The sequence below is a fragment of the Xiphophorus hellerii genome, chromosome 8, assembly GCF_003331165.1.
Source record: "Xiphophorus hellerii strain 12219 chromosome 8, Xiphophorus_hellerii-4.1, whole genome shotgun sequence".
NCBI classification, from domain to species: domain Eukaryota; kingdom Metazoa; phylum Chordata; class Actinopteri; order Cyprinodontiformes; family Poeciliidae; genus Xiphophorus; species Xiphophorus hellerii.
Window position 1 is genome coordinate 23,076,419 of NC_045679.1, and position 144,179 is coordinate 23,220,597.

The 144,179-nt window shown below is 38.8% G+C and overlaps 4 protein-coding genes, 1 long non-coding RNA gene and 1 pseudogene across 12 annotated transcripts; 4 read left to right on the plus strand and 2 right to left on the minus strand.

Moving 5' to 3' along the window:
- Positions 1-1,181: 1,181 nt before the first annotated feature.
- dab2 (DAB adaptor protein 2) lies at positions 1,182-10,798 on the plus strand. 5 transcript variants are annotated; one of them, XM_032569914.1, is made up of 15 exons: positions 1,182-1,393; positions 3,619-3,882; positions 5,084-5,223; positions 5,375-5,473; positions 5,560-5,691; positions 5,766-5,849; positions 6,121-6,147; positions 6,219-6,251; positions 6,341-6,403; positions 7,590-8,192; positions 8,662-8,779; positions 8,858-9,448; positions 10,106-10,290; positions 10,361-10,450; positions 10,527-10,798. In XM_032569914.1, the coding sequence occupies exons 2-14, from the start codon at positions 3,753-3,755 to the stop codon at positions 10,430-10,432; spliced, it is 2,277 nt and encodes a 758-aa protein (XP_032425805.1). In that variant the 5' UTR covers positions 1,182-1,393; positions 3,619-3,752; the 3' UTR covers positions 10,433-10,450; positions 10,527-10,798. The 5 variants fall into 5 exon arrangements, with proteins under 5 accessions (XP_032425805.1, XP_032425809.1, XP_032425808.1 ...); XM_032569918.1 differs by having other exon boundaries at positions 10,364-10,450; XM_032569917.1 differs by having other exon boundaries at positions 3,714-3,882.
- Positions 10,799-13,806: 3,008 nt separating this feature from the next.
- Positions 13,807-17,627, minus strand: LOC116724314 (uncharacterized). The gene is made up of 6 exons (XM_032569920.1): positions 17,552-17,627; positions 17,385-17,420; positions 17,022-17,294; positions 14,946-15,266; positions 14,370-14,507; positions 13,807-14,256 (listed from the first exon to the last, which is right to left on the minus strand). The coding sequence occupies exons 1-6, from the start codon at positions 17,595-17,597 to the stop codon at positions 13,919-13,921; spliced, it is 1,152 nt and encodes a 383-aa protein (XP_032425811.1). The 5' UTR covers positions 17,598-17,627; the 3' UTR covers positions 13,807-13,918.
- A 4,495-nt stretch (positions 17,628-22,122) lies between these two features.
- Positions 22,123-37,306, plus strand: LOC116724187 (transcription factor TFIIIB component B'' homolog). 4 transcript variants are annotated; one of them, XM_032569652.1, is made up of 26 exons: positions 22,123-22,256; positions 23,922-23,987; positions 24,191-24,390; positions 24,483-25,134; positions 25,258-25,361; positions 25,464-25,529; positions 26,432-26,605; positions 26,712-26,845; positions 26,944-27,038; positions 27,135-27,189; positions 27,261-27,395; positions 27,473-27,679; positions 27,963-28,020; positions 28,103-28,271; positions 28,353-28,462; positions 28,573-28,888; positions 29,058-29,192; positions 30,737-30,773; positions 30,880-30,993; positions 31,084-33,969; positions 34,057-34,238; positions 36,247-36,298; positions 36,414-36,567; positions 36,666-36,803; positions 36,885-37,086; positions 37,173-37,306. In XM_032569652.1, exons 3-26 carry the CDS (start codon positions 24,197-24,199, stop codon positions 37,275-37,277), a joined length of 6,474 nt encoding a protein of 2,157 aa, XP_032425543.1. In that variant the 5' UTR covers positions 22,123-22,256; positions 23,922-23,987; positions 24,191-24,196; the 3' UTR covers positions 37,278-37,306. The 4 variants fall into 4 exon arrangements, with proteins under 4 accessions (XP_032425543.1, XP_032425542.1, XP_032425544.1 ...); XM_032569651.1 differs by having other exon boundaries at positions 22,123-22,252; XM_032569653.1 differs by having other exon boundaries at positions 22,123-22,234.
- Positions 37,307-38,102: 796 nt separating this feature from the next.
- LOC116724188 (uncharacterized) lies at positions 38,103-40,347 on the plus strand. The gene is made up of 2 exons (XR_004340117.1): positions 38,103-40,195; positions 40,266-40,347. It is a non-coding gene; the product is annotated as an uncharacterized LOC116724188 (long non-coding RNA).
- An 856-nt stretch (positions 40,348-41,203) lies between these two features.
- On the plus strand, positions 41,204-59,581 carry LOC116724929 (rhotekin-like; annotated as a pseudogene).
- An 8,127-nt stretch (positions 59,582-67,708) lies between these two features.
- Positions 67,709-72,027, minus strand: arid6 (AT-rich interaction domain 6). The gene is made up of 6 exons (XM_032570953.1): positions 71,847-72,027; positions 71,134-71,291; positions 70,538-70,590; positions 70,079-70,176; positions 69,867-69,990; positions 67,709-69,698 (listed from the first exon to the last, which is right to left on the minus strand). The coding sequence occupies exons 2-6, from the start codon at positions 71,276-71,278 to the stop codon at positions 68,361-68,363; spliced, it is 1,758 nt and encodes a 585-aa protein (XP_032426844.1). The 5' UTR covers positions 71,279-71,291; positions 71,847-72,027; the 3' UTR covers positions 67,709-68,360.
- Positions 72,028-144,179: the final 72,152 nt, after the last annotated feature.

Below are 144,179 nucleotides of genomic sequence, written 5' to 3' on the forward strand. Positions count from 1 at the left end.
TACACTGTTCACACTTTATTTTTCTCTCTTACTCCAGATTTTAGACTCAGCAGACATAGGAACAACCAGCAGCTTTCGAAAAGCTAAGTTGCTTATTGCCCCGTTGAAGCAATTAACCATTTCAGTTGCTTCATCCATTGACAAGGCCTTGTCTCCTGTCAATCAGCCAGGTGCAACAGCTCAGTGAGGAGTGCAGCCATTGGATCTGCACCTTTTGTCAACCGGTGAAGCGACCGGTGGGCTGGGTCGGTTGGTTTGCTATACCAACCATGTAAACGGTGCATCTGTTGGGGCGCACCTGACTGAAATAAACAAATAAAATGATGTTTTTTTGAATGGCAAGGTTGTTTTAAAAATAAAAAATAATAAGGTCAGTAAATTGACAGATTAAAAAAAAAAAAAACCCCAGCAGGTAACCTCTAGCGCTTTTATTTATCAATAGCTAATGAAATAATGCGCTCGGATCGTTGCTTTCCATTTAATAGCAAACTCCCACACAGCTCGTCGTATGATGTTCCCGGATGATCCGCCAATAGTGTTCTGTCCACACTCCATTTTATTTGCATACATAGACTTGCGCAGGTATTCATTTTAGAAGTGCAAAACTTAACTGTTCCATATTTTTTTGGCCAGGGGTCATGAATACCTCCATATAATCCAGCTCACATAAGTAGTTATGTTTATAACCAAAACTACAGAACAAAGGGTAGGAAATTTATGTAAGAAAACAAAACATAACAGGGATTGCCACCAAGATATAGAGCGAGCTTGGTGGGGAACCCTTATAAATATGACTTATAAGACTTGTTCAAGGGTATTATTATTGTTTTCTTTCTTTATTCATTTGTGTGTGTGTGTGTGTGTGTGTGAGTGAGTGTGTACCACAGGTTGTTTTTGACCCCTTATTGCAGGCCCCACATCCAAAACTTGATTATTATTTTTTTTTAACAAACTGAAATACTGCAAAACTTCAATATATACCCCTAAAATTAAATGATTAGTTTGAGTAAGACTATACCATATCTCATAAAGTGTATATTTTTCCCTTAATCAATTTGTCAATTAAGCTTAAACAGCTGCCTAAAATTTCAAATGTAGCAACAACAACAAAAAAAAAGGAGCCTTTTTTTTTCTGGGTCCTTCTCTCCCAGAAGTGACCCCGCCCCTCTGCCACTTTAAAGCCGCAGTGAGTCAGTCGGTGAAGAGTTAAAGGTTGGAGCTGGCAGCAGTCTGCCCTGTGTGTCCACGGTATTTAGCAGGAAAAAGTAAGACTCCTGCTCGCTGTCCTAAGCTAGGTTTGTGTTTTGGTTTTGTGTTTTCTTCCTCATTTTGCCGCCGAGGTGCGACGGCGACAACGAAGTAGCTCGTCGTGTCACCGCGCGCGTTCAAACAGGTACGTCACTGTGTCGTTTGACGACGTTTTTCCATCAATCAGCAACACTACAGGTTGTTGGTTTGGTGATACAACAGAGCTACTGAAGTGTCTATGAGTTGCTCGTCTCACTGTAGCGAGTGTAAGACATTTTTTGGAACCGTCATAAACCTTGTTTTTGTCACTTAAACTGTATCCAGACATCACTAATGCATTGTTTCCCTCTGACTCATAACATTTTCTGCAGCCTCTGGTCTAAGCGCGCACCCTTTTACCTCAAGTGCTTCATTTGATTCTGGGAGAAATTCAAAGGTGTATTTTTAGCTGCGCACCGCCTCGGAGAATTTATGTTTTAATTCTGAAAGCATTTTTTGGAAGCGACTGCCCTTCGTGTTCACAGCGGGCCCTGCGGTGTTTCACCATCTCATTCATTCGCAGACTTGACTCATTCCCTGATTTCCTCCAGATGTGCAGAAGTTTACGTTTCCTGATGGCCCTACATTGTGACACTTCTGCACTCAGCACTGCCATAATTCCGCTGACGCAGAGATTCACGCTTGTTCCCTCTGGTCAAGTTTAACTTGTTGTGACACCAGTACGTTTAAAAAAAAAAAAAAAAAAAAAAAAAAACCTTCCAGACTTTACATTTTCCTCCTGACAGGCACTCCTTGAGATTTTTGTTAAAATGTAACTCTGTTATATCCAGGAAGTGCTGACATTACACCAGTTTTATTAGGCTCTGCCTCAAGTCAGAAGGACTTCTGCCACAGCTGTGCTTGATGGCCGAGAACAATCATGTGTCAGGATTATCTGAGTGATGAATTAACAAGCTTTCCAGTTTGCCTTCCGCAGTTTCCAAGCACAACAAAATCAGCGAGTGTGTGTGTCAGAGTGGCCTGCAGTAATTTACATGGCAAATGATGGGGCCAACACATCCTGCTGTGCTACTTGGTGTGTGTTCAACACCATCACTGGTAGATAATGTCAAGGTTTATTGTTTTACAGTTGCGCAGTAGCTGTTGTAAAGAACTGTACAACTAAAACCCAGATACTTTATTCTTTTCTTTTTAAACCAAATGAGTAGCAAGTCAGATGGAGGGTCAGCTGTGGAGCCTCCCACCCCTCTGCTTTGTGTGATCAGGTGTTGCTCATTGCCAGATGATTATTGGCACCAAGCTGCAGCACATTTGCTGACTGCCAGGTATGCTGTCTTTTATCTCTCTCTGTATCAGTCTCATTTCTTCTGCTCCTAAACTTATCTGGTTTTGATAGTCTGGCATTCCTCCTCCAAGGCTTAAGCATAAGAGGACTGTGGGCAAACCATCATTCTAAAGGCACCAATTTCCTCTTGTTCCTGCTCAGCTGGGCATCACGAGATCCCTTGCTCTGCTAGCGTAAGATTAACCTTAGGTAATTGCTCAACCTTTGGCCGTTTCCAACCTTTGGTCTGCTCAACGGTAGTCACGGGCTCTTTACATCTGCGCTTTAGCCAGTGTTCCCTCTGGAGCCGGTCCTTGAGGTATGTCTGTTAACTGGGTACGGCAGGATTTGTGGCTGTGAGGGCCCTGGTGGCTCTGTGAGCTTTCTGTTGTAGCTGATTGCTTGTAATTGCAAGTCTTCTGCAGTGATGATTTGACTCATTAGATGCGTCTGTGCTGTAACAAATGTAAATCATTTGTGTGGGTACCACAGATTGTCTAACTTCTGCTGCGTTGCTTGTTTTCTGGGTCAGTGGTTTGACTGAACATGGGCAGGCACATTTGGGATTTTTCTCCAGCAATGTTGATTTATTCTGGAAAACTTTTGATCAATCTGTGCAGTCGAGTATTTAGGTGCATAATGAACGGTCAGGATGGTGTTTGTTAATAAGATGTTAAACCACATGGTCTTGGCAGCATTGCATTTTTAAATATTCCACTTTAAGTAAACTATTGCAATGCAATATTGCATTTTAGTTTTGTTTTTTTTCCCTTTTAAGGGAAGGTCAAAGTGTCTTGTGGTCTTGAGGTTTTTTTTTATTGGTCATAATGGCTTGTTTCTGATGGGTGCTTTATATGGTTGTAAACATTTTATTGCATGTAGTTTAACTTGCTTCTGAGGAAATGAATGAAGCTCTTCATCAATTTCTTAACTACAGTCTAATGTCACGTTCTTCTTTTTTTTAAGCAGACTTACCAGGAGTCCTTAATTTCAAGCTTATTTTCCACCAATGCTTATCTCTGTCCACTTCACTTTTTCTACTCCAGACGAACAAAAAGAGAAGGATGAGTGGGTGTTAGGTCATATGCCTGGTTGACGCGTCTCTGCTTTGCAACACTGAGCTGCAGCCTGCTTCACCTAGGATTGTCGCTTGTCCCGTAAAGTTGGACCCCTTCACGCGATGTCTGCAGAGGTGGAAAACGGTGTACCAGCAACCGCTGACCCAAGTTCCCCAGCCTCAACCAGCAGCCCACCCCCATCTCCTCTGACGGCCACACCCAAGGGCCTGTTGAGAAAAGAGAAGAGGAAAGGTCAGCTGAATAACTTTATTACTGCCTTACTTAGGGCTCTTAATGAGCCAATTTTAAAAGGGAGGGGAGTTTTTAGCATACCAGAATAAAGGCTTGGGTAACTCTACAGACCTCTCTCAAATGGTGTTAAAGGACCTTCACTGGGGGAATAAAGAGCTTGTGTAAATTCTAGGAACGCTAATGGATTTTAAACCATGAGTTAATATGATTTGTATGCCATTCATTTGATTTGGGTGTGGTGGAACAACGAGGAATCTTGAGATTTTTATTTTTTTTAAAAACACAAACGGTCTTTCTTTGCCCCCGGTTACTAGCTACACAGCACAACTACTTTCTGTAGTTATTATAATCAAACATTGCAAGTGTTTGAAATCTCACTTTTCAAACTAGAAAAGTTGGTACAGAGTATTGAGCTGCAGCGAGCACCTGCAGCCAGAAGAAGCTAACAGGCTACAACCCTGACTGTTCTTGATGGTGAGCCAAGACGATGTTTGAAGACTGCTTGTTTGTCCTGAGAAATTTGTTTTTTTTTAAATCGCTTTGTAGCAATTTATCGTGCGTGTATAAGATTTAATTTTCTGAAAAGTGACTGTTGTGGGTTGGTCACTTGCTATGCACAAAGAACCAGAAGTCTTGCTAATGGAACATAACGAAATGCGCCACTATCTGAATTTTGTAGCTGGGCTTAAATTCCTCATGCGACAAGTAGGCTTGCACAGTAAAAAGACTTTCACACAAACATTTCGATCGACTTGTGTGTCAGATATCAATATTTAACTCTGTAGTTCCAGTTGATTTAGCACCTGTAAAACTGTAATACTAGTTTTTGTTTTATCTGAAAGACTTGTGACCCATTACGTTCCTTTTGCAGTCTTGGTCCACCCAAGGTCTGGGTAATGAATGGAGCCTACAACAGGATGTGTCCTGTCTGCGTTTACAAGCAACGATTACAGTCGATTTCCTGTTTTCCTGTACTATGCGGAACTGAACTCATAAATTTTCTACTAGCAGGAAGTGGCTCAGTTACTCCGGGCTCATCAACACTGAAATTAGAAGTCAGAATAATTAAAATATGACATCATATAGTGTCTTTGGAGCTGATGCACAATTGATGTAGCATTTTTGGTCTGTCTGAAACTGCTTGTCAAAATGTTAAATATGTAACGGTTTAAGCGCATAATAAACATTTTTCTGTTTTTAGTTGTGGAGAAGACAGATGAGTACCTCCTGAGCAGGTTTCAGGGGGACGGTGTGAGGTACAAAGCCAAGCTCATCGGTATCGATGACGTCTCCGAGGCCCGTGGAGACAAAATGTGCCAGGACTCCATGATGAAGCTCAAGGTACGGCATGACAGTCGGAACTTCAGCTGGAGTCAAATCTTTTTTTAACTTTTAATATTGTTCCTGTGTGCTTGTGGTGGACTATATGAACAAATTTCCTGCAATGGAACAAATTTTAATTTTTTATTTATTTTTTTCCCCCCCCCTGCAGGGGATGGCGGTCGCTGCTCGGTCCCAAGGCAAGCACAAACAGAGAATCTGGGTCAACATTTCCATGTCCGGTATAAGGATCATTGATGAAAAGTCGGGAGTGAGTCTAGTTTAATGTTGCAAGTGGAGGATTACTGTTTGCGTTTCAGATAACTCACTGTGAAATGCCCCCTTTTTTTTAATCAGGTAATTGAACATGAGCATGTGGTGAATAGAATCTCCTTCATTGCCAGAGATGTAACGGACAACAGAGCGTTTGGATATGTATGTGGGGCTGAAGGACAGCATCAGTTCTTTGCCATAAAAACAGCACAACAGGTAACGACATGAGCAGTAAATCTAAGATTCACACAGGCAGCGCTGAGACTTTTGTTTTCTGTGGAATTACACAGGCAGAACCTTTGGTCATCGATCTGAAAGATCTTTTCCAAGTAATCTTCAACACGAGGAAGAAGGAAGCAGAGTCCTCAGAGAAGGTAACATTTTTGCTTTAAGCTGCAACTTCCTCTGCCTCCCTCTTAAAGTTGGGCACGGTCTGTATTTCTTTGTGGAGGAACAAAGCAGTTTGTCTTAATCTGGCCTAGCTGCCAAGATACAATCTGTACTGCATGTACCTCCTGAAAATCAACAGTGCCGCTCGATGTTCTGTCAGGGAATCGCATTCTCATTCTTCTAGTTCACTGACCAGGTTCATGTTGGCAAAATTTATTGAAGGTATAATCATTGACATTGTAACTCTCTTCACAGGCTCAAAATGGCTCTGCAGTTGCAGAGGTAAGCTCGCTAAAGCTTCTTGTTTTCAGGAAAGTTAGACTTCCTCTTAATATTCTCCTCTCTCTCATTAGAATTGTGACAATAATGAATCAAAGCCTGCACAGGTAGGAATTCCTATGTGTCTGGGATTTATTTAAATTTTTTTTTTTCCCCGTGTGTGTTCGCTTTAATATTTGTGTGTTTTAATATCCAGCCGGTGGAACAGCTCGACCTTTTTGGAGACATTAAAACTCCCCCAGACATCAGGGCTCCAGAAGTAAGTTTGCAGCTGCTGTGTTATCTCCATCTGGGCAAACTCTATTTTTGGAGTCATATTATGGCATCTTAATATTAATACTTTGTATCTGTGTGTGCCACTGTCTTTTTGTCATAACACTTGCTAAAAATCCAATTTGAAAAAAAAAATGACTTTACTGTTTTTTAAAAAAAATTGTAATATTTAAACATCATACTAAAAAAAATTTTCTGGAGGTAATCAACCTGTTTAAGAATTTGGGTAATTCACCTTTTACCAATCTTATAGTTCGTCTTACCCTTAAAGCTGCTACAAGTTTTACTGTTTTTTCTTTTAAACCCCTGAACATTTTTAATATGCTACTTCAAGAAACTACCAGTGTTTTATTTATTCAACAATGATTGACACAAACAAAAATAAAACGTTGGGTGCATGATTTTTAGATTTGTTGCCCACATTAAATCGAAGATATTTTTCCAAAGATCAATAAAACCTTCTGAAAATATTCCTACTCAAACTTCCAAATATTGAGGGGGAAAAAAATCTTTATGCATTTTATTGTAGTTTTCAGTACTAAATATAGGGAAGTGCATAAATATGAAGTAGGAGGGAAAACTATTGATAGGCTTTCAAATACCTCCTATATATAAAGTGTAAATGTGTCTTTAGCTCTCATTACTCCTTCAGAAGATGCCTATTGGTTAATGGTCCACTAGCGTGTGCCACTATATCCATACAGCTGTTTTTTTGACTGCTTTGTATTCTAATCTGGGATCTTTGGCAAGATTAGAAAATTATAATTTAATTGTTTAAAGAATTAAGATTATGGTCTTAAACTGTGCAAAGCTGGTGGCGATTTAGCCAATCTGGTAACCGCTGAATGCAAATGCACGTCACACTGCTGTGATATTTTCCTTCTACTTTACAGTAACACCAGACTGTCCATCACATAATCTCAAAATTCAATTGAAAGCCTTTGTGGGCACATAATTCTACAGAGCTTTTAATGTTTTAGTCCCCTCACTACACCCCTAAAGTGCGTTTCTGGCCTAATTGCCAAATGTATTTGCACACCGATATGTTTGGTTAAAACCTTTGACTTGTAGCAGCTTTAAATAACCTGTCTCTCACACCATGTGATTGTTAATATGCACTCTCTGAAATTGATCTATTGATCTCTCTTTCTCTCACTGTCCATGTTAACCAGGAATCTAATGACATTCTGTTGCTGGACTTTTCTGCTGGAGTTGACAGCAATCAAAATTGCATAAAGGATACCTCTTTTCTGAACTCCCTTGGCCCTGACTGTGAAGCACCCACACATTCTAAAAATACATCAACTTTTGGCTACTTTCCTGCTCCAGATAGTGATCCATTTGGAGATGACCCCCTTTCTAGTCAACCCAATAGTTTTGTACCTCATAATGCACATCAGTCACCTACGAATAATCTTAACGTTACTTCTGACGACACCGTTAAGACAAATCTTAATAGTTTAAATGGAGAGACTGGGAAAAATCTGCAGATGAACGAACTATCCGGTAAATCAATGATACTTGCACTCAATAATGGACAGTGGCCACTAGGGGGTAGTATAACACAGGGCACTGGGATAACGATGATGGACGGGAATGAATGTCAACAAGGAATTTCGGCCAAAAACCCATTTTTTGACTCTTCTTTGAAAACGTCCCCCGTCTCTTACAACATAAGTAACCCAGAAGCACCGGTGACCCATAGCAACGACTCTGTCGTCATAAGCCCACCTCCACAGAACTTTAAGTCTGGACGAGGTCGAAGGAATGCAAAGGTGAAATCACACAGCCGGCAGAGTTACAGCGGGGTTGCATGAGGCTGGGGTTTACATCTAACATCACCTTTTCACGGTTCTATTGGGTACAAGGACAGTTTGACTGTCTGCGTGTAGATGCCATGCAAGGCCCGAGTGACTTCTGACTCTTTCAGGAAATGTTCTTTATCTCTATGCTTGCACTGGTGGTTTGATCCGGCTTTGAAACACTGCATTTTGACTGTGCTGCTGAACGACCACTTTTTTTTTTTCTTCCTTTTTTTTCACCTTGGCTCTTAACCTATTTTTCTAACATTCATGCTTCAAGTGACTAAAGAGCACTGGTAAGTGTTGAAGCATGCTTACACATCAGTAATCAGGGTTTTACTTTGAGCATGCTAGATTACATTTCAGCAGTCTTGGGTAAATATTTTTGCAATTCTGTGTTGTGGACAAAATCCCTCATTGGTATCTTATTTTGTTTAACTAGGCTGGGTCAAGTGATCTGTTTGGCGCAGACCTATTTGGTGCTTCTTCTGAGACGTCTCCAGCTGACCTTTTCAACAATACACCTACAAATGTTGTTCCTTCATCCATGGCTGCTCTGGGTAATTAGCTTTGTTTTCTTTCTCTCCCCAAGTTTGGGTAAATTTACTGTAAACTTATTATTTATTTTGTACATCCAGGCAATCTTCAGTTGGGTCCACCAGCAACAAGTGTACCTGCTATGGGCATGTGGGGTTCCTCCCCTGCTCCAGCCACAATGTACCACATGCCTGGAATTGCTGCTCCTGGCCCTAGACCCAACTTTGTGCCACCAGCTCCCTTTGCTGTTGCCATGCAACCCCCCACCTGGGGTCCGCAGGTGGCACCCCAGTTCAGTGTCCCACCCCTCTCTCCACCTCACCTCCAGTGGGCTCAGCCGGCTGCCTCCAATCCCTTCCAAACGATGGGAGACCAGGGTCCATCACGCCCCCCTCCGAGGCCGCCTGCCAAGGAGACCCCGGCCCGAGTGGAAAACAGTGCCTTCACTGCTTTGGATCCTCTTGGAGATAAGGAGAAGAAGAGTGGGAAGGACATGTTCAAGAACTTCCAGCTCGCCAAACCTCCCGCTATCCCAGCCAGGAAAGGGGAACTTGCATCAAGTGCTGCTGCACCCGCCACAAAAGAGTCTGAGGCATTCGATGAATACTTTTCCAATAAAGTGGGTGTGGCCCAGGACGCTGCAGACCATGATGACTTCGACATCGGTCGGATGTCTTCGCTTGCTAATAATGGTAAGATAGCTCAGGGTTTTAAAATAAAGGAATAACGTAGATTTATTTTTTGAAGTGAGATTGATCAGTAATAGTTCCCTTATGTGTTGATGATGCAGTATGGGATTTTCATAGCAAAAAATGACGGGCTGTATGTACCCTTTCCATTGGGTTTTTTCACATTTGAGCTGAATTTCTTCGGGTGGTTTTCAACCAGGCCAATCAGGGAACCGAAGTTGTGAACTTTTTTTTTTTTTCTTCTCTCTAGAGAGAGTGATTGGTTAAAATTGAAAACTTCAGAGACCATGCTAGCAAGCAATCGTTTCTCAAAAGTAGAGGATCCAGATCCCTTGGTTAAAATGTAGAACAAGGGGCTGGCCTTTTATCATGCTGGCTTGATATCTGGTTATGTTGTATGTATTGACCAGATCTAATCAATGCATCTTGAGTTTTAGATTGTCTGGAAGATGGAGACCTGGAAAGTAACAAACATACAGTCATTTGTGCTGTTGCATAATTATTGACTTGTTCAAAACTCCTTATTTGGGTTGCTAGTTAACCTTTCAGTACTCCAAGAACTTTTCTCTGAAATCACAACACATAATGGAGTCATAACTGGCATTGCCTTCATGCAAACCATTTTACAGTACATTCTAAGAAACCCAAGTTTCTTTCTAGATGCTGCAAAGCAAGTACCTGTGCAAACTCCTGCTCCAAGTTTGACTCCTGGCCTCTTTGATGCCGCCTTCTCTTCTGCTCCAGTTCCCAACAATTCAGCACAAACGCTGGGGCAAGGCTTCGGTCAGGACATGTTTGATAAAGCCTTTGGCGCCCCAGATCCTAATCCTTTTGGAGCACCCATGGTAAGGAAACTTGATCAGTAAGATGTTGCATTCTCTCAGATACTCTTGGTGATGAAATGCATTTCTTTGGCAGAATACAGTTGCTCAGGCCCCTGGTTCCTCAGGTGCCTTTGGAGATGCATTTGGTAATCCTTTTGCTTGACCACAGGTTGGCGCATGAGTAAGTACCTGTTTGCTTGTTCCTTACTTCATAAGGGAACAAACCTAACTCCTTTTTTTTTTTTTATGCTTTACAGGGGCAAACAAAGCTCTCCACCTCAAACTTATCTTCAGGACAAGCTGCCATGTGCAAGACAATCCAAATGAACTTATTCTTGTCCCTGAATCACCCTTTTTTTTTTTTTTTTTTTTTTGTCTTCAACACACCAACCTTTGACTGTTGTTCCTGTTGACTGATCCACTTGGTAAATGCTTTGGTATGATCTTCTGATGAAAGGGTTGTGATGTTTAAATGTTCACTGCCAATGCTATCTTTGTAAAAGAAATAAATCTGAAATTATGCAGTAAATTGTTTGATCTGTTGCTTCCTTTGCAAAGAATCAAGAATTACAATTGGCTTTTCTATCCTACAAGAGGTGAAGTGAGTTGACTGACTTGCTCTCTGAGAACATGGACATTTGTATATAGATTTTCTTTTTTCCTCCTACATTTTAAAGCTTTAAGCAGTCCTTCAGTCTAAAACTTGTCACTAATATTTATGGAAACATCTTGTTAAATATTGTAATTTTATAGAAATCAGTTTGTCAAGTCAAATTTTACAGATGATTTTGTAAAAGTAAAACATCTAAGCGGGCGATCACTTTACATCACCACTGTGTGACAAACTATGCACAAAACTCCTTCCTCTAGTCTCTGCACTGTGACCTGGTTGAAGCTATTTGTCTCTAACCACTGCTACTGATGAGTATAGAAAGTCTGCATTGAGGTGTGATGTCTCTGGTATATGTGCACCGACACACCAACATAATGCATGCACTTTAGAGAAACATTGAGTTTCTCTAATTGGTCGGCTGTTGTGGTTTTAACACTCAAGTTCTGACTATGTTGTGTCAACTGTAACGTTTCATCAAATACAGTCAGTTCTGCTCTGAGAAACATGCCGTCTACATAACAGGGAACCAAACTGAAGTTAATCACAAACACAATTTCAATTATTCTGACAGCCTTGCTTTCTTAGATTTTTTATGTATTTTTACTGCTGTAAGGATGAGCAAGTGTCAGTTTGTAACTACAGAAATTGTTGCTGGATGAATGTTTTTTTTTTTTATCAGCATCACTAGCAAAATACTGCAGCAGTGCTTATCTACAGCTGCATCTTTCAAATTCAAAGTTTCATTAATGTGATGGACGAACACAAAGTAGAATATCGTTGCTTCCCTTTTTTGAAATCAGAGTAGGGTGCATTTCTTTGCTTTTTCTTACTGATGTCTCACAAAAAAAACTGCATCCAATTGCGATTTTAAAAATACAGACATTTTTGAGATGAAATTATGTTTGGTACAACGGCCCAGTTAAAGTCTAAGGTTTTGTGTTGTCAGTGTATGGAAACCAGCTATTTATCTCTTTCTTGTGTTTATGCACCACTTTGCGCTGGTCTAATAAACTTCAAAACACTGAAGTTTAAAGGGTTATGGGAACTTTCTGCTATGCAATTTATCATGACTTTATTTTATTCAGTTTCTATATCTTTCCAATATTAAGTCTTTGGTTGTACAGTTCAATCTATTGAAGCTAGTCAGGCAGGACATAAACTACATTTTGAATTAACAGCTTGGCAAGTTTCAGTTTTGGAAACAATTGAGGTTTCTCCGTGTTGTAAATTGTATCAACACAGAAAAGGTTGTTGATGCAATTAACTGAACAAGGCTGCATTGTGCTTTGTTGAAACAATACAAAATTCACTGGAGAAAATTGTTTGCACATCATTTGCTCTGTTGTATAATACAGAGTCCTAACAATAGACTTCGGTAGCTGAAAAATAACATTTACCCTAGCTTTTTGTTCTTCAGAAGCTTCAGTTTATATTAAAAAAGTGTAGCCTGATAAATATAATCACAAGTTACTTTACAAATTGCTGAATGAAAGTATTGTACTTTTTTTTGTTTGTTTTTGTTCTGAAATTGTTTAGTTCCTGTCTGGAGTGATTAGTCATAAAAGATGAGTAAGAAACGAGTCTTTTTTTATGTCATTAAAAATAGATGAATTCAAAAAAGTGTAAAACATGACTTGAGAACTGGTTTCATAAAAAAAAAATGCACATGTGCATTTCAACAACAGTTCCTATTAAATTTGCAACATAGCATGTTTATCAGATGTTTGTCACTGACCACTCAAATTGTAGAGGCCAAGACAATAAAATTTGTGTATTAAATAGAAAACATTTATAAATTACTTTTCCATTGTTTTTCACCGCAGATAATATTTAAAAATGCATTCTCTGACATAAAGACATTTAAAACATGCCTGAAACAAAAAGCACATATGATGGTAGTAGAGCACGTCAACCAATTGTTGCAAACAAAACATTTTAGTTTCCTTCTTGGGAATAGACAAGATTATTCACAAAAATGGATTTAATAAATGACTGACTGGATTCCCAGATTTCCTTTTTTTTGTATAGAAAATCTGTGAATAAGCCCTTTATTGCCTATCCAGTACGTTCAGACACCAACTTTAGCATCATTAGCAGCTAACGGTTAACCTGTTGCACTATTTTCTACTTTCTGCTTTCTGTCTTGTGTGTCACTTTATTGTATCTTTTTTTCCTCCTGGGGAAACTCAAATGCCTTACAAACAATTAAAAGTGGCAGGGAAGTGTGTTTGAGACGGCTAGCCAAACGAGATGAATGTCAACACAAGCTAGCAAAGCAGTAAATGCCACCTTTATAACTTCTACTGATAATTAAATCAACCTTTCTATATCTGGTATCACTTTAGCTTAATTTGACAGATAAAGTCCTATATTGACTACAACTGTTAATACAAGACAGTATTGACGTTGGACATCTTTCAACTCAATATTCTGCCAATAGATCCTGTCACTAGTGGCCATTTAAAAGCGAAGCAGAAAAGGACGGAGTTCAAATTCAAAATCTGGCTGTTTATGGAAGAGGCCAGGTGTCTGTAGTGACCGACACTAATAAACATAACAACAACAGTACTGATCTACGGCTGCATTTAGGTAAAAAATATTACTGAGGTACTTGGTTAGATCTCGCCAAGCTACACTGCAAAAACACAAAATCTTACCAAGGAATTTTGGTCTGGTTCCTAGTGTAAATATCTTATTACACTTGAAATAAGACAAAACCTACTCAAAAGTAACTTTTCAGCACAACATAGAGGCTTTTGTTTTAAGTAAATAATGAAAAAGTGCTTCTTCTATTGGCAGAAAAATTAACTCATAATGTGGGAAAAATGTCTTGTAAGTTTCAAAAATCTGCCAATGGAACTGGAACGTTTTCATCAATATTAAGGAATTATTTATCCAAAACAAGCTTTTATATCTTGCTTAAAAGTTAGTTGTAAGTTAGTTTTGTCTTACTTCAATTTTGCAAAGATATTTGCACTAGAAACTGCGCAAAAAAATACTGTGTAAGATTTTGTGTTTTCTTGCAGTGCGTACTGTCTAAAGGTTTTGATAAATATCCAGTTCTTCTCCGTATATATCCACAGTTTGCTCCACTAAGTTGACATAGTCCTCCTCGTCGTCACTGCTGTCCTCTTCCTCACTCTGTTCTTTTGTGACGTCCGCTGGAGCAACAGGACCCACATTGGGATTTTCATAATCATGCTCATCATCACTGCTGTCACTTTTATCCTGTTCAGGGTCTTCATAGTCGTGTGAATCATTGTCCTTCTCGTCCATTTCCTCAGTTCCCAGACTGTTGGTCTCCACCGGCTCAACGTTTACATAGTCCCCCTCTTCCTCTTCCTCGTCGTCTATGCAACTGTTTCTAACCGTCACTGCAACATTAGGTGTCGTGAGAATAAGCTGTCAAAATGGCGCTCAGGTTTTCTTTTTTTACTCATGCTATACGACATCAAATGAATTTCAAGACTTGGACATAGGCACTCACCTTGATTCAAGACCACATCACTTGGCTTTTCAGCCGGTTTTCTTCTTCTGCAGACTACGCAGGCAACCAGCAAAACCATCAGGAGAAGCACCAGGACCCCGGCAGGCAATATGTAAAGCAGCAGTTTCCACCATGGATCTTAGAGTTAAACAAACAAAACAAAAAGATTTCTTCAAACGTGCATGATGAACATTGATGTTGCACAGGCTCTTAACACTTCCTCCACGCATTGTCACGGTGAAATACAGGGTGCAACCGCTTTTACTGTTTTAGGAAATACTTCTTTTTGCAATAATGTTTTTTTGAAACTGCTGTCTAAAAATAAATATCTTTCTACGCTCCTGCTCTAATAGGCAATATCTCTGTCCTAAGCGGCTATCTTACCATCTATCTCGCTAGGTAATGTTCTTGCCTCCAAAAAAGTGCTTTATAAGGGTGCTAGCCTCAAGAAACGGTTGCCTTGGCTTATCTTGATGCTGAAAATATCTTGGTGTTGATATAGCAAGAGCAAAATGACTACGTTAAGTTAAGTGCTGATCCCTGAGGTGAAACTCATCGTGACCTTTGTCTTCTTACCTCTCACAATGACATGAATCCACCCTGACTCATCAGACTTGTATATTTCATTCAGGTCCACTGCATATGTACAGCTATAGTTGCCCTCGTCATTATAATCAGCCACGGGAATGTTAAAAGAAGCTGTTCGGTTGCTCTCTAATTCGGGTATGTTTGTAGAATTGCCATTATATTTAAGGGAAAAAGTCTTCGATTTGCCAGGAATTGAGTCAACCGTGCACTTGATGGCGAAGCTGGAACCCCTGGGGATTTCTGCATGCGGCGAGTTAATCGACGTTCCATTAGGAAGGGTCAGTGAGATTCTGGGCGGTGAAAAGGCATCTGGAAACAAACAAACAAACAAAAAAGGATTCAATCAAATTAAGTTTTTTTTCAATGGAAAACTAACTGTACAGTAGACTCATTATATCGAAGTGAAATATTGCAAGCCTCGTTTTCTTATTTTGGTGAGTATTGCTTACAGATAAAAAAACAAAACAAAACTGAGTGTCTCAGACAATTTGAATATTGAATAAAATCAGTAAAAATGATATTTTAAACAGAAAGCTTATAATTTCAGCACCTGGTTGCGACACCTTTTGCATGAATTACTGCATCAGTGCAGCATGACGGGGAGGCGATCTGCCTGTGGTTCTGCTGAGGTGTAAATAAAGCCCAAGTTGTTTTGATGGCGGCCTTCTCGTCTCCATTATTGTCTACTTCCTCATCTTTCTCATGAAAATATTCCATAAATTCTCTAAAAGGTTCAGATCAGGCAAGTTTGCTGGTCAATCACTATAATACCATGGTCATTGAACCTGCTTGTTGTACCTCTGACAGTGTAGGAACTTATTAAGTCCTGTTAGACAATAAAGTCAGGATCTGTAAAGTTTGTCAGAAGCATAAATTGCTTTAAAACCACCTGTTAGATTTAGAGCACCAGGTAGTTGTTCTAAATCTACCAAATAATAGATTTAGAACAACTACTACCTGATCGCTGTGGAAAATCAGGTAGTAGACGTCACTGCTAATACGTCTAGTCATAGGAAATGTCTATGACTAGACGTTTTCACAGTCTACTACTGTCTCACTTGACTTCAAACAACACAAATTTGTGACCAGTCTTCCTCCAGACCTCCAAAGGAAATGCAAACTGTGTTTTTATCAGAAAAGTGGAGTTTGGACCACGAAGAAAACGTCTTGCTCGTTTTACTCCTCAGCCCAGGAAAAACACACTTTATCCCTTCAACTCAAATTTCTATGAATATACCTTGACACAGCACTCAGCTCGTTTCTTTATCAATGACTGTTTTGGTTTAGCCTCGTCTTGGAGGGTGAAAATCACTGTTTTCTGTACATCTGTGACATTAGCAGTGGTGATTGATCATGTCATCTACTGACCCAGACTGAGAGACGAATTAGAGGCTCTGAAAACCTTTGGGTGTGTTTCAGGTTAATTGGCTGATCCGACTGTGACACCACAACTTTACGGCATTGAATTTTTTGACAATATTCATGTTTTTTGTTTTTTTTTCAAGATTTTGCAATTTTGCATTTCTGTTATCTGCAATCCATAACTATCAAAATTAGAAGAAAAAGTGGCTTGACATGTTTTGCTCTGCGTTATTCCACTCGTTTTTGAGATGCGTCCCTCTACATGAACAATGAAGCCACTTGGAAGTGAGGCTTGAACTATTTTAGGTGAAACTTTACATTTCTTCCCGCAAATTGGAAAAAAAAAAGAATCAAAATGCACAATACCAATCAAAGCTATAAATTTGCACATGCACTCCAAATTAAAAATCTTAAGGCCAGTCGAAAAATGGCAGACATTTACATTTTGCACTGTTGGATCTTAAGACGACTCTAGGTAGAGCTTCAAAATGCAAAATAAAAAGAAATGGGAGCGATACAAAAACAATCCAAGTAAGCCTTTTAAATCAAACGACCATAAAACTGAAACAGACTGTTCGTCATCTGATCAAACGTTAAGGAAATTAAGTTGTAGAAGAGTAAAAATTACAAAAGCTCTGCAAACTGTTAGACCCTACGATTAAAATGATTCTCTGTGATGTATATAATAACTGAGCATCTTACCTGAACAGACAACAACTGCCTTATTGGCAGAGCTCTGGGTCTTGTTATTCTTGCGCTGACATTCAATAAAAGATTTTTCATTTCCCGTACACAAAAAATCTGGGTTTTTGGGTGTGGGTGTCGCCTGTGACTTCAGTGCTGTCCCACAATTGGAGTTTCTGCAAAGCACTTCGCTGTTGTTGAAGTCCCATCTGTCGTCATCGAATGTTTCCGAATCACTGTCTCCGATTTGAACTTGTCCGTAGCACGGGTTGCTTTTAAACCTAACAGAAACTGATAAACATGAGATTAGAAAATGCGTGTGTGTGTGTGACACAAAAAAACAAATTTGAAAGTACGTTTTACTTTTTGAACATGACTGACCTGAAGCAGCAGGACGCAAGACACAAATATGGGCAGCTGTAAACAATTAGCAAAGTGCAATTGTGAAAACAGTGTGCAGTTTTACAGTATCTTTTGTTCAATACACACGTCCGAAAGTGAGCGTGACATTTGTAACGAAACAGAGAAATGCTAAAAAGACTTCTCACCAATAGCCTGAATAAAGAGGAAGTTCCTCCATTGACTGTGCCCCATGACTGAGACACAAACGACTCTGTGAGCGAATATAAGGAAGGCTCTCATGGTTACAAAAACTGAACTGAGATGTGACGCCTTTCTCACAGTTTTCCCCCCCCCCGCCCCGTGTGTATCTGATAGAGCAGAAAAAGCAGGATGTCCCTTTTGCGTTTGGAGATTACAAAGCGGGATCATTTTGAGGAATGAATAATTGACCCGAAAGTTTTACTTTTTGGTTCCAAATGATTCAATTTAAATACCAACCACATTGTTCAGCAAGTACAGTCAGGTTCTCTCCTGGCTTGCTAGCTTTCATGCATTAGCTTCATCCACAGGAGGGAGAAAAGCAGCAGAAAATGTGTTGAGAGTTGGATAATTGCGACGACAAACGATGCAATTTCCTCCAGATGAGAACTTCTAAAGCCGTAGCGTGGCTATAAATGTCGAAACGGTATTTTAAATTTGTTACAGTAGGGACCCTACTGTGTACCTATTGTGACCTTTATAATCTTTATAATCCTAGTAAAACTAAGGAAACTGTCTTTGATCCAAGGGGGTTGAGAGCTCACGCTAAGGTGAATTTCGACAAAAATACAATTGAACAGGTAGTCATCTTTGAATACCCTGGTTCTATTAGGTGCAACACATTGCGCTGTAGTGGTCATGGTGACTACCTCTGCTCCATACTAACCCAAAGACTGTTTTTTTTGGTGCAGACTGGGGGGGGTGTGGAGTCCAATCTAAGATCAAGTGGATCTTTCACAATGTCGCTCCTGGCAGTATAATTTTGAATGACATGGCTGTTTGGTTTGGCTTATTTACTATGCAGTCAAAAAATTTACATTCCCAAATATGGTGAAATCTTCAATGAAGGTTTATGAGGGTTCTGTAATCAAACAGGCACAAAAGATCTTGCAGGACCCGCCTCACGTCCTGTAAGCATAGATATGAATTTTTACCTTTTCTGTGATGTTTCTTGTCTTTTTGCAGCGTGTTTGTATGTTTTACAGTCACTGTAGAGTCACCTGCAACTAATTTCCCGCAGGGGACAATAAAGTGTGTCTTATCTGGATAATACCAAATCACAAGCATCAAAAGTTTTAAGCTGACCATCTGGCTTTTGAATGGGTCAGTTCCTTTTTGCACTTCTATCTACCAAATTGAAACGTTTTCTGAAGAAAAGAAGACGGACACTTTTCGGTGGTTCCTCAAATGAAGGCATCACAGATGCTTCAAGCCCCACCCACAGAGTTTCAAGACACTGCTATGGGTCTGCAAACATGTAAATCAGCAGGAAAGTCGTCACTAGTCTCTACCAAATATACCAACTGATGAATGAGTTCCACACCCTATTTCAAGATCATGTGTGATTATAATTTTGCATGAAACAATTGTCAATTTTTTGTTGTGTACTGGGGTACAAAAGATAATTTGCTCATTGAATCTGTAGTAAACGCCGATAAAGATCATGCTTAATGTATTATCCTGTATTGAATTTAGCCAAACATGAAAAAAACAAACAAATTTAAGGTAGACATGTCCAGTCCATGAAACAGGAACCAGCCTCTCGGTTTGTGAATTGTGTAAATACAACCATGAAAGTGTAGATTTGCATTTGTGTAAATTTACATGTCAGCTGAGGCACTGGTATTTAGGTCCTAGTAAACATGAAAGTGACATCAACATGTATTTTTTTGTTGTGACAGGGGTTTTAATTCGGTATGAGTAGATTTTAGACCAGTTATACACATTACATGCAGTAGCAGAGACTTAATCTGCATGTTTTCAAATGCTATAAAAGGCCTCAGAAGATAACAATCACCCTGACGGAGGACAGTGTGAAGAAATGAGTGGCTGACAAACATGGGGGTTCTAAAACCATCATGAGTGTAAATAGCATGAGACTTTTCACCAGCCTGTGAAACCGAGGACGCTTCATGATTAAAAAAAGAGGAACATTCGAGAGTTTGAAAATGTTCAGTTGCTTTTTCTTTGAGAATAAATTAGGCTGACTACACTCTAGAGAGGGTTACTTTACAGGGTTGCATCTAGGCCTGTCACGATAACAAATTTTGCTGAGCGATTAATTGTCTCAAAAATTATTGCGATAAACGATAATATTGTTTGAAGACCTTTTTACACTGATTTAATGGAAATGACGTAATAATGCATGCGATTTCCTGCCAAAGATAGATACACTTTATTTTCAAAAGAACATTTAACACTTGAGCTGATAAACAAAATAAACAAAACAACCAAAAACAAAAATAAAATGGATTCTCAGTCTCCATTAACAAAAAACTCACTTGAAAAAAAAAAACTAAACAACATAAAGCCAAAGTGGAAATAAATACTGCATTCAACCAAAAGACTGCAAATTATGAAGTCTGTATACTATGTTGCCCTTCAGTAATAATTAGATTTAAATAGAGAAGATGGGCACATCGACTACCTGATGCAATAGTTCACACTACATGATTTTTTGCTCCTATTCTTCCCCGGCTTACGACAATCTTAGAACGTTGGTCTTTCTAAGATTGTGTGGTGTGTTATGGTAGATCGTCGTTGCCGCTCTGATCTAAATCAGGGTTTTTCCCCGACTGGGAACTTTAACGCAGCCTGTTGAATGTGACAGGCAGCCAATCAGAAAGCGCAAAAAGTAAAAACTAAATGAAACTATACTCCATTGAACAGTGTAGATCTGTTCAAGTAGAGACATGGAACATGCTGAAACTTCATTGGAGTGTAAAATAATGACAAAGAGGCGAGTTAACATCGATATGCTTTTCTGGCTTTAACAAAAGTGAATGTTTTCTATTAATTTTGATTTTTTATGGACTCTTTCGAATGGTTTCCTCTCCTTAAATGGATGAACAGAAACGGCAAATGGGCACTGTAAATTTTGTAGAGTTTACATCAGGCTCATGGATTCTTTTAATCAATGTTGGATGTGTGACTTTCTTTATTTCGGGGTATATCACAAAGAATGTTATACTGCTGTATACGTTGAATTTAAAAGTGGCTGATTTATTCTGGAAAATATTAACAGAATTTCAACAACGATTGTTGTGTCCCCATCGAAGGGACTGTGGATAATTGTAAGTCCAAGATTGCTTCTGTCAAATGCAAAGAGGAGCTCAAGAAGTGGCCATCGGCACTAAATAAAGTTGTGAGTATCTTTTGATCTACGACATCGTAAGAGAAGTGCAAAATATTTTTAGATGCGAGCAATGTAACGTTCAAACCTTTAAAGTGGCTCTTGACACGGTTCCTAATTTACTTTTCCTCATATTTAAATTTGACAGCTTTCACAGCGTCTCTCACACAGCCACAAATACACATACAAAATCTGCTCCGCATGTGTAAATCACTTTTAGGTCACATTAATAAATCTATGTCATCCCTGTCAAAGACTAACAGAACACTGTCAATAGTGAAGTCAAATGAAAAATGATGCTTGGTTTTCAAAACTTTTTACTGACATATATCTGAGCACTGTGGTGTGCATTTATTTACATTCAGCCCCCTTTAGTCTGATTCTACAAAATAAAATCAAGTGCAGCCAACTACGTTCAGAAGTTACCTAACTAGTAAAAAGAGTCTATGTTTTAGATTCATAATGTATGATTCTGTTAAAATTGGAAAAGGGAAAATGTTTAGATAAAAAAATAACAGAATTCAACAAATACACACCCATGGTTGTTAACCTATCACACAAAATCTATTAAAATACGTTGAAGTTTTTTGTTTACAAATGGCAAAATGTGAAAAGGCTCAAGGTCATTCATCATCCTTTTATATATTGAACTACTGTCATCTTGTGGTTGATTGTGAATTAACATGAACAATATTTTGGGAACCTATGGTGAGAATAGGTAGCTAAAAACATGTTAATAGCTTTAATTATATTCTGTTTATTTGTTTGGGTACAAACAAATGCTTGACTAGTTTGTTTTGATCAGCTTTTTTAATAGAGCTGCAATGTAAGATAGGGATATACTGTAAGTGCAAGCTTTAAACATCTGCCCCACTAATTTTTCTTTCCAAACTGACTTTTGAAGCTATTTGAGATGATTTCCCTGTGATTAAGTTTGGTTTAGCTCATTTCAGACAAAATATTATAAAAGAAAACATCGGAATCACAGTTTTTTTTATTTGCAATGAAACAATCAACAATTATATTATGAAATAGTAATGGCCAGACCTCATATTTTACAGTGATGCATATTGCTACAACAAACTTAGCATAATGTATACATCTCAAATCTTTATAATATCCCCCTCCTCCCTATATTGACTATATGAATTAGCAGAACGTTCTTATTCTCCACACATTGATTATTATTTTTTAATCATTATTCCTTTTTGTCATATTTTACTCAGGAAATGCTTAGAACTCCTAAAACAGCTTCAAAGACGTGTTCAAAAGACTTCAGAAAAACAAGCTCGTGGTTTCTCTCATATTGCTTCAGCCAAACTGTTGTATCGCGAGACTACGTTTCCCACAAATCTTTTCACTGGGAGAATTTACGTCATGAAAAAAAAAAAAAAAAAGAAACATGGCGGACAAGTAACCGCTCGGGATCCGCTAACCGTTTCTTTTCTTCGATACATTGCGGCTAGCTTATTCAAAAAAACGGGATACAGTGGAACAGGTATGTTGCTACGAAAATGTCGGTGAGATTATTACGGTCGTAATAATAATAATAATAGTAATAATAATTATCACACTACTGTGATAGCATGAAGCTATATCCCAGACAGGCTGCCACACTGAAGCATTGTTATGGGGTGTTAACGCTGCCTTGTGCACTTTTCTACTTGCCATGAAAAAGTGCGCTTTATTTGGCGCGTTAAAGAAGAGTCGTTTTTGCACAAAGGTGTGGTCGCTCAATTATTTAGCGGACTTATGTTGACATTAACCCTAAACGCTGTCCAATGTGTCGACCATCGCTGGCCGCGACAGTTAACAGAACAGCTGAGACTTAGCCGGGAAGAGCAGTAGATTATAGTCAAAACATTCTTAGTTTTGGTGCGGAAGTTGGACAAGTTGATTATTTGTTGCAATAAAAATAGTGTTTTATTGCTGTAAGCTGACTGTACAAAATATGTCTTACGAAGCTCTGCTCTTCCTGTTTTAACTGTTTCTTGGTTTCCGGGCAACCAGATGTAGCGAAACTTTTAAATAATCAAACTAAATTGCGCTAACTTTTCAAAACTAATAAATCTTTTACACATAACCTTGCAAACGTATTCATAGCCGTTTGATTTCACCTTTTATTTAATTACAGCCATAGCCTTTTATTAGTAGTAGATCAACAATAAAAAGAAAGTTGTGCATTAATCTTAAGTCAAAGGAAAAACAATTAATTGCTATGAAAATTGATTGCTTTTAGACTGTAATTTTTTGCCAATTCTTTCCGCAAAATTACGTAGCATTTCAGTGTAAATGGGTAGTCTGCCTATGTGAAATAGATTTTAGTCATGCTTTAGAATTTCAGTGGGATTCAAATCCAGACTTTGAGTAGGACACTAACATGACAAATAACTGAAGGAACAGTTTTGTTGCTCTGGCTGTATGTTTATTTACCCCCATATTCTCATCAACTCTCAGTGAAGCAGTGAAGAAAATCGTCTCCATAGCATGATGCTCTCACCACCATCTTTCACTCAAGGCATGGCCTGTTAAGGAAGATGTGCAATGTTAGTTTACATGGTGTTTATAGACCACAAAGCTCGGTTTTGTTATCATCTGATCAGAACGGCACATCTTGCATATTCATTGGTTCCCCAATAAATATTCCACATGTGTTGTGGAAACTGCAGCGCTCTTTCATAAATTAAACTAATATTTAATTGATTTATGCAAAGACGTGCTGTGAATTGAAATGGTTGCTTTAGGGTTTGCTTTATCAGTATCAAATGAAAGCAGTTTTTCTTTAGATTTTTATTTCTTAAATATTTTGAAAACCATATAAGCTGTTCTTTCCGCTTCACAATTATATGTGCTACATTGTGTTGACTCCATTGCATAAATTCCCAATAAAATGCACTGAAGGTTTGTGATGTAATATGACAGAATGGGGGAAAATGTTCAAGGGGATATGAATATTTTTTCAAGGCAATATATGTACTTATGAATCCCTTCTTTATGTTACTTGATGATTATTATAGCTAGTCAATAATAAAAGTGTATGATCTTGTGAATGTTTGATTGAAATTACAATGATTAAAGGCAGAAAAGGCAAAGAATAGCACGATAAACTACTTTATCACAGCTGTAGATGAAAGTATGTGAGGATGTAGTGCTTATTAACTGATCCTGATTTTATTTTGTCAAAGGTTGGGAGAACTGATGAACATGTAACTCTGGACTTGGAATTTCCTAGCTAAGGATGTCGCTTTGTGGTAGGAAATACATGTGATTCATTAAATATAAAATTGTAAATTGTGGTTGAGTGAATATATTTGAAATATGTAAGCTAAGCAAATTCCTCTTTAAACGTCTGTCTTAAAGACGTTCAAAGTAGTTGTTAAATAATGACTTGCTATCTCTGGATAAGTTGGTCTTGCACGTTTAACTGCGCTGCTTCTTAATCTCTGGTCTTCAGGTTAAAATGTTTCGTCGGTCGAGATTCAGTGTTCGCCCCAATGTCGGCACGGTCGGGAGAACGGCAGCAGGAACGCCTCAAGAGACCCCAGCAGCAAGCCAGGAGACAAGTCAGACCCAAAAGGAACCAAACGAGAGCAATAACGCTTCTCTAGCAAGCAACTCTGACGTGACCCCATCAGAAAATGCTCCCAGTACAGGGTGAGTGGGAGAGTCGACTCAAGCTACTCGAGTAGCCCTAGCTCTTTCTTTTACGTTGAACAGCCAAACTAACTCTTCAAATATTTGTTTAGCGATGGCAATGACCAGAACGGGGACGGCGCCAGCTCCTCGGCATCAGTCCAGAGACGGAAGCGCTTCTCCATCAAGCCCAAGGTGGCTCCTGGACGGCCTCTGGCCATCTCCCGGACACCAAAATCCCCCGTCAAAGCAGTCACCGCGCCTTCAGGCGACGGCGTGTGTGGGTCAGACCTAGAAAAGCCGTTGACATCTAGTCAACCGGCGAAAACGGCAGCCCCTCGAGGACTCCAGTCCCCGAGGCGAAGAAGACTCTCTGAAGATGCAAAGCAGCACAAAATACAACCAAAAGTCGGCCCCGTCTCCTCTGAGAAACCAGGACCTTCGTCTGATTCTCCGTCTGAGGACTCGCCAAGGCCAACCCATCTGCCGGCAGACCGCAGCAAACAACTGGAAAACACTTCAACCAGTCAGGCCAAGGAAGTTCATTCAAGAGCCCACGACAGAGTGCCCCCTTCTATACCAGATAAGGAAGCTACAGAAATATCAGAGAAAGCAAAGACTCTCATATCATCAAAAAATGTAACTTCAATGACCCCATCAGCGATGTCCCTGAGCAGACTCCTGAATGACCCGTCAGACGTACAGAGGATGTTAAAGGCTCGGAGGCTGAGAGAGCTGCTGAGGCAGGAGCGCTGCAAAGAAACGGTTAGCTCAGGATTATTCATATTCTCAGCATACAAGACATTTACCTTCAGTACATTTTTCTTATTGCTATCAACACCGACATTACTGGATATTAATAAAATACGGCATAATTTTGTGTTGCAGAATCTCAAAAGAGCTAAAGCACGTCGAAAGGAGTACATTTTAGACCCAACAAAAATGACCATGAGAGACCTCATCCATTACCTCCCTGAGTCCAATCCCATGAGGTACGTTTCTTGACATTTTCTCCAGGTCAGCATCTCTGAGATGATATTTTGCGATTGTGAATGAAGCTGCGTTTTTAAAAACTGATTTGTCAATCTTTTCAGACCCAGTTTGGAAGAACACCATGAGGAGAACGAGACGATGATCCCACCTTCACCAAGAAGAGAAGAGTGCGTTTGGCTCATTTATACTTGATGGCCTTACCGTGGTTTTATAGATGGAGAACATTCAGCAAAAACGCTGCTTAAGATGACTCCATAAATGAGAGCTGCTTACTTAATCTTAATTTGATGTAACTTAGAATACCAATGGCAATATCAGATGTTTGCTTGACTCCTTCAGTCTAGCAAACGTCTTAAAGAGTTTAATTACACTTCTCGTGAAAAATTGAAGTGTTAACAAGTGTTAGCTCTTTTGAGATTCAGCTTAATAAAACAATTTAAGTGTTAATTTATAAAAAAAAGAGTAAACCATTTAGAGATTTAAAATAGTCCTTTTTGAAGACTAAAATACTTTGTTTTGCTCTTTAGGTTGCTATGGCTTTAGCTGGCCACCAGGTGTCAGTGTGGTCTGCTAGAATTTGGCTTTATTGTTTTGCACTTCAGGCTAACTGCACCTTGATGCCATAAGACCAGAGGCGTTCAACAGCAGCGAGACTTTATAGAATTATAAACACAAATTCATCTGAAGATGAGCTCTAAAGGAAATGACTTTAGGTACAAAATGAATATAACTTGCGTCTAATATCATATTTTTTATGCAAAGCTAGCATGGAAATGAAAATGTGAAAGAAATGACTTGTGAGCATCCTCTGGTGGTGCTTATTGTGCATGAAATCTGGTAAGTTTGAACTTTGACCGCCTGTAATACCCTTCATCCAGAAATGCTCTGAGCGCACCGTCTCAAGTTTGCTTTTCACTTCAAGCTAAATAACATTAAATGAAGGAATATTTTGGATAAAGTTACACATTTTTGCCTGAAATCCACATCTGCAGGTCATAGCAGTGGGCTGCATACTGTCTCTTAAATGTTGTTTTATTCCAACGCACATTATGTTTCCCAACTCCTAAAGACCAACGGAGCGACCTCCGGTACCTGAGGTCACCCCTGCCAAAGTGAATACCAGAGAAGAAGAGGAGGAGGAGGAGGAAGAAGACGCTGCGGCAGAGGAAGACCAGGAAGAATCTCTCATGGTTCCTCAGCTCAAAGTAGCAGAAGACGGCTCGCTGATCATTGATGAAGAGAGGTAAGCAGAGTTCCTCACAGTGCGTTATGATCCCTCTTTATTTTGCAATCAAGTGATGTTTGATTGTTTGTTTTTTTCTTTTGTGATTTATCAAACCTCCTCTCAGCTTAACGGTGGAAGTCCAGCGAGCCAAAGGGCCGAACCCAGCGTCCGACAGAGACCCCATCTTTGAGAGAGGCTCCACGACAACTTATGCAAGCTTCAGGAAGTCAAATTACTCCAAACCCTGGTCGATTGAAGGTTCAACCGACACAGATTGTTGTCTAAATTTTTTTGCATGGCTGTAATGTGCTTTACTTCATTTTTGACATATCTCTGTTGTGTTTGGTTTTCCTCAGAAACTGACATGTTCTACCTGGCAGTCAGCATGGTGGGGACAGACTTCTCCATGATTTGCCAACTGTTTCCACACAGAGCTCGATCAGAAATAAAAGTGGGATTATTGACTACTTGTAATATGTGTATTTACAAGACATAAAGAGGCAATTCACAGGTGATCTAAATGTACAAACATATATATATTTTTCAGAACAAGTTCAAAAAAGAAGAGCGACAAAACTCCTGGAGGATCGACAAAGCTTTTAGTAAGTGCTTATAGTGACAGTAGGTAAGTCATGATTGGTGAATGTAATTTAATGGGATGTTTGCTTCTTAGGAGAGAGGCGAAAACTGGATATAGAATACTTTTCTAAGCTGCTGGAGAAAATTATGGAGTTTCAGAGAGAGAAGAAGAAACTCAAGTCACTCGTTGGGAAGAACAACAAAAGGAAAGCCAGAACGAGGCCAAAGGGTAATATACTCCTCAGACTTTTTAAAGAAGTGTTTCATAGGTTTGTCTCATTTCTAAATCTTTGCTTTTATTTGCAGGCAAGAAATCGGCAAAGAGTCTGAGTGACATGGAGGAAGAGGAGGAGGAGGAGAAGGAGGAGGACGACGAAATTCCCGACTTGGAGAAAGAGAACGAGGACCAGTGTAACGAAGGGGAAACTCCTGCTTCTGAGCCGAAGAAAAAACGCAAAAGGAAAAACGGGGAGGCCTCGCCTGAGGAAACGAATGAGAAGAAAAACAAAACAGGTCTTAAAAGGAAAAATCTGACTCTTGTTTTTCTATGTTTGTTCCATTATGACCAATTAATATTAGAGATGGACCAGTCAGAGATTTTGTAGTTGGAAAAAGGATTTCACTTCAGAATTAAGAGTATTATAAAAAAGATAATATTGTACACTGTTTTTCAAAAGTAAAACCAGCTGGTTTCTTTTTGTTTTTTGCCTGTTCTCTTGTACTCAAAAGGTGTTTTTGTTAATAAATGTTCGAAATGTCCCTTTGATGTTTTGATTCTTCTTTTATGTTTTTTCAGGTGACGTACCAGAAGACTCGGAGCCAGCACTTCCTGAGAGCCACACCGATTCAGAAATGTAATCCTGCGCAATAGGTTTGAATCTAACACTGTTTGAAAGAAATTGAAATTGAAACTTTTTTGTTTGCTCTAACATTTAGGACTCCAAACGTAAACACAACGAAGGATCCGGTTATCAATCCAGCCAAGCTCTCACGAGCCAGAGCACCAAAACCACTCCTGCCTTTGGGCCTGACGCGAGGCAAAAAGGGGAAAAGTGAAGAAACCCAGTCAGATAAAGGGGATAAGAATGCGAGTGAAGAAGAACAGGTTATTAATTTTTATTTTGAGCCATCAAAATGTTCTTTATGTTGTAATTTTTTTCTTATTTAAAGCCTGTTTATATTTTAGGTGAATAAAAATGAATCAAATGCACGCAAAACCAGTAGGGAAAAGTTTTCTGGAGATGACATTTCTTCTGAAGAGGAAGAGGAAACAGTAAAGCATCAAGGACCCACTAGGTAAAGTAATCCATCATTTGCCAAAATAAATGACAGAGGACGCCAACTGATTAATTTCTAATCCCCAAGTTATTTAGAGTACAACTTACTTTTGTCCATTTGATTTGTAGATATGGAAGAATCCCCAAACCCAATCTGGCCTTTGCTTATCCTAGCAAAGATGAATTACATTCCTCTGAAGCTGAAACTTCTTCAGCCTCAAAGTCCAAACCCAAAGGTGCTCTGAAAAGAGGCAAATCACTGAAGCCGCAATCAGACCAAAAACCCAAGAAATCCAAACTGGTTACTCTCAGATCCTCCAGGCCAGACTTCAGCGACGACGAAGACGACGAAGATGCAGGTTGCAGCTCCGGTAAAGGCATCATGTCTTCTGGCCTGCACTCGCTGAATGCGGTGATTTCAGAAGTGGATGACCCTATGGCCGAGGTAGGAAGCAGAAAATCCCCACTTGAACGCCGCCGAGACACATCATTCATTTTTATTTCTCCTCCAAACATTGTTTGTGTTTCAACTATTTTTTCCCCCTCTTTTTTTCATATTTTACTTTACATATTTTAAACCCTCCACTCTTGGCCCCTCCCCTTCCTATAATTAGCTTGATATCTTGGCCAGTATGCCCGATATGCTGGGCATCTCCCAAGATGCACTGTGTCCTGATTCATCTTGCCATCAGACACAGTATGAGACAAGCACTGCTGAAACATGTGATCATCAGTTGGACCTGCTGGTTGTAAGTCACTTACGATTAAATCGTAGTGTGTGTCAAATCTTAATCCCCAGTTACACCTCGTGTTGAATTTATTCTTTCTCGAGTCCAACCTTAGATGTTCAGCTTAGATCAAATTTATTCCAATGTATTATTTGTTTACGCTTTAAGGTCATGGATTTGCTTTGTTTTTCATGAGTTATTACTGCAGTACTTTAGCTGTTTTGTGAAATACTTTGATCTGTAACACATTAAGTTTTAAATGATAGAAAAAAAACCCGTCTTTGTATTTTGTATTTGTACCACAACATGTATTGAGGTACAAACCCGTACTAAAGAATCACAGATTCTTAGTATCTGTGACCCGGTACTAAAGAACCCGTACAGATTCTTTAGTATGGGTAATACTTTTAGTCACAAAAACTAAAAGTCCATCACATCTCAAACAAAACCAATTTGAACACCTACATTAACATCTTCACACAGACACATTTAAAAATTTTTTTATTTTTTTTTGGTTAACACAGACACAAGTAAGTGAATTTAACTATGCAAAACTGCTTATGCGAGTCACAAATCTTGTTTTACAAGCCATGCTGTCTTTTTATTTTTGTTCACTTGAGTTTTTCACTATTTTTCACGCTGGAGGTAGATTTGTGTCTTGTGGGTAGTGTGGATACCTGTACAGCAGGGGGCGCTGCCAAACTCAATAAACCAGAAATACTTCATGCAGATTCACTAAAAAAAGACAAAAGTGTTTTTATGAATGTTTTGAAAATGGCATGAAAATACACAGCTCAAGCAATGTTTTACATTCTAATAACTAATTAAAAGAAAATATTTACGTTGAGCTAAAATAATAGAGCCAATGCACAAAGAAATAAGGACCTAATTATAATAGACTGGCAATATCCTGTTGTGGTGTTTTGGCGTTCCATAATGTGGTTCATAGAAATAAAACGCAGGGTTGCCCGATGTATCGGCACAAACATCAGTACTTGCTGATGTTTGTCACTTTTTAACATATTGTATTGTCCCATGATTAAAACCCCACCAGTATTGACGACCGATATTCATTTCCGTGTTGTTGCTATTTTCGTCGGACGAGTGAGGGGAGGAAGTCGGCCATTTGACAGTGATTGATGATATACTATCCGCCATAACAGTAATTCTAAAATCAGTTCTCAATATCGACCCAAATTTTTATACAAGTGCATTCCAATTAAAACAGATAGTTTTGACATAAATTAAATGTAGTATTGTCTTGAAAGTCAAATAACATGCATATTTAGCAATGCGTTTGATTTATATCTTACAGTTCCTTGTAGAGGTATTTACTGCATAACTGTGAGATGGAGATGGAAATTTGTGCACAGTTTTTAAACACGTTTGTGATTGTAAAGTGACATTCTCAAGAAGATCAAAGAGCATGAGTACATTTGTAAAGGACTGTGTGCTGTTGTAAAGATTATGAAGAAGTGTAACTGGGGCAATTGTGCATGTTTTGTGTGTCTTAAGTATTTATTTTTTTCTGTTGACATTTAAATCTTTTTGTTTTTCTGTTGCAGGATGTTATCGACATTATTACCTCAGAACAAACAGAATGTATGTTATGAGTTCATACTTTGAAGCCTCTGGTGAATAGAAGTGCAGCATGGTTTTAGAGACTCATTTATGCTTTTGTTTGTTGTTTTCTTTTTAAAACACTCAGTATCTCAGGATGACAGCTATAATGAGGCCGCTCAAACCCTCTTGACCATCGGCAAGGTTAGTCACGTCTCTATGTCAACACAGGGAGAAGTGACTACACAAGCCTCCACATCAGGTAGGAGCATCAGAAACCACTAAATTCCTCATCTATGTTTGGATTTTGCTTTATTTAAGTTGAGTTAATGTATACAATGTTTAATTTCAGGAATGGCAACGGATGGGGAAAAATCAGACCACTTGGATGAACAGATTGTGGCTGATGCACAACCGCAAAGTGCTTTGTCTGCTGCATGTTCTCAGACAGGTGGAGAAATTTCAGAAACTGTTGCCAGTGTGGACCCAGGAAACCTAGAAATGAGGCACAGCGACACATCTCATGTTAAAACCATTGAGCCAACATGTGACGAGCTAAAGACTGCACAGAGCTCAAATGGCAATTCTCCGTCGACCAAGGTGGCGCGCTTTTCTAAAGTGAAGCCTAAGCCAAACCTTGGGCAATCTTCAAGGACCGCACCTCCAACAATCCAAATGGAGATTTCCAAAAAAAAGGAGGCTGAAGAGAGGCACTCGGTTGGTGCTGTTGAAGCATCCCCAAAGAGAGCAGACTCTGATGAAGCATTGTTAGAAGATGGTGATTCTCCTAAGGATGTTCAGCTAACAGAAGAGAAATCTGGGAGTTCCTCGATCACACAAGGTTGCTCCATGTCTTTATCCCAGGTTGAATGTAGCGGGAATGAGGTTCCCAGAGGTACAAACTCACCCAATCGTAAAGATGTAAGTGTTGCACCTCATGACAGAACTGTCGAGTCTGATTTAAGCAGCTCTTTGGAATCTAAGTCAGAACTTACGCATATTGTACCAGAGCCATGCACGCCTTCAGACTCAATCCAAGACAGCAGCAGCAAACATCTTCCTGCTGAAAAAGATTTACCTGCCAATCAAAAGAGTATGGATGTGTCTGCACCTAGAAGGAGTAGGTTGTCAAAAATCAAACCCAACCTTCCGCAGATGTCAAGAACTGCAATGAATAAATCTCAGATCAGTAAAGAGACTGTAAAGACAGACCCACTTACTACGTCAAACTCAGAATCCCAAAAGCAAACCATACTGGATGTGAAAACCCAGTCTACCAGTTTCTTGTCAGGAAATGTTGACGTGTCCCCTCAAGCAGAACGTCAGAATACTCTTAAGGTTCTTTCTAGTCCAGAAACACAAGCTGAATATAAATCAAATGTAGAATTAGTTGCGGCCCCAGAACATAGTTGTAGTCCTGCTACTTCAATCTCTCCTATAGAAAACAAACCAGCTAATAAACAAGAGAGTAGTGTTACATCTGCTCAGTTGAGAAGGAGCCATTTGCAGAAGGTTAAACCCAAACCAAATCTAACTCAGACTTCAAGAGGTAAGATAACTAAACCTCAAGCCACAGAAGACACAGCAATGAAAAGTTCTATAGAATCGACACAGATTCACTTGGAAGACACTGACTGTGCTTCAAGGTTGAACCCAATACTGGCTTCGGACTCCGTTCATGAATCGACAGCAAAGCAGGTTACAAACAAACCTGCACCTACTGAGGTTGTTATTCATGTTGACATGGAACATCGTCCAGTTGACCAAGGTCAAAAGCAAACCAGCATCAAATCATGTTCGACTTTCAAGTCCACAGATAAAGCTTCGGATTCTCTCGATGAAACGAGTGAAATTAGTTGCAGTAGTGCGATGACATCACATGTTAGCCGAACAAACTTTGATTCTGACCAAGACCGACGCGGTCAACCTGCTGTGTCTGTAAGACCTGAGGAAGAGTCAGCCGTCTGCAAACCTGACGGGGAAAATGCAACTTCTGAACAGCTGAGGAAAAATCGAATATCAAAAATCAGACTTGGACCTAACATTTCTCAAGCATCCAGAGCTTCAAAGCTGAAACCTCGAACATCAGAAAGCCAGTCAGAGAAGCACGCAAATCCTGAACCGGACCCAGACCCAACATGCAGCCCGTCTTTGGACAAACAAAGTGAAAATGATAATCTTGTGATGGAATTAACAGCACCTATTACCTCTCAATCTTCAGAAATGAAAAAGACACTTTCTGAAGCAAAGAAGCAAAACTTTGACGCCAATCCTCAGTCAACATCCAGTGAAAACCTCATAGGTGCAACATCTTCAACCTTCAGCAGTAATAACCCAACAGTTAAAGAACCACAGTTTGGTCAAGGGTCAAACCTGAATTCAGGAGCAGATCTAGAAAGAAGCAACCTTTCAGCTTGCTTTGCACCCTCTAAAGAGTTACAAGTCAATCAGAAGGAGGATAAAGTGCCATCTGCTCAGCTGGTCAAAAGGAGTCGATCACAAAAGCCTAAACCAAATTTATCACAGACCTCAAGACCTGTAAGGTCCAAAGCTGATGACAAATCTGAAGTCCAACCCCAACTCGGTGCACAGCAGACAATCGCAAAAAAAGAGAAGTATTCTGAGTTCACAGATGCAAACCTGACAGCTCAAGGTGGACCAAGTGAGAGCATGAATGTTTCACAAACAGTTAAATCAGCAATAACCAGCAATTCAAAGATTGGCAGTTCAGCCCAAGATCAGACAGAACCTTGTGCTGCATCCGCCAGTGATCAAACGGGTGACAAATCAAACACAGGAAACTCAACAACTACGCAGGCTGTAAGAAGACCTCAAAGCCCAGCCTCTGAGCAAAATAGAGAAACTGAGGAAAAAGTACTAACAAATGTTGAAGTTTCAAGTTCAGCCGTTACAGAAAAAACGCCTCAACGAAGGCAGCGCTTTTCCAAAGTCAAACCCAAACCCAATTTAGAAAAAACCTGTAGAGTTGCAGTCAGAAGTCTTCAGTTAGATGATCACAGTAGACCTCTTGAAGACCAGAGTAAAGGGATGTCGTCTGTTGCATTGGAGCAACCGCTGGAATCAACTAAGGACAAAATGTCAGATAAAGACCCAACAAACTCTGACTGTCTTCCATCTGGAGATTGCAACTTGGCTATTAAACCGAAACCCAACCTGCACTGCAGCGGACGTCTTCGGCAAACCCAGCCAGCTGAAAACACAAAACCAACGGAAACAGGTTTCACGGTTCTCCTGTTCTCTAAGCAATCCTGACTGGTTTGGCTTTCATAACTAATGAGATTTAAACCATTTTTCTTTTCTACAGACTCCGACAGTACTTCGCAAGCTTTTGGTGCCTCTAGGGAAATCAAGAAATCTGTACGTGAACTTAAAGCGGACACCCATGATCCAGAAAAAGGAGTCATTGAGAAATCAAGTGAAAAAGACTCAAGTTCAATTGATTCTCGTTCTTCTCATAGTCGTGTTAAACCACAATCTTCTTATGGGGTAAATATGCTTCTTTATTAACAAGATTCTTTCTCAACAATGTTTTTTTATTTCTTTTTTTTTAAATAAAGCTAAATGACAGTGTTACAGCAATTTCTTCTACTAGCAAATGTACCGTGCTTTTTGTAAGCTAAAGTGAAAGGTGTGGGGTTTTTTTTGTCTTTTTAAAAATTATTATTCAAAACGTCTTGTGTACAATTGTGTTTCAATCCATTTACCTTGCCAACCCTTAATATAATACAGTGCAACTAATTTGGCTTTTTGAAGTCCTCTAATTCAGTGGTTCCCAACCGTTTTAATGCCGCGGACCGGTCAAGACTTGGCAATTTTACTGCAGCCCAATTTTCCCTTTACGACAATCTTACAACGTGTCCTGCAGTGTGCGGTGTGTTACGTGGTGGTGTGTTGAATATGCCCGATCTAAAATCGGGCATATTCAACATGGTCTTGGCCCGATTATCGCAGCATGTGGGGTTTTTCCTGACTGGGAGCGAGAACGCAGCCTGTTGAATGTGACTGGTAGCCAATCAGAAAGCACGATGACGTAAGAACGGAGGGGAATCCCAAACTATTGACATGGCAACTGAGAGTCCGGTGGACATCAGAGGTGATATGTGGAAATGTTTATTACAATATGTAAAGGCCATTTTTAGACATGTTTATTATATGTGATTATGTTTATCCAGTTAAAAATGTTAACTACAAACAAACATAACTCACCTCCAAATCATAGAGCAGCAAATAGAGCGGCTGCTCCCGCCATCTTTTATCAAACGCCTTTTCTATTTGTTACGTCTTTTATCGCTTAAAATGAGTCCACAAACTATCACTGCTGCTTCTACATCGTCATCCGTGTTTGATTATTCTAAATTCCCGTATGGCATGTTGGGGGTTTTTCTGGATTTTCTTCTGGAATCGGTTCGTGTTGTGGTGTGTTGCTCCTGCCGTGTGGCTGGACTCACGAACCGACCGAACCTGTTGGACTTTTATCGGCTCTGTGGTCACTGAGGTTTGGAAAATCGGCCGACAATCCTTAAATCGTGTGAACCAGACCTAAAACTCACAAGCTCCACTCCTCTCGTCTCGACCACCGCCCTAACGCTCTGACTCTGGTCGCTATGGTAACGTTTACATATCCCTTCAAAATAAGACATAGATGCGCCACAAAAACGAACATTTTACTTTCGTGAAAATTTTAACTCATGATAACGACAAATTAATGGGAGCCCTGAGCTTGTTTCTCTGCAACGAGACGATCCCACCTGGGAGTGATGAGAGACAATGACACCTGAAGTGATGCACAGGGTGCTCATGGTCTCTAAGTAGCAAAGCTGTTTGAAGCTTCATTCCCTCATTAACATCCGGTCACCATATCATGCAGAGCTTGGAATGTGGGAATCACCTGCCGGGATAAATCCATTCTCCTGCCTCTTCTCTGGGCCTTTTCCCTTCGTAAAGAAACTTTCCAAAGAATCTGATCTGTTTCTGACTCACTTTGCTGCTTGTTGGCTCAATGTGGCGCACAAGACGTAACCGAGAGAATCCAGTTAAAGGATTTTCAAAATACAAGATCCTCCAGGCTCAAATATTTCATAAAACATAAATATTTAATTATTTCTTGCACGGCCCGGTACCAATTGGTCCACGGACCGGTACCGCCCCGGGGTTTGGGGACCACTGATCTAATTTGTAAGCGGGTAACTGATCCCAATATAATCCAGCGGTAAAAATAAAATTTTTGTAGATCAAGAAAAAAAAAAAAAAAAATCGCTAATAAAGTAAGTTTGAGTTTTTCTTTGTTCTACTTGACAAACTCAAAATGTGGAAAGCACAAGGGGTGAGAAATATTTTCCCAAAGACTGTAGAACAACCTTTGACTAAATAAGTCTGAGAACTCGTGCTTTGTAGTACTGAGTGTCGGCACTTTGATCACGGATGGGTTGTACTACACAAAAAGACGCTGTTACTTTCCCCTCAATTTTTCTCCCTTTGATTCCTTTAATCCCAGCATGAAACATCAAGAGCCGAGGCGATTCAGAGAGATCCGCTCCTGTCTCAGAGTAAGTCGATCAGAGATTTTCTCCCACTGTTGTCATTTTGTTTGAGGTTTGCTTTCTCTTTCCTGTTTTTTTTTTTTTTTTTTTTTTGACTGAATTATGCCTCGCTCCCTGTCAGTACTGCCAGAGCAAGTGCCTTCAGATCCAGATGAGCCCTTTTTCATCCTCTCCCTGACGGAGATCCCGGTCCCCTCAGCAGGGGAAGTGGGAGCGAGTGGAGCCCAGAACCTCTCTTATTGTCCCGCAGCAGGTGCATCGGGACAGCAGCCGAGGTTCGTACCAGCTCTCCATCCACGGAAGTTTGGGATGTTTAGTTTCATTTCTGATCCCCACACACACACACACACACACATTTCTTGTCCCTTTGCAGTGTTTCTGAGGTGAGTTTGAAAGCAGAAGAAAACCATCCAGAAGTTTCTGTTGAACCTAAAGTCTTCAAGAACTCCATCGCTGGGCCGAATGAAAAAGCCGGTGATGATTTAGGCGACAAGGAAACTCTTCTCAGCAGGTGAGGAAGAAAAGCGGGAGTAATTCTCCAGATCGTCAAGGTAGACACTTTTAGTTTAACATTATTTTTTATATGTCACAGGAAAGCCAAAGTTTCCGAGGCGAGCGTTGCTGAAACGAGGAGTTCCAAGTGTAGGAAAGCAGCAAGTAAGAGAAATCAGAAGGAAACTCCAACCAAAGCAGAACAGACATCTTCAAAACCTACAGCCTCCGCATCAAATTCTAATATTCCCAGTCAAACAGAAGCAGCAGCAGATTGTGCGCATATTGGCCTGAGGTCTACGGTAAGGAGGATACAGATTTGTGTTTGCTCATTTTTGATCTCCAACATGAGCTTTAATAAAGCCTAAACGTTTGCTCTCTGTCGCAGGCTTTAACTTCCCCGGAAAGGGAGAGCGGCTTTGTTGACAACGAGCCTACGAGCGTGTCGCAGTACTTCCTAAGCGACATCTTCACAGAAGTTGATGAGGGATAAAAGCTGCAAAGCACTTATAGTTCCACTTTTTTTTAAATTTTTATTTTATTGACGCTCTTCTATCATTTCTACAGTGGTTTATTTAAGGTTGTATTTTATTTTTACTTTTTTTTTCTCAGTTCTTTTACCAGACGTATTTCATGAACTTTAGCCAGCACTTTGAATGTGTACAGATGTACCGAAATGCGATTTTTAACATTCTGTTAAATACAAATGTGAAACGGTGTAAATATGGCCGACAAAATGATGTAGACTGAACGTGTGGCAGCTGACTGACGCATCGCTATCACATTTCATCAACCATCTGTGAAAATGTAAATATTGTACAGTAGAAGGGATTTTTCCTCTTTTCTCCATGTTCAGACTTTTTCAGACTTTAGGCATCGTCATTAGTTTGGAATAGAAACTTGACTCCATAAGAAGAAGCCGTGTCTGCATATATACTCATACATATATTTGATGTTTTTATTTTCTGTGTTCGTCGGAACTTCAAAAGATGTCATTCTGTAAAATAGGCCGGATCCAATGTTTTCCATATGCAGCTGTGTGTATCCTGACCTTCTACAGATGAGAAGCCGTCAAAATATTATATTTGATACCTTGAACTACTTATGTTTGCAACTTGAACATCCAGTGTGTAATATTTGTTTTTTAGGCGTGCAGATGATTGCACAATGCAACAAATTTAGAACAACCAGAAGTCAGTTGCCACGAAATATTAATTGAATGCTTTAGATTTATTGGATTTAGTGACTTATTTGGTCCTGTTAAAGGCTCTGAAATGTGGGAAAATGCTTAAGAAGACCAACAACGTTGTAGCATCTAAGTGCTTTATGATTTAGTATAAGCAACAAATATTTAATAGAATTAATTAATAGAAATATGCTTTTCAGTTGTAGTTGCTTTCTGCCGTCAAACTCCCTCTAATGTCACTGAAATACTAAATATTTCTCTGTCTTAAATAAAACTATCAGCCTCTTCACTGTCAGTTTTATTTATGTTATTGTCAGCCAAGGATAATTTACATGGAAAATCTGTCTGAAATCTATAAGTTATCTACTTCAACACTGTAATATGTTTTTCTAATCATTTTATGCTCTTACCTTGATGTCATGTAGCTACAGGGTCCCTTAAAAATCTGGAATTTCCTGGAGTTATTTGTAAAAGTGTGAGGAGAAAACTTCAGCTTAGCTTAGTTGCCAGACTCTATTTAAATCACTCTATTGGAAGAAATTTAAAGTTGCAGAAATCTAACTCCAATTTACATCCACAATCTATATGTCGCCACATCTCCACTTCAGCATTTATTGAACTTACTGATACTTTTGGTTTCCCCAGCATTTTGTTTTGTTGTTTTGTTTTTTCTATGCTTTTGAAAAATTTTTGCATTCAAATGGTTGGGAAATGTTTTAAATTTGCATCTAGAGAAGCATTACAGTGGAAGAAACCCTGTTCATAATTCTCCATGACTTAATGAAATTAACGCTTACTACACATTTAATAAAGTTTTTTTTTTCTAGAAGATAGTTTAAACCCGTGTTCCCTCCAAAGTTTTAACTACTCCTTAAACACCTGTACGGTGTGGCGGGAGGGGGCAATATATAAAATTATATCCAACCAGCATTTTCTCTGCTTTTATTGATAAAGTTCTTAAACTATTTCTAAGTTGCTCAAAAGTATAATTTATTAAGTTGTAGAATTAAACCCTTTAACGGCCAAAAACACTTAAGAAAATTCAACACGCTATTAGATCCCTTTCATGGCACTCTGGGCTTGTTTTTTTGTTTGTTTTTTTAACACTGATATGTTTTAGTTCATCTTCATGTCCCACCTGCTGCTCTGAACAGTCATTGCTACACACAATTAATTTCCCTTCAAGGGATTTATTTTTTTTTTTTTTAAACATTCTGCAAAAAGCCATTTATCAACTCCAAACACAAACATGCTTGTCATTTGTATCATCTTCTGCGGTGCAAGTGAAGACAGCAGCTGTCAGTGGAGGCCTAATGCTCTTAACTGTCCCGTCAGTTCTGCCATTTCCTTTTTTATCTTTTGTGACGAACCTTGCTGTCAGTGTTTTGAGACAAATGTCTCGGCCTTTTGTTCGGAGACTAGTTCAGAATAATAACTGCAGGCGGCTCAGCAGTTCAGCTCGTCTGTGTTTGTTTAAAAGTGAATCGAAGCTGAGCTCTGCAACGCAACACTTGCTTCCTCTGGTATTCTGACGGTTCATATTTGATGGATGAGCTTCAGGTGTTGAAGTCGGAAAGACCTAACCAGGTTCAAATCAGGACTCTCCGCTCCACACAGCACTCAGATCGGGAAAAGCACATGCTGGTTAGATGAAAATATCACTTTAAATCCAAATCTGTTGGCGTTCTGCATCATTTTGAACTTGGCTGCAATGAAGGCAGGTCTGAGAAATCCTAACATCTGAATATCTTCTTTTTCTTCTCCCAGCAGCTTACAAACATTACCGGCGTCAACTGGACTCCACAAATTTTATTTACTCGTCTGAATACTTACGTTCACTAAAGATGTGTAGATGTGGCATTTGAAAATGCGTCTTCTTCTCAGGATCTTGTGCGAGTCGGAGTCTCTCCTGATTGGCTGCAGCAGAGCCACACACCTGCAGCTCATTGGATCATCAGCCCGGGAGGATTTAAGGAGCTGCAAGGCCTCCACTCTCTGCTGGATGATTACTCAAACATGGTAGCCTCTGGTCTGTGTATGACTCTTCTGAGAAATGCTAGGATTTATGTGACTCGCCTGTGTTTTTTTTTTTTTAGCTCTGTTTGGTTCACTCTTCTCTCTCTGATTCTCAGCGGTCCTCTCGTGTTTTCGAGCCTGAACCAGGACCGTGTGCTCACCTGCAGCCGGTTCCTATGCTCCCTTCCTCCCTCTGAGAAGCCTGCAAGGTACTATAAGCCCATTTAACCTGCAACATCAGATTTTTTTTTTTCCGTTAATCTGCCTCTCCTCCTGCAGATGAACCTCAGACCTGAACCGAGGAGAACTTCTGCAATGTTCTTACCTTTTTGTACATATTTAAAATAAATGCTTAAACTCACCTCTGTTTCCGTGTGTGATTCTGCATGTGGGTCAGACTTCCTCCCAGCATGGTGCTTGTTCTTTAGGCCCTTCCCTCACAGGTCCCACCTTATGGTTACTGGACGGCAGTCGGCATTAGTGAGGGCCTTAATTTGAGTCCAGGATCTGCTTGTGTTTTCACGGACAACATGTGAGATCCTCCGACTAGACGCAGGTGACATTTTGTTTGGCTCTAACTTCACCAATGAAATTTTCCAGCATTTACAACAGTGGCACGGCGCATAATATGACTTAAAAGAAATTTAACACATAAAGCTTTGAACTTGGGCCTTTGTCTCTTAAATAAATTCCTTTCTGAAACTCTACCTTCAGGAAGTTATATCGCTCTGTTTTTTTTAATTTATTTGTTTTACCAGTGTTCCACTGAGAAGTGGCTCATATGAGCTCAGCAGCTCCACTAGGTGTTTGCTAATTGCTGTTGGCTAGTCTGAAGGAGTTTTGGGGGAGGGCAACTGCAACTCCAATGAGGAACTTTGTTCTCTAAGGTGGCGCTAGCTCCACCCAGGTGTTTTGCACAGCTGCATGGTTGCCATGGGAGATCAAAAGATTTCTTAAACACGCATGAAGGAATCCAGGCAACAGTCCAGCTATGTTTTTGAAGAGAATACCATGATGTAAAGCTGTAATTTCAACCTTTTTTTTTCTTTTCTGGTTTCAACTCTGTTAGGAACCGTCTGCATAAAAAAAACAAACATTAATAATTTGTTTCCTGACTTGAGATTCTGATGAATCTCCATTTTTGAATCTCTCTTACAGGGACAATTTTTGGAAAGTGACCAGGCAGTAAGGAAATACTCCTGTTGATTTTGCCAGTTATGCAAGGTACCATTGATCCTCTCTCGGTAATTGCTGGATACCCTACAAATGAATCACGCAATTCTTCAACTCTGTTGTGAATTCACAAATGAACTGGCTGTGTTCATCTAACTCCCATTCCCCACACGGAAATCCACAGTAAGTTTTTCATATGAAGACTGTGACAAGACTGTCTTCCATATTTATTTTATTTTTTACATTAATTCATTCATAATGATTTATACAGCTAGTACTCTATACATGGGCCTGAATTATTCCCACTATAGAGCTGCTTGAACGAGTGAGTGTAATGTTTGAGACTCTAATCCTTCGTACTGTTGTATGGAGGCTTAAGATGGTTTTGATCTCTGTTCAGTAGCTGACTGCTCCGTCTGCAGATCCAGCCCGAACGGCGGTCCAGTCAGCTGCAGGATCCTCCCGCTCCCAGAGAGCGCAGCCCGAACAGAACGGAGGCTCAGCTGGGTGGAGCCGTGGCCGACAGGAACCAGGTCAGCAAACGGAGGAGAAAAGGTTCCTGTGCTGAAAACCAGAGTTCTGATGCGCAGATCAACGATTATTTCCTCTAAAAAGTAATCAATGAGAAAAAGAAAACCTTCATATGGTTTCCAAAACAAAACATTTGTCATCAGGTTTTTTAATATTAAAGGAAGAAAACTCTTTAATATTAAAAGAGTTTATTTATATATATATATATATATATATATAACTTATTGAGTGAGGTACATGTACTATTCATTATACATCGAGATTGAATCCAGACCAGCACGGCTGAATTATGAAACATGGTTCTGATCCCCCCAAAGCTCAAACCCATGACTTGTTAATGAAGCGAGTCTGTTGTGAATCCACTACGTTTTATAACAATTCTGAGATTCCAAGTTATGCCGGCAATAGTTTTGTTAACAGATGGACGTTGCATCCGATGCTCGATCAACAGGAAAATGCAAACTTCAGGCAGAATAAAGGCATCCCACTCATTTTAAATGCTGTCGATTGTTTTGGGGTGGCGGTAAATAACCCAGTGGTGGAGTCCTTCAGTGTGGAAGGCCAAAAGCTGCATTAAACACTGCAGACCACACCATGGACATGATCAATGCATTGCAACCATGAATAAAACAGCAACTGCAGCTGCATTCTGGTACGTTTGGTTAAAAAAGGAAGAAAAAAAGTTTAAGCATTTGGGAATTCTTACTACGTGGATGTCTTCCTCTGCAGTTTTTAGTGTTTGGAAAGAGGACAAAAAAATAATTACGGACACAAAGGACGTTGTGTTTTGTGCCACAAAACTTAGCACCGGTTTGTTGTTCGACAACTTCTTCCTGGATTGCAGACGTACCGTGTTCTGCCCCTGACTCCTGAGAGCTTATGCAACCTGTCTGGAGGTTCAAAGCCTCCTTTGTCTGCCGGGCGTTTCAGTCGAGGTTACTAACGGTCATGGTTCTCATTTTCACGTGTACAGTCAACATCAGAATTAATGGTATCGCACAAAACCCTTACACTCGCTTGTAAGAGGGGGGGAAAAATCTCCACGAAGTCTGATCACCGTATTTTATCGACAAGCTGAATTGTGACAAGAAAACTGAAAAATGACGAGGCCGAAATGATCCCACGTTTTGTTGACTTCCAAAACAAATTAATTAGCTTTAGCACAACGCACTTTTCACACCGCTTCCGAGTAACCAATCAACACTGAAGCTTGCGTAAGGAACTTTGGTTATCAGGGTCACTGACACTTGGACTACTCCAACACTTTTGGTAAGAAGCAAATTCGTACAGTACAGCCGATGAAAGAGAAAGGAGTCTGAATCTCAGAGGACAGTAGATGCTCATTGTGAGGTTGGAGGCTACGCTGACTATTCCAAACATTTCAGTGTTCAGTACTGTTGCATGATTAACTGTACAGGGCCTTGTATTAATCTACCTTAAACTTTTTCACATTTTGCCACATTAATGTGACAAATATTTGTGTATTTCACTGGGTTCCCTTTTTATAAAAGTTCAACTCAAAATGGTGCATATTTGTGATGTGTGTGTTTAGGGGGATGAGGAGGTAAAAATCTGAGAAACGCTCCATGAGTTGGATCTAATCTACCTGAGTCAGTTCTTTCTACAACTGCATCTTTTCTCTGCGGTTACAGCTGCATGATGTTTTGGGTGCTGCAGACCGATGATTTGCCCATTCTTTACAAAACGGCTCCAGCTCAGTCAGACCAGACGAAGCCTGGTCTGTCTGGGCGGAGCGTCGTTTTCCTGCTGGAAGATGAGCCTTTCTGCCCCGGTACGTCTAACGCAGGTTCCAACAGGTTCCCATCTATCTTGTCATCAACTCCTCCGAACAAGGAGTCGACGAAGGGATGGGTTACGTTTCTGTTTATGATCAAACACAACTACAAGAGCAATTAGTAGGAAGAGATTGTAAAATGCCATGCAGAAGAGGTTCTTTCAGCTAATCGTCATTTTGTGGTCGGGCTTCAAACTGGTGGAATACGCTACCATTGGAGCTAAAATGTTACATCATTTGACTTAATCAGTGGTTACGTCATCAAAACTATACTCATGTTTTGAATCATTTTTCAATGAACCAATGTTTACTTAAGGATGTGACTTTTAATTTTTATTGATGTCTTCTGTAAATGATGCTACTTTTTGCAATCCATTGGAATCTGTCAAGAATCACAGGTCATGTATGTTTTTAATCATGTCGATTGTATTTTTATTTTTTAAATCCCTTCCATCAACCTGCCTCTACAGATGAAAATTTGGATAAATCAAGCATACTTGCGTGATGCATTCATGTTTAGCATGCATTGTTCCCTTTATGAAATAAATAAAATCCAAAACTCAAATTCAAAGGATTCTCCATGTGCATGGTTATGCGTTGTATTGAACACACAGCTTTTGTCCTTTCGGTCTCAGCTCAGCGCCCCCTTGTGGCAAACTTGGCACAGTTCTTGCTGTTCGTTCAAAAAGGTCAGACATGTGGAGAGCGGGTCAACAGTCCCACCTGAGCTGTGGACTTTTGCAGCTCCTCCAGCATCGCCATGGGAGTCTCATCTGCGGACATTTAGTTTCGTGCTTTCCAAATCTGGAACAAGCTTAGAAAACACTATTGACTTAGCAACCCAGAACAACTGGAGCCAACATTTAGTTTTATACCTAGTTAATCCAGAACAAACTTAAGATCCAGAGATCGTAGTTTCATAGTTCATAGACTATGAAGTGCTTATTCTTATTAAACACGTGGAACCAATATTCAGCTTTATTCTTACTAAGCAGAGACCCAGAACAAGAATCAAACACGGAGACACAGAAACTCCTACGAGTTTATAAATTGTGGAGCACTTGTTCTTCACCTTGCTAATCGAGAACAAACTTTAGATCTAGATAATGCCCCATGAGTTTAAATTGTGTAGTGCTTTTGTCTTTTTTTGTTTTGTTTTTCTAGTACCTCCTTCTAATTCATGTAAAGCACTTTGAACTGCCTTATTGCTGAAAATGTCCTATATAATTAAGATTCTCTTGCCTCGCCTTTTTATGTCTGTTTTTTTTGTTTTTTTTGTAGCACATCCTCCGTTCTCAATGTTGCCAGTGCAGACTTTCTTGGATGCGTCGCATTACGCCGTCGTCTCGTCCCTAACAGGAGGAGAGAGCGCTGCAGCAGATTGAGAGGGAGGTGCGCATGCAGGAGAGGGAGCCTACAAAACTGCTGGCCGCCTGCTCCCAGAGAGATCAGGCCCTGGAGGCCCCCAAGAGCCTGCTGACCTGCAACGCCCGCATCCTGGCTCTGCTCGGCCAGCTGCAGAGGATGAGGAGAGCACAGATCTTAGGGAGAGAGAGAGAGGGACACGGGTCGGTAGAAGCACAGGGTTTGAGCGTGTGCATGTTTTCACTGGAAGGTAATTGCTCAGGGAGACGCATGTAAATGAGGAACTTAAAAAGTCTTTTTTTTTTCTTTTCTTCGTTAAAAAGCGAACCGAAGAAGTAACTTTTGCGAGAAAATGCGCAGCCTGTGCCAGCAGACAAGATGTCAGGCAAGGTTACTTGGAGATGTATGAGCTGTGTTTATATTACACAATGACTAGATCCAGAATTTCCATTTCTAAGTTGTATCTTCAGGTGCGAGAGTCGTGAACATGCAACCGATGTGTCAATACTGCTTAAGGGAATTGCTTTTCGATTTTAGAATAGACGAAAAAACCCCGTTTTGCTTCTTTTATTTTCCATATTTCCTGGACGTGGACGGCTGACTACTGGTTATTTTGACAGCAGGATATCTGAAGATGCAGTGCCATGTACTGGGAAAGTGTCATTTTCAGGTAACAAAATGTCTTTTGTACAAATCGTACTTAGCTGCTTGTTGCAACAAACTTCTTTTTTTTTTTTGCATCTCTGACTTTTTAATTTGCACTCTGCAGACCTGCGAATCCCCCTCATGTGGAAAGACTGAGTACTTCAAAAACAAAGGAGGTAAGCAAATGGCAGAGATGAGGGCAAAAAAACCCCAAAACTTCATAGCCATAGAGTGATCACACACAAATGTAAGTTTCGTGCAGCTGGTAGCACTGTCGCCTTACTCTGGCTTCCTCCCACAGTTATAAAACATTAATGCATAAATTAAAATGTGTCCAGATTTGTCAGATTAAAAAAAAGTACCCACCTTTTTATTAAATTAGTTTTGTTGTTGTTGTTCTGATGTAATATTTTCATTTTAGATGTCACGTTTTCACATCAGTGGAAAAACGATCCTGTTTAATAAAAATAGTTGCATGTTTGTGCAATTAATCTTTGTTTCGCTTTGTAATAGTTTTTAAAAATAATTCATTGAACTTGTCTAAATGTCTCAGGGACAAATTGTAGGTGACTAAAAAAGTGTCTCAAAACCCAGATTATTATTATTATTATCCATCCATCCATTTTCTAACACCCTTGTCCCCAGTGGGGTCAGGAGGTGATGGTGTCTATCTCCAGCTAACGTTCCGGGCGAGAGGCGGGGTTCACCCTGGACAGGTCGCCAGTCTGGCGCAGGGCAACACAGAGACACACAGGACAAACAACCATTCACACACACACTCACATCTAGGGAGAATTTAGAGACCAATTAACCTGACAGTCATGTTTTTGGACTGTGGGAGGAAGCCGGAGAACCCTGAGAGAACCCACGCATGCACAGGGAGAACATGCAAACTCTGTGCAGAAAGACCCCGGCCGGGATTCGAACCCAGGACTTTCTTGCTGCAAGGCAACAGTGCTACCAACTGCGTCCCTGTGCAGCCCAGCGACGAGGCGGGTCCGGGCTTCTCGCTCCTTGTCGAGATCTACAGCTGCTGCGGGGCCGAGGATTTCCCTCCGGCGGCCCCGGCTCCCAGGAGAATGATCTTCCTGGGAGGGGATGCCCGGAAAAAGATCTGGGCCGCGTTTGAGTCTGCGTCCTGCATGCGGCTCCGTCTGCCCGAGGCCTGGACAAGTTTCACCTCCTTCTGCACTGTGGGCGCGGCCCTTGGAACACGTTTAATTATTATGATTTTATTTTTTAAAGAAACTCTGATTGTATGAATTTCTTTGCATTCATAGGGGCCCAAAGTATAACCTGTTGGCCCAGACAACACTGACTATGTCAGAGAGGGTTTCAAGACGCATGATTTAACACTTTCAGCAACTGGTAATTTCCTGTTGTTTCCCTCTTATTGTATTTTTTTTTTAAAGTATGATTTAGGCTTTTTGTCTTTTTTTTTTCCTTCTTTTTCCAGAGGATAGTCCATTCTGGTTGCCTCGGTACGGAAACGTGCTGCCGCTTAGTCGCCCAGCCTTTATGCATGACTCGGCCAGCGACGAGGGGCCAACTTAAGATCAAGGTGAATACATATTGTAACATTTCTTTTTGCCACCAATCACAACAACTCCCTTTGATTCTGATTTACTTGCGTGTGTCTTTGTTTCTTTATTGCTCTCACTCAGCTTGAGGACGACGCAGGTCATTGGGGAAACTTCTACTGTGGCCTCGCAGGCCAAACTCTTCTCTGCTGTCGAAGTGGAGAAGAGCTGGAGTCGGAGGACGAGCCTCTGCTTGTGATCCCCGTCACAAAGGTTTGGGTTTGAAATATGCAAAGTCAGAATGAGGTCAATGCAAAGATGCAGACATGTTGCTTCTTGGGTTGGTTGCAGTCGCAGGACAAACCCACTAGAGGGCACCAGTGAGTAAAAACACGAACAAAGCTGCTTTGAGAGTTTCACGGTTTAAATCCGGATTATTTCTCCCCACTCTCGGTCAGATATCACACTAATCTATTCGGTTATTTATTAAAGTAGTTTAATAAAGAGGATTTGTGAAAATGTTTACTCAAAGATCAGAGTATGGAATGAATTCAGTCAAATACAGCTGCAGAAGCACACACCAAAAGTGTTTCTATGCTGCAGCTTCCTACACACTTATAAGATCATCTTATAAGTGTGTATAAGAATTCATGTTGTAGCCGTCGATAAATGGATCGTCTTCACAGTAATGTCATTCCCCACTGAAATTCACACCTTTAGAGTATTTATTGCATGTTGTGGTAAGAAGAAACATCGTCTGGTGTCACAATTATTTTCCTATTCAACAACCATAACTGAAGCATTCCTTTCAAATATACACTTTAATTTTTAAGTTATCTGCGACTTCCTGCTAGACTGGTGATGTCAAGCAGATTGCCCAATTCTCTCACCGACTCTTAAATAAATAAGTAAACAAACGGAAAGAAAAACGGACAACACACTGAAGTAGATCAGAGGTTTGTTGATCTGTGAGTCAGGAAGTGGCTGCGAGGAAAATATCTGCATGCCAAGCCCTGCTTATGAAAAAAAATAAAAATAAATAAAATAGACGGCTGTGACAAATGGGGCTGGATGAGGAGCCGAGATTTTTCTTACCAAGCAGAGGGAGGTGAAATAAAAATCTCAGATCAGCCACAAGAGCTTTTATTGTGTTTTTTCTTTCTGTTTTTGTGGGGGGAGGTGTTTAATTAGAATTTCTTAGACTTCAACACATTTTTACTGCGGGTGGCAACAAGTGTTGCCCTTCTCTGCTTTTCACAAGTGGGGTTGAAACGGCTACTCTTTTGCAAGTCCATTTAAGTTAACATATTCATATTATTTACACAAAGTCCATGAACATGGAAGGATCCGCATGTCATTAAGGGGAAACAAAAATATTGAGAGATTGCACTGTTTGCAATTATTTGGAATTATTTTTAGGCATTTTATTCTAACTCCAATTTATTCAAGTGCAGCAGGTGGTAAAGAGGTGCTTCTGTGTAAAGAGGGAGCGTGTGGACGAAGGAGGTCGATGCCCTTTATATCGAAATGTGTGTATATATGAGGCAACTTCTTTAATTTAGGCAAAATGGACCAAAAAAAAAAGAGATTTTGTTTTTACTTTGAGTCAGTTAAAAGACCAAAAGTCTCGTTTGAAATTGCTCTGATGTAGGAACATGATCACCATCCAACGTTTTGTCGCATACAGTCCACAGGGCGGCAAGAAACGTGTTGAGAATAGAAGCAAAGTAAGTGCAGAACGTTTGATGAGAAGCGTGACGTTAGCCGTGAACTCGTCACCCTACACTGTGCCGAACCGGCTGTAGCGCAGCAGAGGGAAACGGGGAGGCAGCGGCCCGTCGACGAGGAGAAGGCAGAGTAGCTCTTTGTGTTCATTCAGATTATCTGTCATGCCATTCTGTCACCGACATAATAGCAAATATGTGAATGACATGTTTTTCACAGGATACATAGTGTTGCTTTCAAGAGATGAAAATAAGTGTGGTGTGAAAACGTTTTTCATTTAGTTGCCTGATCGTTTTGTAAAGTAATATTTGTCCAATAGTCGTGCACAAACATATTTTTAGAAAATATGAAAGTTAAAACCCCCCTTTACTATCTTTAAACAGTCATGGCTGAGGTCTATTAGCGTCTTGGGTTAACTGTGAGCGGTGTAGTTGATTATTAAAAATGAATGCTCAAAAATAGGACTTGACTAATTGCACCCAGTGACATGTTCATCAAAACGCTGATCTACACAGGAACTGAGCTGTCTGGTTTTTTTGTTTTATTTTTTTTAGCTGCTTTCATTTATTTATTTATTTTTTTAAAAATGTTGATTTGTAAAGAAATGAAGTTGTTTACCTCAAACTACTCACCTGTTGCACAGTTGAGAAAAACCAGCCTGAGCTACAGTCTACTGATTTATAGCTCATCAGCTTGCGGCGTGTCATTTGAAGCTCTGCAGTTTTTCCTCAGGCACTTCTGCAGGGTGTTTGTGACAGTATAACTTGTACTATAAGTATGACGGAATAACTTCTAAATTAACCACAGCGTGTTATAGGGACACCTATTTAAGTGACTAAATTTATCAATATTGCACCTGGATAATCACACAGTGCAAACAATTTTTAAACTTCCAAAACATTTCACAAGACGAAAGGATGCAGAGCGGATCATTCGCCATTCCTCTGTAGGTGATCTAGAGAGATTGTACATTCACCATTCCTCCTTTAAACTCAGTAGATTTTAGTTTCTGATAAATCATTCCTATAATGATTTGCCATATGCTTTGGATTATGATGTGGTTAAAGCCCCAATGATAACCCAATATTGGCTCACTAGCGGAGTTAAGATTTTCAATTACAATAGTGCGGCGCTTCAGTTTCGTGGATTTTTATTGTGTCGAAACACAAATATACTGTAGGTTCCCAATGTGTGGCTTCTCATGCAGAGTTGATCTTGATGAAACGTGGGCCATGTTTCCTCTAACTTTGATCGCTGACTTTTCAGACGCAAAACAGTATTTATTTCAGATGTACATATGTAACCACTGGGTTGGACAACTGAATGTATACATGCCAAATTTACCAAACATCCTGGAGACCTTCCTGAGAAATACCTCGAGTTTGGACAGCATGTGTGACTGTTGTTGCCTGCGGGATGACGAGGAAAGGGGGGTGGGGAGAGAAAATAATCTCATGGTTAATCTGTACGGTTTAGGATAAGGCATTAACCAGTGACGTCAAAAAGGACCAGTTTAACCAAGAAACCTGCAGACAGACATGTGTAAAAAAAAAAAAAAAGTCCACCTGACTCTTTTCTTACATAATGACAATTTATCAGATCTTGTTCCTTGTGACACCTTTGTTTCCTCCTTTGCAGATGGATCTCTTTTTACATTTATTTTTGGTAAATGCCAGCTACCACATACCAGTGCATCAGTATAAAACAATTATGAGGAAGTGAGAGTGAAGAGGAAATGTTCTTTTAATACGGTTCATTAACTTTTTGCTTATGGAACAACCACACTGCATGAGGATGGGAGTTTTTGTTTTTCTTGAAGTTATTTGTACATTTTATCAATGCAATGCATTCCAATGTGCAATCATATTCAATAATCATGATGATTTTCTGCTGGGGGCTGATACAAACATGATATTTAAGATTAAAATATTACACCAGAACAATAAATAGAAAGTTTTTAATACCTGCTTAAAGGTTATTTTCAAATTTAACTTTTAATCTGATCAGCGAGTGGCACATTCTGATTCCTGTAAGTTTCTCACTCTTGATTCTTGAGCGTTGGATAGAAAATAAACCTTTTATGCATCGATTGCTGTCGTGCTGAATGCGAGGCCACTCATTCAACACGGGCAATCGGATCCCTCCTCATCAATCACAGACTGGCATAACCTGCTTGCTAAGCGGAAAAGCCATTGTTAAACAGGAGGGGGGGGAATAAAAGCTGTGTTTTGGCTCGTATTGCGTTTTGCGTCTACTTCTGATTCCATGTCAAATCTCTTTGACGTGTGTTTTTTTCGGTGTTTTGTTTTTCCATCATCGTTGTCACGTTAGATTTAACTGCGAATGTTGGAAAAAAGAAAATCCCAATGCAAAAAGGATGTTTTCTCTTAGCCCTTGAACATTAAACACCTTCCTGACGACGGATCTTGATTAATGTTAAACTTGAGATGAAGTTCAGACAAGCTACGTACGTTTATCATTGCAATATTCAAAAGCCACGTGTACCTCTTCCACCAAGCCAGTTTTTCCAACGTGGTAAAATGTGACCCGGCTCAGGAAACCAAAAGAAATGCCTATCGATCCTGTCCTGTCTCACGAGATGAAGAGGAAGTTCACTCGGATTTCCATTCCTGCTAAAGGATGCACCTGCAGTCCAAAGTGTTTATTTGTTACCTGAACTTTTCCCAATTCTTTCACAAAAAAGTCAAACTCGCATGTGGAGGAAGGTGCTCTGGTCAGGACAGACCAAATTCAACCAAAACTGGCCTAAAAATAATAATGATTAAAAAAAAAACAAGCACTGCGTGAAACATTGGTGCTGGCAGCGTCATGGTAACAGACTGGGGCCGACGCCCTTAAATGAAATCTATTTCAACACATTGAAGAGAAGTCCCTCAAACAGTAAACAGTCTACCTGTATGTGATTTAATCATAAATACAGCTGGTCTGTGAAGGGATTTATCAGAGAACATTTGCCCTGAGCCTTAGCTGACGAGAATTTAGACTAGTCTAAATTTGGATATATATACCAAAATGTGTACTGTATTTTCCGCACTATAAGGCGCACCTAAAACCCTTCAATCTTCTCAAAAGCCGACAGTGCACCTTATAATGCGGTGCGCCTTATAGTGCGGAAAATACGGTACATATACATATATACTGTACTATGTTATTATATTAATGTAGATGTTCTTGCAGAAATCTTCTGAGAAATCTAAATTAAATATCAAACTTACACAATTTCTGTATTTTGTTTACATTTTTTCCCCGCCTTCAGGATACCAAGGTGTGTCCGTCTGAAAGCGATCCTGTCCACAGGCTACAGATTAGCATTAGCATGCGGCCTCAAAGAGAGAATGCGGCCTACGCAGACCTGCCAGGCTGGAACAAGGCCCTCCAGCAACATGTCTACAACCTGAGTAAGGAAATTATCTGAAGAATAAATCTTGTTTATTTTAAGCTCTTACCTGCTATGAAAACTGCTCGGGCTATTATTAGCAAAGTGAAAGCAGGTCGTTGGTTTCAAGCCGATGCAGCGCAGGGCGTTGTCGCCGCTTGCGGGAACTGAGCAGAGGGGAATTTGGAGCGAACCGACCAGCTTTGCAGAATTCACAGGTACCGAAGCAAACGTGAACCGCAACGTTTTACTCGGTAGTTTATTTATTTATTTTAGTTTTGTCTCATTTCAAGTGACTAATAAGCAACTTTTCAGCCAGATATAGGAGGTGGGTTTTAGTAAATCATTTCTCAGTATTGATAAAGTATTGGGTCCACTGGCAGGTTATTTCACTTATGGGGAAAAATGTTTTATTAGAAGTGAAATCATCTCAGTTCGTTTTCTTATCTATCTTATCAATAATAAAGAATTACCGACCTAAAACAAGCTCTTATTTCTTGCTGAAAAATTACTTTTCAATTAGTTCAGTCATATTTTGTACGGAGTCCTCCAGGGGTCATGGAGAATTTTTTTTTTTCTTTTGCGTTCCCTCACAATAATTTACTGATCAGTTATGCGGCATAATTGAACACTGTAAGTCCTTCTTACTGTGGCCGCCGTCCTTCCTGCTTTAATATAAGGTCATGTGAGGTTTTTCCATGTATGTTAATATCTCCTTGTGAAATATCTGACATTTTATATGTCCTCGTCTGACAGGAGCACGCGACTTTGACACCTGGGTGGTGGGTGTGTCGATGTGGGCGTGACGTCATCAGGTATGAATGGGAAGGATACTGGTCTGCTGGCTTTGTGTGTGTGAGGAAGCGGGTGAGCGGGGCGGTCAGTCCTTGCAAAGTTTGGAGCATGATGATCAAAATGGAATAAATTGATAATTGTGACAGAACAAAGAAAGAAGAGGTTTGGAGTTGATTGATACACGGACAGATGAGGTTAAACCAGTGCGGCTCTTTACCATCATCAGTTTGTCGTGTTTTTAATAATAAAACTTGTTTGTTATTATTAAGTCTTTGGTGCAAAACACTGATTGAAAATCGATGTATTCACTGCATGTTTATGTCTGTTAAGGCTGAGATGGAGCTGAACATGAAAACGGCCCTTTAGACAACCAGCACAACAGAGACACAATCAAAACTGTCAGACGACTTATTACACCGCAGTAATAACTCAGAAATAGTCCAAATTAGGATGTATTTTTATTTCTTTCCTACTTACGGAAAGTTTCTGTTTATATCACAGGTTTGTGGTGCCTTTCTATACTAAAGAAAAAGATATAAAACTTCAGATATTTCACAAAAAGATACTAACATTCATGGAAAATCCTCACATAATCTTATATTAAAGCAGAAAGTACGGTGCCCACCGTAAGAAAGGCTTACAGTATTCAATTACGCCGCATGAACTGATCAGTACAGTATTGCGAGGGAACGCAAAATACATTTTTTTCAACATGTCCTCTTGAGGGCTCCATAATTTTAAGTTTACCAAGACTTTTGCACAGAAGAACTACTAAAAATACTTGATAAGATTTTGTGTTTCGGCTGCATGGTGCATAGTTTTCAAAAGGTTTTACGAAGAAAAGCCTGATTGGTGTTTGTTCACTTCTACAGAGTCGATACTTTGTAGAACCACCCAACACTTTTGCACATCTAGAGTCTTTGAGTTTTCTCACATGAAGTAGATCACTGTTTGGACTTTTGCTAGGCCACTAACACCTTAAAACCAGTTCATTTCCCATCTGGCATCGTCCTGCCAGAAGGTAAACAATTGCCCCAGTGTTAAATCTTTTTAAGTTTCTGTCTTTCTACCCTCCCAGCTCGACAATGCGTCGCCGTTTTCAGGGGGATGTAAAGTGTTGGTAGGTTCACTTTTAATGGTCATTGTACAAAATCTAGAAACTTCTGCGTTGTTTGTTCAATGAAAGCATCAAAAGCCAACAAATTTGCAACTGGTCACAGTGTGACTGGAGTCCTAAAGAAAAGTATTTCCAATGGGAATGATCCTCCAGGGCAGCATTTGTTTGTGGGACTGTTATTGCTGTGACGCAGTCTGAGCCGTAGAGTTACCTTAAAAAAAAAATTTAAAAAAAAGGCGTAACAAATAGTTCTTATCACTTTTGTCATTATTACAACAGCACCGCAAAATATTTTGAGTTCATATCTTCCACACCTAGAAACTGGACACTTTTCTTTTCACGTGCCAATTATGTTGTTGCCTTCATTATTTAGGGCAGGTCTAAATAATTAGGATGTTGCTGAAATGGCAAAACAAAGACCAATAAAGACTTTGATGTATTTTTATCAACCAAAAAGGGTCTGTACTCTTAACAAAGTGGCTGAAAATGCTTTTGATTGGCTTTCCTGACTATAGCCGACTACTACTGCTTTCCTCTTACAGAACATTAGACTTAGACTTTTGTTAGTTGACATAAAATAAGCTGCTTTGTGGTCAACACAAATTTGCTGAAACCTCAAAAAAAAAATTGCTGTTGGTAATCTGTCACTACAATTAATGATGAAAATGTAAAGACGGAACAACTGAAAATATCACACGTGTGTGTAATGGTGTGTGTGTGTTTTCACCCTCTGGGCCTCCTGACTGACATGTGGTACAGCAGGTATAACGAAAACCTGAACTTGACTAGACGTCATGATAGCACAATTACAAAAATCTGTTAATGAATACTTCTTTGTTCGTATTACTGTGTGTGTAATTGCCGACTTGGACTGTTTCAGGTCAGAGGAAACGGTGTTGCGACGAGGTGATGGCGATTGAGGCGCCGCGGTCCAGGAAACCCAAAACGGCCAAGCAGGGATCTCTGTTTCATGAAACGGGTAACGTCTCTAAAACGCACAGCGGCGCCGTTGCATTCAAGCATTTCTGGGACGACACACACACGTCTCTGATTTCAGGGTTTTTTCTTGGAGTTGTTTTTTTCCCCCTCCTCTTTCAAAACGATTAGTTAACACATTCTTTTTCAATTTAGTTAATTTCCTCTTGCTTTGTCCTTTTGTTTGAGACTTCCCTCTGAACTGATGCCAGTGCAGAAAACGATAGTTGAAAAGATGCCATGAAAGGGATCCTTGATTTAAATTGACAGCAATGCAGTGTTTTGTTTTCTCTCTGTGTGTGGGCGTGTGTGTGCGTGTGTGGGTGTGTGTGGGTGTGTAGGGGTGTGTGTGTGTGTGTTTTACGGCTGTGCGGTTGTTTACGTTACTGTTATGGAGACGAGCTGAAACGGCAGTCGCTGCCATCGCCCTCAGTTTAAAGTGTTGGCAGACAAACGTCTCATCTGACAAAGAAAATATCAACATTTACAGAGCATTTCAAAACTGTTCTTACCTCTAGAAGTTAACTCTTGTGCTACAGCCACATATTTCAACGTATTTTCCAATTTTTTTATGTATGAAAACACAGAATTGTGTGATGTTTGGTTTTAAAGATTTTATTTGTGTGTGTGGTACAGAGTTTCTGTCTGCCCCTTTTACTGATATCCTAAATGAGACTTTGCTTTACCATTTTCCTTCATACATGAATTAAATTAAATTAAAATAACTCCGACGCTGTATGAAGTAATCTCAGTATAAATGCAGCAGTTCTGAGAGAACTGAGCTTAGTGATGGCCGCTCCAAGACATTGACTTTGCTGTGGATAAGACACTTTGTAATTATTGTGGTGATGTGATGAGGGGCATCCACAATGCAAGCCTTACTTGTGCTCAAGCTTTAACTTCCTGACTGATGTTGCTTCTATATTTCCACATAATGTTTTTCCGCATTATGCCGATTTAATTCTTGAAGTACACCAGTCCCTCCTTCACCAAAACACGATGCTGCCACCCCGATGCTTCAGGTTCCCAGGCTTTTCATATTTTATTTAAAATATAACTATGCTAACGAAGGCCAAACAATTCATAGTTGCAGAAAACGAGAATTGAAAAGATGCCATGAAAGGCATCCTCGATTTAAATTGACATATTTGTCGTTCTTCTCTCTGTGGCCTTTCAGCCCATGTAGGCACAGGATTTTGGTCTTTTACGTGTATTTGACGTGGGGGTGATGCGTACAGTTTTGTGCCAAAGTACATGCATTCCTGGTAAGCAGATCCCGTCTATTTCCTGAATCATGTGAAAGCTGAACACCCACATTGTGTTTTTGCAGTGTATGCCGGTATGAACCCCATCTTACCAAGTGTTTTTGGACTAGTTTCTGGTGCAAATGTCTAAGTACGCTTGAAATAAGACAAAACTAATGTATGAACGTAACTTTTCACCGAGATGTATGTAGGTGCTCGTTTTAACACAAATCCTTAGTAATTTTGAAAAAGTACTCGTTCCAATGGCAAATTATTTCACTTGTAAGATGAGAAAAATGTCCAAGTGAATTTATTTACCAATGGAACAGGAACTTTTTCATCAATATTAAGGAATTATCGATATCTATATCTAGCTAAAAATTACTTGTATGTTAGATTTCTTATTCAAAGAATACTAAGATATTTGCACTAGAAGCTGGACCAAAATGTCTTGGTAAGATTTTGTTTTTGGACAGATGAATGTGACACTCTCAGACATCTGAAAAACGATACTAAAAGGTGAACCATACATAATTATTTTCCTGATATCTTGGATAATTTGTCTTGGATTTCCATGACGTCACACAGCGATGTAAAATGTATCCATATTTGTGTGCAAGTAACCTTAGAAAGGCATAAAACGATGAGATCAGTGGATGTAAACTTCAGAATTTTAAGAAGGTAAATAAGATATATATTTTTTTCCATTCAGGCATTTAGCAAATACGTTAGTAATGATTCAAAACCAAGAACAAGAATCGCCTGGTTTGATTTAATGTCAGTGAGAGAGAAAATGTCGTTTATATTAAATCAATTCGGTTCATTCAGAAAGCTTAATAACTGAAGAAAAAAAAAAAAACTATAAATCTTCAAGACGTGAAAGTCATAAATCAACTACTTTACAGGCTTTTCTATTTGACACACTGGGACCAGAGCAAGAGGTTTTTCTTCATATAATAATCATACAGCACTGGACTTACTGCTTTGTCAGACATACTCAACAATCCAAGATTATGGTTTTGTGCAGTTGACAAGCAAGTCCAACATTTGCTTTCCTCTTAATTTTCTGTTTCCACATTAATTTGAAATATTGATTTCTGGCTCTAACGTTTGCAGCTCAAAGACCCAGTGAATTAGTTATCAGCTTTTCTTGTTTCCAATTCAGTACTAATATTAAATACATTTTTTTTTAGGTGCAAACTAAATGAAAGCAGCTGTTAAAATGATTTAAAACACAAGTATGGCAAAAAAATATTGCAAAATTGTGTTGAAATTTCAGCTAAAACGTGAGAATATTTCATATCTGTATTTGCAACACTTTTGAATTAAGATTTTTTTTTACAATATGATTTTTGAATAGATTTCCCCATTATTGATAAGAAATATTAAATCTATGCAGACTCGATAGCCGCACAGATCAAGTAGAGACGAGCAGAATTTGTAAAAACCAGATTGCGCGTAACGCCAGTTCAAAAACCACTTCATTGTGGAAGACTTAAATCTTCACATCAATACACACATTGATATTTCAGCAATTGTGCCTGTTCTTTCATGCCAGAAATTCAGACAAAAAGCAACAAAACACACACACACACACCCACACAGAGGTTCAGTGTTTATCACCAACAAGTTGGGGAGAAACCAGACCTTAAAGCGGACAAACGAGTCTGAGTGATTAACAGCAGAACCCATAAATGAGCCGGGACAGAATGTCAGACGCTGTCGTCAGGACCGACCGCGTTATCTCTCACGCCTGCTGACAAAAACGTCAGTCATGCCGATGAAAATATATGCAAGATGTTTGTGGTTAAGAGATGTTGCAGAGTTTTAATGCGACAGGGAGGAAGGGCAGGAAGCGGGGAAAAAAAACAAAACTTCCTCATATCCAATCGTCATAACATCGCCTTGAGATGTTTACTGGCTCTGCGAGCTATACTTGAAATATTTGAGTTTGATAGTTGGATTTATTATCTCCATCTTCCTCTTCCTTTACAGTAACTCCCTCCTCTCCGAGAAAAGGTCCTGGAATTCCAGATCTGTCTCGTGAAATACGAACGTTGCTGTCCTCTTACTGCAGTGAAAGGTGTGATTGGTTGCAGCAGTCAAACCGCTGCTTCTGTTTCTGCTCTCAGGATAAATCGCAGAAAGTCCTCTCAATGCTCAGCTGGCGTGCAGAATCACTTGAGTTGCTGCGACAGCTGGACGGACACGGCTCACGCTAAACGGAGAACGTTTAAACTTTTCCCTGCTTGCACTTTCAGTAAATTTAGGAAGAAAATCGGTTCCCTAGCTAAATACCCAATGTTAAATTTTGAATTTATGCAAAATGTCAGCAAAAGATGTTAAGAGATTAATTCCCAATGTGCTCGCTTCATTTCAAATTTATAAACTTGAGGTGCTTTCTCAGCTTCACATGTTAATCAAATTTGTGAGCTGCTCTTTGTCCCACTTTAAAACTTAAAAGAAAATTTTCTCCTAAAAGTAGAAATTTCCACTTATCATCTGACGTTACTGAAGTCTGGAAAAGATCGTTACGCTTAGGATTTACGGGAGACGACAGCGAACCAAAGCCTGAGTGATTAACAACAACAAAAAAACCACACAGGAGGAATCTAAACAAGATACTCTGGATTGGATTTGGATGTGGAAGGGGAATAAGTCACACCCTATTTTTAGTTTCTTCCTTGATTGGAAAATTCATTAAAAGTGATAAAGCAGGTTTTTTTTATAACCTTCTGCATGCATAGTTTCTGTTTCTCTTTTGTTGGATTTGAGGCTTTAACCACTGCAGCAGATGTAATCAGTGGTTCCACGCAGTTTGAAATCTCCACATTAATGTTGATTCCAAGGCCGAACGGGTTAAATGAGTCCAAAGACGGCCGGAAGCAAAAAGAAAACGTAACGGCGACCCTGCAGAGCACCAAATCATACGACACGAGTCGATTGGTGCCAGTAATGCACATCGAAGGCTTGCATCTCTGGCACGCCATTACTCTCTTTATCACATCTCAGAGACGTCTCAGAGATCGCTTTACCACATCTCAGGGATGTGGTAAAGCAAATTAAAAAAGTCACTTCAGAAGCGGCGATGTTGAACAAATGAGTAGAGAATGATCACCCAACGCCAGCTTGTCCTTTCCTCATATTTCATCTGAAAATTTCCCTCCAAAGATGCAGTTTGCATTTCCTCTTGAAAAAAAAGAAAACGGACAACAAAAATAAACTTCCTTGCTGCCTACGATGCATACAGTAGTTGATCAACTGCAATGCAGTGTAATGTAATCGCCTGGCATCCAGAAGAAAGTGATCCACACCGCCTAGAATTAATAACTAATTAATAATAATAACAATATATACAACTAAAATTAACTAAAGGTTGAGTGCCTTTAGTTAATTTTAGTTGTATATATTGTTATTATTGTTATTGTGTGTTTGTTTATTTTATTTATTGTATACATGTGACGTTTTGCACAGGAGTTGCGATAGAAATTTCGTTGAATCCTGTTCAATGACAATAAATGCTATCTATCTGCTATCTATCTATCTAGAAAAACCAAACGTCATTCCAAAAGGAATGCAGGAGCCAAATTCACCGTATTTAGTAGCTAAATCCTCAGCTGAAGAGCCTAACTTTGCATAAATATGTATATATATTTTTAAATACTCCATAGTTGCCGTTAAATAAGCCGTACAAGTAGCTGCAGAAGGACGGTCAATCATTCTACACGGTACAATCCTGTAACATGATCCACAACACAGTGCGTCATTTTTCTCGTAACTTGGTAAAAACACTTCCAAGAACAATCTGTTCAACATTCCAGCACCGAGCAGAATTATTCTATCTAATCTAAGATTTCTAAGAACTCACAGAGACTTAAACGGCCAATGGTTTGAAATACAGTATGTCTTAAGAGCCAATTTATTATTAATCTTAAATGTAATTTGCGCTTTGCTAATGTAGTCATGTGTTTTTAACGTTTTTGACACAACCACAAATCTCTATCTGTTATGGGTATTTGGATTTTATTTATTTATTTTTTACAAATAAAAACCAGTGTCAGGCATTTGAGTCTGCACACAACTATTCTTTGCTCCACTGGCAGCTGCATTTCCTTAAGGTTTTGCCTTAAAGAAATGCCCAAAACAGTCCTTTTTTTCTTCTTCTTCTTCCCCAAAAGAAGAAAAAACGATTTGAATTTGAATTCACTGAATTTGATTTGATGAATTCAGAGATTTGATGAATTACATCCATGAACGTCAAACTGTCATCCAGCAAATTTCAACACCAGACAATAATGACTTCAGGAAGCAGTTTTCAAGCGATGGTGTCATTCAAGTTGACCCTATGTGTGCTCATTTTTATACCCATAATTTTTGGACAGCAAAGTTCAATTTTGCAAGACACACCCAGGCCTGGAAAAATCTTATTCAGTTTACCATTATTCAATGACGAAGAAACTCCAAAACAAAACAAAAAAACAAAAAACTAATTCTCCATTTTCTGGAGTGTTTCTTGGTCCTCGTTAATTTGTTATTAATACCGTCTTTAAAAAAAAAATGGAGGCCTATGATTAAAAAAGCAAAACAAAGGAAAAAAAATAAATATTGAAATTAAACCAACCTAATTTAATTATTATTGAGTATTCAGTGAGTGAAGGCAGTTTGTCTGTTTTCCTTTAGCTGTGTGATTTAAAGATGCTTCATGCCAGCTCTGAACTCTCGTCACTGCAGGTGTTTGCCACGTTTTACTGCTTCCAGGTAACTTGGTTTTGTATTATATTAAGCATTTTCATTATATATGTATAAAAGGATATCTATATTTAACCGTCGCTACTTAGGCTGACAATAGTCTGATTAAAGCAGTGTTCTTGGAGAACATTCCGTTCCTGTTGTAAACTGTGAGACCTATTCATCAGAATGATTAGCAGGAAAGGAAAAAGCGCTGAACAGCTGCAGTCTGAATATCAGGTATTTCTTTTTATTTCAACTCTGAGCCGGCAGGTCTCCACCTTATCGCTTCTTCGTCTCAAAGAAGGGAGCCTGTTGAAGCCAAACTTTTCAAAAATGTCAGAGGCCGTGACTCTGCGCAGCTCTGATTCAATTCAGGATGAAATGCTTTTTTTAACAACTGGTGGCTTCAAGACACTTTAACAGTTGAATAAGACGAGGAACAAGTCTTTAGATAACGATCGGTTTCAAAGCACAACATCATCTCCATGCACAGGGAGATAACGTCACCACAAATACCCACGAGGTTACAAAACCCTAGAGGATTTTATAACACAAACCTCGCCTAGACCTTTCTGCTAGTACATACCAAAACTTTCTGGTATGTTAATTTGTTCACTAATGTTGCCAAAAAAAAAAAGAATATATATATATATTCATTTGTGCCTTCACAGAACTGGTGTAGTAATACCTAGTCGGTTTACAAATGGCGTCTTCTGAAGGCAGTTTTATTTTGGGGTTTATTAACGTAAAGTGTGACCAACTAGAAATGCATGCCACACTTTTCAGAATTTCATACACCAAAATTGGAAGACATTATACAATTTTCTGTCCACTGTGCAAAATCGCGCTGCTTCGTGTTGCTGAGTCACAACGAGTACCGATAAGATCCACTGAATTGTGACGCGACAAACAAACAAACAGCTCAACGGACGTGAATGCTTCTCCGAGCCGCAGCGGAAAGATAATTTGCCATCTTTGTGACGATGGACAAAGCTTGATAATATTTGTGTTCTGCCATTTATAGCAATTAAGATGCCATCCCAATAAATATACAAATATTTTTATACCATGTATCGCAGCTTATTTAAGTCGTTCACAATAACGACAGAAGTAGACGTTGATGAAGATGATGGACTTTTTCAGGTCAGCGCCCGCATTCCTTCACTGGTGTCACTGGGCAAGACAAACGCCTTCTGAGCTGAAACACAATGGCACTTTGTAACACAACGTAGTCCAAGTCAAAAAAATAAAACCAGACCTATAATTTAAGTTGTTACACAGGCTGGCAAACAAAAGTCGTAAGTTCAAGTCTGGAAAGAAAAGACGGCTGTTGTTCGACTGCGAGATGTACTGAGAGAAATCCGGCCTTTGGTCACAGAACAGGTTGTACCGCAAAGTTTGATATTTGATATATGCCAGGTGACAATGGGACACGGCAACAAAGTTTGGCTTTTACAACAATGGCCTCTCTTTGCCTTGAATACACTCATTTCCACCAGAGTGCTTTCTGATGTGAGTCATTTCAGCAAAATAAGTTTTAAACAAACGGTAAGAGGCAGAGAGAGCACAAGGGCGACTTGTGTTGTGTGTATTCCTTTTAAACCTCTTTTCCCTTGTGTGTGGGGGTGTGTGTGTGTGTGTCCATTACATTTCTAATAGTTGTATATCTTGGCAAAGGCTTTAATGCTCTACTTGTGAGAGTAAACCTGTTGGGACTTTGAATGTCATGCTGCCAGTCAGAAAAAAAAAATAATTACAAATTTGTATGTTTTGTTTGGCTTTTTATTTGGTAGCTTTGAATTTCTCTCTGACGGAAAAACAAATATCGTATTGTCGAAACAATTTCCAAGAAGATGTGACATAATCTGGGCCCCAAACTCAGATGTGAAATGCCTTGCTGCTGAAATATGCTTTACAAATAAATAAAACAAATTTAAGAAAAACAAAAATCAACATGGCTTCAAAGTTGGGATTAAACAAAACATTGGGGTATATTAAATCAAAAAATTATATTTCTAATTCTGCGAGGTTACAATGCGACAGCGCAGCGTTCTGATCTTATCACCGAATAACCAGATGACGGTGATAGAAATCTCCTGCGTGGCTCGCCGCTGAAACAAAGCAAGACACTTCATTAAACTGATAAACAGAAGCTGACATCCTGGTCAGAATGATTCATCAGGTTTTGTGTTATCGTGCCATTAAAAAAAAAAAAAAAGCTGCTTCATATCCTCATTCTTACAAATCCCCACATGAGAGCAAATTGTGGTTTTTAAGAAGTGCCTGTCTGAATAGCTTCAACTGTCAGAGGGGTGTGATTTTTTTTTTAATAGGAGGATTGTTAGGATTGATAGGATTGTTAAATGGGGTGTGTGCAAACCACAAGGAAAAAAGAAAGTTCCTGCGTCTACACGGTCCTCCTTCGAGTTGCACAGGGACTGTTGAATATCTGTAAATAAAATACGGACCTTGGCCCCCGTCCGTCCCGTACCATCCGTCACTCGTTTGTGAAGAAGTCACCTTTGTGTCAACACACATTCACCAACACATCACATATTTCAGGTCATAAAGAAAAAAAGTTAATATCAGACAACCTCAAGTTAATACAACATGGAGTCTTGAGTGCAGATTCTATTTATTGTGGAGAAAAAAATGGCTACTCGAGTCGACCGTGTCATTCCAGGTAGTCGTTGCCACTAGTCTTGCCACTAACTCTGGCAAAAAAATAAAATAAAATAATGAGAGTATGTATAATTACTCTGGCCTGTGTTTCTTACTGCATGACCCAGTTGCAGAGTGAAATTAAATACGCAAAATATTTCCTCCCTTACATTGTACGGCAAATCCCCCACTAGCAACACAAACATAAAGCTGCCAAATCCACCGTCCTGATTGGCTAAGCAGCCAGGACAGGAATTGGACATTTTAAAAAGCCTGAAATAAATCAGGATGGCCTCAGCAAGGCCTCTTTAGTGTCAATTCAGGACACTAATTCATTGTTTAGCGCTCAACTTCAGTGACCATTTTTCTTTTCTTCTTCTCTTTTCCAGCTATTAATCATCCTGACAGAGATACAGCGGCGGGCAGACGATTGCTCCCATTCTCCTCGTTTCAAACCTGGTCGAAATGGACAAGAACATGATGAATGCGGCTCGTTCAAATTCTTTAAGGACGCCAGGCGCACCGTACGGCTCCTACGGCTGTTTTTTCTACCCGTACGCAAATCCAGGACTTCATTGAATGTTGGTTTGCAAATTTAAAAAGGAAAAAAAAATAAAAGAAAGTCACAAAAAGATACTAGCTAAGTTCCAGAAAATGGTACACTTGTCTACAAATATGTTAGCATTTGCGTTGGTGAACCGGAGCGAATAAACTAATCAAAATCCAGTCAATTTCTTTTTTTTGTTCTGCATATAGACCATTATTCTGATTTATTTATTTCTGTCTAAATAAATTTTACGATTAGCTATAAGTAAAGTGTTCTGTCAGCTCTCAGACTCTCTTCCTGAAAGCAAAGGCCCAGTCTGGCTGCTTTCGGGCTGACTCACCAGACAAACATTTTTTTTATATTTTTTCCCGTAAGCTGACATCACCCCACCCTTTGGCAAGCGCTGCATGGCAGCTGTTTGGCTGCCTAGCTTTTTGATGCATTGTTTATTCTGTATTCCATGTGTGACCTTGCGGAATGCAAACACGCTGCATGGAAATAAAAAAAAAAAACAACAAAGAAACGGCGAATAAAGTTCAAACCGTATCTCGGTAGCAGCCCAGTTAATCCGCACACCAAAAGAAATCAAAACAAAATTCCACGGATCAAATTATGTGCAGTGAAGTTGAAAGATACGGGGATTAATTATTACACACTTTTACTGAAATGTTTTTAATGCCTCATACTGGGTGTGGGTTTGATCCATTCTCTGTAAATCGTCTATGCTCTCTGATCCGACTCTACCCTCTATAGATTACCTAATGGAGTCGTGTCAGGTGACTGACTGGGCCGTCGTGGCCGTGTGATGAAGTCAGCTGAAGGTTTTCTTGGCCTTTGAGTTTCAGATTGTCTTGCTGAAAAATCCATCCTTTTTTTTTTTTTCACCTTCAAACTCTGGTCAAGAAAGTCCCGGTAAATTTCTACATCCATCTTTCCTTCAAATACACAAAGTCTGCCAGTGCTGGAAAACAGTCCCACATTGTAATGTTCCCACTTCCAAACTGCAGGTTTGAAATGATGTTTTGTGGGTGATGCCCAGTGCGCATCAAGTCTAAGCAGCAGCTGCGTTTCCATTGCAAATGTGCGCAAAACTTTGCCGACGCGCAATTTTGCCATTGCGGCGTTTCCACTGCAACTGCTGAGTTTGCAGCAGTGGCATCCAGGTATTGATCATGTGACTTGTGTGATTTGGAAAAAAAAGTGTTTCTGTTGCAGTTTTGGAAAATAAACCAATTTAGATTACGGCCAATAAAAAAAACGGCACCTTATCCCATTGCCAAGACTTATCAAAAAACAAGACCTTTGTTTTTTTGTTTAAAATTGGCGTCTCCTTTGTGAAGATTTACATTTAAAATGTTGAATTGTGCAATTATATGGTCAATTGAAACATAGTTAATGTGTGTTGAATGAGTGTGTGTGTGGAGGCCAATATGGCTGAGTGCACTTCTTCTCGTTAACCGTTCGTCCTCATTCCAGGTGTCTCTGACGCTTTTACTAGTGACCACTGGGTCTTCACAACTCTCTGTGACTTCGTTTAAAATCAAACCTGTTGAGCATCTGGTTTTTATCAAATTCTAGCAGAAATGATCTTCAATAATAAGGTTGTGAAAGTTTTGTTTAAGGTTTTTCCTTTACCCATAAAGACATGCTTCTCTTGGTAATGACGTTCTTGAGCGTTATAGCGCTTATGGAGGTATCTGGTTATACATTCTATATGTGGATTTTTAGGTTTATCATATTTTCCCATATGTCAGTAACCTCTTGAGAAAATATGTGAATAGAAAATATCTACACTGCAAAAGAAATCCTGAGTATTTTTGTTCCTAGATTGTAATGCAAATATGTTAGTTTTGTTTTAAATCAAGTGTACTAAGTTTCAAGTAACATTCCAGCAAGATATAGGAACATGTTTTAAGTAGAAAATTCATCAATATTGATAAAAGTACTGGCTCCACAGGTGGATTATTTCACTTATCACAAGACGCTGCAAAAATAGTCTATCACTTTTCATCAAAATTCAGGAATTGACTTAAAACAAGCTCCTACATCTTGCAGAAACGTTCCTTGTCTTTTTTTTTTTTGTTGTCTTAATTCAAGTGTGCTAACATTTGCACTCAGAAACTAGATCAAAAATACTTGGTAAGAAGTGTGTTTACAGTGTAGCATGTATGAAATAAAAAAAAATGAGGAGAAACTCATTGCAATATTGATGTACAATAGAATTTGGGAGTGAAGCATCAAAAACACCATCTAGTCAGATTACTTTTATAGCTCTGGAATTAAGCATTCAATATGCCCAATTCTATAATATCCATATAGGATATCAGGGTTTAATAGATTGTTGGTGTAACATATCTTCCTTGAACCATTTGTGTTCTTAAGCTTGCAGCTCGGGTTTCAAATCAAGAAACTGGGTGGAATTTAATGCAACAGAACTGACACCTGAAGTACAAACGGGTTCGTGGACCGATCATCAGCAAAGGAACAACTTAATTGAAGTGACGGTACAATGCCTGTCCGGACCTGCGTCTCGTTGACTATCTGGTTCCTTCCAAACACGTCACCAAATCTACCAGGAGAAGTGTCTAGTAGCTCGCACAGTAAAAGTTTTCTCCTCGTCGCTTCTGCTGCTAATAATTTTAAAGCTCAATTCGCCTGACAGAGATTGTGAAGCGCAGATCGTAATGGAGTGTGATAAAAACAACACGTCTGTCACGTCAGCAAACGATGTGCACCCGATAGTCGGTTCGGTTGGAGTCCAGGGCGTGTCGCCCCTGCCCGCGTGTTATTGTCTCGCCGCAGATCTGTGCACGTATTTGTGGATGAGACAGTTATATCCGAGGCCCGGGCAGTAACGGAACAGGTTGCACGTGTCGTGCCAGTGTTCAGAAAAATAAAGAGATAATAAAACTAAAAAAAGTTTGCTTGATGCAGGGGAATTTCTTCTTAAATATTTCATAAAATTAAAAAAAAAGGTTCAGAGATGCTTCCAACGAATGGGAGGAATTAGATTCTTTAAGGTGTATATACTGTATTATATTGCTATAGCTAGCTAGCATTGTTGCACCAATTCAAACTTTTTATACTGCAATTCTTTTGTTGGTAATGCTTTCCAAACAAAAAGCTGTTCTGAACATTTTGTCTCAATCTGATACGTCACCGAGATCTTAATCCAGATATTTGTTTTCTTGCATAAAACCTTTTTTTTTTCCTCACTGTTGCTAAATTAAGTGTTGATTTCTAATCAAAGCAACTTCCCAAGCTGAAACCGCTCCCAAAGGTTAAAAAAAAAGAAAAAAAAAGAAGAAGAAGAAGTACCCCTGAGCAGTCATGTGGCAAAACCACTGGCAGAAAAATATGCAGCTACGTTTTGCTTTTGTTATTGCTTTCTGTGGGCACGCACTTCGCACAGCCGTCAAACAAATATGCACAGCAAATCAAAAGAGACAAACGGAAAATAAAAACTTTAGTAACAAGTTCTTCATTCCACGAGCAAGCCAATCAGATTGTTTAATGGAATTTATTTTATTTTCACAATCAAATGTATGTACAAGTCACGTCTATTTACAGGACGACTTAATGTCGATGACGACATTTTCTTCAAATCACATTCTGCTACATTGTGCCTTTAACTTCCTCACTGTTGAATTACATTCATGTTTGTTTTTTTATTTCAGACATTTCAACAGAAAGTTTAATAATAAAAAAATAGTATTAGGGAAAAATAAAAGACTTAGTTTAAAAAAATAGACAAAATTAATTTGCATCTTTACAGTAAATTCCAAATGTAAAAAAAAGAATAAACTTAATTTTAAGCAGAATAAAAGACAGTGAAATTTTTTTATTTTTGAACCTGCATGACTTTAATCTCCATCTTCTGATATTTGTTATGACACTGGGTTAATTAAGTATATTAGGAATGATTTACAATGTTTATGCATATACGTTTTCCCTCATGTTTGTGCCATTAATACTGAAAATCATGCAAATTACTTTAATATGTCCATTCAAACTGCTGAGTTTGCCGTCCTGCTGTTCTTTGTTAATGGCGCATAGACGTCATCCGGATGCGCAACGACGCTAATAAGACGCTTTGAGTTGAGTTAATAATGGGAGGCAGTTGAATGTGCTGTTGGAGGTCCTTCCCTGATCGTCACGATGAACTTGAGATGATGTTCTGCAGCTTCATCATCTCGTCGGTGGTCAGAGGAAACCTGGACGTGGGGCTGGAGTTCAGCATCAGCACAGCTGAAGGCTCCACTTCCAACCTCTGATTCCCTCTCTGCAGCAGGTCTTCCATGTAGAACTTGGAAGACCTTCTCGGGGGACTGCATTCGGGTTTCACCGGACTGCGGGGAGCCGTTGTCTCTTTGGAACAGGCATCCCAGAAATCTGTTGAGTTGAGCTTGTATGGCTTATTGATATCCAGCTGGTCGAGTGGCCAGACGTTCCGGCCACCTCCGACTTTTCTCAGAAGACCAGTCTTGCAGCTGGTGAGGTGGCTCTCCTGGTGGTGATCTGCCTGATAATTTGGCATGAGTCCTGGTTTGTTCCTTAGCCTCAGGTCCTCAGCTGAGCTCTGGCATTGAGGACTACGAGGTGTTTCGTAGTCTGTCGGGAGAACATCCACATCCGACACGCGTTTTTTCTCCATGGAGACGTCGTAATCTGGGACAGGAAGCTCTTTCGCTTCGGGAAGCTTTGCCGAAGGACCGTAAAACCTGAGCCAGTTACGAACCACGGACAGCGGTACCTCGATTTCCATCTTGCCTTCCTCGTCTTTGGGTGTCCTTTGTAGAACGTGACTGAGATCGAAACCCTCTGCTTCTGTCCTGGCCTCTCTGTCCTCTGGCAGCTGGACTGGAAAGTCTGCTTTCAGAGAGCCGGGTTTCGGTGTCATCTCTAGGATGCCTTTGTTTGGCTCCGGCGTCAAAGCAGAAATGAATATGGGGCTGTCTGAGGGCGTCGGGGCTTGGACGTCGGCGTCGCTGCTCTCTTTCTTCTCAAACTCGGAGAGGGTCAGGACACCTTTGCCAGACTCCTGCGTCTCGCTTCCGTCGCTTCTTATTGTGCCTGCGCTAAGGGGGGCGTAGAGCGTGGAGGGCTTGTTCAGAAACTTTGGGGTCTTGCTGGACGAGGGTGGGCCGAACGACGAGGGAGGGTCAGTATCGGTGTCGGGCTCTCGAGCTGGAGCTTTCGTGCTCAGGTTCAGGGGTTCAGAGGCTGACAATCCAGTTGAGTGCTTGTACTCCTTCGCCCGCCTACGCAGGTCTCCTACATGCCCTTTTACCATGTTCACCGTGTCCTGATGAGTCGGGTGGGAGGAGAGACATGGGACCTTGGGAGGAGGGGGGATATGTGGTGGTATTACAGCGGACGGAATAGACACAAAATGTGGCAGAACTGGGTGAGCTGACCACCCAGTTGGGTAGTAATGGAAAGGTAGAGAGTAGATATTCCCATGTGGGTCCGGTTGGAAGTAGTGGTTTACCTGAGGGGAAATCAGAGATTATCTCAGTGAGACTCATTTCTCTTGTCTGTAAATTAAAAAGTAAGCCTTCCTACATAGTTCAGTGAATTATTCCTTGCATTAGAACGACTTTATTCACATCATTAGCTTATGAAATACAGCTCAAAATGAGTTTGAAATGAAACCAACCATGCCACGTTTGGACGGCCTCTGGCCTTCATTGTCTTTGGGGTCGCGGTAGGGCCTCGACTGATGCTGCGACATGGAGCTCATCAATATGCCTTTCAGCTGACACTCGTAAGGCAGAAGCAACCTAAACAAATGGGGACCGAGTCAGACAAAAGCTTCCAGCGAAGATAAAACCACCCGGTCGCGCTGCTTTCGCGGATAACCCCACTCACTTTTCGTAGTGTCTGCGTGTGCAGGTGGCTGCACTTGTGCTTCGGGGGTTTCCTCCCAGCGTGTTGTAAACCCGTTTCCACAGCTGATGAGATGTCACCTGGAGTGTAGAGGAGAGATTAGTTCATGTTTGTTTGTCTGGAAACGGCATTAAAAACACAGAGACGTACCATGACAGTTTGACTAAAAAAATGAAGGGTTTAGTGCCCAATCAATATCAACCACTAAAAATAACTAAGAAAATTCAGTTGCTTTCCATTCAGACATCTATAATAAATGTGTCTTCATAAATTTGACATTAAAAGATGCTGTAAGGCAAAAATAAATAAGAAAAAGGCTAGTTTTTGGTTATATAATTCAGCAATACCCATCAATAAACATAGCTTAACCTCATAGACTATTTAATCTACTGTTATAAAAATACTGATTATACCATGTATGACATAGAAAAAAAGAATTACCTGATGGTAGCCACCCAAGTCATTGACAGTCTTGAACATCAAAAATAAATCGACTGGAAAGCAAAAACAAACAAACAAAAACATGAATATATGTTAATATAATTATTACTCAAAAGTAAAATCAATGTATTTGTCATTTATTGCAAATCAGTTCTTTTTTTCATATTTGGTTGCCTTTTTAGACAATTTTTTTCCGCTCTTTCTGGATTTTGAGATCATACAAAGTATTCACAGGGAGAAAAAAATACACCACATAAAGCTCAGTAGGATTACTTTTTAGAAAACATTTCTTAATTCATAGAAGTATGCAAAAGTTTTTAGCTAAAACATTTAGCAATATAATATATATATATTGATCTAAATTCCTCTAATAACTATTTCAGCACCAAATCTCACATCTTGATGTGTAGGATGTTTCCTAAGATCATTTTTAATCGATCCAACATTTGATATGTTTGTTGACGCAGCTGGAATGCGATGCACATGAATTATGTACGGGTGTTACAAGGACAACGGTATGTAAACATTTTTTTTTTGTAAAACACAAAGTGAGGGCATATTGACATTCGTCTCAACGCGTTTATGCAGATAATTACTTTGCTTGAAGCCCAGATTGGGGATCCTCTCTATCGGGGTGTCTCGCTTCTTCATGAAAAGGTAAAGATTTTTCAGGAACTGCTCCTCCGTGATCTCCTCCATCAACTTTTTGGTGCTCTCCTCTCGGACTTCCACCTGCGCCATTTTCACTTGCAACCTGAAAACAACAACAAACAAGAATTTTTAGGAGAGCAAATTTAAGATTTTTCCTCCCCCGTTTTATTTCAAGATGTTATCCCAATGAACTTTCTCCCGCCGTTCTCAAATGTATCGGGAGCCTTACTGCAACACCTCGATGAATCGATGCAACACGGCCACATCGTGATACTGAAACTTTTTGACTAATGTCAACAGCGTTAGCGACTCACAGCATCGGCATGAGGTGTAAAAACAGCATGCTTTCAATGCGTCTTTTATCCACTTAGTAAAATCTGTTTCCTTACATGCCAATTATAGCACCATAATATTAGAGTAGATATTAAAATATTAGAATTCACATTATTTCAGGTATTTAAAGATTATGCTGTCCCATTTTCATCCATAATGCAAAAGAAAATTTCAAAAAGAGTTTTTTTATGGCATCCAAATGAAATCACTCAATGACAAAGATGAACGGTGACCAGAAAAATCGACCGATATGATTAAAAAAAAAAAATCAAGATTAGATATCATGAGATAATTACATCTGGATTTTAACCAAAGTATCTCTTACCTTTTGTTCTCCAGAAGACGATAAATTTGGAAAGGCGGTGAGGAAACACGCCGAGAAAACTGTGTGGGTTAATGATCCCCGCAGGAAGTTTAAAAGACAACTTTCGATCACGGCAGCAGCTTATTAAGGCCCCGTCACGTCAGTCGCACATTTGTCCCTTGAGTCTTGGTGACAAAGTGATAAAGTAGCAGAAAGGAGGTGTTTACTTTAACAACTTCCTGCTGAGATTCTTATTGTCCGACCAGTTCGACTCGTTCCTGAGTTATGTGACCAGAAAAGAAAACAAAACACCATATAATTAATCATGACTCGGAACGGTGAAAAATTGCTCCCATCATATTCTCTATTCGGACATATCTTATTCTGTAATTATAATTATTTTTTATTTAAATACATATGAGAGATTGCATAACCTTTCAGAGACATTCCAGTGTGTTTGGTCTTTAACAGGAAAGCAGTCCAGCAAAGGGAATAGCACCAACAATGGTCTAATCAGGACATCAAATCAATGTTTTGCGTTTCTCAGAAACACAACTTTCTAAATGTGCGAAGCTGTTGAAGCATATTGTGCAAATCTACTGACATGTCCGTCACTTGAGTTAATTTTGCACCACAGCAGGTTCCTCATGTTGAATTAGGCTGCTGAAATTGATTCACACTCTGCTGCACCAGTTTCTTCCTGCTCAAATAAATACCTACTATAACCATGCAGAACATTATCTCTGAACGCCCAAGAAGTCGAGCTTCGAAGCAGATGGGCTACAGCAGCAGAAGACCCCACCGGGTGTCACTCCTGTCAACCAGGACACAGGAAATAAAGGCCCCCGGCTTTATAGACTCATTAAAACTGGGCGTTGACAGATTGGAAAGACTTTGCCTGAAACACTGAGATCTGATATCATGTGTAGATAGCAGGTCAAAACCTCCTCCAAGAAATCACGTGTGCATGCTGACTGGCAGCAAACGTTTTGGCTGGTAATGGACTCTAATGGTGTGGAGGGTATTTTTATAGCACACTAAAGTGACAACTGATCCAGAGCTATGTCACACCAAATCACAAGAAGCTCAAATAATCTCAAACTGGTTTCTTAAGCATGACTTCGCCCCATGACCACCAGTCACCAGGCCTCAATCCAAACAAGACCATTTGCGATGTAGTGAGATGGGAGATTGGAATTGACGTTAGCATATTTTGCAAAATTGCAATGGGAGCGCTTTTTACATCATGAGTCAGATGATCAAAAAACGCCTTCTTTGGGAAAGACGAAGGCGACAGGAAGTGGCAGGAGGACGATGGCACTGCATGGTTTTCTTTAACGACTTATCGCGTGAGCAGCCGTATTCACGTGTCTTTTTAATTGTGTTTCTTATATGGCGGAAACATTGCAATTGCGAGATTGTGTTTTTTGAACATTAGCGGAATACGGTCAATTTTTCACAGCACATTTGGAATGGAAACGCAGCTGGTGCCGTGCAGCGAACAGCTCTGCAACAACGGTGTGATGCCATGACGCCAGTTTGGACCAAAACCGCCGAACGTTTCTCACATCTTGTTGAATAATGAAAGATCTTCAAAGAGCAAAACAGAGACCAACCTAGTAGTAGCTGTTGCGTGTCTAAAAAAGTGGTTCATACACTGCAGTCTGCAGCTGTATGTAGAATTTCTGCCAAAGAAGTTCGGATTAAGATTTCACTCTATTGACCTTGACATATGACCAAAGTAGAAAAAAATTAACTCAAACTAAAATAAGCTCTCGAAATAAAAGACCTTTCTAGCTGATGAAAAATGTTGATGATTATCAATAAGGAAGAAGGAAGTATGAAGTTGGCAAAAAATATATTTTTTTATAACCCCAGGAGTTTGTGCTGTTTACTTTGTCACAACTGGAACAATCAAATAGTGTTTTTACAGCATGTAGTTTAGGTTTTGGGAATCTCTTTAACTTTCATACACAAAGCAGAAAAAGAGAACATATTTATCATTTAGAAAATAAATAAGGTCAGGATTTAGTCTACCATGTACGCAATATGTATCTGTAGTCAATGTTTCAGGATAATAGATAAATAAAATGTTCCTTACAACTAAATAACTATGTTGTCACAGTAAATGATTGTAAAAAAAAAAAAAATAAAAAATCATATTGTATTTTGATTATTTCACAAATCAACACAAACTAATTAGTACAGAAATGTGATGTAGATGGAAAATAATGGAATATCAAAATCTGAAAAGTGTACCGTGAATTTACAGCCCATTCTATAACTTAGAATTTTGCTTTAAAAAGCTTAACATTTATTTCAGAAATTTTATTACTGAATGCAACACGTTATATAGAATAATTTTACACAGGTGGATGTTTGAAAACCGTTTACTCTTATGCTAATTTTTCACTTACAGGTAACAAAAACATGATATTTCAAAATTAAAATCTAACATCGGCCTAATAAAAAAACATTTAATACAGAAAAGCATGGTTAATATCTTTTTAAAGATAGTTTTCAAAAGGAACCTTTTGACTGATAAATGGACACGTATTCTAATTTATTTAATATAACTTCATATTTAACCCCCTATAAATATGACGTTCTTAGTCTTTTGACTGAAGCCAGTCAAGCGTCCATTAAACTTTTCTGAAAGCAAACAGGATCATGAAAACTTTCCAAATGTCACAAAGTTTTTCACTTTTAAAAACAACCAGCAGCCCGGCTTAATGGGAACCAGAAAACCAAAAACGGTAAATTCAAGGTTGGTGTTAAAACATTTCCACAGATGTCCAGAGCGAAGGCTTCTACCAGGAAGTTCAATCGGTGTTTGGTCTCCTCAGAATAAACTCTTGCATTTATCCGGCACCGTGGCATCTGTCGGGGTGTGTGTGTGTGTGTGTGTGTGGTTCTCAGGCTATCATAGGAATCCGAAGGGTGGGGTGATGACCTGTCAAAACTCCGCTGCTACACCGAGCTGAACCTGCGACGATGTAAATATAGAAACCAGAAACCCGGATGAGTCAAACGGGTGAAATCCATTTACTTAAATCCTCTAAAGCTTCTCTGTCAAATCAGCATTGTGAAAGCATTCTTTGGTAATTAGCGTTGTGTTTTGTTTTTTTTTGTTCTGACTTTGTATTATGCAATTTGTATACTGTAACATCAGTGATATCTGTGGATACACTAGACGCATTGGGGGCAGGAGGGAAGGACGTTTCTCAGAGATCTGAAGAAAATCTACCGGTTTTATGTTTGGAGCCTGTCGGCCATGCCAAATAGAGGAAGTTCATGTCTCACTGAATTCTGGCGACATGTTCACCACTGAATTCATTTATTAGATTTCTGCAGAACTGGAGTAAGTAGCTCAGTCTTAAACCCTATCAGAGACCTTCTTATTGGTTTCAGCGGGTGTTACGGTAAAGTTGCTGCTTCATTTGTCTGGCAGCAACAGATTAGGTATTCAGCCGACAACACAAACTGTGCCCCAAATTGAAGTGAACAGAGTAAAAGTGGATGGACTAATGGATCAGAATCAAAATACACAAATTTACTGGGGGAAAAAAGAACACTTGATTGCTGCATGCAGAAGAAAGATTTGATTAAATGCTTTTAAAATATGTTTTTGCCCTAGTCGGTATCAGCGGATGGTAACTTTGAGTGAGAATACTACAAATGCACTACATCAACATTTACAAAATAATTTAAGCAAAAAAAAAAAAAAAGTCATATATTCCATGCATCGCTGGTGCTGAATTTTGCAGCAATTTTCAAGTAGTTACAATATGAACATACTTTACTCTGGTAATGTTACTACTTTATTCTGGTAATACTTTATTCTTGTAATATTGACTTTATTCAAAAAATATTATTTTATGCTTATATTATTTCGACTGTCAAAATGTTATGACTTTATTTTTGTATTATTATTATTTTTTTTTTTTACTTTATTCATGTATGAGTTCATTCTTATGATTCTCGTAATTTTGAGACTTCAGTTTTATGACTTCAGTTTTTTTAATGCTATTTTTTCTTAGCATGGCCATATTTTTAAGCAACTAAAGTTTTGAAAATACATTCCCAGGTCCCGTTTGTGATTTATTGGCAGGCTTAGTGTTTCATCTGGCCCAAACACCGGCTCGGTTTGTTACTCTAAACTTTGTAAAGCGAAAACGAACCCCAGTCACGGCTGCACAGCCTGTCACAGTAAAGCTAAAATGACTTTAAACTGGAAAAACTATGTAAGAGAAATATTGTGGTTTTGAAATCTCAACTTTTTCAACCTTTTTTTTTTTTTCCAAACATGCCAACAACCAGCCTAGGGGCCTAATCACTACGGATAGCACAGGAAAGTCCTACGTGTGAAAACAAAGATGTGAAGATTAAATCTTATACTTTATTTCCTCATTCTTTTTTTTTTTTAAAGTCTTCATCTCTATTTGGAAAGGAATTGAGTGGAATTTTCCAGCAGCCACGTTTATAAAATTCTTGCACCGCGAGAGTTAATGCCGAGTTAAAGGGTTGGACATTCCTTGCACCATTTGAACAGGACAGTTCTATACAATGGTACCTATTTATATGGGCTGTTGCCACAACTCACTCTGTTAGACTGGAAAGGGGGCAGCTTGCAGATATCCATCGCTTAAGCCTATTGCAATCACACAACAAACACAACATCGACAGGAACATTTTTTAAATATGCATCTTCTTTGTGTTGCAGAACGAGACACAATGGCTCCCTGTTAAAATACGGCATTCCGCGTTGATGTTTACGCATGCCAGGGTGAATGTGAGTCTACCTTAGAAAATGTGATGTTTGTATATCAATAAATCACAGCCAACACGTCGGTCACGCTACGTCAACCGTGACAAAAAAATGTTGTCTTGTCACTGCAAAGCTTCTGGGTGACAAATGAAGGACACAGTGAAACTGGAGCATGCTAATGCAACGTATTCTTTGCTGACTATATTGTAACAAAGTTATCTTAAGCTACAAAAAAGATGCACACGCCCAGGAGAACACGTCGAAGTAGGTTACGACCTGACGTTTTGACACGGTCCCCTTAGAAATTCAAAAGAAGACAGATTCTTTTTTAAAACATTTGTCAACAGGAGTTTTCCCCTTTCGCCTGACCTAAATTGTTCCAAGTCTAGCTTAGAAATAACTGAGCAGTTGTGCAAAGCTGGAATTCATCGTCCAAGATTCATTTTTATTCTTTTTGTTTCATAAACGTCTAGGATAAAGCTTGGAAAGGGATTTTAAATGGGGGCGGTGGGGGTATTATGTATTTTCCAGTCACATGGCGCCGTTTTATACCGTAATCAAGCAAATATGTTAACTTAAGTCGTCATAAAAAAAAATTCAGTTTATATCAAAAACAACTTTTAAAGAAACATAATTTTGCATCATACAAATATCTGATTGCTTCGAAACTGGACTCTTTTAGAACCTCCAAACAAAAAGTCATGGAAAAGTGTAAATGTCTTTGTGACCTTCAGTTCAGAAAATGAAATTCACACATTATATGGACTCTGACACATGAAGCTAAATATGTCAAGTGTTTATTTCTTGTTAGCTTAATGATTACAGATAATGAAAAACCCAAAAAGTCAATGTCTTGGAAAATTAGAACAGTATTGTGAAAAAGTGAAACTTGCGGCGGCATGCCCTAATTAGCTAAATAAGTCAAAACACCTGCAAGGGTTTCCTGAGTCTCTGAATCACAGGTGTCAAACTCTACTCCTTGAGGGCTGCTGTCTTACAACTTTGAGGTCTGTCTTTCTGTTAACACCTGATTACAAAAGTTAAGAGGTTTTATGAGGTAATCTGTTTACTTTAAAATAACTTTTTCCCTGCCGCTATTTTTTAATTATGACAGAGAACTTGAATGTTGGGGTTTTTGATGAGCTCTACGCCACTATTGTCAAATTAAAATGTGAATAATCTTCATACTATCCACATTTTACTGTCTGGAATGAGTGAAAATAATGTTGCATTTCTAAAAATATTGACCTTTGTTCTCTTTTGTCCTCCTTGGTGCTCTTTTCAGTGGAGAAAAGTTTCGTGTTCTTCCAGGATTTCAGCCTCGCAGAACTCCTCAGACTTGGAAATGTCGTTCTGGTGGTAAGTCGTTGTTTTAATAGTTCATCATAAACCTGATGTAAACTTTTTATTGAAATTCATGGTCTGAAAATGAACCTAGTGAGTAACACAGACTGGCAAGGTTTTGAGAGTCCTGGTGAACAGACTGTGAGTTTATGTCCCTAGAGCGTTTCCACTTACAGCAGCGAGAGCAGCTGATGTCAGCAAAACATACTTTTTGCTAAGTGCAATCTGCAGTTTCCATCATCATTGCTCCATCTGTTCTTCTCTAAAGTTTACAGTTGTTCTTGTGAATTTTCTGCCACACATGGGATCGTATTATTATTGTCCCGAAAAGGTGCAACTCAACTTCTCATTTCGGCTGTCTCGCCGTTTGTGCTGAAATGACTGCAGCAGAAGCAGGTCCTCAACGTCTGAGTAGCAAGGTGTGTCCCTTTAACTATTCCAGACTTCAACAGTCTCTGGTCACATCAAGCCCCGACTCAAAATTAGTCAAGTTCATTTTACAAGAACTTTAAAAAAGAATTTACAATTACATTAAACAATAATTTTACAGCTAATATTGTTTGTGTTATCATGATACTCTGCTTAGTTGACTAATAAGTAAGTGCTTGCACACATAACAGGGATGACAAGCGTTTTTTTTACGTTTTGTTTCTGACAGATTGCATTTCTACATTCCTTAAATAACTTCTCTTGGTATGTCTTCCATTTTGACCGTCTTCTCTTGATGCACCACTCTGCCTGTCTTTGTTTACAATGAAAACATCGAAGCCATTTAGGGACCAAGTCATGCTTCTGGTTATAAAACGGATGAACTGACAGACGGTGCAACGTTTTTATCAGAGACTGTCAAGGTCTTAAAGTGAGAATAATTGGGGATTTTTCATTGAGTTATTGTTGCAGGAAAATAATCAATTTGCCAGTTCAAACATCCGTCTATTATCTTCTACTTTGGTCATCCTTCGTCCCCTCAGACGTCTTCCTAAATCGGCTATTCACGCCTTCTGGTTCCCTTCCCCATGGGTAGTTTGTCTTGACTTCTGTCTGCACTCCAACCTTCTTATTGATATTCTGACTTTTGACCTGTGCCTCATTTTTTGACTACCTTTCTAAATTGTGAATTATCTGTTTCATTTGATTTTCTTCCTTAATAAAGATCCGGTCTTCTGCTTGGACTCTTAATGTTTGTCACGTAGTCCCCCCAGCATGTTCTGGGGCCTGGTTTGTGATTTTTTATTTTTTTTTTCCTGCAATCAGTGGGTCGCCGGTTTGGATCCTGGCTCCGTCATCTTGCCACTATCGGCGTGTGAGCAAATGACTGAAACACTGTGAGGTCTTTTTACCAGGATGTGTCCAGTGAGATGTGTCCTAATCTTGGGGCATAATCTTTTTTATGCATTAGGTTATTGTAGAACAGGTTTGTGCTTGGGTACGAATATTGTTATGTAAGATTATTAGTAATATGTGGGTGGAGATTTACCGTCATGTGCCGTTTCCTCATTTTTTGTTTCCTCAATTTATTGGTATTCACTGTTGGTGTATTTCTTGTCATTTGTACCTTTTAGGTGTGGCTCCCTTTACTCCTCCCAACCTGCTAATTGCTTAACTCTATCAGCTGGCATAAACACTGCAGTGCTTCATTCTGCTTCCTTATCTATCTATTATTTGTTCCAAACCAAAAGAGCCTGCCGCTGGTGTTGTTGAGTGAGATGATTTACCAGTTATACACGGAGCAAACGCATACCAATGCTAGTCTCTCTGGTAAATTTAAATTCATTTAAACCTGTATGCATAGTGGAGACCGCTTTACATAAATGCTTCATTATTTCTAACCTGCTATTTTTCAGAAAGCCAGCTGGTTTAACAGCTGGCTTTCTGCAAGCTGCTAAAAGTTGGGTTTGAAGATGCCTTGGAACCAAAATGAATTAATCTGCTGTTTGTGTATCCAGTAACTGTGTCCTGGTCCCAAAATAATCCTGAAACAGGCTCATCTTGGCTCCCCACAGAAAAGAATGTTAAAGAACTATAGATTTCCCAAGAGAAAATATTGTCCCTGATTACATCGACAATCAGATACTGCGGTTGCATTTGAAACCGCAGTTCTGCATGCTGCACGCATTTGCCAGCCCAAAGTTAACAAAACCGAGAGTGGTTCTTTGTTCATCGGACTTGCCCATTGGACATCCTCCTGTTCCCAAGAATGGTTCAAGTAAGGAGTTGTGTTTGGGCAGAGAAAGTTGGTTTAAGATGAAACAATTGGAACATGGTTTGCTTCATTTTGTGGTGCTGAATCGTTTTAGTGCAAACAGGCCAGTGAGTCAGAGTTTTAAAAAGTGGCGCAAAAAGTGGGTATGCACGGTATGCCGCGCATAGACTGCGTTAGAGGGGGCGCCAAAACGATGTGGGGAATTTTTTTCTAGTCAGCATTTTCTGTATTTAACAGCTGTTTGTGCATGCATGAAATGATCAGAAATAGAGAAACGGTACTGATTAGGGTCTAATCATTAGGCGCACCCCAACCCAATCGTCCTGCCGCCCCTCCAGGTAGATTGAGCACGCGCCCCTTCCAGATCTCGCTGAGGCACGTTTTTTTTTTTTTCTTTTAAATTTGAATGGTAGTGCATACGACAACATGGAGCTAAAGATGGGGCGGCAGGAAAAAAACAACCTCGGGGCGTAAAGTAGAATAGTGAAGAGGGGGAGGAATAAAGTTGTTGGAGAGACGAGGAAAATCTTTTCAAAGTGGTTGAAAGACAGAAGGTAAGTAATGTCAGCGTATCAACAAGAGAGTTGTAAATATTCAGGTTAGCTTAAGCTAGGCTAAAATGACAGGTGGCTGTTGTTGTCTTGTTAGGGTTGACTGTTAATTGTTATGTGCCGTATTGAACCGATACCGGGCGCAATTTGTTCGGTATTTCTATATATGTCTGATAGACACACCTGTCACACAAATCTCAATAATAATGACCAAAACATGGTAAATATTAAGGTCAGCTAAATTGTCGTGGCGGGAGTTAAATAGGACCCCTGGACGCTGTTGTCATGGTTGCCTAGAAACGGACACTACGCAGCCGCAGTGAGCTGCTATCAACCTGCGTCTTTTTAAAATGTCCACCCGATAAAACACCGTCCTTAGAAGTAAAACCTCTGGCAAAAATACAGACGGTAGAAAAGATGAATCAGGACAGACGGGGGAAGGCAACAGGTTGGTCTAATATTAGGAGGAAATGAGGGAACAAGCAATATTTTTTAAGCATTATTTTTAAAAACTATAGTAAGATCTGTAATTCTTTACAATTAATATATAATACTTTTTTGACCATATGATTTAGTGGAGAACACCAAAGACGAGGGGTGAAGGAGACAGACATGAGGTCAGTGATGGAGGAAACAAGTGATGACATCAGGAAGAAATAATAGCATTAGGGAGGTAACAAAAACCTAAATACTGTGATGGTTTGAATTTAATTACTGTATTTTATAAGTGCAGGAATAAGGGAGAGCTATAGGGACATATTAAACCTGGGGAAGGAGAGGCATGACATGTTCGCATACACGTCAGAAAGTATGTAGTTGCGCCCCTGGTTTTAAAAAGTGGTTTTGTAAAGTTAATAACTGGTAAAGACTTACCATTCGTATCTTTGTGCTAAAGCTAAAAGCTGTTTTAATGGTAACATGCTACTCACTATTTGTGCTGCTGTCATCACAACTTTTTCTATTCATGCAACAAATGGGCGAAACACACTTTCAGGATTGTTAATATTGGTATCAATTGTACTGTAATGGTACCTTAAGCACTAAATAATTATTAGTTATTCATGGACTATGAATCACGGCCAACCAAGCCTGTTACTTAACAGATGCTAAAAAAATCTGTGGCACCCTGACCTATGTGGTAATTGAATTGTGTTTCTTGCAGACAAAAGGCGATGTGTGATTGTTAATTTACTATGACATGATGTCTTCTGATATACTAAGCCACGATTATCGACAAAACGTGGGATAAGAGTGAAAACAGCTGGTTTGTTCCAGAAATCTGGAATCAACCAGATCTGGAATCATGTTCCAGCTGTCTGGTGGTAATTACACAAAACAGAAATTAGAGGCTTATGTTTAAGAAAATATAATCTTGTGTAGGTGTGACCAAATCCCTTTGTTTACCCTGAAATCTCCACTTTTGACTTTAATAAGTTTTTTTTAGGGTACTAAATTGTGACGTCTTCCCCGACCTGCTGCCTAGTCGTTCGCAGATGATGACAAAGTAGAAAACAAATTTCTTTCATACCTTCCCGGTTGCAGCAAATGGGGAGAGGAGTGCAGCTTTTACATAACAGGCATACGTGTTTCTGTGTGTGACAAAGGTGCTAAATTTCCCCTTAGGTCAAATTGACACTAAAACTATGAAAAGGTGGTGCAGAGTGAGAGTTTGTCTATTAAATTCACTGAGGAAGATGAAGATGTAACCCAAGACTGGTGTGTAAAATCTTGTTGACTTGTGAAAGCCTACCAAAAGTTTATTTGATTATTTTTCCTAAGCACATAGGGAAGTGTCCTCTTTTACTTTATATTTGGAAATCTAAATAAGATCACTCCAACCTTGCGTCAAAGTGAGGCGCCATAGCCACTGCAGATCAAATAAACCAACAGATCAAGAGCAGAAGAAGAAAATAAGAATCACACTTTGTTTTTAGCAGAACAAGAGCTGCTATTTCCCTAAGTAGATAACGTATCTCAGGGACCGCAAGCTAACAAAAGCGACATTGATTTGCTTTATCAAGTTATTTCATTTTCTTCTGTAGCAGACAGTTCACAAAACCGCACACCTACCACCCACTGAATCCATAACAACACACAGGAGAGCAACTGACTTGCTGCATTTTCAGGCCAGTCGGGGAACTCAATTTGACTGGATCTGAGACGACCAAAAATGTCAAGCTGTTATTTGGTCTGGCCCACTTTCACATCCAGTAAAAGCGAACCAAACTGGTGTAAACTGGCAGACCAGTGGGCAGCGCCTCTGGTCCATTGTCCAGAGGCTAGTCCTCCACTAAGCTGTCGTGGGTCGCAAGTTTTCTTTTCCACTCTCTGGACCCTTTTCCTGTCTACAAAGCTGTTGAATGAAGACCACTAGTGCCACAGAAAACCTTAAAATGAAAAAGAAAAAATGTAAAAAATTGACTCTGTAACTGACTGAGACCAATGCAGCCGTACAGAAGCATGACGGAAAGCAGAACGATTTGATGAGCTCTTAAAGTTGACCAGGGTTGACATGAAGGTTTACATGTGCTTTCACACCTGCCTAAGTGAGCTGTTCAAGGAAAACAACTTTTGCTCCCTCTAAAGCACTCCGTAGAGTCAAGAAGTGGCATTTGCTAATCTGAAATCTTAAAAATGCATTCAGGCATAATTGCTTTAAAGTTATTTTATGGTACTTTAAGTCTGACAAATGAGCTACAGCGTATGACTACACTGGCAAAACACGAGGCTAACATAAATACAGGTCTCATTTGATTATCCGAGTTTAACCGTGGATAATCTCGGCTCTTAGTTTCTGCATCATAACCAACATTTCCGTCTATTTCGAGAGGCCCGCAAGGTTTTCGTTACGACGATTTAGTCATCTCTGTCACACCTGCGCACTTTCAAAGGTTTCTTTACATTTGCGGAATGAATCCCCGTCCCCGTAGAAAGTGAAGCTTCTGAATCAGAACCGTATTTCACTCGTCTCCAGGTGCGTGCAGAGAGCCGCGCGACGCCATTTATCCCGTTCTTTCAGACATAGCTCCGTCAGGTGTGGCGCTTCTTGCATCCGATCCAGCACCGACCAGTCTTCCCATTGTGTCAAAGAAAACGTGTTAAAACAGCTGGCTACAATTCAGACATGCAAACATTCGGGAGTGAATAGGGATTTGGAAAGCAGAGCCGAGACACACAAAGCCCATTCCAGATAGACGAAGATTAAATTGAATTAAATTACACAGGCCTTTCAATGGAGAGAAAATATAATGATGGCCTGTTTTGTTTGACTATTTTGCAGTTGCATTCACCTCTCCACCCCCTCTTTTTTAAAACCACATTTATGAAGCACCTTTTTCACAGTTTTGACATAATGCAGTTTAATTCTTGTCACATTAAAAGCAAAGACCAGAACATTAAGTGACTGTGTGTTTACTTTACACCGTTCCAAATGGCAGACAAACAAAGGCTGTTCAGCAACGGCAAAACTGCTTGGAATGTTATGAAGAAATTGTCAGTCATTTGTTATTAAAATGATAAGATATGCCTTAGGCTGTGTCATTCAGAACCGGTTTCAGGAGTTTTTTTTAGTTCAGGACTCAGAAGTGTTAAGTACGCTATGATTGTGAGGTTGGTATATGTGTACCTTTTAAACAAAGAGATCTCTTAGGGGTTGATTTTGTTTTTCGCAGTTTCTAAACCTAAAGCAAATATGAACCAAGATGGGGTTTTTTTATTACATTTTTGGCACTCTTGGCCTTTATTGAACTATTACTTGACAGGAAAGAGGGTGGTGAAAGAACATGTAACAAATGGCTCAAGCCTGAGAACAAAACCCAGGACAACAAAGCCAATGACTGCAGCCTGATCTACCGGCTAAGTTTCCCAACGCCCCTGGAAGAAATTTCAAATCAATGTTTGCTACTGAATCGGTATTTATTACTTGGAAAGAAATAAGTGGTGTGAAAGTAATGCTTCTGAAATAGTTTATTTTCTAGTTTTCTTTATGTGTTCTTTTCTTTTAAAACATAATCCCACTTTATTTGATGAGCCAAGGGCAATTTATTATTATTTTCAACTGGAAACATATAATCGCACTGAGAAAGTGACTCAGTGCGATTGTCTGACTTTCAGCCAGTCAAACAAAAAATTTATATCAGATTTTTTTTCCCCCTAAATAACGCAATCTCTTCCATGTAGCTCCTCTTTGCTTTTACTTTTGTTCTTCTAAATTCCTAAAAAGGGACCAGAATTTCAAAGTTTTACAAAAAAAGAGATCAGAAATCAGAACTTTTGCTAAAAATGTGTATAGTGTAGTAAGAGGTGGGTGGTGGAGAAATAAAACCCTTAAAGTTTAAACAACTTGTTGGAACATTGCTGTATCATCAACTATAAATGAAACTGGTTAGGAATGTGTTATTTGGACACTTCGCAAATCTGAATAAATACAGTAATTGGACACAAAAGACGGACAACCCCAACACGGTTCCCAAATGGCGTCTGTAAATATTCCTGTTCTAGATTAACATAGCACGACCTTGGATGGTATATATTTTTAATTTATAGTGCTTGGATTGGGTTTTGACATCTTTTACTAACCACCTGAGTTTAATTCCAAACCTTTGCTGTTTTGACCTACAAAATTAAGTAAAAAAAAAAAATAAAAATTGAGTTCAACGAGTGCAAAACACCTCCAGCAAGATTCCAGACTCCAGATGTTAATCAGAACCATTATATCATTGTATCAGGACACGCAAAACTGAAAATTCCCGTCCAGGGCCATTTTGAACCAGTGTGAAATAAAGAAACGTGCACTCGCAACCCACCGAGAAACACCCCAGGTTTTGTGGAAAGCAAAACAAAGGAGATGACCCTACTTCATTCTGAAAAAAGAAAAGAACAGGATGAAGCCATCTTTTTTTTTTTTTTTGTTTCATCGTTCCATGAAACGATGAAGGAAACTTGTGCGGCCAGTTTCTGGAATGACACAAAAGAAGAAGATAAGATGTGTTGTGCTAACAGAGCGTGTCGCCCTGAGCTGTGATTATTATTATTATTATTTTTTTATCAGCATACAACTTCTGTCTCCATTATGGCTGATATGACGAGCTGTTAAGTTGACCAATACAAAACACTGATTCTACCTTTTTTAACAATCATCCACTCGTTGCCATTGCATTTGTTCTTTTCTTTCTCTTAAAGGGGCAGTATTTTGTACTTTCCAGACACACAGTGCCGTTTTATAGCGCAAACTATGAACAGTTGTTTTAAAAAAGCTAAGTATATCAAACATGGCTTTGCAATATAATTCCTTGAACTTAGGCCTCTGTCTCTTTAAGAATTTTCTACTCTTTCAGACAATTCAGCACGTCATCACAACTATACATGCCACCTTCGCTCCATTTATAGGGCTTCTGAACCCCAGTCTTTACAAGATGACACTTGTTAAACTTGATCAAATCTAAATAAATAATTGATCTTAGTTTTGTGGGTTATGTGTTATTGTCAGAGAACCACGTATCCTTTCAGTAAACCTTAACGGGTTTCCATGGGAGCTCACTGAAGTGGGTATGAAACCCGGAAACTGTCCCAAACTGCAGAAATACAAAATGGAGAAGGTTTGAATTACAGCACCAGAACAGGCATCGAAACCTATGTAACTTCAAGTTTAAGGCTCCAAGGAATCTTGAATATATTTAGGGCCTTGGCGATGAAGTGCCCCGACCATCAGGACTAATATTTTAAACTGTGTCCCATAATATACAGGGAGCTTGGTGCAAGGAGGTCGGAAGAGGTGTAACGTCTTCTCTTTTGTCCTCATTAGGAATCTTTCTGCTCCATTTTGTAAAGTCTGAAGGTGATACAAACAGAGAAACTGTGTGGCTGACAGGGTCCAGGGCCTGTGCTAAAGTGATGGCACTAAATCAGTTTCCTACTTTGATATGTGTTGGCACAGAAGACATCGCTAATTGTTCCCTTCAATCAATTTAATTTTTCACCTTCAGAGTTAGTAATTACTAATAATTACATTCCCAACACATTCATTGTTTTAAGTTCTGCTGATCAACCTATTTCTCAAGTTGGATGGAAAATGGAGGATGATATGAGGTCTCCATTCGTTGTAGGTCGGCGGACTGAAGAGCTGCGAATCACAACATCACACTTGTCTTGCAAATCCACTTTCTCTTTGCAGTTCATAGCTGTTGAAACAGGTTTTTAAATACCTTCCGAGGTTGAACAATGGTGTAATATTAGTGGATTCCACCCCCACCTGCCGTTCTGCGTCGGGACATTTCAGCAGATTGTGAGGCATAATAGACAAGAAACAAAAGGACTTTCTGAGAAAGGCTTTGGAAACTGCAGAGGTGTGTTAAATCTGCCAAAACATCCAGTTCAAATGTTGTATTTTGCATTTCATAAGCATTTCAAATTCAATAAGTCTAAGGTCAGAGAGTGAATTAGCTTAGGTTTTACTTAAAAAAAAAAAAAAAAATTAAAAAGCTCATGATCTGCCTCTGGAGGGGAAAATTGCAGCAATAACACTCATCTGGAATTAAACAGAAGAAGCCGTCCATCCTGTTAAATCGGCTGGTTCGCTGGAAATAATTTGAGAGTGTTGGTGTGAACTTTCGTAGCTCAAGCACCTCATTATAGCCTGGACTCCAATCTTGTGGAACTGGAGACAATTAAGATAATTTGACATTTGATTTAAAACCCGACGCGATCGCTGCTATCAAGCAGCCACACCCTGGACTTGCCCTGCAGAAGAAGAGCTCATACCTTAGTGTGAGATCCGCAGGTTGCGATTATGATTCGGATTATTTGCCATCATGCCTTTTTCAGCGCTATTAACCTCTGTAAATTAGTGTATTATCTATATACAGTATACAGTTCAGACCAAAAGTTTGGACACACTTTCTCATTGAATTCAATGAAAAAGTGTGTCCAAACGTTTGGTCTGTACTGTGTATATATATATATGTATTTTTAACCATTGTGAAACACATTGCTTGTGAGCGAGCAAGTTTTGTGCTATAGTGATTGCTTCAGCATGCAGCAAAATTCGCACTGAATGCAGCCTATTGTTATGAAATGGGGTTATTTTAATATCCTTTATGTGCCAGAGGTTTGATGTTTTGTTTTTTAAACAACACTCTTCAAGAGAAGCTCTGAATTTTAGGTTCTTTCTTTCACCACACAGTGGCGCTGTGGCTCCAGATTTTATACCGCCTTTTTTTTTGCACTGAAACAGTTGCATTTAAACCATGCTGTGTGCAGTTCAGTACATTTAGTGTTGCACAGAAATATCCAAATCATGCTTCTACTTTTATTTAATTATTTATTACATATTTAATCAGTGATATGAGTGGAGCACATAAAGGTGCAAGAGAGAGTTTCTTTGAGCTCTGCAGCTGATTTTATTGTCTAAACATATTTTTGGATTTTTATATACTGTATATATATATATATTCCCTTCAAAAAGCTGAGAGGACTGTGTAGGACATGTGAAATCTGTTCAGACATATTTCAAAATCAAATCATGTCACTTTTATTACAGTACTCTGTCGTTTCCGGACCACCTTAAAGCAGATTCAAAACACAGATCCCACCTCTCTCCCTTTCTGCTCGTCAATAGGAACAGAAATTAAAATTTCAGAGTCAAAGGGTGAGATTGACACTTAGATATGTTTGGCGAACTTCTGAAAAGGTCACGCCAAAGAGAGGCTCCAAATGTCAAACATGCGCCTCTGAAGTTTAAGCCTTTGTAAGATCTGATGGGATTTTTATTTTTTTACTTTTTTGTCTGACTTCAAAAATGTCATTACTCATATTTTGAGAGGAATTTTTTTTTATTTCATTTTAGAGAGTAGCGATAGAACGCTGGACTACCAATGCATATGTAGGGAAAATTGTGAATATTATCATTTTAGCTTTAACAAACCAAAAGAAACCCAACCTATACTGACTTGGTTTCATTCTCAGTAAACAATTATCAGTATAAGTATGAAGGCTGTGAATATTTTATGTGTGTATTTTTTATTTTTTTTTTGGATGATTATCATGGCAAAAGAAAAAAATTATTGCAAGAAACAAATCTTTCTATATTCCACATTAAATTAAAAACTAAATCAAATAAAATAGAACATGTTAAAACTAAAATACCTTGAGCTGCCCTGTTGCTATGTCATTTAAAATTGATTTCAGATTTATACTTTTGTTATTTACAGTATATAGGTCATTTAAAAACTACAGTTCTCCGAAGTGCTTCACAATTGCGCCAACATTCATAATAAGCAACGGAACAAAACTGGAATAAAAGATAAATATAAAAGACTGAATATTTAAGACTTTTAATAAATATTTAGAATAATTTTATTTACTTTTATGCTCGCCTGATCATCTTTGGTTGGAAATTCATTTATCATAAACATCGTATGAATGACCTTGTTTGGTAGGGAACAGTAATTATTACCTAAATAACCAAAAAATATGTCCAACTACTTAGAGCAAGCATGCTGAGGTGAGTAGATCTTCATCAATGTAGGCAGAATGTTAGCACAGCACAACATCTGATTACATTATGCCACCATTGAGTCATTTCTATTCCACTGAGGACTGTGTTGGACATGTGAAATCTGTTCAGACATATTTCAAAATGTCTAGCTTTCGTAGCAGTGGCGCGTATGTGCAGCGCATGTTGGGTTGCGACGTCAAAAACTCCATAGCAATCTGAGATCACAATATGAATGACAAAATTTGCATAAAGCTTCCTTTTCCTCTCCACGCTTCATTGAATACTAAAGTGAAGCTGAAGACAAAAATCTCCCCTTTGCAGGACTTCCTGATTGGTGGGTTTCACTTCACTTGATAATAAATATGACTGCTTACGTTCTTGTCTATAAGGAAGTCGCACTCTCTGTCCTGAAAAGGAGAAAATTAACCTAACTTAAAAACAACCCACCAATCAGGTTTTTTTTAGGAACATGTTGAGACACAACCACCATTTTTCTCTCAAGATACAAACTTCAACCGACAGTAGTCATATCTATTTGTTCATCTGTGATATTCCAAATCAATCAACCATTCAACCATATTTTTCTTAGTAAATCTTTAACTCAATCCACCATATTTTAATGCAAGTCAAATTTATGGGGATCTTATGGGTTTTTATGATAGTGCTGTTGTGATTTTCCACAAATCTCAAGCTCCCCATCTCACAAGATAAAAAAAATAAAATAAAATCCTGGTTGTGGAACAAAATCTTGGAAATGGGCATTAATGAAGTGACATTCACATCCCAAAAAGAGACGTAGGATGAAACAACCAGCATATGTGTGTATTCTCTCAGCAAAGGGTGAAGGATAACATCCTGATAAGAAAAATGGTTAAGCTTACTTTTTTTTTTTGGATTATATTTGCTCTATTGCTCTGTGTGTGCTCCTGCTCTGGATGTAACCAAGATGGCGGATGTATTTTGAGCAAATATCACTGACCTTTTTTTGCCCTTGGTGACCTTTCGAACCACAATCTCATTTCTAACAGTGATAACCACCTGAGACCCTATACAGACGGAAAGGGTATATTAACGGCACGGAAGGCAATTGTAATGTGGCAAATGTCACTGTTTGAGGGGTGAATCTCCAAGGCGAGCGTCTGCTCACCTCCCACGCAGGTAACATATCTGAGGCTTTTTTCAAGAGGGCAGTCATTTTCTAATTTTGGAAATAAGTGACTCCCTAATTGAGTCTTCTGTTTTCATCCCAGGTGTTGGACCTTTGGATGTTTCTTTCTTGATTATTTCTTTGTCTGTTTGCATGGATCTTGCCATTTCAAAAAATTTCATTGTGTTAGTTCATTTATTCTCAATGTTTGTGTTTTGGACTTGCTTCCGAAGATTAATTAGTTTCAGGTTTTTCCTTGGCTATGTGGTTTCCCTGTGTCTAAGCTTTGTTTCATTAGCCATTCCTCAACCCATCAGCCTGCTTCTTCTTCTTTGGTGCTCATTGGCGGTTGGCAAACAACAAATCCCAGCCCAGATGCTTTCCATCTCCTAATTTTCCTTTGCCTGCACTCTCTCTCATCTGCCGCTCATTCTCATCTGATTAGCTCCTCTGGTTCCTCTGTTCATTGTCCAAAGTGCATGTGTGGCATTTTGGTTTCACTAACTGTGTTTTCATTGACCATAAAGTTCCACAAATTGGAATTATGAAAATACATTTGCTTACTGGCAACGGGCCAGTTGTGGGGATAAAAAGGATGCTTTGGTTTTTCAGCTGAATCAAAACTGGCGTTTTGGTGCAAAACTGCAATGGAAACACTTTTTTTTTTGCATCATGCCAGTTTGAGTACAGCAGCAGCGCTCTTATTTGAGAGCATTGGTCTCTCTGGACTATGTACAGCTGGCTCCGCCAGAGGACTTATAGCAATCATAGTTCATCAAAACTTGAGTTTGTACTGTGAAAGTATTGAATCCACCGCTCTTCTGTAAAATTGGCCACTTAAAACGGTGCGCATGTAGCCCCTCTCAAGTATAAGGCGCTTGCTGCTCCAAAGTCTTAGAAAGATGCTCATGACTCCTGCGATGGCTAATGGATAATTTTTAATGATTTATCAGGTGAACAAGCTTATTTATGTTTGATTTTAATTAAACTTCCTATTTAATGGAAACACCACAATTGGGAATTTGTTGGGGGGTTTTTTGACATTAGCAGAATACCGAAAAAGTTTTGCGCACATTTGAAATAGAAACATAGCTATTGTTCTCCACTGGCTCTTTCCATTTCACTCCATTTAAATCCTGTTTCTTTTTTTTCCTTTTAAGTCATTCTCATCTGCAAGTTTTTAACACCCGGGTTCTCCTTTATTACCAAACATGTCAACTTCATAATGTTGGGTTTAACTTTTAGAGAAAGTTGCCCATTCACAGACAGGGCATGTTATTATAATGACCTAATGAAAAACTGGTTCTAAGGCATTTTTTAAATAAACCAATAAAAACCTGGCAAGTACATGGTTGCATGAGCGTGAGAAACCCTGGCAATACAGTGTTTCTGAGAAATCTAGACACAATCAAGACTTTCTTGTGGTCATGGGTTAACACTGTTTTCAGAAATTGGAAAACCGGTTTTGGGTCTGTCAACATCAAACCATCCTTCTCTTCAGACTGTATATTTTTAGATTTGTCGTTACTCTAAAGCACGTGACTTAAGAAGAACATATTGCCTCCGCGGTTTCCACTAAGTTACTCAGAGGCCTGTCAGTGAGGTATCAAATCGAGCCGCCGCTGGCTGGCAGCACGTGAAAGTGGAGACGTGTCCAAAATATTTCAAGCATTTCACTTGGTAATTAATTGCCAGGAAGGAGGAATAACAGCTTGGTAAATTACAGTATGTGTCTGCAGTATCGGGAAAATGTGCCTCCAGTTCTCGCATACTATCACTTTGTGGTTTGTTTTCCAGTCTAAACGTGTTTGGCTTTCAAATGTTTTGCGTACTGTGAAGTGTTTCTCACGTACTAGATAAGGAGAAGCTTTTTGTTCGTTGAGTAGAAGCGTATTAAATGAAATTTAATGAACAAGTCTATAAAACAATGAGTTAAATTAGGCAGTTGCTAGCTAAGTCTAGGAGAGAATTTAAAATGACAGGTTATGAAGGAACAACACAAGACTAAATTAAAAAAAAAAACACGACTGAAACGATGAGGCCAAAGTAAAAAGAAAACAAGAAAGGAATGAGAGATTACCAAGGTGGTGGAAGATGAGTAACGAACAACAGGTGGTGACAGAGTGAGCTCAGGATGAAGTTAACGTGTTGAGGACATCTAGGGGCACAGACGGGTAACAAAGAAAACACATTTAGACACAGAAAAAACAAAAACTACATTGTATAGCAATATCCTTATATTGGTTAGCAGAACAATGTGCTTTCTTAAGCAGCGGAAACCCTTTGTGTTTGGTGTAACTCTGTCATTTTTTAAAAATTCAGTTACATTCGTTTAATTTTTGTTGATATTTTACATACCAGTCCTAAGAAAATGCCATAGGAGGCTTTTTTTTTTTTTTTTTAACGTATATATGATATAGCGTTGTACTCTAAATACATTTATTTACTGTTGCCAGGACACTAAATTGTTTTATGTAACGAAACCAGTTGGAAATAAAGGTATAAGGTTACATAAAGGAACACTTTGTGACTAACTCTCCACAATGTGCTGTCAGTTTTTTGTTTGTTTTTTAGTCCATTAAGTTCCGGAGCAGATTACATGTAGCAAGTCAAAGTCAAATCAAGGCACTTTTAAAGTGACAGTACATTTGGACGTAGTCATAGCTAACTCTTAGTACCTGCTGTTGGTATACTGTCTGTAATTTCGTGTCTGCTATTAGCTAATGAGCAGATCTCATCAGCTAATACCAATTCCTCTAGGTTTGACCCACGCACGATTACATTTCTTTTGAGATGATTTATCAACAATTTGTATCAAAACTGAGAGAAACATGCTAGCACTAGCTTACCATATCAGAAGCTTTAGTGAGGACAAAATCGCTGACTTTTGAGGAAAATTGAATGCAGCCAAATGAAAATTCCTTATCCCAATATTAGCTTCAGAAAGATGCATAAGGTAAGACCTTAGGTTTCAGATATAATGAGTGACAGATTCTTTCATAATTGATAGTAATTCATCTAGTGCATTTTTACATGATAATCTTTCCCTCCTGGACCATCATTGTCAACCTACAGCATAACTTTACCAGTTAAAAAGAATAAAATACACTAATAATGTGAGTATGTTGATTGAAAAACACTATTGAACTGGATTCCATTTTCTCTTGCCAGGCAGTGGAAATTTTCACATACATTTGCAATTATATTTCTTCTCAATTGTAGTCACTGACATGACAATATCAATCAGTTAAAATTTTTAAGAGTTGAGGTCCCACATGTTTTGTATACATATTTGCTCTGAATGCGTCTGTTCACATGTAAAAATGCTGAATCAGACTTTGGCAACATTCAATAATATCCAGTAATAAAGTGGTTTGACCAGTGAGTAAGAGGCAATAAAGTTAAGTGATTAAAACCAATTAACTCCGCACAGCAGAGCCAAAACACACCATCACAATGACAAAGTTAGATTTAAGTTGCTACGTAAGTTACTTATTAAGAGATTTTTTTTTAGTTATACTTGTACATCTGAAATTTAAATTATTGCTGTTTTAAAAAGAGCTTTACAAGACAAATTCAACCTTCTAAAATGTACAGAAACACTTTCATTTATACTGTTAACAGAGTACAATAAAATAATGATCTAAATTCATTAACATGTATTGGACAACATGTAAACCTTGATATGGATAATGTATACGTCTTGATTCTTACGTGAAGTTTTTTTATAGACTTTGAGAACAAACTGCTGTCGTCACAAAGAGCACATCACACAACTTCCAGCATCAGTAGACGATGGCAGCACTTCCAGGAGAACGATGTTTGAACTCTTTCAGTTTGGAAGATTGCATCACCAAGTCTGAACTTATGTAGCTTTGCAAAAAGTCTATGCCAGCCTTTCAGTTGTTTAACTTTTGTATCAAGGGGCTAACACAAAGTTTTTAGAAACAGACGAGAGCAACGATCCTTTAGGCCTTTTTACAGCTTTTCTTCGATTAAAAACGTGCACCGGTTCTAAATAAATGATTTTTAATAGAATCTTTTTTTTTTTATAACATTTGTGCACTAAAAAGTTATATTTAAAACCCACATAGAGAAATTGGTGTTGTGCTGGATAGGATAAATCTTAAATGATATCTTTTGGCACTGCCAGCAGTCTGCCAAAAAATATGCATATTTTTTTCCCCCTCCATTTCTCCTGTAGCAACAAAATAAAAAGGTGAAGATGACAGTTTGACAGGCCAAAAAAAAAAAAGCGGCTTCACACCAAAGAGGAGATACCCAAAGAGCTGTTAACCAAAAACTTGTCAAAATGTGGCACAGTGTGCAATGTGTCTTTAAATTATAAGGGCATTTGACAAGTTGGAAACAAAATTACAAATAGCTCAACAGGAGACACAGAGACCAGGAGCAAGAAAAAAAAAAAAAGAATATAGCAAAATCTAAAACGGCATCTGAGAAGTTTACCATCTCTCTGTTCATCAGTCTTCTGGATGCCAAGTTTTGATTAACAAATCCCTGGAAACTGGTTGGATAAAAAAAACCCTTCATTTTGTCTGCTGGCTCCACCAACACAACCGGCATGTTTTCTCATCCAGATCTTCTCTATTCTGTGCAGACAACCCTGTTTCAGGGTTTGAGCTAGGTGCCTTTGTTTATGCATTATTCATAGATCAATAACTCACACAGCAAGACCTTAAATTATCAATATAGTCCTCATCCCTGGAATAAACTACCAGAAGATTTGAGGGTAGCTTAAAGTGTGGAATCTTTTCAAACACATCTTTTTAATTTTTATCATTCATTTGAGCTCTAAATTGTTCAATAATCTTATCATTATAATGTAACTTTTGTTGACCTTGTTTTTAACTGACATATACTAGTAATTTAAGTTTGAAACGCATTTTCCCAGTTTCATCTGTTCATTATTCACCTATACATTTACTTCTTAATTCATACTTTTTTAATTCCTCCATATTACGGTAGTAATTGGACAATTTATATTAATCCTTAACTTTTTTTTCAGAACACACACACATTTGTTGACAATGCTACTCATGGCCACACATTTCCACACAGATTGGGCCGCTGCAGGAGCTCAGTGACTTCCAAAACCCACCGTATGATTGGATGCCAAATGTCCCAAAAGTCCATTTGTAAAATTTTCTCTCTATTAAACAGTCCATTCAATTGCTATGCAATGTTTCCAAGTTAATTTTAGTTCAAACATGAAAAAAAAGAATAATTAGAATAAATTGGAGAAGAGAATGTAAGCTAAGTTTACTTGTCCAACATCAGTGTTTGACCTCACAAACACTCTTCCGAAAGACTGGACAAAATTACCAGAAACATACTCCGAAGCATAGGAGTTAAAGTTATAGCAGTAAAGGGTGGCCACCACCATAACAAAAGTGACCAGTAACGTGTGGTCAGGGGATAATAAAATGGCAAAAAAACATTTCATATATGAACTGATTTTCCATAATTTAGCTTATGTATATAATGTGCAGTGTTTTTTTTTGTCACCAACTGTGTGTGTAACGTGATTTGTGAGCTGAGGAGCGATCAGAAACGACACAACAGATTCGAGGTGAGGCAGGCAGTTCTCTTGCCTCATGGCAGGGGGCGCTCATGATCCCAGACATTGTGACTCCACAACTGCAGAGTAAGAGACAGGAACAGCGAGCTAGCCATGGAGTTAGCCATACAGTAAAGTCAAGTGCAGCGATATATTTATAGTTTTCTCCTATTACCACAGCAATCACTTAATAATCGCAAAATAAACATTAAGCCTAAAACCATGCTACTGCAACAGACTGAATGTTCTGCTCTTTGTGTGGGAAATATTTTAGTGTTTTTTTGTTGTTGTTTTTTGTGTGGCGTTGATGTCAGTTCCTATGGCAACGTAGCTGCGCTGAGCGAGAAAGGTTTTGAGTTGTACGTTAACGGTTTTCCCCTTTGCTGTGGAGCATAGCACGAAATTAATAATATCTACATGTCCAAGTTTGATTGAGTTAACGGAGTTATTCTACGGCGGCAGCGCGGCTATGCATGACATGTAAAAAAATAATGTTTTTGCCTTCCAGTGTTGTCCGCATGCGCGAAATGTCCTTATGTAAACAATAACATGCAGGGGGTCTATATTTGTAAGTCTGATTATGATTAAGTCAGTGCCTCACCAGCTGTGAACCTCACCACACGTCACTGAAAGTGACACATCATCAAAGTTATTGTTTATGTAAGGAAAGTGACTCAATACTTTTGGGAATACAATATATGGAACTAACTATATATATATTTTTTAATTCTACCTCATCTGTGATATTAGTGCATGTTTATTTTTCTTTCTTTTTGAGGGAGTCTTTTAGGAGGGGAGTGATGTTTTTTATGTAAAACAATTTATTTACACTGGAAGTTGAAATAAATTCAAATGAATTGCGGATTAATTTTACTCTTTAGAAGCAAAACAATAAAGACTTGCGTTTGTCCGAGAGTTTTGATGCGAGTCTGTGGGGGCACTTCGTGGATTTTAATAGTACTACTTTTACACGAGGTGACAAATCAGGAGTTTCATAAGTGCAGCAGCAGCGCCCTCTAATGCACAGACGTAGACCACAAGATTTTCTGACTAATAAGCTTGAAAATCTGAACATTTAGAAACGGCTTTTCTGTTTATGAATGCATCTCAGCATTAGGGAAGGTGATTTGAGTGGTGCTGAGAAATATTTTCAAAGGAAGATTTGCAAGATCCAAATTCTCCTCAGGTACCACTGGACGTCTCTTTTGAACACTAACGGAGCAAATGGGGTGAACTGAGACCATTGAGCTCTATACACTTTGTTAGAATAGATCCTGTGTTTGTTGCCTTATTATGGTAGGTTGTGTGCTGCAGCCTTGTTGAACATTTCAGAGATTATGCGGACGCGCTACATTATCATATAATTATTATCTGCCCTGTGAGCCGCTGATTAAAGCTTGGCAAGAGGTGCTCAAGGCCTGTGAGCCGTGCAGTGACGCCGCTCGGGCTTAAAGCTGTTAATGGTTTTCAGCCATTTGGTGGAACTGACAAAACACAGCCAAACACGAGTCACGGTGACCTCAGGTGCCTGTTGTTGCTTTGTTCTTTATCTTAAGTGTGTTTCTTTCTTCTGTAGTTATTAGCTTCTGTTATTTGGTAGCTAACGAATTCAACACTAATGAGAACAACATAAAGGAACATGTGTGTTTTTGTGCTGCATGGTTCGGGGTTGCGTTTTCAACCTGGCTGTCGCATGTTGCTTTGAATGAGTGAATCATATTCCCCCCGAGTGGAGACTAACGAAAGTCATGAAAGACTCCATTAACCACATTTGGCTGAAAAAGCGGTGAGAAACAAAACAAAACAAAAAACCTGTGGGATTATTTTTTTCTTTTACAGCAAACGGGAGATGTTCTGTGATACATCTGAGGTGCAAATGATGATTCTGGGATAAAGTCATTTTTTCACACATAGACTGTGTTCTCTATTTTTCCAGATTCCAAATACATAGATGTATTTATGCAGATGTAAATGCATAATTTCCGATTGCTTCCTAAATTGGCACAGCTTTGTTTCAGACTGAAGGATCTTAGTTCACGTTCCATTTAGAATATCCGATATTCTAAATATCCGATATTCTAAATGGTAGAATTGTAGTTTCCGGTTTTATCCAGCTGTTTTTGTTTTCTTTATTTTCAGTTGTCTGCCTCTCCTTTTTCTGTGTTTCTCTGTATCCTTTTGTGTTTGTATTTTAGTCACTTCTACGTCGACTTGTTCTGTTTTTGTGTTCATCTTTCCTAATGCGGAGTGTCAGGGCCATTGTAGGTCAGAGAAAAAAATGTTTTCCCTAAAAGCACGTAAACTTCAAGAATCATTTTATATATTTACAGAAGAAAAAGTTCATATTTTGTAGAAAAGGTTTTGCATTTGCAAAAAAATTATAAAAAACAGGGACATTTTCCACTACTCAGGAAGGAATTTATAATATGGAAACCAGGATATTCTTTGACATTGTAATGCCAAAAATATGATTTGTAAGCTTCTTAAATTTATTAGGGAAAAATAAATCAAAGGTTTTTAGACATGGCAATTTGATGCAGCTAATGCTACAATATTCCAGAGACGTAAATGGTGAGGCTGATGAGAAAAGAACCTAGATCCTGGAAAATATCCAAGTGGGAGATCTCATAAATTTACAACTTTACCTTGTAGGACCTCTGGCTTTTTTTTTGTGGTAAACAATCTCAGTGGACCTCAAACATTTATCATCCACATTTCTCTTTATAGTGTCAGAGAGTATAGTTTAAATATCAGAAATGGATGCCTTGGCTTTAACCACGGAAAACTATTTTTTCCTCTTGCAAATGTGGGACATTTCGGCATCAGAGAATATCCAAGTTTTGTGTTGTAAACGTGTGAATCCATTTGGTGGAATAATTTTTACATTTCTTTTTGGAGGACATTTATTTTTGTGAACTACAATGACCCTAATACTTCCTAGTTTCTTTGCTGCGTGTTAAATTTCTGTTCAGTGACGTATTCCGTTAGATTAGCTGTATCTATTTCCCCACTCAGCTGCTCTGACTCTGGTGAATTAGTCTCCACCAGTGTCTTGTTTCCTAACTGATCGCCTCTCCTTAAAGTATTCCCTTCTGAATTCATTGTCTCTGTGTTTTGATTCTGATCTTGGCTATATCTCATTAATAATATCTGGGTGTTAGTACCGTGGGAATTTGTGTTTTTGATCGTTTACACGGAGCCCCTCTTCATTTAAACCCCAACAGTTGATCGTTTACGTGACATCGGCACTTTTTCTTTTTTTTTAGAAACAGTTTCTCAAAGTGAAACTTTTCTGCAACACCCCGCGGAGGTACAAAGCAGCCTACTCTGATGGTGTGGACGTCCTTATGTACAAGACGCACGCCGTCAGAAACCGGCAGAAAACAATAACAATGGCAGCTAGCATTGCGCTACTTCACCTGCTGGGTTTAACACAATTTCTGATGAGGAATAAGCACTTCGTTCATGGGGCACGGCGACGGGTTACTGTTTACAAAGAGGTGAAAGCTTCAACACCATGTGCGTTCGATGATATGCTAACATCACAGCGCCATGTAGTGGCCTGGCATGAGAACTACAACTCTAAACGTGAAATTTCTGTGAAAGTTCTTTCACAGTGAACACATTAATTAACACATTAATGTTGTTTTCACCTGTATTCCTCCTCTATTTACCCGCCTCCTTTCCTCAGCCTGTCATGTTGCTCCTGTTCTCTCATGCCTGCGCTCTCTAAAAAAAAATCCACTTTAAAATATTTTGCTTTGCAGGTACTTTGCAATTGGGTTCCCCTTAATTTCTTCCTCCTACTTGACCTTCTGTTGATCCTCCGCCACAAAACTCTTAACTTTGACAACACGACTCTGTACTGGTTGGCAAATTTACATGGCAAAAGGAGACGTTTGATGGTAACAAAACATGTCAGTGAATTAAACATAATGGTTCGGATGGTAGATCGGGTGGAAATTGTTTCTTTTATCAGCAGAGTTGTTCAAATCTTTGGAGCAAATTTTAAAGGTCGAATTACGTTTTGCAGTTTGAGTAACAGGTAATGAAAAACACGGCATACTGTCACCTGAACTGACGCCTCTGTGTTTATTAATGCTAAGGTGGAATTCAAGGAGTTCAATCAGAGGGCTAGGGGAATAATAATTGGGGGAGGTGCCACGGATCAAAGGGTGGCTGAGTTTGGAGGTTGAGTCAGGGAGTGTAAGGTTGTAGAAAAATCGAGATCTTAGATGTTTTTGAAGATTTTGCTGCAATGATTCAAACTATAAAAGAGCCAGAGGATACTACAGATACTACAACGGGACGGGAGGTAAGGTGCAGTCAAGTGGTTCCAAACTACAATAAAATTAAGCATTACTTGTTTTTCCTTGAGATGTAAGGAGAAAGCTAGATGTGTTTCACCTGAAGCATATTAGTAACCCAGTAAACAACCAGATTTCTCCCAAGTTTAGACAAAAAAAAAGATGCCAGTGTAGTTCATTCAAATGCATTTTTAAAAAAAATATATCTTTACACTGTGGTTCTGTCTGCTTCGGGCGGTCATTGACCGTGAAGTCAAACTGTTTTGGCTAACTCTGACCCTTGTTTGTTATGTAGCAAAATGTTGCTGTAAGCATTTCAAGATGCTTAGACCAGGGGTGTCCAAAGTGTGGCTCGGGGGCCATTTGTGGCCCTCGATGAAATTTTGTGCTGCCCTCCGTCACAGAACAAAAATGGCAGCTCAAAGTTGGAGGTTGATGCAGTTAAACAAGTCTTATAGTGAAATGTTCACTGACTTTCAAAAAATCTACAGAGAAAGTCTTCTAAATATGGAAATTACAACCCAAAGTACTCATTCAGTTAACTTTCATATCTACCAGGATCACAAATATACAGCAACTTTTATTCAAGGGCAGATTTTGTTGCACCCTTTCAGAAAATCTTAGTAAACTCCAATAAAAAAGGAAAAGTTTTTAAGAGTGGGCGACTCATCTTGTTCTTGTTGCTAAGAATAAATATAAAAAAATTCAAAGATAATAGAATATCCATCAACATTTAAGATCTTGTTTGTATTTTTTGTTTTGTTATTTACAGCTTGCCTTTCTATGGAAATTAGACTTGTTTATTTTATTAAACTATTATAATATATTAGTTGTGCAGATACAACTATATCATTTATTTTCTATTTTTTATTGTTATTATTGTTATTATTATTAATAAAAACCTCCTTTTGTGGCCATTGGTTCCATTCAACTCGACAGTTTTGGCCCATGAGGTAAAAAGTTTGGACACCTGGTTTAGACAGTCATCTATTTTATCATCGTTACACACCAAACTGAAATATGAAATAGCCTTTTAACTTCCCACTTTCAGTCGAATCAAAACACCAGTTTGAAATAAGAGTCCCCCCATCCGCCCTTCATAATTTACAAACCGTGTTTAAAAGTGATCAAATATTTTGTGAACACTTTTCAATAAAAAAAAAGAGACTGATCAACTGGATCACTTGTTCTGTAACAGAAAAAAGAAAAAAAAACGCAAAACAAAAAAGCATTTGGGTTTGGTGAAAGCCTTCAGTCAGGTGGATGGTAAATCAATACATGTCACCACCAAACGACAGCAGATGAAAATAAATTTTAGACTTTAAATCGTTTTCAGGCGCATCCATCTTTTGTCTTCTCCCAAGACTTGGATAAACTGCAAACTTTACCGCTGTGGAAAGAACAATATCCCCTTTTTTTTATTAATTATTAAAGAGGCATGTTGGGTTTTTGTGATTCAAGGGTCTTTTTGTAAGTTGTAAGAGCTTAGAGGTGAGCACTGAATATACAGCAACCCCAGGAAGTATTCACAGCTCTTGGTTTTGATTGTTTATTCTCAAAAATGAAGTACCACAAAACAGCTTTGTAACACTAGGGAAACCAGATTAAAGTTTTCTTTATTCATCCTTTATGTGCTGCATTTATTAGCGATGCAAACAATTGCTTTATTAGATTAAAATCAGCTCCACATCCACTTAGAACTTTTTTCAGTGGTGTAGTGTGGCCACCATCCAGTAGAGGGCACCGCTGGTCATTTTTCAGTGGCGCCAACTGAGACAGAAGTAAAAATGACAGAGAAACAGGAAAGTGAAACAATCCCAGTGAACTTGTTGGTGGGGTCTGGCGCCCCATGTGGGAAACGCTCCTGTGTTTGACTTTCTGAATGGTTCTCATCCTGCAGCACAAGGGAACATTGAAGTAGCGCTTTAATGACCTTTGGGTTCTCGGTTCTCTACTTTACCGTGACCCTTCTTCCAAGAAGACTCGGTTTGGTGGAGTGGCCAGGATTCAGGAATAATCCCGGTGTGTCTAGACTTTTTTTTAAATTCTCCCAAATATGTTTTTTAGGACATTTGCCCCCTGACACAAGTCAGGTTTTGGGGTCTACAGACAACTGCTTTGACTTCATGGCTTGGGTCCTGCTCGGATATGCACTGCCACCTTATGGAAGACTTAAGGAACCCTTAAAGAAGGCTGGTTCTGTTCTGGGGATGACTGTGGAACTTCTGGAGATGATTATCCAAATCATTGGATTAAGGAAATTATGGACAATCCTGATCATCCTCTTCACGAGACTGTCTTGGGAAGGCGGAGCATCTTCAGTCAGAGGCTCTCTTCAGATTGAGTGTGGCACTGACCGCTGCAGGAGACCTTTCCTGCCAACAGCCATCTCCATCTTCAATAACTCTTCGAAGATGTTGCTGTAATGAGTTACAACAACATCTAGTTTCCTTTTGGGATTAGTAAAGTCTTTTTTTAATTTGAATTTTGAATTGACTGAAGTTCCAGAAGCATCTCGGGGACGATTGGTTTAAACCAGATGCACCTGAGCTCAGTGTCGACTATCAGAGCAAAAGGCGTAAATACAGATGGCTATAATTGTTTTTAAAGTCAAAGTCCTGTGATTAGAAATAGTGTAGAAATGTCCTGCAGCGCATCCAGTATCGGCGCTCCTTCTGCAATAACACACAGGTAGATTGCATACTCACTCACAACAGTCTCTATTGTCCTGTTTTGATGGAAGGTCTCTTTGACACAGACTAAATTGGACGGATGAAAAGATTCAGGAAAGTATTCTCTCTCTTTTTTTCTTTTTTTTTTTCTTACCCCTCAAATTTGAAGGGGGTAGGAACTGCTCTGATGGCACAATCACAGTTCTCCGCCTGCGTTCACACCTTACTTGTGTCAGCGTTGGGAAATATCTAATTATAAGAGCCTTTTTTTTTTTTCCTTTGGATTCAAAGCATATTAGAGGGAAGGGGGGGGAAGCAGCCTCATTATGAAGAGACACCGAGGACGAGCATGACTGATCTGCGGAAGCCTTTGCAGTGCGTCTGCCTGTGAGAGACATTTCTAGATTTGGAATTAAGCTGCTTGCTATCCTTTCAATTAAGGACCACATAGTTTTCACATTAAGGGGTAACTGCTCACTCTTCTGTGGACGAGTCTCGTTTTTGAATCTCGCATTCTCTCTGTCGGCCGCTCGCTGTTTTTTTTTTTTTTTTTGCTTTTCCCCCCGCTGTACCTAATTGTCATTCATCTTACAATCGCATCAGTATGGTAAATACTGCACTTCAGATAACTGTCAGTTTACCTTTTGCCGATGTTTAGTGGCTGTCAAGCCGTCAATAATAATGACTCCCTGTTACACTGAAGAAAAGCCGAGTCTTCTGGAAGCAGTCAGTGAATGACTGCTGCTTCATGATAGGGATGCAAATTAACTCAATTCTCCTGTGTTTTTTTTTTTCTTCTTTTTAAAAAATTTTTTCCCAGTCTTATTTTTTCCTCATTCTCACGTCGACGTTGTGTCAAAAAGAGGGAAAGAAGCCGTAAAGGAGCAAGAACAATTTTAGTTGTACCATATTAGTGTTACGGGAGTTTTTGTCCTTGCGTTGCCGCTGTACGTGTAATCCATATTAGTTTGCAACATTTGAGTAGAAGCAGTGAATGGTTTTGTTAAAGTAAAGGGACGATGGAGTTTCCCCCCCCAAACATGGCGTCCACACCAAAGAGTTCAATCTTTGATCTCCAGTGAGAGAGTTTTGTTTCTCCCAATCGCTCAGTTTAGACCGGCTGCCGGCTCCTTTAGGAGTCCTGCTGGTTCCAAGCTTGTTTCATTTATGAATGATGGAGGCCACTGAGCTCATTGGGACATTCAGAGTAGCAGAACTTTGTCTGCAGCCTTCCCCATATCTGTGCTTTGACACAATCCTGTCTCGGAGGTGTACAGATAATTCTCTGCTCTGCCGACAGTAGCTGGAGTTCCATTGACCAAATAATTGCGCAGTTTGAGATTGCTCAATGGAAATACACCAATTTCGAAAAAAGCCCCCACTTATTTGACAAAATGTTTTGGCGCAAAATTGCAGCAGAAACACTTGTTTTTGCACCACACGAATCACATGGCCAGCAACCAGACGTTGCCACTCCCGCAAACCACAAAGAAGAAGACAGGAAGTAGTTGGAGGGTTGTGGCGCAATTGAATCTTTTTAAAATGACTTGTTGCATAAACAAACGTGTGATTTTAACCGTGTTCCTTATTTAATAGAGAAATTGTGGTTTCTTTCTACATGAGCAGAATATCGACAAAGTTTTGGGCAGATTTGTAATGGCGATGCAGCTTGTGGGACCTTCTACAGACAAATCATGACCCATCAATTGAATTGACTCGATTTTCGTAGAAACATCTCAAGGACGATCAGAGGAAACGGCTCAATTTTGAGTTTCACCAGCAAAGTATTAAGCAAAGGCTGTGAATACATTCAAAATTGGGATTCCTTAATTTCCTATTTAAAAAAAAAATAATTGCAAAACACTTAAAAACCTTTTTTTCCACATTGCTATAATGGGGTACCTGTGTGTAGATTTCTATAGAACGAGATTAATTTAATGCAAAATGTGGAAAAGTGAAGCATGGCGGGTCCTTTCCCCACACACTGCATTCTTCTCAGCGCATATTGATTCTATTCATCAACATGTTTGACATCCAATGACAAATTATTGAGATGAACCAGTACATGGTATGAAGCCGCTGCAGTATTAGAATGCAACAGGGTTTTTAAAAAGTTTCTTTTTAATAAATCCAGCCACAAATTTAAACAAATCACTGTTTAACAATGGCCCTTATGACGATTCCTCCAATCTAAATCTGAAAATAAGAGCTAGTGTTAAATATTGATCAGTTATAGTCATTTCTTAAGTGACAATATTTGTTACGGGAATTAATTTAACAGTACCTTTCTACTGAAATTTGAAATGAAAATGTTCTAAAGAAAAGTGCTTCTTGTCTTGTTTCTTCGGAGCATTTATTGTATTACAAACATTTGAAAGTTGCCATTTTTATACCCGGCCGATGGAGGTTTGATTTTAAACAAGGCATGCTTCATTTTATTACGTGTTAGCAGTGTCATCTTTAATATAAGTATCGTTGCTTATTATAGTCAGACAGGCAACTGAGTAAATTGATTAAATAAAACAGGAAATAAGAAAGATCTAAAACACATAAAACATCCTCTGTTCATTTTTTTTCTCCTTTTTCTTAGCTTCTTGTTTATTTTTGCTCTGACTGAAGAGGTGAGAAACAGTCTGACAGAGGTGGCGAGTATTTAACTTAACATTTTGTTTTACTTCAGAGTTCTCATTTTAAATCAATATTGTAATTAAATGTGAGGTTTCCTCAGCTGCTTCTGTTATCTGTTGAAATATTTTAATTGCACAAAATAATCGCTGGCAAATGGATGTCAACAGCTTTTTTTTTCTTATTATTTTACAAAATTTATCTGTACATTTAAGATGTGTTATTTTTCTCTTTTTTTATGATGGCTCTGTTCTTTTTTTTATGATAGCTTGTGGACAAACTTCCTCTCATCATCATTACTATAAACAGAAAAAAAAGCCCTTTAATGTTTAATGTCTACAGGTCAAATGACGAATGAAAAAGCGAAAAGCAGAAAAGTTTGGGTCTCAATACTGAGAGAGTTTAAGAAAAAATATTTTTTTTATATACATTTGTAGAAAATATTTGGATTTTAATCGGATATTGAGTTGTTCTTGTACTGTTACCAAACGTATGATGATATACGAAACATAAAGCTGTGGGTCGAAGAGATCCAGAATCTGAATCTGCCGGTTTAAAATTTTTATGTGCTCCAAACAGATCGGAGACAATGTCCTAAAAGTAGGAAAATGTACTTATGGTGCTCGAAAGAAATTAACACGATGCATTTTATTTGAAATGATGCAGAAAGCAGAGTGTGGATTTAAAAATCTGATCTTTTGCTGTGAAAAATAAAGAAATATAAGCATCTAAAATATGCTAAGCATATTTAAAAGAGATATTGGGAGACTCTTAACATTTTACTATTTCTCAACTTTAACACTCTTAAGCATTTTAGAAATGCAAAATGCAAGGCGTGTAGAGGTCATTTTTGACCATATAATCAAGCGCGGTGGAGGTAAATCAAAGCGGCTAAAATATGGTAGACGTCAGGCTGTTTTAAAACCAGTAGCCTCTAAGCAGGACCTTTGGGTTCGCAAGACTTTCAAGCCAATGATGAAACACCTGAGCCCTTTGAAATGCAATATATTGTCCGTTTAGGTGCTTCCTCCACAGGGACGGCCCGGCGTTACAGTGAAGGTAAAAGCAAACAGAATGGACTGACCGTTGGGATCTGTTGGACCAGCTGCTACACGACACTGTAACCGAACATTTAAATGGAGAAAAAGGCAGCTGTATTGTATAATCTTTAACTCTATGAGGTCATGAGGGCGTATGACTTTGACGGGAAATAGCAAATATGGACAAACGAGGGATGGAAGGGAACCTTTGTTTCTCTTTGCTCTACATTGGTCCAAGCTCAAGTCGGCTTTCAGTCCAGCTGATGTTTTCTGTGCCTTTACAGGAAAAGCTCTCTGACCTCAGAGATCTTTTCCTGTAAAGATGTGTCACTCTGTTAATATCTGCAAAACCTGCGTCTTACTTCAGGAGTAGGAAGCCAGTTCTAACCTAAAAAAAAAAAAGCCTCATTGCTTTTGAGCCAAAAAACTTAAGTTTTAGAGGACTTTCATGTTTTTTACATTTATTTTTATGTTATAAGTAGATGAATTGGAAGCAAAAAAAAAAAAAGCAGGTATATTCCCTTTACCTTTTAATCTAATTATAAATGCTCTGACCATAGAAGTTGACTTTGAACATCAGTCTGAACCTGAATCGACCCAGAGGCTGAAACATAAAGGAGATTTTTTTTCTTTTCATCCAACATCTGAACTTCTGTTTCCATGATGTCAATCCTACAACTTTTCCCCTGAGGTCTTTCTTTTTTTTCCTTTTTTTTAACAAGCATCTTGTGTTTGGTGTAAAAGCTCGGAAAGCTTCGGCTTGTGCACTTTGGAAAACAACAACAAACGCAGCGTGGCGTGCTCACACGTTTTATATAGACATTAATTTGCCATAAATAGCAAATAGCTGAGCGGAGGGAAGACTTATTTTGGTTTTGGATGCTTTTGTACAGACGATGTTTTCACCCTGTAAACCAAACTGTGTTTTTTTTTTTTTATTAAATTTTTTCTGCTTTCTGCTTTAAAGAATCTAATTATTTCATTAGATTAGAAGTTCCAAACATGCCAACATTTTCTCAACAATTATTCAGTTCAATTCCAAAATACTTCATTGATGGGATTATTAACACTAGTAGCAACCCAAGTACATGCGATGAAGTTAAAACAAATAATTCCAGTAATGGCATTATGTGTAATAAAGTGAAATAACTTGGAGAATCATTTTTGAAAAGTGCAAAAAGTCTGCCAATATTTGCAAACCAATCAGGCTCCCAGTCCTTGCGAGTTAATATTAGGTGGCCATTTTCAACCATACGTCTATATATAGACATAAAATTTGCTAATATTGTGTAGTTGCTCCCCATCTACCAGTCATCAGAGACTGAATCCCGTACGGACATTTGTATTGACTTTGCGGTGTCTTTTGATGTCGACTGGACTTCTGAGGTGTTTCCCGACATCCACAGTGTGACATTAATGAAGAGTTTCAAGATGAAAGCGGTGGTATGTTATTCAAAAGCTGATGTAAAGGTGAGCCAGTCAAACACAACTAGCCCCACAGCGGAGGTTCAGCTCAACGTTGACTTCAAGATCCACACATTTCTAGTTTTGAGGAGCAATTATTGATAACAAAACGAAAGATCCCAGAGTTATTAGCGCTTAAATACATAGCATGATAATGAAATTACTTTCTCGTGTGCTGAATACTTTTGCCCGTTTATTTGCGCCAACTTTCATGGAATAAGAGCTCTTCGGGAACGGTTTCTTTGTATCTCAGGAGACATAAGCAGGTCTTGAATATGTCGGTCTTTAAATTGGTCTGAACAAAAAGCACATTTAAAAAAAACGAGACATTTATGGCGTGCTACTGCATGAACACAGAATAACCTACTTTTTCATAAAGTTACTTTTCGATACCGTCTTAACCATCAAGTTATTGAGCATGCATGCCACTTTAGTGTTCATGCAGTAGGAGGGATTGCTGCAAAGTCCACGGCACCACCGTAGCTACACGCTAGTACAGGAGGAGTGAACGCTGCAAGTCGGCGAATCGATGCAATTATGCCAGATATGAAACATTTTTAGCCAATTTCAGTAATAAACTCAACTTGACAGCATTTTTTTTATAACTTTGATCAGCTGTAATGTATGTATGATTGGAGTGACATGACTTTTTTTTTTCTTTTGCAAAGTGCCTTCAGATGTCATGCTGTAAATTAGCGCTCCATACATATACTGAATTGCATTTAAACAAAATGTGAAATAGCCTATGTAGATACTCTATATGACTAAATAAAGTGTTAAATTTTTTTTAAACGATTAAGTAGAAGGTTTCTGAAAGGGGATTGAAACCAGTCTGAGTAAATGATTAATGAAAGGGAAACGAGGATCATCACATATTATAGGAGAATCCTTAATGTCAGTTTTACGGAAGAATTTAACACGAAGCACAAATACTGTAGTGCTCAGAAATGTATCTAATCCATTTCTGCTAAGATGGAGGATCAAACAGCTTGACTTTAATGTCATTTCATCGTCTTTTCATGACGAAGTTCCCGTAAAATACTTTGTATTTTTAGGAGGCCGCAAATGCACGTGTGTTGAACATCCAGCGTGACTTTTAAAGTGTTTTCTCTTCTCCTTAAGAAAGGAGAGCTCCTCCGCCTGCTGCTCCCACGCTCCTCCTCTCTGTGTTTTTGAAGCTGGTGGAAAGTCGAGCTCCAATTTATTCCCAACATTATCTTTCTATAGCACACCTTCCTTTAGCACCGAACTCTCCTGCCTCATTTTAAAATTATACTTCTCTACAATTAAAATGTCAGTTTTCTTCTCCCTTTTTTATTTTTTTCCGGCATAATTTGGGTATTTCGTCAAGCGAAGCGTTTCATTCTGACGGGGCGTGCGATGACAAAGGCTTCCCAAATGGAAACCTCTTTATGGGCCATTCACGCTCGCAGCCGTGGAGAGCACTCCACCTTAAGGCGGAATGTATAAATAAACAGGCAAACTGTGGGACGCAGGCCGCTCTCCACCAAACTGTAGGTAGAAATCATCATTCATCGCATATGTCGACAGATACTCACGCAGCTGTTGGCGCTGCAGTGCATGCTGGTTCGCTCTGAGTGCACTAATTTTCTTTACCCTAGTATCATAACTGTTTGGGTTTGCAAATGTGCGTGCGTTTTTGTTTTTTTGGTCACACATTGCTCCTAGCTTCACCTTTGTTGTTAAACTTGTGTGAGCGTCACATCAAAGTGGACTGAAGTGAAAATTCTGAGTGAAAGAACAGCGGGCTAAAAAAAATTGTTTTAAGATACATTTTGTGTGTTGGTTTTTTGTGTGTTTTTACAGTTTTTTCTCTTTTTTTTTTTTAATACCTTAAATCTCTTGCGTCAAACTCGAGGCCTGGGGGCCAAATCTGGCCCAGCGTAGCTTTCTATGTGGAGCTTTACTCCAAATTACATCAGTAAATTCTTCCAGTTTTTCCACAAATCTGCGAAAAATTCACACAAAATCAACAAATCCCCATTTTTTTCTGATTTTACTGCAAATTTTCCTCAAAATTGGTCAAAAACATGGAGATTAAGTGACTCCAGCCTCACTTGATGTCGAGTTATAGTCTGTAATTGATACGGCAAGTAATAAAAAGTTGCATTTAACATTACACATTAGCACAAATGTAAACATTTCTTACAAACGTTTCTGAATTGGCACCACAAAATCTGCAATTTTGATTGAAAAAAACCCACAAAAACAATCACTGGAGGAACAGCTATTTATTGATTTATTAACAGTTTAATTGGTTTTGTCAATGTATTCTGGCAGAACCGGCTCTTTAAGAACTTTCAGGTTTTTGATTTGACCCAAAATGAAAATGAGTTTGACCTTAAATATTTCCACACTATCTTGTTCCAAACACAAACCTCCATGCATTTTTTTTTTAAAGAATACTGTGTGGTAGACCAACAAAAGCAGTGCAAAGCTGAAATGTATTTTTTTTCTCCTAGACGTAATTCTGAAAAGTGCGGCTTGTATGTGAATCGTGATCAGAGCAGCGACTCTCTTTGGCGTGTCTCTGCCCTATTTGCATATCGACAGGATACGAGGGCTTTTTTCATTTTCTTTGCAAATCATTTCAATCGATGAGACCGGATGAAAAATGTCTTTGTGCATTTATCATTGAAGTCTTGCCACTTTTTCTCAGTCGCAAAGTGTTGGTCTTTGAATAGGCCATTCGTGTTTAGTGAGATTGTTCTGTTGGAGGGCGACTCTCCAAATTCTCAAACTTTTATTAGCTTACAATTTTTCTTTTCCAACGATCAATCTGTATTCAACGCCACGTAGACGAGATTTCATGTCACTCTCTGACAATGAGCAACCCCACAGCATGATGCTGCACCAGTGCATGGTACATGTCACCAGTGCATGGTGACATGTAATTTTAACTTTTTTTTTTTTTTTTTGCACATCCTGTAAAAAATTTCAGTGTAATAGTTTAGTTTTATAGTTTAATTATTGATTCTTCTGGTGACCAGATGAACTATAAAAACTAAAATGTCCAAATTTTGTGTCGTTGTGATTCTGAAGTAAAAAATATTAGAACATATTCCTCTCATTCCTTTCATGTAGTTTACGGTTTCTGTCAAAATAACTTTAGACTGACAGAAATAACACAAGTTCTTGAATTAGATTGATATGATTTTGAGTCTGTCATGACAGATTCATGACTACGTGCCCACATGTAGGCTTCTGTGGGCATTTATCCACCTGTAACCAATCTAATATCACTGCAAGTTCTTTAACTTTTACTCTATTTTATCTCTGAACAAAAAGTCTTCTCAAGACTTTTTTTTTTTTTGGACGCTTTGGTTTCCTGTGAAAACCTCTAAGGCCTGAATTTACACTGACAATAAATCACACAGGTTTTTATGTGCAAAAGATAAAAATAAATCATTAAAATCCATGCAAACCATACATCAACGTCCTCCCACTTCACAATTACCCCCTTCTTTGTGTTGGTTTATCACGTGATATCACGATAGAAGGCAGTGGAGATTGTGGATGTAATATGAAAAGGAAAAAAAAAAAAATGGTAATAATAATCCAAGAGGTTTGTAGGCAGACTGCGTGTACTCGATGCACAGTCAGTGGGGGAGAAAAATATCTCAAAGTAAACAAAATTAAAACTGACCTTGCTGCTTACTTCTGAAGTTTCATACGAACGAGCTAATTACATTAAAGCAGCTTCTTGGTCCTGATCAATAAGTAAACCAAGAAGACAAAAAAAAAAAAAAAGCTTTTCTATGTGTTTTCTCCTTCCTTTGACATTCAGCCATACGTCCCGCTCCGCATGCGTGTGTGTGTGTGTGTCGGCGCACTTGCAACGCGGGCGCATTTGAATTTGAATTTGCGCAGCAATCTTCAAACGGGCTAAAGCAACCATTATCATTATCTCAGTGTGCATCATAATTAAGAGGCTCACATCAATTGCGTCGTTCAGAGCATTAGTGCGGGGGGAATGGCCAGGGGAGAGAACTTTGATGGCTTATCTTTAGAGGTTAGTTAAAATCAGACCTACTCGCTTTTTTAGCACAAAGAAGAAAACACCCCCATGATAACCCCAATTAACATATTCATTCTCTGATCTTGCTGTCTAAAGTGTTTTTTGTCCAGTGGATCCTTCTTGTAATGTCTTCTCTCTCGAGATGCGTTCGCCTGCTCTTGTGCAACAGAGAAGTGAAATGTGGATGTAGAAAAAATAAAGTAATGCCTGACATTATTTTACTTACCTAAAGTGTTTCTAATGACAAAAAGCAAAAAAAAAGAAGCCTCATTTAAATGGATTAGAAATAATTGTTTTAAGAATTTTTAATCTAATTGTAGTCGCTTGACCTTTATGGCTACAACAGCAAAGGAAAAGCAAAAAGTATATATATTATTATTATTTATAGATTTAAAAAAGGAATTTATAAAAAGCTTATTTTAAGATTATTGGCTTGCGAAATATCAATCAATCAATCAATTTTTATTTGTATAGCACATTTCAGCAGCAAGGCATTTCAAAGTGCTTTACATCAATATGAGGTTTTGTGCATCGTTGCTGAAAACTGATAAACTGAGATCAAGTACATTAATTGTGGAGTTCCACAAGGTTCAGCGTTAGGACCTCCACACTTTTTGTTTTATCATATGTCAAATATGGACATTTTCCACTACAGTTTCTCTTTTTTTGTATATGACACAATTATTTCTTAGAAAATCTGACTTGTAATTATCATCCAGCATATGTTTAATGTCAAGAAGTTTAATGAGATATTCTTAAATTGGGGAAGGGAGGAAGCAAATTTAGTTTTTAGTAGCAATTTTAGATCAGAGACCCGAATGGGAATCTCAGACTACGTAAATCATATGCAAAGGCATTACAATTTTTTTTTTAATACGGCTGAGAGCGTTATGCACTTGTCAACACGTCCGTAAACAGTTGATGTATGAAAGAGATTAATCTTTGTTTTACAAAGTGGGCACAAGAATCTTTCCATGTTGTACATTAAAAATGAGTGCGCATTAAGTTTGGCTATTAACATCTTATGACGATAATTACAGGAGAAAGAAATGGTCTGAAAAAATCCAAAATAAACTACACTGAAAACGACGTTTCAGTTCATGAAGTGAGCTAGTAATTTGGATAATGGCACTTTTAATGATGTTCAATTCAAAAAGTCCTATTTGGAAAAAATATATATATACGACATAATTAACACATAGAAAGACATTCGAGGCAGATGATGTAAGCAGTTGTCTGTTTTATGCTTTAATTATACAGTTATAACTTTAAAGTTTTTTTTTTTTCTTGTTTCAATTGCATCTAAATTTTAATTGGTAAAAAAAACCCAAAACTGAATTAAACAACGAAAGCTTTCTTCTTATTGCAGATTACTCAGAATCGGAGAGAAGATTCTCAGTGTCTTCTCCAGGCGCTGATGGCTCTGATGAACTGATTCTTAAAACAAAAGTCCCACTGAAACGCCTGAGAGGCTTTCGTCACACTGCTCACTTCAGTACCTCTGTAATATTGACAACCAACCGCTGTGATGGCAGGCCTAATCTCACACTTTAAAAATGAAACACACAAGCCGACGAGTTCTCATTCGATGCTGCCGGACTCGGTACATGAAGCGTCCTCCTGTGCACTCGGAACCAAAGGTCACGTAACGTCCTTCGCAGAACCCCGTGTCATGCTCTTTAGAGAGACCCGTAAACGCGGGTGAGTTCAACAAGAGAAAAGGCAGGCGGACAAAGACGAACAGGTACGAGCGTGTTATTTACACCGCTTTGATTAGACCCGGTGCGCCCTATTGTTTCAGCTGAATAAAATGAGCTTCCATTATCGCCAGATCACATGAAACTTCACGCCTCGCACTGGAAGGGGCTCAGAGTGTGTGTGGACACAGTCAGGAGAGCGCCACGCATTTGCATAACATCAATGCCAAGCTCACATGGCTGGATCAAGCTGATCAGTATTCCCACTGACACATAAGTGATGCACTCAGAATCTAAAATATACAGGTGTCTGATAATATCACCAATCATCAATTTCTACTCTTTTTTTTTTTTTCTGCGAAACGCGCTGCCGGCTCAGCGTAATGGAATTAAAGAACACATGCACTGCCAACTAGGGCAAATTACAGACAAGGTAAGGCTGGAAAAGGTGACGTCCTGTAATGAGAGCAGACATTTTCCCTGCTGTTGTGAGTGGGACGATGGTAATGTGTCTAGTGAAATGGCTAGTGAGAGCTTCAGCAACGTGTTCTTTATCTACGCGCAGATGAAAGTATTTTAGCAGGAATTGTATTCGCAAACTTTTCGGGCGTCTTTGTACATTAACTGATGTATGTGAAGTCATGTTAACTCACGTGACATGTGAAGATACAGGCATCATAGGGAGACAATTTCATAAACGATGAAGGAGTCCTAACAAGAAAAGTGCTGTGAAAAAGTATTTGGATTTTTTTCTTTTGGTTACATTTACAAAAATATATAAATATTGTTGATCACATACCGAAAAGTTTAGATTTTCCATAAAGGAATGTTCCACAACTTTCATATGATCGCTTTCTCCAAATAATCATCTGTCATTTTTTGACAAAAGTGCTTGATTTTTTTGCCTTTATTCATCTTTTGCCAAAAATTGACTTAGTCTGTCATTTTAGGAAGGTGACAGTATGAAATGCTATTTTTGCTACTATTTCACAACAAAAATGCAGAGAGATCATTTTTAAAGGCCTAAAATTTCCCGTCAATTTGAAACGGATCACATTACCAACATGAGTGGATTTTTTTTAAGGGTTTGATTTGTAATACATGGAATTGAAATGGATTTTTGAAGTAATAAAATTTAATGTGGGGAAAAAAAAAAAGTATAGGTTGAAGTATTTCACATTAAATTATTTCTTGGTAAATTGGTCTTGGTAAATTTTGGCTTAAGATATTTTATTATATCTACATCTTGCTGCACTTCAAGTTCACTTTTCTATTTTTAAGTTGGAATGCTCATTTCATTTCAGAAATCAAAATGATTTCGGATCACAACCCAAGTGCTGATTAGACAAAAAGTAACAGTTGTTTTGCTTGCGAGCAAAATGAATCTACGAGTTCGACTCATTCCTAATTTTCCCAGACCTTCGACCTTGTCCAGAAATTAGATTTGCTCATTTGAGCGTAACGTTTTTGAACCTCTGGTTTCCACCGAATCCCTCATCCAGAGCTCATACACAGGGGAACAGTGGAGAGAAATAACAGCCTGTCAGCAGAAGGAGGCTTCAGATATAAGGTGTGAAATGTAGTTTTTTCTTTGAAGGCCAATCCAACGCCCTCGTGGCGTCTTTTGCTTCCTGCCGCATTCGAATATTTGAATCAAGTGTCTTTTTATCTTGAGAATATTTCCTATCTTTTTCAACATAGCTGAGATGTTGAAAAAGATAGGAAAAGATGGGTTCCTTTGTCAAAGAAACACAGGTATGAGAGGTGCTGCGAAAAGCAGAGACAAGTCTGAGTAAACTTAAAGGGAGAACAAGATGAGATGAAACACTTTATTTTTTTTAATTTGTTTTCTTTTAAATTCCACCTTCTGTATGTCAAAGCACAAATTGTCATATAGAGAATTTCTTTTTTTTAAAATAACTTTCAGATTATGTCCGTAAACCTGTATGTTCTAATTAGTGCTCCTTTCATGCCATTTGCAATCAACACTTTCCATGCCCCTATATTTTGAGGAAGAGTAAAAATAAGAAAGCGGCACATTGGCACATGTCAGATCATCATCGGCGCTTGTCAGGCTCAATGAATGCCACGTTATTTCCTTAACCACCAGGAGCAGGCACATGCGTTTGATAAAACGGAAGGTGATGATTAATGTTTAAGTGTGCCACAGCGTGTGGGTGTTGGATTACACTGGGGGAATATAGGATAAGAACCGCATCGGTCTGTGTGTTCCTATATGGCTCCTGAAAATCAAATAACAGGCAGCAATTAACACCTTTCACGCCGATCCTCTAACTTGTAGCTCTTGCCTCCCACAGCCGCCACACTGGGGCGTCAGCAGCAGCAGCAGCGACTCACAGCACCTGCTTGATCCGCCATTTTTAATCTGATTGACACATCTTTCATTGACTGCTTTTTTTTCTTTTTGCTTATGCTCTCTCCTTGACTACAGTGGGAGAGTAATTTGATTGAGACATGGTGGGGAAAAAAAATAGAAGGCAGGTAAATTTAATAAAACACATCAAAGATGCTTGAAAAACATAAAAAAGAACCAGTAAACGGGGGGGAAAAGTGAAACAAATGGCTTGAATTTTAAGTATTTTTCTCATGCTTTGTGCCTTTAAATGTCCACTGGGTGCCAGCGGCTTGAGGATAAATCTTAGGTCTGAAGGTTATTTCTTTAGTTTATCAAACGAACAAACATCATTCAGGTTCGCCCAGGTCACTTTGACTTGCGTGAGGTTGGAAAGTCAGACAAATTTCTTACGTCCTGCCTGGCCAACTTCTCTACAACCATTTAATCTAATTGAAATATAATTTAAACAGCAGAAAGTCCTCTAAACGTATGTCCTGAAACAATAGATTGGCTAGGAGATTAAAACAGTCAGGGACAGAAACCTTAAAGGTGGATTAATATGTAAAAATCGACTTTTTTGAGCATTAGATCATGCTATAATGCTTTTCCCTCCTCCATTAATGGCATAATGAGAAACACTGTTGTGCTGACATGATGAAGGTGGAGGGAAAGAATAGGAGCTTCTTAAAGAGACAGAGGCCCAATTCTAAGAAGTCAATTTTCTCTGAAGTCATGTTTACTATATATATATACAGTATATATATATATATATCACTGGAAATTAAGAGTCCACTGCACTGAACCCCACTGAAACCTCATGGTTATTCCACCAAATATTGATGTCTTAGAAACAAACATTTTATTTGGAGGTCTGACAGCGCTGCATCTTTTTTGTTATTTTGACCATTTTTAATTTTCTGCCAATAAATACAAAAATTTTGTTTGGAATTTCAGAGACATGTCAGTAGTTCATAGAATAAAAGAACAATGTTCATTTTACTCAAACATATACCTATGAAAAGTGAAATCAGAGAAACTGATCTCTTCATTTTTTTTCCCAAGAGCTGCATATATGTATAGCATTTTCATGACTACTGAGGGTGACATAGTTGCTCGATTGTGCTATAAAATGCCACTGTGTGCCTGAAAAATACATACCAGCCCATTTGAAGCTTCTTCGTCCAAGCTTCTTTTTTTCTTGATTCTTTTTTTCATGCAAGCTCAGGGAGTTCACAGGACTTTCATGTGTGTGCCCCCCCCCCCGATGCGGCTGGAGAGCTGCTGGAAGGAGAAGAATGCTGCCGTGTTCTTTATTTTAATGCCTCTGTGACGTAACATGGAATCTCCAGCTGTGTGGAAATCCCTCCAACTTAGAAGCGTGCCGTGCCAGCGGGTTGTTGGAACTCTCAGTTCTTTACCGGCCTCTTTTGTGTTTGGTGTGCAACTCTGACTTTGTTCTCCATGTGGCTGCGGTGGATCCCCAATAAGTAATGTACTATTAAAACAAAATTATATGATTACATAGTTTTCCCATTCAACTGTTGGATTAACATCAACAGGAGACATGCCGTCTGTCTGATTTATAAAATGTCTGATGTGATTTTTGGGGGAGACAAAGTCAATAATGTTAGCATTATGATCAATATTACCAATTTAGCTCAACAGCTGTTGAGAGAGCTTGCTGTGACCCTTTTTGTTTTAGTCACTTGGCTCTCTTCGAGTCAGTTTGAGATTTGTGCCTACATTATGTAACCACATATGGGCATTTTTGTCATGAAGTGGGGAGTAGATGGTGAGGAAAAAAAGCGGTAGACCCAGGTCGAAATGAAGGCAATGATGATTTAATGCTGAAAATCTTAACCGCCCAGACAGCACTGGTGAGCAGAGGCAACGACTCACACTGGTAGTAACAGGACTCGACTTGAAGACAACAGACAGAATAGACAAGGACCTGACAGTGAACAAGAAACACATGTGGGTATAACTACACAGGGGGTAATTAAGGGAACTAGACACAGCTGGGATCAATCGAGGGGGAGACGGGACAACGCAGAGACTTAACTGACACAGAATCCTAAATAAACACACAGAAAAACTCAAATCCTTACCATTTTTACCCCAACCTGCTTCCATTTCATATCTGTAAACAAACCATGTTCTATCCACGTAATGCACTTTTAAACCCCACTTTAATAGAATTTAATATGTAAACCAGTCTTAAATATTTTACCTCTACGGAAACAATCTATCAATCTGATGGGAATTGCTTCCTGTTTCCACTAAATGATGTGTTAAATTAGCTGCTTTGTTGCGCACTTATTCAGGCGGGGATGTGGGGTGTTAAGAATACTCCACACATGAAAGACTTCACATTTCTACTAACATACAGTGACTGTAAAGATTAAAATATAGACGTACATGACACAAACCTGCTTCTGTAGCATACAGAAGAACTTTTCTAACCATTTCTCAACATACATTCCTATATGAGCAGAGTATGGAGGTTAAAGTTGCAGGTTTACATACCTTGCATTATCCTTCATTTCACATGCGAGAACAAATATTTTCCCAGCCCTGTCATCTCCATGACAACATATATAGAGTCAATTCAGCTTATTTGTCAAGTGCCATTTTGCAACAAATGTTGCCTCGTGGCACTTTGCAAAAAAAAGAAAAAAAAAAGGTCAATTCGACCACAAATACATTTCAATTAATGCTAATTATCAAACAATGCAATAAGCTCAGTCTGTTATACAAATCAGTTGAAAAAGTTTTCCACCTAAGGGTAAGATCTGTTTAATTGTGACATTTCTGACACTTTCTCTCTTGGTTTACTTCGTCAGACTCTTGATGTGAACATGCATTTGACATAACGTGCATATTCCATTTGCTGATGTTGGACCCCTTTCATTTTTTATGCCATAGATCTGGTAAAAGTTGTTTTTTTTTCATTATAAATATATGCACTCTTTCAAACCTATGTTGACAGTCTGCATTTCATTCCTTTTATTAAAAAAATCCAAACAGAGTATAGACAAACTTTAAACCAGAAGAACGTAAGAGCAGAAAGCAAAGACTGCTATTGCCAAGGTGATTGGACATGCAGAAGATGATGATATAGTAAAATAACTCCAGACTATAGAAACGTGATACCCGCTTATACTTTTCTCTAGACATTTTTAACAGATCGGCTTCATAAAAAGACATTCAGACTGCAGTGTTGCATTTCATAAGCACCTCTTAGTTGCTAAGTTGACACCGACCAACTCAAATTCCTAATCAAATTCCCAGCGTGAAACCAGCACTGACTTCCCACACATCCTCAGTCCCGACTCTTCCAGCACGCCCTCCACACACGCAGGATGCTGCTGAGGAAGTTGGATAAAAATAGTCTGGTATTGTTTTATCGCTACGTGACAAAATTGTGCCCAGGATATTTTTGTCAAATCTGGGCATTGGGCATTTGAAAGCGGCAACACATCAACGAACTCATGTGGACGGAAGTTTCTTTGCCTACTATTTGAGAAAGAATAAAATGGGCATTTAGAAACTTTTCGGATTGGCTCTCTATTATTTGACCATCAGGCGGCCTTGATTGTGCCCACTTGTCATGGTCTATAAATTTATCGAGAGCTTCTCGATTACCACACTTTCCGTATGTATTACTCATTGTGTTTTGTTTTTTTTTGTTTATTTATTTCATTTTTGTGTCTCCATTTATGTTTTCTCAGTTAGTAGTTAGCATAGCTCTTCTTCAGTTGATCATTTTAGCCTGAGACGCGTGCAAAATATTTATCGTTTTTCTTTGCTCAGGCCAAGAAAATGTTCTCTGAGATTCAGCATAAAAATGAAATTAGATGAATAACAAAGATTATGCATCCAACAATAAATGCTCAACATTCATTTGACAAAATAACAAAACAACTTACTGAAACATGCCTCTACACCGTGTTCCAAATTATTATGCAAATTGGATTTGAGTGTCATAAAGTTTAAAATTTTTTGTTGTGCTATTAAATTTATAGATGGTATTGTGTGTCAGGGCTCTTTGAATCACTATAATTAATTTCAGAGAGCTGGTTGATTAGTTTGTCTGCTGAGCTCAATTAAAGGAAATCTACTTAAGAAGGATGTTCCACATTTAAGCAGGCCACAGGTTTCAAGCAATATGGGAAAGAGAAAGAATCTCTGCTGACGAAAATCATCAGATAGTGTAGAGCCGTATGACAAGGTATGAAAACATTAATATTTAACGAAAACTGAAGCGTTATCGTACTGCGAAGAGATTTGTGGCTGATTCAGAACAAAGATGGGTTTGTACAGGTAAAGGCAAAATGAGGAAAGTTTCTGTTAGATACATTCATTGGATTAAGAGAGCAGCTGTTAAAATGCCTTTACAAAGCAGCAAACAGTTATTTGAAGCTGCTGGAGCCTCTGGAACCTCAAGGTGGAGGATCCTCCAGAGGCTTGCGGTGCATCAACCTACTATTGGGCCCCTAACCAGAGCTCACAAGCAGAAACGGTCTCAGTGGGCCCAGCCGGACATGAAGATTAATTTTCAAACAGACTTGTTCACTGATGACTGCTGTTCAACCCTGGATGGTCCAGATGGACGCAGTAGTGGATTGGTGGTGGACGGTCACCACGTCCCAACACGGCTGTGATGTCAGCAAGGAGGTGGTGGAGTCATGCTTTGGGCTGAAATCATGGGGAGAGAATCATTGGTCAACCCTTCAAAGTCCCTGAAGGTGTGAAAATGACCTCAGCAAAGTATCTGGACTTTCTGACTGATCACTTTCTTTCATGGTTCAAAATGAAGAGCCGAACCTTCAGTAGCAAAATCATCTTCATCATGACAATGAAGGTTGCAAGGAATACCACTGTGTCATTGGCTGCTGTGGGCATAAAAGAGGAGAAACTCATGGTGTGGTCACCATCCTCCTCTGACCTCTGACCTCAACCCTATTGAGAACCTTTGGAGTTTCCTCAAGCAGAAGATCTGAGGATGGAAAGCAGTTCATATCCAACCAGCAGCTCTGGGAAGATATTCTGACATCCTGCAAAGAAATTCAAGCAGAAACTTTCCACAAACTCACAAGTTCAATGGATCAAGAATTGTGCTGTGATATCAAAGAAGGTCCAATGTTAACATGTAACTCGGCCTGTTATGATGTTTTTGATTGAAATAGCTTTTGATTTTAGTACGTGTGACCACATAATGCTGCACATTCAAAGAATGACCATTTGCAGTTTTTTATAATCCATAAAATGTTTAGAAAATCTGCTGTGCATAATTTGGAACGGTGCATTTTGAGTTTTTTTTATTTTTGAAAAAAATACTGTTCTCATTGGGTTGTTTGTTCAGTAAAATTTGATTTATACTGTAATAATTCATGACTTGAAAATTATACTGACCATCATTTGCATTGACCATTTAGAAAAATCTGAGAAAATATCACTTGCAAAATAATTTGGAACACGGTGTATTTGACCTTTGGCATTATTTACACGCTGTGACTTCATGCAGTACGTACAATAAGGTGGCTTTCCGTTCATACAGCTGTTCCACCTCTTTGAAGCCCGTGTGCCTGAATTATACAGCTGAAGTCTTACAGACCTGTGGCACAGGAGACAGCAGCTGCAAATCCTAAAGAATACCAGATAATGGCTACGACATTTCCAGGATGCTAAGTACTCGGGGGGCAGTGCACGGGGCAGGGAAATGACAAGTGGAGTCTCTATGCTGCCTAAAACAATCAAGAGACTTGTCTGACTGCAGCCGAGCAGAAGCTTTGCCTTCTGGCTGTCACTACTTATTGCTTGGCATTCCTTAAGCTGTCTAAAGGCTACTGTATATAACGCTATTTCCGAGGCTCAGTGTCATTTTCCGACGTGGGTGGGCCACATAATTGTTTCCCTGCTTTGGCGGTTGTCCGTCTGCTCGACAGCTATACGTTTTCATTTGCTTTTGTGGCTTGGCGTCGCCTGAAGGGTTGGCATGTTGTGTTAGAAAGTGTACCGTTTCTTTTTGTATACAAAAGAGGCTTCCGTCAACACGGTCCGTGCCTCATTCCCAAACTAAAGCTTTTTTTTTTTCATTTCCAGAAACAATGAAGGTGTGTGATTGGTTTTTTTTACCTTTGTGCAACTCTGTGGTTTTTAATCAATGCAATAGCATTCATAAGGCTGTTTTAACATAGTTTTGATGATTTTTTTCTTTTTTTTCCTTACCCCAAACAATTGATTGTTGTCTGACATAAAGTTGGACTTTATACTCCAATTTTCAAGTAAAAAAAAAAAAAAAAAATAATAATAGTAATAAGAAAAAAATTAAACATAGTCTCATTTTGTAGTGTTGTCCCAAAATATGCTTTTTTTTTGGTCATTCTCCCCTAAACTAAATTTAAATGGAAATTTGTTGGTTGGATGGATCAGAGAGCAGGTTCATTTCTTAAAAAGAAAAAAAAGGTTTCTCCTGTACTAAACAACAAATTCCTTTCTAAAAATTCATTTAGTCAATTTTGATTTAATGTAAAGGTGATGCAATTTGTATCTTTTAAAGTGTTATTGCTCCAATTGTTTGGATTCCAGCGAAAATAACAGTCCGTCCATCCATCCGTCTATCGTCTGCTGCTTATCCGAGCAGCTCTTTCCATCTTGTTCTGGGGGCTCCCAAGGCTTTTCCCATGTCAGAAGGCATATATGATCCCTTCAGCGAGTTCCCTGTCTGCCCCAGGGCTCCCCTCCCTGTGGAATCTGTGCAGAAAACATCCAAAGAGAGACACCTTGGAGGGATTCTGATCAGATGCCCATAACACCTCTGCTGACTCCTTGTGATGCAGAGGAGCAGCGTCTCTGTTCCAAACCTCACCCAGATAAATGAGCTCTTATCCAGCTCAAGCTCCAGGAAACGGTTCCACATTTTTTCCTGTCCACTTTGTTAGGAAGGCTTGCCTCAATCGCTCGTTAACGCAAATAGTGAGTCGGCTAATGACACGGCAGAATCTTAAAAGGCATCGAGGCGTCTGTGAAAACAGCTAGCTCAATTTCAAGCTTAGCATTAGAAATGGGCGTTTAAGTGTCAGGCACCATGATTGTTGGTGCCTGACAGGCTGGTATTTTCATGTGATGTGCTCAAATGCTCACATGTTTGTTGTGTTTATAATGAAGAAATGCAAGAGAAAATATCCCATCATCAAATGCATTTTTGATGTCAGAGGAGAAAGGCCAGACTGCATGGTGTAAAATGACCAAAAAAAAAAAACAACAAAAAAGGAAACCGAAGCTCCAATAGCCACTCATTATCACCATGGTAGGCAAAATGCCATCTTTGATTGCACATCATGTTGAACCTTGAAGAAGATCGACTGCAGGAAACTGAGACTACAATTTGCACAGACTCACCAGAATTGAACGGTTACAGATGGCAAAAAAACGTTGTCTGCTGTGAGCAGATTTGTGATTTCAGCTGTTGTATGTAGATGCTAGAGTCAAAATTTGGCATAGTAAAAATATAAGAATGGATACAGCCAGCCTTAAACCAACAGTTTGAAATGATGATGTAATTTTGTAGGAGTTGTGAAATGTTCTGGCTCACTTTGGGCCCTTTCCAACTGAGCAATGTTTTATCCTCAAGCGGTCTTAGCACGATGGTCGGGTAGAGAGTGGCAGATGTCACACAGAGACAAACAACCATCCACACACACACTAACACCTAGGGAGAATTTAGAGAGACCAATTAACCTGACAGTCATGTTTTTGGACTGTTAGAAAAGACCCGGAGTACCTGGAGAGAACCCACCATGCACAGGGAGAACATGCAAACTCCATGCAGAAAGACCCCGGACCTTCTTGCTGCAAGGCAACAGTGCTACCTACTGCGCCGCTGTGCAGCCCAAACATTCAAATCTCTCACAAAATACAGCCCGGATAAGAAAACTTCAGAAATATGATGGTTCAAAAGGAGAATCTTGTGTAAACTTTGTAACTTTAACATATACAAAACTCGATCTTCATAAGGTTCTGTGGTTATTTAAATCTAATCTCATAATACCACACACTTGGCCAAATTGTAAAAGCAAATGAAAAAGATTAAATAATTAAACTTCTTATATTTATGCAACGTATCTAAGCTGGTGTACCTTCATTTTCCACCACTGTCAGAATTTTGAATTTAATCTTTCTAGGCAGATAGGTAAACCCATAGGTAGGATTTTTTTTTTAAACAACAACTTTGCTTTGTTGCTGGGATAATTAGAAATATCCAGAAAATCTGCCTATTTAGAGCAGAGGAGAGAATTTATCTTGAAACTATCTGACACTTCCAGCTGAAACAAAACTGTCCTACTGAGTGTGACAGCAGATCGATCCCACTGCTCCATAAGTGTGTTTTCTTTCAGGAAGAAGTAACTGAAATATTTTCCAGTAGATCAAAATGAACCCGGGGATATTCTGCAGGCTTTGAGATTTTGAATTAAGACTTTCTTCGTTTCTTTGTTTGCTGACCTCAACAGAATTCACGATTACCTTCATAAATGACGTTCAAGATCAAAGGTCGTTAAAAACGATTAAATATACAGTACAGACCAAAAGTTTGGACACACCTTCTAATTCAATGGGTTTTCTTTATTTTCATGACTATTTATAAGGCAAGAAATCCCACTTATTAACCTGACAGGGCAGGTTGACCTATGAAGTGAAAACCATTTCAGGTGACTACCTCTTGAAGCTCATCAAGAAAATGCAGAGTGTGTGCAAAGCAGTAATCACAGCAAAAGGTTGCTACTTTGAAGAAACTAGAATATAAGGGGTATTTTCAGTTGTTTTACACTTTTTTGTTTAGTGCATATTTCCACATGTGTTATTCATAGTTTTGATGCCTTCAGTGTGAATCTACAATGTCAATAGTCATGAAAATAAAGGAAACTCATTGAATTAAAAGGTGTGTCCAAACTTTTGGTCTGTACTGTGTACATCACAGTTGGTGCAAAAGTCTTAAAAAAATAGAAAAAAAAAGATAATGCATAGATATAACGTTATTCTGATGGGTTGGAGGGGAGGCGGGCTTTTTTGCTCCAACTGTTTGCTATGACAACAGAGAACAATTTGATTGGATTGGCTGTAGGGAATGCATTATGTTCCGATCACGCCACAGTGCCGGCATTGCAGCTTGATTTTCCCCGCTTCCTGAGGACAAAGAAGAAAAGATAACGGAAGTTCTTATTATTCTACACCTCTTTGGGTTAGAAACCTGCTTTGCATAGCATAACATGGTCCATTATTTTTTGATAACTGCACAGCTTCTCATACATTAAGCTGTGATATTCCTTTGGCATCAGACTGGTGCCTGCTCTGTTCGGTTCAGGCACATTAACACAGTTTGGTTCAGAAGTTTATATCCACGCTCAGAGGAAGTGAACATGTGATTAATTTTGAGTCATCACCTCTAGTTTTTTTTTTTTTTTTAGGACAGAATAATAATAAAATATGCAACTTCATTGTTTGTTAAAAACAAAATGATATTTCCCACGGGATCAAAAAGCTGGAAAAAATAGCATACAGTAGCTGGTACTGTATAATATTCAGTCTATTTGTTTTTTAGTTTGAGCCTGTGTGGATTAGAGGAAATCAGAATTGAGTTCAGATTTGTGCTCTTAACTTCTTCTTCTTAATATATACTTTTTAAAAATTTTAATTAAACTTGTTGGGTGCAAGGCAACAGGCATTTGTCAGCTGACGGGTCAGACGATAAGCCTTCCTGTAAATCCGATCAAACCGAAATTACCCCACTGTACATCTCCGTGTGTCGGAGCCCCGTCTGCCTTCTGATAATCAAACGCAGCCTGAACGTGTCGCCGCGCTAACCCAAGTCAATTAGAGGTTTTGATCCCTTTCCAGTGCGCTGGAATCGACTGAGGGAGAGAGAGGCTCGGCGCTGGGTGGATGCTTCGCCGCAGAGGAAGGAGACCGTTTGACAGCCGGTGTTTAATCTGTCTGTGTCAGTCCATCAGTGTCAGCCACCGCTGCGACAGGCTCATACGGAGGAGGTGAATGATGGGAAACAATAGAGCAGCGATTGCGTCGGGAGCGGCACGTCGCAGTTCAAGCGCAAATCAGAAATGAAGCATTCAGAGGCACGCTCCAGAGAAGTGCTACTCTTTCCTTGGACCAGACACACTTACCTTTTGTAGCATAAACATAATTTGGGAAGAGTAGAGTCATGAAAAAGTAGTTTACCCTTCACAGATTTGTTCCGCCTTCGCTTTTCTGACATGCAAATGTTTCATCCTTCAGGTTCAGTAGTTTCAAACGAAATAAGAGTAAACACAAGCAGCTGTTTTCTTTACTTGTTGATCAGGCCCACCCCTCCACCACCCGCCCCTTTGTTAAAGCATTCATTAACTTAAGTCAGTAGGTGAAGTTGTCAGAAACATTTGCTGCCACCACGGATGACACAATAAGTTCTTACATTTCAGAGGTTGATTATTATTTATTTTATTTTTTTTTGGATAGTTATTTAATCATAGTTTGAAAACTACATTTCATATACAGCTCTGGGGGAAAAGAATGAGCCCACTGCACTGACCCCCATTGAAAACCTCCTGGTTATTCCTCCAAATATTGATTTCTGAACTCTTCCTGAGTTAAAACATTAATATTGTTGTTTCTAAATGAATATGAACTTGTTTTCTTTGCATTATTTCTGGTCTGAAAGCACTGCATCTTTTTTGTTATTTTGACCATTTCTCTCTTTTTTTTTTTTTGCAAATAAATACGCAATATTTTGCTTGGAATTTTTGAGACATGTTGTCGGTAGTTCATAGAATAAAATGACAGTGTTCATTTCACTACCCATAATACCTATAAGGAGTAAATTCGGAGAAGCTGATAATTTTAAGTGGTCTCTTAATTGTTTTCTCAGAGCTGCATACTCAGGGTTTTTTTTGCCTGATATTAAACTATATTTGGTCATCTGAAACATTTGATGGTGACAAAAGAGCTTTAGGTGAGCACTGATCAGTACATCGTAGATCATTTTATTGCCTCTGCTTGTGAGAATGTCGGATTATGCTTCTCTATATTTCTAAATATAAAGTTTTTCTCATGAGATCTCTTTTTTTAGTTGGTTTAAAAAGCATAAAGTTCATTTTTCACAAATTTAAAATACGACTATGACGCCGCAAATTTTAACTGCCATGCAGGAAAAATTATTATAATTTTTTTAAACTGTATTAAATATGCAGGAAGCCCTGGCGAACCCGAACCATTAAGACAAAATGCCATCTGTGTGTGGAGCTAAACAAACCGTAAAGAAAACGCATTCACGCGAGTAAGAGATCTTATTAGCAAAGATAAGATTATTATTATTATCCGCTTTTGCAAATAAATCACAAAAGGGAAAACAATCTGAAGAAAGTAAATGCAAAGAAAAGCCTAATTTTAACAAAATGATTCAAATAAAAAATAAAGGCTCACTCTTGTGAATAGCGCCGGAGAATTTCATCGCGATTCAGGAGATTTCGGAAAGTTGCAGGAGCGATGAATAGCTTTTTCTACCTCTCTGAAGGGTCTGAAGTAAAGAGCGCGACCCTGAGTCAATGCCTGTGCATTAAAAAGTGTTCAGTGTGGCTTCGTTTTGTGAGGCTTCGGCAGCCCTTACAGAAACCAAACAGAGAGGGGAGAAAATGAAAAACTCTATTGTGTTAAACTGGCCTGAGTGGATATGAGGATGCATTATAAGCTTTTATCTTGGGAGAAATCATATTATAAGGCCCATCAAGTTTGGATGGAGCTTTCAGCTCTGACACTATGTCTGAAAAAGGCTGCAGGAGGAGAAAGTAGAGATTTTATTTTGTTCATTATTCTCCCCCCCACCCCCTTCAGAAAAGACATCTTTAGAACAAGCTGGAGATATTTATGTCTCCAATGATGGTTATTGCATCCTGATTTAAAACAGTGTTTCATAACACTAAAACGTGCAATAAAAGAAAGTCAAGTCAAGTCGTAAATCCTCAAGTAATATGTGTAGTTTTAAAACTCACAATGGCTTTATGCAGTGAAGGATAAAAAGAGACAACTCCTTAAAGAATTTTGACTGACAACATAAAAGAAGTCATTTCATCATTTTAATAGCACCTGATATATATTTCATCTCCTACCTTTAGAAAAAGTCATAACTTGCTTTACGTTGTCCGAACCGGGACACGTTTCAGTTTTTTTGATGACTAAAAGAAGAAAAGGGGAAAAAAAATCTCTCTATTCTATTTCAACCTCTCATTTACAAAGCAGAGAGCACTAATGGTGTGATTGTGCAAACACGACGAGTGTGAGCAATTTGCGGTGTGGCAACATCTTCTTACATCTCTGTTGTGAAATCTGCTACAGAAATACAAGATAGACCAACAGCGGTGTGATTTCTAAATTTCAGCAATGGTCTGAGAACAAAGCAAACTCAAAAATCACAGTGAGAATCCCCCTGATGGGGAGGAGGAAGGGCTTGAGTTTATAGGAGTTAATTATGAGTATGGGGGAATTTTACTGCCATAGAGCACAAGAGCACACATTTTTAGTCTGAATGCACACAGGTACACCCACCAGAAGGAAACAAATGCACCCAGTATAACATTTTCATTCTATTGGCGGAGACGGTTGCCAGGCGACCGTATTTTTTTGTTTTGAGAGAGAGAGCAGAAAGGAATTTGCAAGCAAGCAGAGAAGAGTTTTGAGAAAGCACAGTGAATATTTGAAAGTGAGCAGAAGTTCTGAGTACAAGCATGTCAAGTTTTGAGAACAAATATGCAGTCCTGCTTTCAAACTGAAAATGTGTGCTCTCAAATTATGGCAGTAAAGTCCCCCCATATGTGAATAGATTGTTTCTTGGTTGTTTTCTGTTTAAGTACTCTCTTAAAACAGATGTGTTTAAAAAAATAATACACAAAAAAAATGTGTCATCACCTTTGTTGCACATTTTGTGTTCATTTTAACACACAATGTGTTAAAATTTACACAACATTATGAACAGACTGGATGTGTTGAATATTTCAACACGTTTTTGTGTTAATCTGTGTTTGGCAGGCAGAATTTACTCCCTGCTGACATCAGATTGTGTAATTCCCCTCAATGATAGTTTCCAGCATTTTTTTCCTAAAATGGTTTTCAAAATATTTTTAGTATTTATAACAATTTTTACTTGATCTAAAAATCCTATTATTATTACTGTATTGTGGCAGGATTAAATGACTTTTATAAGTGTTGCAGGACAAAAATATTTTTGCACTGCATTGTATATTTACTCATCTTCAAAACTAACATGCACTATACATTTAGATTTTTTTTTTTTACATAATTTTATTTGCTAAAAAAAACAACAGACAATTCTTTAACATTTTCAATAAATATAATTAGAAATGGCTATGAACTAGAAAGTTTAGCTGACAACCTCACACTGGCTGATAAGCAAGTTGCAGCATCAAGGCATCATAACTGGGTGGGATTCAGCCACCAAATGAAGCCTTCTGATTGGAGGAAAGTTTTCCCGCGGTATGGCTCACGTTGACAAACGCAGCAAAGATTGATGCCACATCTTTTGGAATTACCACGTTGGTATGTAAAAACCTTGTATTCGTTTTAATGAATTGGTATCATGTTAGATTTATGGGAATTTTCTTGGATCACTAGTTAGAAAAAGTATTATGGTACTTTTTGTTGCTATGACAGGGTACTCTGAAATGTTATGCTGGGTTTTATGTCAAAGCTAGCCAGCATATTATTATGGCAGACAGGTGGTGGGTTGCCTTTGAATTGAAAATGGTCCTTATTTGTGTAGTTAATGCAATTATGGCCTAATTCACCGTTTGAAATGTTATTTACACTTTATGTCCCAATTACATGTTTGCATTTCTTTATTCCAAGTTATAGGTTGCTGTCTCTTTAAGAAATTCTTAAAGTAACGGTTGGAGCAGCTAACAGCTAATAAGCACCGCTGTGGAGTTCAGTGATCCGGTGGAGCCAAGAGGGGAAAAAAAGCAGGAGCAATCATTTTATTCGCCTCCAGTACAGTAGTATCAACTTTCCCTGTCGTTTCTTCGGGGTTGTGACCACGTGGAGCTAAACCCGGTCATATTTAATTGTGATTTTATGACCGACCGTTAGCGGACGTTGTAACACGTTAGCTTCAAGCTAATGTTGGTGCGCAGTGATGCTGCAAAAAGTTACAAAAAGCAACCACAGCACTTGTACTTTGGGACTGTTTTCATTTCGTCCTAATATCAGTATATTCAAGAAATATTCCAAAGTATTACATACATTTAGTTTGCTCAGTTTTATGGACTAAAACTTGCCCTCAGTTATAGAGAAGACTGAGAAATTTGACTGCTTTTATCTTATTTATTCCCCTTTTGCTGAACCCTCCAAGTGATTGTTTAAAATGCACATGTAATGGGAAATCAAACCTTCAGTCCCGTTTTTAAAAATTTCATTTGCTGACTTCAAGCTTATTTTTGATACTTTGTAATTTTTTTCTTTACGAATTTATAAGCTGAGGCAGTAAAGTGTGATCTTATTTTATTTTATGAATTACTAAGATGGAATGCTGTTCTTTCCCCTCCCCCCCAGTTATCTTCATAATGCAGACAGGCTGAATGAATATTAATGGTTTCTGGACATGTCAAATCTGGTAGGTTTGCTTCTTTCCCCCCTGTAACATTATGACTGACACAACGATGATCTACTTCTCGTTTTCTAAAACTTTTTTGCTTTCCTTTGTTATAGATGGACTCAGTTTGGAAACTTATTTCTTCGTACATGGGAAGCCAACATCATACCAAAACTCAAAAGACATGGACGAAGGTATTTATGTGGAATCTGGGATTTGTGGTCTTTGTAATTAAAATCTTAAAAATATAAAACTAAATTCAGGCCCTAATGTTAAAACATGAGAAAAGTTTACAAAGATCCTTTTGTTGGAAGAAAAAAAAAAACAATAAAATGTTTACCTACATTAGAGTAAAGTTTTTGTGATGGGAAAATCTTTAATATAACATCAGTGAGTGATAGGAAGGTAAATTGCTTATAATATGAAAAGGTGAATGATTTGTATTTAGAATGGCCCACAACATAAAGTACACATTTTTAGAGTTCTGCTATTTTTTGAGACTTGTAACACGCTTGTGTTGACAGATCTACTGCCTCCTGTTGGTGCAAGTCATCTTAGTGCCAACACAATATCATACATTTTGGATTTTGTGGTGGTAGATATTTATCTTTGACAAATTGTATTTTTATCAGAAATTTTACAGAGTGGCTGATCATTTCACTAACAAATTTGTTTTGTGATTTTTCTGGTCTTTTGTGTCTAAGCCTGGTACAAGATTAGTATTGCTCTGCTTCACGAAGCCATCATCCCCAGTTGATCTACATCTGCGAACTGAATTCACTGACACAGTATGACACCGATATCAAGAACAACAAAGTCACCATCCCTCTACATCTGGTCCCATGAATGCTGTGGACAAAAGCTTTTCAAACTCTACTTGGTGCGTCCTATCCACCAGAACTCCACCCCTGTCTTTACGTTACATATTTACAATCAACTGTTCTCCATACAAAGAAAAGCACCCGTACTAGAACTGATTGGACAACCTGAAGCTGGCAAGTAAAATGTTCAATTGTCCAAAACGGAGAGAGACTGCTTTCAAAGAGGTGTGGGGCTTCAAGATAACAATATCTTGTACTTTGGTTGACGACTGCTGGACTGTAAATGCATGTTGCCATTTGACTGCAACATGCAGTATGGATTTTAAAATCTGTGGTGTGGAATAACTTTAGAAAAAGGGTATATTTTGTTAGCTTGACTTTGAAGAAAAAAACATGTCGACTAGTGAACTAATTGATGATTTGAATTTCACTTGTACATATGAACTACATATTGTAGCTGTCGCAAAACTTATTGTTGTAACATGCATTTAATTTTAATAAAAGTATGTTCTTTTATATTCTCATATGAAAATGTTCATTTTTATTTGACCTAATCTATGAAAACACATTTTACACCTGTGTGTGTGTGTGTCCAAAATGACACATTTTAACACATTTTTTGTTGATTTCAATGATACATTAGTTGTCAATAACGACACATGTGTTGTCCCTGAGCTGATTCGGCACATGTGTTAAAATATAACACATCATGTGTTGTTTTTAACACATCTGTTTTAAGAGCGTAGAGAGTCTCAGCAGATGGCAATGATGTGAATTCAGGGATAGCTTAGCATGATGGGAAATATGTAGGTAGTGCTTCGTTTTATTGAGAGAGTGGACAGGTAATCAGTGAAGGCGGTTTTGTTGAAGCTTTTACACTGGATAAAATGATTTTCACTCGAGGCTTTAGTGATGCACTCGATATATTGAATATAAAGTCGTCGAAAAATTGAAATGCAGCCCGGATGCGTTTATAGTTTGATCCTGATTTAAGCGGCATTTTAAATGTGCAGCAAAATTCATGAGATGTGTTCCACAAATACAGGTATAATTTTCACAAGAATCAGGCAAATTCACACTGCATTGCAGATTTAGTAACGGCTACTGGCTGCTTATACTCACAAAGTACGAAAAAAAAAAAATTAATCAGTGATTTTCTGACCAAAATTGCGTCCCGTTATTTTCACTTTTTAAAGTGTCCTCTCCTTTGCAAAGTCAGATATTTCCGCAATTTATTTTCATTTTCCAGTAATTATGTGGCGTTGCCTGCCTGTTGCAAAGAACACTGGTGTTTGAGCACCAGATACTTTTTGAGCTGACATTAGTCTAAATAAATATGGATGTCTAGTTTAAAAAAAAAAAAATACTTTTTTGAGCTGACATTAGTCTAAATAAATATGGATGTCTACTTAACAAATGGGCAAACTTTGTGAGCTCAGAAACGGGGGCGGCTGGTGGCAAAAACATTCTTGGTGAGGCTGATGTGCCACTAGATTTTCCTTCCATGTCCAGGAAAAGGATTCAAATGAACCATAGAAAAATACCTGCAGTTCCACAATAACATGACATTCTTTCTACAGCAAAAAAAAACAAAACCCATGAAAGGTTAAATTAGCTAAAAGTAAAAGGTTTGTCCAGTAACTAACAAAATATACAATATTTAATCGCTAAATCAGTGTCAACAATTAACATTCAATCAGATTCAAAACTGATTGAGTGACATTGCTAAGAAATAAGTTTTAGCGATATTTACCCAGAGCACCATTAGCATTATGCTAACCAAATCAACAAAAGCATCATGAAAACCATAGCGATGTTCATAGCTCTCCTCTATGTCATTCAAGGAGGAGAATTCAGTCTGAGCTTCCCTTGACTGGCATCATCATCATCAAATTTATTACCATAGCGACCCAAAACTTTCAGTAGGGATGTGATTCCAAGCGCCCCAGAGACATTAAATTCAGTGATGCTGATTGGTCAAAATGTTTAGTATTTCTTTTTCCTAGCAAACACACACGACTGGCTAGTTAGCTTCACTTCTTGGGCGCTAACACCATCGCCCCAGGAGAGAGCTGGCAGGAGTCTGTCGGGGAAAATTCACTGGTAAATGAGAGCTAGTTGGTGGAAATGTTGTGTAATTTAGCCAGATTACCTTTAGGTATACACTATAAAGGAAGACAGAGTAATTCTACTAATGATATCACCAAGACTAATAGATTTCCTTCCCCCTTTCTCGTCAGGGAAGGCAGCGCCCCCTATAGACCGGCTGCCCTTGTTCAGAAATAAAATTAAAAACAGTTACACTAAAAGATTTTATTAAACAAGGATTTTCAGCATTTTTTTAATAAAATGAAATGGGTTAAGTTTTGGGTTAAACTTAACAAAAACTAACCAGACAAACTTCAATGACTGCCGAACAAAGACCGTAAAAAAGTTCAAACGATGCAATTAAAGCAAAAAACCATAAAAGAAAGCCGAGCCTCTATATAGATTAAGCATCTTTCCATTTTAATGGCATTGCTACTGAAATGATGGTTTCTTTAATGTGTATTGCTGCAACATGCAGTTTTTTTCTAAAGCAATGAAAGGCAAAAAAAAAAAATACAAATAGAGTGAAGAAGATGCATAAAAGGAGAAATAAGGGACATTTCTTTTTTTTTTTTTTTGAATAAACTAATTCTACTAACTCAACAGTGTTTGCAAATAAATACATTTAATAGCTAAGAACATTTGTTTCGAACAAACAATATGCCGTGACGGAAAAGCAGAGTTATGTTTGTTGTTCGCCACATTTTTACAGCCAAAATGAAACGGAGCCGGGAACACTCAAAAAATCTGAGCCTGGTGCCAGAGAGAGAATACGATCCGCTCTCAGAGCTTCGTCCCACACCGTTCTGTTTGGATGAAAGAAATTAAAAAGTACTGGGACAAACGCTTGACTGTTTGTGATGAATAGTTTTCGGTAAACACAGTCATGGCGACATTGTTATCCTCTATACATCTGTTAGGCTGTCCTGCATCTCTCCAAAGCTTCTCTATTAAAAAAAAAAAAAATCCCTGAAGAGAGAAAACCATAACCGTAGTTGCTGACGCAAAAAGCTTCTTTGTCTGTCATTATACCATTTTAAACGCAAGATAAAACTTTTTACTTATTTAGATTTAAGCACAGGGTGAAATATTTCCAAGTCTCCATTACCCGTAATTTAATGACTACCCTTTAAAGACAATAAAAACACAAAATTATTTGTCTCCGGAGATTAAAATATTATATAGGAGCAATAAAAAGTACACTTTAAACAGAAATGTCAAAGTATGTTCATTTCTAGTGCTTGGTTTTCATTAGCACTGCTGAGGTTTAATGGTAGCACATAATTCTCATAGCATCTTCATTTGGCATTAGTCTGGATTATTTTGGGCCAAGACGTTTATGCTAACCGCTAGCCCAAAAAAGGCTGGCGACTCCAGTGACAAAAACACTATAGCAATTGTTGGAAATGCCATTTTATTACTTCAGCTGTTGTAATTTGCTTTTTAGACCGACTGTACTTTTCACACACATTTACTGTTGTTCTGACTGGAAGCACTTCATTTGATAGCATTTAAGTTTGTGTTTTATTCAGGAAGAGCAATGGCCAGGTATCACTTCCACACTTCATTTCCAGCTTAAAAAAATTGCATGCCTTTGTAAAAATAACCACTCTGAAACGCTGTGATAGCTTGGAGTTTCATAAAACTTCTGCGTAGAAGAACAACGTTTAACGTTGCTGAAGACCATTTTGGACTCTGCCCCTCTCAGACCAACTGTCAGCTTTGTCCTCTGGGATTAACAAATATGGATTCACTGAAAATGAAGATGCAAACCAATCTTCACCTGTAGGTTTCTGAACCGTCCCCTTAAACGTTGCAGTAGAGAAGACAGGGCTGCATTCTGGAGGCGTCGGCTAAACCAGGTAGCAAAGTGCAGCCAGCAGGTGGTTGATGAAAACTTAAAGCCGAGTCACTCTGAGCACTGCTTGGGTCAAGAAGGTGATTTGATAGTGGGATGCTCTTTCAATGGCCATTCCTTTGTAATCGCTGCACATTTCTTTTTCTCGTCAGTCGCCCTAAGATAACTCCTCCAACTCTTTCTCAGAAGTAGAATTCTGTATTTTTAAGCATAAGCTCACACAAAAAAAAACGTTAAAGTTTCAGCATAGCACCTAAACTCCGGTCTGTGTTCGAAGGGGATTATTTGATTTCATTTCTTAACGCCTTAATGGTTTTTCAAGGTGTTTACGTACTCAAATTGTAATGAAGAAAACGCAAACTGAGAGAAGTTAAAGGAAATAAACGAGCTTCTTGGTTATTTTTGTTCATTCCTGCACAGACGTATGAGTGAATATCGACCTAAAAAGTAAACTACGTAGGAATAATGAGCTTTTAAAATGTAAGATCATACATTGTTTTCCTAATCATGCAGTAAAAAAAGTAAGAAAACCCCTGAACATAAATTATCCCAGCCTCTTCAAACCTCAAATTAGACGATGACATAAACAGAACACTAAACATAGAAAGACAAAGGAGGAAGAAACACGAAATTAAAAACCAAAATGATTGATGAAACTCAAAGTCGGTATGAATAAAGGTTTACAGTAGCTGCAGGATTGAACAATTTTTCTTTGCATAACATTCTGGTGTATGTAAGTTGATGCTTCACACAGCTTTATAGACGGCTGTGTGAAGCATCACTGGCTTTACACCAGTGATGCTTTGGAGAGTGGAAGGTTCAGGATGAATCATATTGTTTTGTTAGCCTTGTGATAAAATATGACTAAAATAAATAAATAAAGTCGATTGCAGTCGATTTGGGAAACAAAAACATTTTCTGTCACCTGTATGATTCATTGGGTTTATCTTGGAAAAAAAAAAAAAACACTCGTATGGGTCTCGCCCACAAACTGTCAGTCATTCTGGTGTATTTACTGCTCCAAAATGCACATGTCACAACAATGTCAAGGTGATTACCAGCCCTTTCAATGCATCTAAAACTAAAATGGTTCTCTTCCACTAAAATGAATGTGAGCCACCATGCTGATATTAGATCTCTCTAGTCAGTTTGTTTGTTTTTGTTACCATAACTAAATGTGACTAATGTTCTTTCCCATGTTACACCTCGTAGCCTCATGTTTTCCGATCCGTGGTTGAACTCTTCATTTTGGGTTTCTGCTCCTACTTCGCTGTCGTCTTCTCTTGTCCTTTCTCTCGCCAGAACTGGCAAAAGCAAATTACTTGCTCAGGCTCAGTTGAAAGCCTGGGTCCTCCTTTTCCCCTTTTTCTCCTGATAATAGCTCATATTTTATACATTTTATGTTCTCCGCATTTGATCCGCAGCAATAAAATTCTACTTCTTTTTGTCACTGGGCTCTGCTCTTGCCCGTCGTCGGCCATTTGAACTTTAGAAACATTTGCGTTCTTTTGAAAACTGATGTGTGTTTTTTTTTTTTTCTGTAATTCAGAGCGCAGAGACTCAAGCACTTCTAGAAGCAACATGGAGCATTCAGTTCGGTACCTTTATCCTTGTATAAAGTATGTGTAAAAATCAGCAAGTGCTTTGTTTCCTTTTCTTTGTGTCACTGTCCTTCCACTTCACAAGTATGTGCTACTTTATGACGGGGTTTTTTTTTATGCCAAATCCACATAAAATACACTTAAAATTTCTGGTTGTAGTATGGCAAACAGTAAAAAAGATTAACTGGTGTGAATATTTTTCAAATACACTGTGCAGGACGCCGACGATTGGAAAGTAAAACCTGACAATAGTGGGTTTGTCGTGTTGAGTATTTGTTCACTCCTTGATCTTTGCAATGAAGAGTCACTGTGCAACCGAATGCAACGTTGCAATCCGTCATTATTTGGATTGAGACTTTGTGCGTGGCCGTTGGGTAAAGGTGGTCGGCGAATAGCTTGATGAGGACTAAAAATAAGTGAATTATCTGCTTCAAGGTCACCAGAATTTAATTTCAAAGGTGTACCGGAGCTGTTGGGCTACATGTAATTGCTCATTGAGACAATTTGTCATTGTACTATAGCTTATCATTTAATATAAAATGACTTGGCAGGTGTGTCTGATTTACAACATCCATAAAATCCCACGATGCCCCTGTTTACACAAATTAAAATCAAATTGGGCCGCGTTACGGGGCGCCGTTTTTTTTCCTTCTCGGGCTGCACAGACTGACGACTCAATCATGGGTCCATCCATCTTGGAGATACAAATCTTAGCTTACAGTTATTGTGCTCTCGGTCATTAAAACCCAGCCGCAAATCACCGCACTGTTCACCATAAAAGTGCCGCGCGAAACATCCGAGCCATTTATGGCGTGAAAGAGTGCCAAACGTCTTTCTAAAAAAAACATAAAGCAATCAAGCATATGCTTTATATTACTGACATATACGGCGTTAATGAACTCCGGAGAGTGATAAATGTTTGTTGATGAGTGCGAGCATTAGCATGAAAAATGTCGGTAAAACACATCGCTGTGTGGGTAATTGTCAGCAAGAAGAGGAAAGAAAGAAAGAAAAAAAAAAACAACAACAGATGTCTCATTCCTGAGATGGAAAGCCTCGTGGCAATGATAATGAAAGCAAACCTTGACAAATAACACAGATCTTTTGTGGTTAGGATACTCTTGTTGCCATGGAGCGGTTTCGTGTGCAGACTACTGGTTGCTAAATTGCTGTAACAGGCAAATGGTCCATTAGGAGGTGTTTGCTTGCAGGCTGTTAAGTTTTCCAGTTCTGGATATAATTTCATCAAACGCCACCGCAGCAGTGCGGAAAGCTGTTGCCCGTCCTTTCCAGTATCCTTTGTTGTGAGATGCACTTTAAAACATTTTTTTTTAATTTCTTTACTTTCAACATAAAAAAAAAAACCTGAGCTGGATAAATCAAGTAAAACTATAACATGAAGGACAGATTTTAGCTGGAGGACACCAAACCAGAAAAAAAAACAGTATTTATGGCAGGAATTAATTAATCATACAAGAACAACTGCAGGCTTCCAGGTCTCTGATTTTATAAGGCCCATTTGAAGCTCCCATCAGTCAAAGGCCTTTCTTACTTGTGACTAAATAAGGACTAATGAAATCCAATAACATCACAATGTATCTTTTAACGACTATCCCGGTCTCAGTGAGAAACTTCCAGTGTTTGATTCGGACCATTTTTCTGGCCGACTCGCCTTTCAATACGTTGTTGTACTTGCACTTGTGAGACGGTAGAAAACGGAGCATTTGCATGTCTATGGCGAGCGTTTCAAAAGTGCCTTTACCTTGAACACTCCATCTGTGTGTGTGAAGGACCAAGCAGTGAAAGCATAAAGAACACAATAAAAAAAATTTCTTCAAAGTGTTTTTTTTAAAAATTGTTATTATTTTACTTTATTTTTTGACCCCATAGATTTCAAGAATAGCAAAGTACAAAAATGAGATTATTGGGCCCGTGCAAGAGGTCTTCAAAATATGTCTGCCAAAAAAAGTGACTTTAATAAAATGAACTGTGCAAACAAAATTCACTAAAACTAAGCACCAATACTACCAAATAAGGACCAAAGAAATTAACAGAATCTAAAACACCCTTCTTTCAAAGTCCTTAGGCCACGCCTCTTACCCAAACAGGAAACAGGAAACTCCCCAGACCAGGTAAATCAGAAGGAGGAAAACAGAACTAATATAACAAAATACATTTTGAAAACCTCATTACTTTTAGGAGTATACTTCACAATATCACTAATAAGTCCAGGTGAAGACATTAAGTACATTATTAAAAGACACATTTAACTTCCAAACAATAGAAACTAATGACGTGAGTGTGTGGACTGATTTAACCATTGTGTGGTCGAGGCAACACATTCCTTAAACTTTTAACTTTTAAAATCAATTCAGTTCCAACTGATTGTTTGGTTATTTAGTATAAAATCAGTCATTTTAAATTTGCCTTACCCTGCAGTGTTTTAAATCATAAAAACATCATATAGTCACCAATCGTAAAACAAGAGATAGACAATACATTTTGCCAAATGCTGTCATCAAAGTCATCAATACACATCAAATACGTTGGTCAGTGTCCCAATTACTACTAATCTAAGGCAGCTCTAGGAAGGTGGGGATTTAGTCTTGATTTAAAGGAACTTAGTGTTTCAACTGTTTAGCAGTTTTTTGGAAGTTTGTTGCAGGTTTGTGGTGCATTGAAGCCGAATGCTGCTTCTCCAGAAGACCTGAGAGGTCTGGAAGGTCGGCAACTACAGCAGATCTCTAATGTATTGTGGTGCTAAGCCGTTCAGTGACTTATAAACTAGCAACAGTTTTTTAAAGTCTATTCTCTGAGCTACAAGGAGCCATTGGAAGAACTTTAGAACTGGGGTGAGGTGCTCCTGGTTTTAGTCAGGACTCCAGCAGCAGCATTCTGGATCAGCTGCAGCTGATTACTTTTTTTATTCAGACCTGTGTAGGCACGATATGAGAAATAAATGCAACTAAAGATAAACGCATCGAGTTTCTCTAGATCTTGCTGGTACATTATTCCTTTAAGGAGGGAAATGTTTTTCATGGAGATAGAAGGCCGATTGTGTAATTAACTATACGTGACTCTGAAGGTTCAGGTCAGAGTCTGCCGCTACCCAAAGTTCAATATATTTTAGATGGGAAGACAAAGTGCAGCAGCAAACTGTAGGGCTGCACTGTATCCTTACTTTCTATGATTGAGTACCACATACTGCTCAGTGGTAGATACGTTCTGTGTGCAGACAGCACCTTTGCACATATATGAGCTTTGGATGAAAGAGAGAAACTCTGGAATGTGATATCGGTAGCAGAATCAGTTACAGTCAAGGCAGATCAAAGCACATATGTATTCTGAAAGACTGAAAGGTCAAATATATTGTATGACTAAAGCAACTGGTACTGTTAAAAGAGTACCAGAAGAATCAAGCTCAATGAAAAGCTGACAGTGAAAAGCAAACTTTCACTCAGAAACTCCAAAGCCAATTTTCTGTGGACCAGCAATGGCAACATATTACACAAAGACTAGGAAAGGAAACATTGTTGCAGAGAATGATTCAAGGTAGACGTAGTATGCTAATAGCACTCCAGGGATAGAAAAGTTCCTGAATAAAATAGAAAGCCATTAGCAGCCTTACACCGGTAACCCGATGACGAATCAGCATAAATCAAACAATTAATCAATTAATAGAGAACAAAAAGCTTTATAAGACATAAAAACACAGAGTTACTACAGCAATGACAAAGCAAGCAACGGAGAAAAAGAAAGTGAGTACCGAGACGAGTGGAACATAAAATTGACAAAATGTGTAGGTGACAGAAAACATTTGTTTGACTGTCTGATGAAGCATCCCTGAGAGATTCCAAGTCTTCCAATCAAGCCAGAGACGGAGAAAGACCTGACCTGCAGTTCCAAGTTCTTCAAACCCTTTTTGCGTCCAGATGATCTGCTCTGAGTGGGCTATAGGAAGCCTGATCCATCTTCCAACAGCCTCCACTGAGAAATCCTTCAGTTGCAGCATTAGAGATAGGTATGTTAGTTTGGTTAGGTTTTTTATTGCGTCTCTATGCGATTGAATCTAGCTGTACTGTACCCTTATAAACTTTACTAATGACAGAAGCATGTGAAGTGGACATTGAATTGTCTGAAGTTCTTCAATAGTAGTAAAACAATCTTAGTGCGTGCTTCGTGAATTCATGAACGTTTCAGTTGCCCAAGCACAAAATTATTGAAACAACATCCCTGGGACTCCATACGAGTCACTAAATCATGACCTGAATCAGTTCAAAGAGGCAGTTGAAAGAAGGAGAAGTCAGCTGCTTTAATCAGTGTAATCTACTGGGTTACTACGGTTACTAAATCATAGAATGACGAGAGGTGGGACACTCGGTACAGCCAGGAGAGTAGGACTTCTCCTTTGTCTTTTGGGAAAAGACGACAAGCTATTTCTCCCTCTAGCCTTAGATCATACATGGTTGTTTTGGTTGTATTTACCCAGAATGCCCTGTGCTGCAGCTTGCTTCCTGCTTTTGGAGCGGCCTCCGGTCCAATTGGCATTCCCACGTGCATTCGAACTGCGCCAGAGTTCACATCAACCGAACCGAGACCTAGATGTAGATGTCACTCTTCTGGTCTGCATCAGAGTTCGATTGATTGATTATTCACACCTCCCCAAACAAACCGGACCTTCTGGGCAAACAAACTAGAATTCGATCAACGCAGACCAGATAGGGCTGGTGTGAATTCACCTTTACATACAAACACCTGTGGGCTTTCACAGATACTTCTTTTGATAGCAACGACTTATTCATAAGCTGTCTTTGAATAGAAATGTTCAAGTCATATTACGAGGCTACAAAATTAACAGGTTCGAGTCAGAATAGCATGTTGCTAATGGAGCTCGTTCTGTCAACATGGCAAAATAGCATTTTACACTGATATTTTCTGCTCAAAATAGTAAAATTATCCATACAAGATGTACAATCTTCATACACAAACCAAGTTATGTAAATTTATTCACAGCCAGATTGCTTTTACAGCTGTGTTTTGAAAGATTGCATTTAAAGCATTTTTTTTTTTACATATGCTGACAATTTCATGACCGCATTACAGCTCAACATGTATTTATATTCGGGTGTTGAAAAGTTCACAACTTGCACTGTAAATGCAAAAAAAAAAAAAAAAGCACAAAAAAAGTCACTAAAAAAAACAAATTTACACATAAAAGCTGAATGCGGAGAAAATAATAAGAACATATTAAACTTTTAGCGCAGGATTTATTTGGAGTCCTGCTGTTTCCCCACAAAATAAGTTTGTTTTTCTTTATGTCAACAATTTGTTTAGCTGTCTTGAGTCTGACTTTCAATTTCTCTCCAACTGTTTTTTTTTTTTTTTTTTGCTATTACCCTTCTTTAAGTTGGTTTTCCTCTTTTCAGGAAAATACATCTCAAACACATCAGCACTCAATCAAAGTTACCCCGGCGAACCAAACAGTTCTGCTACAACATTTGGGATATGAGTCAAGCCTTTTGACAGTGATGAAAACGCAGCAAGACATTTGCTCAGAGGCTAAATCTTTAGATGCCAGTGGCAGAAGAAAAGAACACAGCTCTCAGCTTGCATAAACGTTCGCGGAGCACAATTCTCACCATAGCGCGCTCTGCAACAGCTTTTTGAACCCTTCCTACTGTTCGGCGCTTGATTTATGTGCACATCGGGTCCCGAATTAATCTCAACCCTTTTGAATTTCAATTCTGACTGCCCGTCATAATTTAAGTGGTAGGTTCAAGAAGCTTCGTATTAAATAATTCTGAACATTTGACTGATGCCTCGTTGAGTTTCTAATTCAAAAGAGTTTGAGGGAGAGCAACCTGACGGGTGGGGGCGGAGGGGCTGAAAGTGGCGCTTGCTGCTGGAAAGTGGGGGAGACTGAAGGAACAGAACATGTGAAATGAACTGTAATTAATGTTGAACAAGGAAGGCAAGAAGAAAAGGCCAGCGCACGCTTCTCCTATCCAGCCTGCTGCTAATGGGAATATGATTGCATTCTGTCTTTTTTCTTTTTTTTTTTTCTCCTCATGAGGGTTCTTTGTCTAATTCAATCAATACTTCGGGGCATTCAATGCACCCTGAGTGGATGCTCTGAATGCGGTAAATCAAAGCAAAGCGATTCCGACAGCAAAGGCAGCCAGATTGACCTATGGTCTAATTTAGCGGAAAGCTCGAAAAACGCGGGATTGTTTTTATTCTCGGCGAGGAGAGAAATCTATTCATGACCCAAAAGTTTCCATTAAATTCAAAAGCCCATATCACGTGGACTACGGCGCTGTAGGACGGTACGTTGGAGACGTGGGTAATGATAGAAACATTTATCAAGCTATTAAGGGAGTCAACATTTTCTTTTTGTGTGATGGAAAACAATTCTGTGTGTACTTTTCCATGAAGGCTGAACTCCTCTGGGGGGGGTTCAGCTGCTGCACTGTTGTTTGGCGTCCTTTGAACCCCCCTTCCTAGTCTCCAATTGATTTGCCAAGCCATGTAGCGCAAAATGTTGACAGATGACAATGACAATGGCCTTAAGGTTCAATTTACGAGCATTTTAAAGGTGGTATCTTTATGAAACCTTATATAGATGAATGACATGGGAAGTTTTGTATGATTGAAGAGGATTTATGAGGCTTTTTTTCTTAAGTGTCTTAAGTAGCTATTTGTAATAGTCAAAAAGTCTGGAGTGTTCAAGTCAGTGTCAAAAGCTGACACTACAGATTTGTCTAAAATGTCGTTTGGTATTGTTTTCTTCTAAGCGTTTTTTTGCCAATGTCTCAGTAAATGAAGTCGCCATTGCCAGTCTGAGAGTTGCTAAATTTAAACTAACACACCACCTGTTTAGAGTTGCTTTTGAAACATAATCGACGAAACATTAATCAACAATCTGATGTTTAATGATGGATAAAAATTATGTTTCAGTTGTTGACTGTGTGTTCAATGACTAGTTTTGTGTTTGTATGATGTAAAGCACTTCGAAATGCCTTGTTGCTGAAAGGTGCTATGCAAGTAA

Excerpts from the sequence above, each read along its gene's own strand:
- dab2 (XM_032569914.1), top strand. The coding sequence starts at position 3,753 with ATGTCTGCAGAGGTGGAAAACGGTGTACCAGCAACCGCTGACCCAAGT. Across the intron at positions 8,193-8,661 it reads GAGGTCGAAGGAATGCAAAG|GCTGGGTCAAGTGATCTGTT; the intron begins GTGAAATCACAC and ends TTGTTTAACTAG. Across the intron at positions 9,449-10,105 it reads GTCTTCGCTTGCTAATAATG|ATGCTGCAAAGCAAGTACCT; the intron begins GTAAGATAGCTC and ends GTTTCTTTCTAG.
- LOC116724314 (XM_032569920.1), bottom strand. The coding sequence starts at position 17,597 with ATGGGGCACAGTCAATGGAGGAACTTCCTCTTTATTCAGGCTATTG. Across the intron at positions 17,421-17,551 it reads CCTCTTTATTCAGGCTATTG|CTGCCCATATTTGTGTCTTG; the intron begins GTGAGAAGTCTT and ends AATTGTTTACAG. Across the intron at positions 15,267-17,021 it reads GGCAGTTGTTGTCTGTTCAG|ATGCCTTTTCACCGCCCAGA; the intron begins GTAAGATGCTCA and ends GTTTGTTTCCAG.
- LOC116724187 (XM_032569652.1), top strand. The coding sequence starts at position 24,197 with ATGTTTCGTCGGTCGAGATTCAGTGTTCGCCCCAATGTCGGCACGGTC. Across the intron at positions 27,396-27,472 it reads AGCCAGAACGAGGCCAAAGG|GCAAGAAATCGGCAAAGAGT; the intron begins GTAATATACTCC and ends TTTTATTTGCAG. Across the intron at positions 30,774-30,879 it reads TACCTCAGAACAAACAGAAT|TATCTCAGGATGACAGCTAT; the intron begins GTATGTTATGAG and ends TAAAACACTCAG.
- arid6 (XM_032570953.1), bottom strand. The coding sequence starts at position 71,278 with ATGGCGCAGGTGGAAGTCCGAGAGGAGAGCACCAAAAAGTTGATGGAG. Across the intron at positions 70,591-71,133 it reads CAATCTGGGCTTCAAGCAAA|TCGATTTATTTTTGATGTTC; the intron begins GTAATTATCTGC and ends TTTGCTTTCCAG. Across the intron at positions 69,699-69,866 it reads GGCCGTCCAAACGTGGCATG|GTAAACCACTACTTCCAACC; the intron begins GTTGGTTTCATT and ends ATTTCCCCTCAG.